At 41.2% G+C, this 125,237-nt stretch overlaps 4 protein-coding genes across 5 annotated transcripts; 3 read left to right on the top strand and 1 right to left on the bottom strand.

Moving 5' to 3' along the window:
* Positions 1 to 13,004: 13,004 nt before the first annotated feature.
* cdk5r1a (cyclin dependent kinase 5, regulatory subunit 1a (p35)) lies at positions 13,005 to 13,925 on the bottom strand. Its single transcript, XM_030782723.1, has one exon. It carries the CDS (start codon positions 13,923 to 13,925, stop codon positions 13,005 to 13,007), a length of 921 nt encoding a protein of 306 aa, XP_030638583.1.
* A 13,427-nt stretch (positions 13,926 to 27,352) lies between these two features.
* Positions 27,353 to 43,331, top strand: psmd11a (proteasome 26S subunit, non-ATPase 11a). The gene is made up of 13 exons (XM_030782155.1): positions 27,353 to 27,461; positions 31,677 to 31,778; positions 31,931 to 32,127; positions 35,151 to 35,208; positions 35,306 to 35,500; positions 35,617 to 35,761; positions 36,003 to 36,063; positions 37,997 to 38,059; positions 38,770 to 38,895; positions 38,997 to 39,032; positions 40,356 to 40,407; positions 40,857 to 40,999; positions 42,381 to 43,331. Exons 1-12 carry the CDS (start codon positions 27,371 to 27,373, stop codon positions 40,997 to 40,999), a joined length of 1,269 nt encoding a protein of 422 aa, XP_030638015.1. The 5' UTR covers positions 27,353 to 27,370; the 3' UTR covers positions 42,381 to 43,331.
* Positions 43,332 to 59,244: 15,913 nt separating this feature from the next.
* Positions 59,245 to 83,221, top strand: nsfa (N-ethylmaleimide-sensitive factor a; the record flags this gene model as incomplete). The annotated part of the gene is made up of 21 exons (XM_030782973.1): positions 59,245 to 59,274; positions 66,378 to 66,463; positions 68,897 to 68,996; positions 69,832 to 69,871; positions 70,191 to 70,357; positions 70,536 to 70,643; positions 71,064 to 71,139; positions 71,266 to 71,421; positions 72,092 to 72,291; positions 72,541 to 72,706; positions 73,731 to 73,805; positions 73,917 to 74,104; positions 74,231 to 74,326; positions 75,051 to 75,207; positions 75,965 to 76,098; positions 76,348 to 76,414; positions 77,738 to 77,817; positions 80,164 to 80,298; positions 80,871 to 80,984; positions 82,827 to 82,882; positions 83,191 to 83,221. Coding segments are annotated over 21 exons (2,262 nt in total), but the record flags the coding sequence as incomplete, so codon positions are not given.
* A 29,099-nt stretch (positions 83,222 to 112,320) lies between these two features.
* LOC115817879 (thyroid hormone receptor alpha-like) lies at positions 112,321 to 123,890 on the top strand. 2 transcript variants are annotated; one of them, XM_030781028.1, is made up of 8 exons: positions 112,321 to 112,585; positions 116,797 to 116,858; positions 117,014 to 117,114; positions 117,283 to 117,430; positions 117,535 to 117,740; positions 119,813 to 119,959; positions 122,518 to 122,776; positions 123,582 to 123,890. In XM_030781028.1, exons 1-8 carry the CDS (start codon positions 112,515 to 112,517, stop codon positions 123,830 to 123,832), a joined length of 1,245 nt encoding a protein of 414 aa, XP_030636888.1. In that variant the 5' UTR covers positions 112,321 to 112,514; the 3' UTR covers positions 123,833 to 123,890. The 2 variants fall into 2 exon arrangements, with proteins under 2 accessions (XP_030636888.1, XP_030636886.1); XM_030781026.1 differs by having other exon boundaries at positions 116,993 to 117,114.
* Positions 123,891 to 125,237: the final 1,347 nt, after the last annotated feature.

Here is a 125,237-nt window from a genome sequence, read left to right as displayed (position 1 = left end):
GAATATGAGATTATAACAAAATATACACTATGCTTATGCAAAACAAGATTAATCACACAAAACAAATTTACACGACAAAATAACAAAAAGGGGGAGCTTACATACCTGTGTGACAAACACAAACAGCAGTACAAAACTTCACGCGATCGTCTACATGCATGCGTCTCTAACAGAGGAGCGAAACAGAAAATTAAACCACATGGTAGCCCGAGACCGGCAACTAGCATTCTATGCAAAAGTACTGTACACCATAAATAATAAAGAAAATGCACATGCACACGAAATAAATATTACATCAACAAAAAAATAGCATCTGTGACATGTTCAAGGTAAGATTCTTGCCTCTGTTTAGTATTTCTACCCCCACTTTACAATACTATCAGCATGAGTACCAGTGTAAACTTACCTCTCTTCATTACAGTCGACTGAGGAGAAACCCGCGAATTTACAAAGTAACGTCACAAGATGGTCAGAGGTCAGAGGTCACACAACAAAATTACAATAAATAAAATAAAAGTTCCCCAAAGGAAAAACATATACATAAGCACGCGTATACAGAAAAACAACAAAGAGCATACAGAAACTGAAAATGGATTATTGGTGAAATAAAAAAAAACTATTATATTTACACATCGGCTATACAAACAATGTGCAAAGCAGAAAATGTGTTTGTAGTTTTGGTGCCTTCCTTTAAGGCATGGTTACAAAAGTTAAGGTTTTGGTGCTTTTGTCTAGGCATTCACTTCCAGTGTGTAAGCAATCGGCAAAAACTGTAATAATGATACATATTTACATACATAGTGCTGTGTGAAATAGCTAACAAGAGAGTGATGCTAACGAAGTCTCATTTATTTCCAGACAGCTGATGATGTAATAAATGTACTGTGATTACCTTTGGTGTTCGGCCTGCAACTGCTCTAAATGGGAGAGTTATGTCTTTATGTACCACTTCACAAATCTAATGCATTCATTACTCTAAATTGTGGTCTTTTCAGAATCAAAATCATTTTTAAACATCTCAAAAAATTCTACCACATGGTTCAGTTCGATTAACCGTCTTGTTCCCTCATTTCTTTTATCTTCACTTCTCTGTCCCAACACTGGGGTAACCATTCTGAAGTCTACAAGGTTCCAGTCCCAAGACCAAGCATGAGGCCTGTATACTTCTGTCCCTCCTGCAGACCCCTGTTCTGAGCCAGTGGCCCACCTATGATGCTAACTCAACCTGACTGTGAACCAAGAATAACCTGTCCATTATAGCCACGTGAAAATCTCAATTTTAACTATAGCAAAGCTAATCACTCTCAGCTACTATACAGTTGGTCTTAAAGACAAACTGACTGATGTGAACATTGCTTGGTTATCAAATTAATCTATAAATGATACCACCTAGAACTCCTAGAACCTTGTATAGTAATTCTTTTATTCTGTGAACAAATCATATACCATTAATAATTGTATAGACCATTGAATCTGTTTACCCTGGACTCATTTTACAATGTAAATGCCTATTCTATGTGCTGGCCAGAGGAGGATGGGCTCCCCCTGTTGAGTCTCAAGGTTTCTTCCTCATATTCACTCCCATTAGGGAGTTTTTCCTTGCCATTGTTGCCTTGGGTTTACTCACTGGCAGTTAAGGCACTGACACTGTAAAGTTGCTTTGAGACAGTTTTTGACTGTGAAAAGCACTATACAAATAAACTTGAACTTGACCTTGAACATGACTTCTGCTTTAGACTTACGCAGGACTACCCCTCCCTGGATTATTAAATTGTCCAAAATCTAAAAGGTGACACACTTAACCAATTCTCTTTGACACATTTAAACAAATTTCTGAGTCCAGTGTTATTTTGTTCTAGCTGGCTAATATTAGTAAGACACGAGTGACTAGCATAAGTACACCAAAACACCCACACGGCTTGGAAATTAAAGTGTGGTTGACAGTGTCCTGTTCTACACCTGTGTGTGGTATGGAAGAAGCTCTGATTCAGTCCAGAAATGCTAAGACACTCAACAGGCTCAGCTGCCTCCATAGAAGAGCAAGGTGAGAGGGGACCTCTCATCTTGCCATAATCAGCAATCAGCTGCACCCCTCCACACTTTCTCCGACTTCCAGAAGGGCATCATCCTGGCCAAATTTTACTTTGGCTCTTCACTGTGGGTTGATGAGCTGATGGAACAGTAAGGGAAGGAGAAGAACCTGGGTACACTGTTGATTCTGAACATTGCAGATCCTGAACACTGCAGATCCTGAACACTGTGATCTTTACAAAGGAGATTGGCAGGTTCTACTTGGTGTGGCCAGCTGCAGACTGACAGATTTCACACATTCCACCCTTTACATAGTCTTTTGAATTCATCAGTTTGGCCAACACAGCGCACCTATGACCCCTTAGAGACTCATGGACAACATGTTAAAGAGGGCAGAGTGATTTAAGCAGGCTCATCAGGATGATACTGTTTTTCTCAGTAGCAGCACCTGAAGATAGCAATGATTCAGATTAAAGAGGCTGGTTTGACAATATATGCAGACAAGTGTGCCTTGGCAAAGGAAGTGACCTCACACCTGGGTTTTGTACTGTGTCTGGGTGCTATCCATTCTTGAGTGTGGTAGACTGAGGCAATTTTGTAAGGCACCCAACATCAAAAAGAAAGTATTCTCCCTGCGTCTGTGGTGTGTCACAGATGCTCTACCCCCAGACTTTGGCATGCAGTGGGTTGGGACACCCAAACTAGAAGTTAGCTCATGTGCTATTGTCAGGAAAATGTTCATGTCAAACAATGTGTGGTAAATGCCCTATGAGTGTAATCTTATTCATAGCTTTAACCAGTTCTGTAATTGTGTGCCAGTCAACATATTTCATTTTCCCTTGTAATTTGTGACTCCCTAAATGTGCAGCGAAATGCCTGCTGGTAATTTGACTGCCATCTTTGATCACAGTATTCTAGAAATACACACACACTCACATCTGTTCTAACCTCTGTTTTTTATTGCATTGTTCTTAATTTTCATGATTTATATGAATATATATATGAATATTTATATATATGTCCTTGGCTGCACTGAGTGTTACCATTACAGTATGGGGCTTTTGTCATTTTTATGTTCATCATTTGTGTATTTTATGACCAAATGTTTTATTTGAATGGAAAGTTTTACACTTGTATTTTGTTTGTGGTGGTGTGATGTACTTTTATGTTTTGAGTTGCCTTTGTTTTTGTTTTTTTTGTGATATGGTTAATACCTGAAGGCCAGGCCCCAGCTGTGTAAGGGCTACACTGGCATGCACTGGGCTTTGTCAAGTCAGTTAAGCTCAGACATCTGACCCAAAGACACGGCACAGCAACCTTACTAACTTGTTGTGTCATTTTACTATGCTTTGTATTTCCAAGCACTTTGTTTATATGTTTAACTTTGTCAAGCGCTGTAAATATCCATGTACCTCAGTGCATATACAGTAAACCACAATTATTCACAGTAAACCAAGGTCATTCAGTGTAAGCCAAGGTCATTCACTGTAAATTCACTGTACACTACATAAAAGACAACAGAAAAATCTTGACAGAACATCTGGTTTTCTTGACATAAGCAGCACCTATAACACCTGAGTGACTGCGGATTCTCACTGATTTACTAAAAGCCAGGTGCTTTGTGTCCTTCTACAGCTGTTATAAGGTGGGTGAATTGTTCCCTGGCTGTTCCATAAGTATTACAGCTGTCCATTCAGACAGGACAACCAGACACCAGCCCTGCTGCAGCTGGACCGTCCCTGTGGGAGGGTCTGCACTGCTGTTTGTGGTCCAACCCATGGTTCGCAGGAGGTATACTGGCATATGCAGTATGACAGACATCATACAGGTTTATAAGAGAAGGAACAGGGCAAAAGGGGAAAAGAAAATGAACAGAGTTGAAAAAAAGGCCACCACACACTGGGGGTCAACAAAGATTTTTACAGTGTCTAGGAAATCGACGTGTTTCGTGGTGTGGGAACAGCACGAATTTATAAATCTTTACATTTACATTTATATTTATTAATTTAGCAGATGCTTTTATCCAAAGCAACTTCCAAGTGAGGCAGAATACAGACCAAACATGTTGTCATTAAGGAGCTGTCTGTGACATAAGCACCGCTGCTGAGTTCAGTATCAGATCAGATACAAGAACAAGAAAACTACAGAAAGATACAGGTAATCAATTAATGAGCAGAGGCTATGAAAGTGTGAGACAAGAAGCTGTCACACAACATGGGGGGATGAAACTGTGCTAATAATTAGGATGCCATGAACAATGATCAACAAACAGCTATACCTCTGACATACCACCAATGCTGCATCATAATCTAAAGCTATAAGTGTACTTTTCAACATCAAGTATCTCAAAAAGTTAGTACTGAATAATACTCATTGTAAACTGTGAGGAAATCTACATCATAAAAGTAAATACTCACAGGACAGCATAAGCACCACCAGGGAGTGTTTATAAGGAAGGAGTGTCAAGTCATAAATATCATACAGAGACAAGCAGTGCAGTGGAACATTTCAGCTATCAGTCAATGAATAAGGGGTCAGTGGTGGAGGGTACGTTAGTTTGTAGCCATGGAGGTAATAGTTCAACGGAAAAGAGTATTTAGATGCTTCTGGCAAAGGAGTCAGCTGTCTGGATGGAATTGGTCAACTGATTCCACCAACAAGGAACCACACATGAGAATAGTCCAGTTTGTGACTGTGCAGTGGTCTGCATCTACACTGGCAGAGGAGTCTGTACTTGGTCAGTATGTGTCACAGCTGGGTTTCATTACATCAGTGGACAGTTGTGAGTTAGCTGAGTAATCTGAAAGAGTTTGTGCTTCGTATACTGAATGTTGTCAGGATTTTGTCATGCTGTGGTTATGGACTGAACTGGATTATAACGTGAAGCTTGCCTATATGTGAAGGATTTTTGTCTCTAAGGCAAAGGTACGCTTTAGCAGGAGACCATTAATGTTTTTATTTCAAGGTCAAGGAGCCCGAACAGACAGGGTTTTCTTACCGCTTCTAGTAAATAACAGACCGCATCATTTTTATATGATATGAGGGCTTACATTGTCTCTGAGTCAGGGTTAAGTTGTGTCTCTGTCATTGGAACTTGTTTCCAACAATGTAAAAAAAAAAAAAATTCTACTGGAAAAAAAAAATCTTTTCACCTACTCTCTTTCATAGAACCAGAAACAGAACAAGAAAAAAAATCATCACTGGCTAGTAACCCGCTTGCGAAAGTAGTGGTTCTGATGGGAGATTTAAGCCATCATAGCCTGTTTCTGTCATTTCTGTGTTGCAGACAGCTCTTTGCATGTACTCTTAGCAGAACGTGTCAGACTGTGTATGACAGTGTGAGAAAATGTGGGTGACCACGTCCTGCCTCTAGGTCAACACAACATGAAACTGCAGGTGTGGGAATCAAAAGTTAGTGTGGTTCACAGAGAGACTCTGACATGAAATTCTACAAACGCCACTACATCTTCAGCTGGAGGAAGATGGAGTAGTGGTTAAAAAAAACCATGATTGGTAAACGTTTAAAGATGGTCTGGAAGTGAATGCCTAGACAAAAGCACCAAAACCTTAACTTTTGTAACCATGCCTTACACTTTTTTAAGATTTCTCATACACTTGTTGCAGAATTTCGCTCATTGTGTCAAAACTCTACACACGAGCCAAATAAGACACAACACTCTGAGATAAGCATCTCACTTCCATGTCAAAATGTACAGTACAAAACTCTGCAATCAAAACCTAACAATCCTTTCTCAAAATGGCATTTTTGTAACAAAATGATACACACATGCACCATTTGAAGACCTCTTTGAAAGCAGCAACAACATACTGATGTACTTTATACAAAACATGTCTGTCTTTCGTATTTCGTATACCTTTTTAATTTTCTCATACAGGCTACTGTGACAGATTGTCCCAGTAAAGTACATCTACTCTCATTTCAATGAACACACAAAAAAGAAAGGCTTGAGCAGAAAAATATATACAGCTTATTTCTGTATATATATATACACATTTCTGTATATATACCTCGTTCACATCACAAGCAATGTCATCCCTGGCTGGGCAACAGGGAAAATATCGCCTTGTGTGCCATATCCAACCCTGGACTGAGCTCACCTCAATGTCTCCACATGCCTCTTCCATTGCTTGCAGAAGAGAAAGGCGGGCTTGTGGTTGGTGGTCATACACTTTCCAAAGCCAAGCTGAAAAGAATTCCTCAGTAGGACTGAGAAATGGGGAGTAAGGGGGCAAGTATGCAACTGTGAAGTTATTGTTGTTGGTGAACCAGTCTTGGACCAGAGCAGCCTGGTGGAAACTAACATTATCCCAGATCACAACAAACTTGGGCTGCTCTGGTCTGTCCAGTACAAGTGTGTAGTGCATCCGGAAACATGATTATGTGTGCTGTGTTGTAGCGACCTAGGGTGGCATGGTGATGGAGAATACCATGCAGTCTCCTTGCAGGAGCCCCCACAGACACCCCACCCCCACCAAAAGCTTACCTGAGGTCTATTTGTAGTGCTAAGGCTCAGACTGATTGGTGTTCAGTTACTGTACTAGTGTTTTCATATGTGTGTTTGGGTGTTGCCAATTTCAGCTATGTTTTGCATTTCTAATAGAAGTGTTTTCCCAATGATTACAAGAGGCTTCATTCATAAACAATGTGTCTACTGTAAGAAACAGTGTGTAGTGTTTTGCAAACAGTGTGTTGCAGAGTTGCAAACAAAGTGCAAAGCAAAAAATGTGTTTGTAGTTTTGGTAGTTTTCTTTAAGGCATGGTTACAAAAGTTAATGTTTTGGTGCTTTTGTCTAGGCATTCACTTCCAGTGTGTAAGCAATTGACAAAAACTGTAGTACTAGGGTGTCCATACATCCTCTTTTTCCCGGACATTTCCTCTTTTCAGACCCAAAAAATGCATCCTACTGGGATCTCTAAATCACCGAAAATGTCCGGGATTTGGCTTTTGCTTTCCACAGTTGCCATTCATAGCATGTGTATTTGCATTGCTTTTACCTTTTTCTTTAGGTCCCACCCTCTGGCATGCCACCAATGGACGGTCATGTACACTATCATGCTGTAAACATTGATTAGACTGCATCTCATTCTTTACTGATAACACCACAGCAACAGCCAGGAGACCTTAAAGCCGTAACACCACCAAAACTTGAATGGAAAGAAATAAGGTCATCTTGCCACTGTTATTATGCTAGTAGTTATTTGTCTTATTAAAGACTAGCCGGCTATGTATTGTGGCAGTTAAATACAGATGCAGTTTCACATTGCATTGTCAAGCATCAGTCTTACATGTGCAAGGACAGGAACCGAAAGTGACACACACTTAAATTTCCCCATAAGTTGGAGGGGAACCCCCCCCCTTCCTCTTTTTATAAAACCAAAATATGGTCACCCTAATTAATACAGTTCACTGGTTTACTGATCCACGGTTACAGCTTTCATTCTCACAGGTGTTGCACAGCCTCCCTGTGTTTGGCTCAGATTAGTGTCAGTGAGGGCTTAATGTCCCCGAGGATGACACTTATGTACTGACAGATCAATAAACCGACACAGTTTCACACACTCACACTGTCTCCATTCAGTTACACATACAACATGCTACTCCACAGGCTCCTGAGGCCAGTCCACGACCACACAGGTTGAAAAGAGAGCAGAGAAAATGCTTCAGTATCTGTGTGAGGGGGGAGTGTGTATGAGAGTGCAATATGAGACCAAACTATGGCAACTTAGCCAAAAAGGTCTGATGAACCTCAACACGGGCATGAGAGACCCCTCAACACAAGAACTCCTAGTGTCACACTAACACACAACCTGCTTACAGCTTACAACCTGAGATAATTCATATTCAAAAAAGAAAAAATATTTTACAAAAAAATGCTGTAAAATCCTCTTACGCGACTGACTGACATAACCAATGGAGTGGATGTTCACTTACAGTATGTTTCAGGGCTGTGCCCAGCTCATCTGAAGGGATGAGTCTTGTTTCCCCAAAAGGTGGAAATTTTTGTTATCAAACAGTTTATTTAAATTAGCATTTAGCTTGACTTTTTGGACCTTTCTTCCTGAGGTAGGCCTTCCTGAACAGGCCCCAACCCACAAGAGTTTATCAGTGTGTGAAATGGCCACAGCTGCTTGTTTAATTAATGTTTTAAAATGTTTAGTAATGTTTAATAAGTTTGGATAAACAATCTGACAAGACACTTGTCATGGTCAAGTAATGGCAACAGAACCATTTAATATTTTATTTATTTATTTAACTGTGATTAAATAGACAATGCCGATGTTGTGCCATGAAAGGCCATGTAAATGTTCACAATTAATCAAGTTACATTTCAGAAAATTTTGGAAAGAATTACAAATTATAGAAAGAATGTAAATATTCAGAGTGAATTGAATGCCATATTTGATTAGTAGTATTGAGGTAGACAGTGTAGTGAGGTGGACATTGTAGCAGCGCCTCTCCCTGGTCAACACTGAGAACTTTCACACTGAGCACGAGAGTGTGATCTTCCCCCATGACAACAATACTTAATTAGATATTTAAAATGATATATTCTAACGGCCAACAAATGAAACAAAACCAAACAGTGCGTATACATGAGGTGAGACTCAGAATGTCATACTAAGAAAATCTGAATTGTGACATTGTGTTTGGGAAAAGTTTTTAACCTACAGTGAGGACCTTCCATATGTAGTGCCTTGATATTGGCAGTCACAAAATAATGTAACATGGAACCAACCCTAAACTTCACAACAAGATTAGAGTCATATCATCGGCAGATATGCCTACATAGCTTACCATAAAAAGAACCCTAAAATTTACATGTAGCATACAAGCAAAAACAATAAACTGTAGGCCATGATGGTGGGCTCAGATGCGATGGACTGAGCTGTTTTGTGGACATAGGCCTGTAACACTGCAGTGCCTCTCTCGGACTCAGCACACACATTTTACACACGCTCCCTCTGAAGATCTCTCCTTCTCTGGTCTCTCATTGGTCACGTGCTACTTCAATCAACCAGCCAGGAGCAGTGTGTCACCTAGGTTTAAAACTAATTTCTTTTTCTGTCTATTTTCATTTTTAGTTGCAGAAACTCATCATACTGTTTGAATGGACCAATCTTCTGATGCTTCCATGCTTCTATTAAATTTTGGAATCTGTCTGGCTGGTTGTTTACAGTTTGTTTACCTCTCTCATTCTTTCTTTTGTTACAAAACAAAAGGCTTCTTTTTATACATGAGGACCATGAACTATGTTCAGGGAATCACAGTAAAAAAATGCAAATTACACAAGAGCAGTTTTAAAATATAGAGGGACAGAGAGACACAGAACACATGGATGCTTGGAAATGCCTTTTTATGAAGTAAACTGAGAACACACAGATGCTTGGTAATGTCTTTTTTGTGAAGCAAACTGAGAAAACATGGATGCTTTGAAATGCCTTTTTTTGGAAGTAAACTGATGATTTGATTGAACCCACCTCACAGCCTCCTACACGCTCACACACAGTAACAGATATCTTGGTGTCATCTAAAAATATAATTTGTTGGAAATTTTTGTTATGCTTTGTTATGCTTCGCTCAACAAAATTCCTACAACACAATACACAGAGGAAAAAAGAGAAGAGTGAAAATGATTTCAGATTCTTGCCACTGTACAAGTTTTTTGCGTCTAATATCTTATACAGCAGGCTGTTGCTTTAATTCTGCGTCCTCTGGGGTAAAGACACTGATTCATATAGTAGTGATGACTGACATTGATTCAAATGGTAGTGATGACTGACATTGATTCAAATGGTAGTGATGGACTGACATTGATTCAAATGGTAGTGATGGACCGATACTGATTCATACAGTAGTGATGGACTGAACTCTGCTGCATGCTCTTTCAGTATTCCGTCTCAGTTCTGTGAAAAAAAATCTCCATTGTATTTTCCAGCAACACTACTTTTTTCCTTCAGCTTTGAACATTATTTTTAACTCATGAGTACCTTACAAAATTGTTTAAACATGTGGCACTGTTTCTGGGCAAATCATTTAGACCTGCACAGAGAAAAACTGTATCACTGCTGGCAGCTGTGACTGAGAGAATATTTCCACTACAGCACTCATTTCTGTGATGAAAAGACTACATATCCCTTGGATCAGAGCCAAATGGATGACGGGCTATGAAGCATATAACGAACCTCCCTGGAGAACTCTGAGGTTGTACAAATTAAATGGCAGTCATCTGAAACTTCGTAAATGCTTTGTCCACTGTGTATTAATCCTTGGTGTGTATTCTGTTAGTCTGCACTGACTAACATTTGTGGTCAGTTATGGTTTTGCTGATTTTAAGGTTCAGACAGGCATTCAGTATCTTTTCAGTCCCGGCGTTTTGGTATATTTAATAAAGTATTCTGCACAGTGCCACTCCATACCCCACAGCACATTATAATGCTTGAGAAAACATTAGAAATACAAGTCACAACAAAACTCATTTTCTCATTACTCATACTTAAACTCCTTGTCAAAATACAATTGCCTTTCACTGAAAACAAGTGTTTTCAGGTCAGTTGCCCAGGCTCCCTTAACCTCTTCCTTTAACACTCTAACACAGCACATTACAAGGCCATCATCTGCCCAATATTCAGAGGCAAAGTAAATGTAAAACCTGCTTAATATGCTGGACAATATGCTTACAAATTGCATTTGTATGAACAAGATATACTTCATGGTATATTACAAAAATAACTTTTGTGATTACAATTTCTCTTACTTAAAATAGCAGCATATTTCTATTCTGCTAAGTAGCCAACATTGAAGTTTAGTGCTGTTGAACTCCAAATTGTCCTTGCAGATTTGCATTTGCATATCTCCCAATAACAACAACAACAACAGCAATAATAATAATAATAATAACAATAATAATAATAACAATAACAGTAATCACTTTTTTCCATAAATAAGCTAGAAAACCCCCCCAATAATCTGCATATGACCCCAGCATTAAAACTTACTCTCTGCCATTAAGCACATGTTCAATTCACAATATGGCTAACAGCAAAACCAAATCCCATCAAATTTGTGTTATACCAATAGCATATCATAAACTAATTCTGTATAAGTCATAACAGTCATAACAAAAACTATTTAGACAAGAAAGGTGATTCTTAAACAGCTTGTGTACTCATAACTACAGTACTCTGATAATGAAGTGCTTCTGTTTCTCTGTGAGAGCTTCAGGAACAGCTGTGCTAACATTGTATCCATTTTCTGAGTCAGTGACATGACTTAATACCAGTTCTGGTACCCATTGGCACCTGTTCAACCAGTTCAACCCTCAGTTGAGATTTCTGTTGGTCCATCACAAAAATCTCTGCATTTTCTCACTGTATGACTCTCACGGTCAGACCTTCCACTGGGGGGATGAAAGCCTGTGACTCCATCCTATTAACAGACAGTCTGTGACTCCATCCCTTTAATTGACTTCCTCCCTTTAGCTGACAGTCTGTGACTCCTTCCCATCAGCTTACAGTCTGTGACTTCGTCCCTTTAGCTGACAGTCTGTGACTCCGTCCCATCGGCAGACAGTCTGTGACGTCCCATGGCCTCAGACCAACTGGGTGACATGATATGGCACAAGCTTTGACACTATATAGTGTTTCCAGAAAGTATAAAGTCATATAAAGATTGTGGAAAATTAATGAGTGTTTTTAAGCGGGTGATGTATAAAAGCATGCAGCATGGAACACCCACAGAAGAACACATACAGGAAGTTTCTGAGAACAGAAATTAAACGCCTAATTTTAGATAAAGGCCCCATCTCAGCAGTCTGCCAGTGACCTGTTCGATCCTCTGACCATTTACCGGCAGCTTAAGGTAAAATGGGCTGAAAGTATATTCTTCATCTTCTTCTCAAGGAGCATGTTCGTGATGTTCATCGCACGATTCCCCTTCACGGTTTGGTTTCTTAGTGATTGTTCTGGCTGTGCACATCTTCAGGTCAAAATCAGCTTCCTTACAACATCAGTACAAGGCTCAGATAATGAATGCTTAAATGCTAAAATACCGAACCACCCATCACCGTGTGAGCTTCAGCCTGCAGTGCATCTCCAGGCTCAGTGGCTCATAGGTTTGAGCATTCAGTCTGAGGACTTTGAGACAGCCTCAGTGTGAGACTGAGAAGTAACCCTGTCATGGTGTGGAAGTCAGGGTGTTTGTCTTCAGCATCAGCATGATGAGAAACTGGGGCCACTCAGTCTGCATGGGGTTAAACTGGAAGAATCAACCAATGTGAAGACTTTTAGAACCACTTTTGAAATTAATTTTAAATAGCTTAATTTAGCATGTATGTTAAGCTTTGCTTTGGTTTTCCTTTTAACGTTTCAATTTAGGTAATGTGAAGAATATTTCTTTTTTTGTTCCTCCATCCTACCAAATAATGTTTTTGTCTTGAGCTCCACTCAGTTACAGTTTTCTGTGTGTTGGCCACACACAGCTGCAGTACAGTGGGTTCACATTTTATCACTGTTGTTTCTCAAACAAACACATCATAAAAAATAAAGTAACTCTGGTATTGCATTTCCACTTTCTGACTCTTTATTTAGGAGGACTCCCTTAATCTGGGAGACTCTAAACTACTTGGATCTGGATAATCCCAAAATCCCCATAGAGTTTAAGACATTTATATATCACTTCAGTCAATACTATTATTGACAGGCATAGTTAAATTAATCAAAATAAATTGCTACTATTAAAGAGGAAGGTACTAGTCGTGTGTGAGACCCCAAAGTTCACAATCATCAGAAGGTAGCTAAGGAGATGTTTAGGGACAATGCTTAAATGACTGTCAGTGAAGATGCTTGTTTTCATCCTTTCGTGGCTGACAATAACATGAATACTCCCCTAAAACAAAATATTCCTTCTCCCCTTTTTACCCATCCCAAACCTGCGTAGCCAAAGTGTCACTTATCAATCCACATTAATCAACAGCCGGTTCTCCTCCTCCTTCTGGCTCTCGTTCTTCAGGTCGGCAAAGACTTGTGTGAAGTAGTGTGGGTCAGAGTTGAGCTGCAGCATCTTGGTGCACATAAGGTTTATGATCTCCAGGCAGCGATCCCAGAAAACCTCCTTCTCAGCCTCCACAAGGAAGGGCTTGAGTGGGTAAGAGATCTCATTGCCCATGTAGGAATAGGACAGGTAAAGGCAAGTGAGCAGAGAGGCCTGGAGCTCACGCTCGCTGTTTACCTCAGTTGAAATGACATCACGACATAGCATGTAGAGGAAGACCACATTGGCGGGTGTGATGAACCCCTGGTCCTGCCAGCCCTGGAGCAGGAGAGAACGGTCCACACTACGCAGCCACAGCACCGGGTCTGCTGGCGACAGCCGCTTCAGCCGATAGCAGCGCCTGCACAGGAACTCACCCAGGCTCCTCAGTAGCTCACTGGTGGACGCCTGTACAATCACTCTCTTGGGGGTGCCCGCATTGTTGGCCTGTACTGTGGAGGTGGTGATCGTAGTCCTCTTGACAGTTGACACCACACTGGCTGAGGTCTTGGATACAGGCAGAATGCTAACAACAGGGTCCTGGGTGAGGGTGGAGATGTTGGCACAGGATTGCGATTTCTTCAAGTTCTCAATGTTGAGGTTGCCCACGCTGCCTTCATCTCGACTGTCTACCGAGGGAAGTTTTTTAGAGCCCTTTCTCTTGGCTGAGACAGATGCAATACGCTTCCATGGCAAGACACTAATGATTGATTGCCGTTTTAGGCTCTTGTCCTTTGCGTTCTTGCTGTTTTCCACAGCTGTGTAGTGGCCTACGGTGGCTGGTCCATCTTCGCAGAGAGCACCCTTGCGGTAGCTTGGGGAGAGTGACAGGACAGTGCCCATACTGCTTTGCCTTTGTGGGTGTTTTTTTCAGACAAACTGCAACTCTAATGGGAAGAACCTGCTTATGGTATGCTGAGACAGCACCTGGGGAAAAAAAAAAACACAAGCCAAGATTTAATATACATTACACTATGTACGGAACTCCTAAAGAAGTAACAGTATTAGAACGAAAATGCTGTAGCACACGACTGTTTTAATAGCTCAACTAATCTGAAGCAAAAATTTCCTTCACTGACAAATACGTCGTCTACAGGCCTACGTACAAGTTTTGAGCGACTGGGTATATAGAATCATTACCACAGTGTTACCATGTTTTTTCATCCTTCAGTGATGTATAAAAGTAAATCTAAAAATAGTGCCTCGTGCGACGATTTACCACATCACATCATGGTCAGGAACGAACCACTTCAAAAGCCTAAGATGGTGGAATTTGTGATGATGGCACTACAACTACTTCAAAAACCGACTGTCAGAAACCCCCGTCATGATCCTCAGATGTGTTTGTTTTCCCTGACAGCATTTACATTGAACTTTTCTCGACGATAGACTGATAAAAAAGTGATGAAACAAAATAATATAATATGCGCAAGCATCCATAGCTTCAAAATGGAAGACTGGAATAAAAACACCAGCAGGAGTCAACAGCTTCATTTGGCCGACAGTTATTTTGTAATTACAACCACTTAATTCTTTATTGTTCAATCAGCTGAAAAATTCGTTATTTCCAAAATCAACTGAACATTGATTTTGAGACAATTTCGTAGATAAACCATAGCCTAATTTGCTGTGCGTCTGCCAATCATTTCAGTACATCAGCATGGTTCCCGAGAAACGATTAATAACGTGTTCCTCTGCTAAATGGTTGACGTTCCCAATAGAAAATGGACAATATCTCACAAATCAGCTTTCAATGAATCGCTTCAACGCGCTAGGGGAAAACGAGTATAAATTTCTGGATAACACAGATTTTAGGCTTATGTATATACATCCCGAGTTTTTCTTGTAGAATCCGTTCCCATGCAGTAAAATCAATCCTGGAAATTTTGGCTGCTGTTGTTTTAGTCGAGATTAGGCTATCTAATATTTTTGCTGCTTTGACACAAACTACTTACGCTTTTCGCTGTCCAAGGTTCTGGGGTATAAGCAACGCAATGATGCTCCGACGTATAGCAGGATTAATCGCTCGGATTTTCTTGATATAATGATTACTTAAGCGCGTTCCGAAGTATTGTAATGTGCTCTTTAGTGAAAAATAATAACATATTATACATCTCACACGACATCCGTCGTCTACCCGTCTTTTCTATGACATGTTCAAACGTGAAGAAACGCATCACTTTCGCGACTGCGTGTCAGCAGTCCTTGAATTTCGAATGTTAGGCAAACACAATCATTCTGTTAAGAAAAATAAATCGAGTTAACGGGAAAATCAAGACAAACATTAGAAAAGTAGAGCACTAATGCTCAGGCAAACTATCTCTTTAAAAAAATCTAAGTACTGACGCAGACCCAGATTAACGCGGCGGCAGCTGGGGGAGAGACGACCATGCTATTGGCGCTCATAACAGTCCTGCTGAATCGCTGGCGCAAACTGCGTGGGCTGTTAGGGGGGATTTAGTTTGTATTATTTTGGTCACATCTTTGTGATACGGTGCCGCAAGATGTGTTCTTACTGAAATCTCCTCTTAAATTATCAGTGGTCTAAAATGCCCACGCCTTCAGGTAGCTTTGACGGTTGATTCTAAACGTGAAGACCTTACAGCTGGAATGACTGAGGACAGAAATAGGCCAAAGCGATTAAACCAATCTTTATCTGTCAAAATGCTTTGACTCCCTGTACATACGAGCTTTAATGCATTTGAGATTTGGATGTAATGGGCTCGTTTCCGACTTAAATGTCGATGGGCAAAAACTGCAATATGACAAAAGATTTCCTAGAAATGCTATTTGGTATAGTCTCTGGGCTCTCTCATTTGGCTTTGTCATTCATTTTTAGTGGGCGCCTCGTGCGCTCACTCTATAGCGCAGGCCATTTGATTACGTTCGTGCAACTGACCGCTGTGGTCTCGCACCGAATGACATGAAATGATGCGCCCTTCTCAATTTACACAGAGGAATGCGTATAAAAACCCGAATAGGCCAACATAAATTCAATTACTTTCGCAATGTTAACTAACAGAGGCCATGCAGTCGATGCACACAAAGAAATACAAACAGGTGTTAATAGCTAATCAGCGATGTTTGCCGTCGACATAACAGCAATTGAGAGGAGTTTACCAAGCCTCCATTGAAACGATTCAGTGATTTTACTAAGGTCATGAGACACTCCAACAGATCAAAAGGTCTTCAGAATTCTGATCTAGGTGTCACTTGACGACTCTATCCACGCATGGATTGGCTAATGTGATTGGCAAAATTTTTACTACAGCATTGATATGACGATAACAAGCTTTCAGATTCTCTGTTCTTTCATCATCAGCCAAAAAAAAGGAAAGAAAGAAAGAAAAACGTTTCTGGCTATCTTTAGCTCTCAGGACAAATATTAGGTGATTAACTTTTGAAGAGGAAGTTCAAAGACGAACCTATCTTTGCAGTAAATGACTGTTATAGGCAAATAGTAAACCTAAGTGGCGAAATTTGTGATGTCACGAAATACAGCACAGACCATTCTTATTAAATGCTCAAAATATTGTGATCAGCTGTTCTAAATTATTATTATTATTATTATTATTATTATTATTATTATTATTATTATTATTATTATTACTACTACTGCTACTACTACTACTACTACTAGGCCTACAGCATTTTACCCAATTTTATTACCTTACAACTGTTATTATCTTTACTAACTAACCGTTTACCTGTTTGTCTCCAAACTGCCTTTTAAAAAGTTTCTGGAATCCTAAACTCAAAGAATGTTCAATACATTTCAGTATTTCTATGCTATATGGTACTATTAATCTGTTATTGAATGCAAGGCGGCAAACAAAAATTGACCGCTGCCGGTCGCCAGATGGCACTATAATTAAGGAGTAAAAGAAAACTTCCGAAACTTCCCACCAGCTTGCGCCCTGAGTTCCATAACCCGCACAACAAACAAAAACAGAAAATGGTCACCAATGCATGGAAATTTTCGAAGAGAGTTGTAATGTTTTCGGGCTTGACGCATATTGATTTGCTTTCAGAAACTGGGACTATTCCCGGGATCAGCTCAGGGAGCATAAATTAAACATCATCGTATTTAAGTGAACAAAATATAGGTAAATTGTGATGCCAAGATTAGAACGAACTGGAAATTCTAAAAAATGTTTAAAACTCTAAAATCTTTGGAGAGAGTCAGTCATGATCCGACTCAAAAAGCAAACAGAGCGCTACCTGTCTCCGGCATATCTAGCAATTGCTGATGATTTCACTAAAATATTCGATTTTGTTCAGTTAGAAAAATCAATCATAATTTACACATTTATTGATTATCAATATTTAATTTTCGATTTAGTCTACTAAACTGGTTAGCCTGGTACTGCTAACCCAGCAAACCATTCTACTTACTATTCTGTTTCTGATTTAGCTAGTCATTTAGTTGTTTACTTTTATCTGTATTAAATTAATATATAAGGAAGTTCAGTCTTCAGTTTTAAATAGCCATGTCGGTCAGTGTAAACTAGGGCCAATGTTATACACTATTGGTGCGGCTGCTGCCGTTGTTGGTGCTTTTTATTTGATCTCTAGGCAACGGGACGGCAAAGAAGTGATCCGGAGAGCGAGGGATACTACAGACACAGCAAATCAGACAGATTATGAGGGTCAGTTTGCAGACAAGACTTAAATGCTCCACGACATTCAAAATTATGCAAATAAGAACACAGTTTCTCGAAGTTTAGCTAGTGTTAATTTCGAGTTAGCTGTGCTGGTCAGTGATGCGTTACCATGACAACATGGCACTTTTTTTTTCGTTCCATGTTGTTTTCCAGTGATCTTGACAACTGTTTCCACGTCCATGCACGTGCATAGAGCAAAAGAGACATGTGTGAGTTCAGAGAGTAGTAACACAAACTGCTCTCCCTGTTGAGGGCAGGAGAAAACATTCCACTTTAATCTATGAAGAAATAGCGTTAGACCCTCACTCAGATTTATTTAAATTGATTTTCAGCGTGGAGTGGAGCGGCCTGGGAAACTCCATTTGTTTCTCAAAGTTCTTGTCAACTGACCTCCTAATTTGTTATCTCTCACTCTGTAGAAAATTTGCTTCAGGAACCAACCACGGACCTTGAGGTTTCAGGCGATATTCATACCAGCACCACACCGTTGACATTAGTAATATATTAAAGTTATTTCATTTTTATTTTATTTTACTCCTTGGCAGGAGAGAGGGAAATACAGGTGCATTTTTGTGATACTCGATGTAAAGCTGGATGTGTGTATGTGTGTGTTTGCAGGAGGAGTCCAGGCCATCAGTGTGTGGTGCTCTGGACATAATTCAGGTAAGTTCTCTCTCTTGTCCCTCAGCCTTGTGTGAACTTAAGCACATCTCTGCATGTGTGCATGAGGCAAGAGTAAGGCCAACAGTTATCAGAGATCTTCACCAGATGCTTGATTAAGGCTTTTTCATCAACCATTTCTGCATGCTGTGGATTTATTGTGAACCGCAAATTCTTCCATATTCTGGCTTTGTCCCTTAAAGCATTACTCTTGTGATCTAATGGGGACTTCCAGCCTGGTACACTTTGTCTTTACCAGGAGATTTTCTGGAGCCTCAAAGGTACAGAACATTTTCTTTATCTTTGGGTGTTTGCTCCCTTGTGAATGTAGTTATGGCTGAAAAACACTGTCTTGCACGTGTTTTGAGCAGGTGGTGGAGGTGACCTTGGAATCTGTCATCCAGGTCAAAGGGCTGAAGACCAAGATGTGGTTGGTGCTCACCAACCATTTCTATGCTTTGAGCCCAGAGGTAATTGGCAGTAAAGTTGCCCACACACATGAGTTTCTGTCTTTATTCATTGTTTACATAGGTCATTTCCTCTGACGTCTCTGATGATTTTTATATTTCTGTTTCTGTAGGCTCCTCCTCAGCACTATGCAACCGTATGTGCTGAAGCCTTCACCAAGGTATAGTCTCAGCCTGCATTTGGCTGTTTTCATTAAGTGCATAATGAGTAATTGTTGTTTTCTCATACAAATAAATGCTCTTTCTCTCTTGGTCACTCTTTCACTTTGTGTCTTTCCCTCTTTCTGTGGTGCACTGTCTCTCTCTACGCAGCGTGTTGGAAGTCAGGTTGTCAAGATAACCTCATGCCTCCAGACAGAGCTGACAACCACTACTGTGTTTGAGAGTTTCATGGTAAGTACTGAGTCAGTACTCTGTTCATGTCACTTATTCAAACCCAGAACAAGCCATAACATTCAAACTCACTGTCATTTGTTTTAATTAGGAAAAGAAGAGCTCGGTGACGTACAGAGGAATCACTATTGGATGTAATGGGCAGTTCTCTAGGAGTGAAACAAACACAGTTTTCACTACCACCACCCCTCAGTCAAACCAATCTGCCTCTCCTCCCATAACAGATCAGAGCATGGATGAGGTAACACACACACCACTCAGTCAAACACTGCACTGCACACTATACTCAACAGTTACACACTAACAAACTCCACTACGCACTGCATACAGAGGTTGTACACTACCATTCTGCACTACACACAGTAGTTAACATGCTAACATGTTCAAGCTTTATTGTGATGTTGATGGACTTGCTTTACATAAATTATAATTATAAAGTATCCCGTGTGTAGGAGGAAAGCAAGGAGGTCGTGGCCCCTGAGGCCAGGGAGGTGCCGTCTCTAAAGTGAGTATTCTGGTGTTTATCAGGATCCTAAACAGTCTTACTGTCCTGTGTTGTTCGAGTTACACAGCTCTGTCTCACATGTGTTAACATCCAAACAAATGGCAAAGCACACAGTGAGGGATGTGTGCGTGTATGAGGCATCTGCTGGCATTAGTTTTATTGCCCAAACACTAACTGAAGGTCGTGGTTTTTTACAGTAACTACTTCACCATCAGGAGGATTTCAGATGCCCCCACCAGACTGAACGGCCTGCGAGCAGCTTTCACTGTGAGAGACCAATGATTTCACAATGATAATTCTTAACACTGCTTTTACTGACTCTGTTATTTTCTTTCCATCCATTCCCAATTTAATCCCCATCCATTTCCCACCCGTTCTTCATCCATTCTCTTCTCTTTCTACATCCATTCCCAATTTATTCTCCATCCATTTTCCACCCATTCCACCTCGTCAGGCTCTTTGTAACAACACTCAGTGCCGGAACCACATGATTGTGGCAGGGAGGCTTCTCCTCACAGGACTGACTGTCCTCAATGGAATGGTAACCCAGCGAACTTCATTTTATTAACAGTCATTTACTGTAGAGCATGTTTTTATCTCTCTCTTTCCCTCTCTCTGTCAGGATGTGCCCAGTTTCCAACAGGCCTATGACCATCTAATGGCCTTCACTCAGTGCCCAGCTCATGCTGGGGGCATCAGAGTAGAGCTGGCTGATGTTGGGGTATGTGAACATTCTGTGTAGTGTCATACAGCTTTAGTCATTCACAGTTTAACCTACTGACAGACATTATAGTCAATTCTTAAGATTTACTCTGTCTAATCATGTGGCTTCTTTAGCCTTTTTCAGCCTTCTTGACAAATAAAGACATCCCATTGGGTTTTTTTGCCTCAGATTCGCCATTTCAACTTTATGGATGTGGTTTATGAATTGTTTTTTTTTGGGATGTTCGCAAGGGCAAAGCCTCCGCTGACCCCTGTAAGTAATGTGATGTTTTTTGGAGGACCAAATATGTGTGTGAGAGAGGATATGTGTAAATTGTTCTTATATAGGTTTGTTCTAAGCTATTGTTGCAAATGCAGTGCAGAGTTGCAGAAAAAGTGTGTTTTCTCTTTGCTTTTTCTCTCAGAGGCATTACAGTTTGTTTTCTCTCTTTTTTTCTCTCTCAGAGACGTGGTGGCTTCTTGGATCATCTGATGAGGGTGATGAACAGTTTCACCTCACCCAGAGGGTGGTAGCTACAAGCAGAGAGATGTCTGCTTATGATGCGGGTAATAACTGTAGCAACTGAATCTATCTCTGAATTAACTCATATGATGGAAGCACGTGCAGTTTATGTGATTCTGTGTGTCCTGGGGCCTCTGTTTCTCTGTTACTCCTGTATTTTTAGGCAGAGATGCTGGCCTTCTCCAGTCCGGCTCTCTCTATGGGCGTCTTCAACTGCCTAGATCACCACATCCAGTGGCTGATGGACAGAGTGGACACACTGTGATCATCCTCCAGCTGCAATACCATATCCTTTTTTACCTCCCTTTTCCCATCTCTCTCTCCTCACTTCCCTCAGTGTTCCTTTGGGTATTGAAAAAATATTTTATTGTAATTATTGCGATTTCCTGTTTTCTTGTGTAATCTCTCTCTCTCTCTCTCTCTCTCTCTCTCTGTATACAGGTATACTCCCTGTCCTTTGCCCAGTGTCTGTGACATCCAGCTGACACCATGCATCTCCCAACGGGACCCTTTTACATCTTTGGATGGAACCTTGATTCTAAACCTGATTGTGATTGAAACTCATTGTGGGAACAGCATGTCCTTCAAAAACACCATATTCTTGGATTTCAACGTGACTTAAAATGCATGGACATATGAAACAATGGACTGCTGAGTCAAGGACTGAGATTAACATGATTGTTTTAAACATTTTGTGAAGCTGCTGTACTGATGTAAAACAAAAAAGTGAAAATATAAAACTATATTATAAACTTTATATATTTATATCTCAGTTTTAAGGCATGGTTACAAAAGTTAAGGTTTTGGTGCTTTTGTCTAAGCATTCACTTCCAGTGTGTAAGCAATTGGCAAAAACTGTATGATTGTTTACACACTTGTTGCGGAATTTTGCTCATTGTGTCAAAACTCTACACACAAGCAAATAAGACACAACACTCGGAGATAAACATCTCACTTCCATGTCAAAATGAAACTCTGCAATTAAAACCTAACAATCCTTTTTCAAAATGGCATTTTTGCAACAAAATGATACACACATGCACCATTTGAAGACCGTTTTGAAAGCAGCAACAACACACTGATGTACTTTATACAAAAAAACTTCTGTCTTTAGTATTTTGTATACCTTTTTAATTTTCTCATACAGGCTCCTGTGAAAGATTGTTCTAGTACAGTACATCTACTCTCATTTCAGTGAACACACAAAAGAAAGGCTCCAGAAAAAAAAAACATACAGCTTATTTTTTTCACCATTGTAGGTTTTTACAACAACAAGGAAACACAAAGAAAAATAGAATTGCAGTACAATAATCAATACAATATGTTGAGCTAAACTCAGAAATAATTACAGTCAAAAAGCAAGTCCGGTGTTCTCTCCACATTTGACCAGTTGACATCGCTTTACCAGATTCAAGTCATATTTCAGAATATTTTGTTTATTCGTAAAAAGGGAGGGCTACCGTCCAAAGCTGGTTACATGAACTGCAGAGATGACACAGGAGTAAAGCAAGAAGAGTTTCACCCCACATCATGAGCATGTGCAAGACTAACACTGTATAGATATCCTCACATTGGCTACACATTATCCTTGCTAAATGAGCATCTCCTGTTATCTCCCATAATCCCGTTATCAGCCATAAATCATAAAAGCAGCAGAACAGTAACATATGGAAAGGGACACAGTTACTGGTTTGTATATCAATTGCAGAACAAAATATGCCCATTATTCAACTGTCACACTTAAAAGTGGTTTTTTTTTATTATTATATTTAGAATTATAAAAATATTTGGACGCCCAACCCCCAAACCAATTTGGTAAATCACTAATGAGGGGCACTGTGCGTAATGGGGGTCCCAACCCCCGAGCCCTCCCTCAATTTGAGCTTTGCTGCACTTAATCTCTAATGACTCTAACACACTCTAATACACACTAGTTATCCTGCCCTTGCTGCGGAACAGCTCGGCAGATAGCTAAACTTGTCCTCTCACGCTGTATTTTGAGCGGTTTCCTTTTATTGTTGCTCACTATCCAAAGAGTGCGCCAGGAACTCAGTAAACTATTACAAACAGAAATTAAATGATTGCGTATAAATAAAAAATAAGTAAAATTTGTTAAATGTATCCTCTTAACTTACATTTTTTGCCGATTGCTTACACACTGGAAGTGAATGCCTAGACAAAAGCACCAAAACATTAACTTTTGTAACCATGCCTTAAAGAAAGGCACCAAAACTATAAACACATTTTCTGTTTTGCACTTTGTTTGCAATTCTGCAACACACTGTTTGCAAAACACTACACACTGTTTCTTACAGTAGACACATTGGTCATGGATGAAACCTCTTGCAATCATTGGGAAAACACTTCTATTAAAAATGCAAAACATAGCTGAAATTGGCAACACCCAAACACACATATGAAAACACTAGTACAGTAACTGAACACCAATCAGTCTGAGCCTTAGCACTGTGTTCTCCATCACCATGCCACCCTAGGTCACTACTACACAGCACACATAATCACATTTCTGGATGTACTACATACTTGAACTAGACAGACTAGAGCAGCCCAGGTTTGTTGTGATCTGGGATCATATTAGTTTCCACCAGGCTGCTCTGGTCCAAGACTGGTTCACCAACAACAATAACTTCACAGTTGTATACTTGCCCCCTTACTCCCCATTTCTCAGTCCTACTGAGGAATTCTTTTCAGCTTGGCTTTGGAAAGTGTATGACCACCAACCACAAGCCCGCCTTTCTCTTCTGCAAGCAATGGAAGAGGCATGTGGAGACATTGAGGTGAGCTCAGTCCAGGGTTGGATACGGCACGCACGGTGACGTTTTCCCTGTTGCCCAGCCAGGGATGATATTGCTTGTGATGTGAACGAGGTGATGTGGCCAGACCCTGACAGAGGGCGGGATCCATAAACCATCCACCTCATCCCTTACAATTCCTTACAATACAATTCTATTTTTCTTTGTGTTTTCTTGTTGTAAAAACCTACAATGGCAAAAAAGCTGTATATACTTTTCTTCTGAAGCTTTTCTTTTTTGTGTGTTCTTTGAAATGTAGAGTAGATGTACTTTACTAGAACAATCTTTCACAGGAGCCTGTATGAAAAAATTAAAAAGCTATACGAAATACTAAAGACAGAAGTGTTCTGTATAAAGTACATCAGTGAATATATTGACCAAACACAACACACAAGACCAGCACTGCACACTGATGAAAATATTTATTTCTCCCCACATTGAAAATCAGTCAATACATCCATGCATTTCCATTGGTTGCATTTTGCACTGAAAATCAGAACAGAACATATTCTAAATAGATTATAGTACATACCATAAACACAGCAAAAACATTTGTGGAGACAAAAAAGAAAGCATGAATTAAAAAAAAAACCTAAGCATCATCTCTTTGCCTAGCTGGATCTGGCCATAGCGCTTCATCCACATCACAGCCTCTCTCGCCAAGACAGTAAGGGTTAGGGTTAGAATGAATGCCGAGTCCATCCTTGCACAGACCCTGCATCAATTTTGTCACAGGTCTCCTCCATGGCTTGAATGAGGTGTATCCTGACATAGGGCTGGAGATCGTAAACCCTCCACTGCCATGCTGAAAAAAGCTCTTCAATGGGGTTAAGGAATAGAGAGTATGGTGGGAGGTATTGGAGTGAAAATCGCGGATGCTAATGAAACCAGTTTTCAACCAGCACAGACTGGTGGAAAGATACGTTGTCCCAGATGACAACGTATCTCATCTGCTCTGCATCCATTTGGTCTTCTGCTGTGACAATGTTGTGCAGTCTGTCCAAAAATGTGAGTGTGTTTAGTGTTTTGCAAAACACTGTGTGTAGTGTTTTACAAAAAGTCTGAGGCTGAGAATATGCTTGTAGTTGCGCAGATCTGGGCTGAGGTTTTGCTCCTTGAGTGTCAGGATTCACTAACTGTGTGTTATTTTTCATTTTAGTGTGTAAGCAATCGTAAAAAACTGTAAACGCCAGAATCTTGCAAATCAGATGAGCACAAATGATATTACAGTTTTTCTGTGATTGCTCACACACTTGTTGCGGAATTTCGCTCATTGTGTCAAAACTCTACATACAAGCCAAATAAGACACAACACTCGGAGATAAACATCTCACTTCCATGTCAAAATGAAACTCTGCAATCAAAACCTAACAATCCTTTTTCAAAATGGCATTTTTGCAACAAAATGATACACACAAGCACCATTTGAAATCCTCTTTGAAAGCAGCAACAACACGATGATGTACTTTATACAAAACACTGCTGTCTTTAGTATTTTTGTATACCTTTTTAATTTTCTCTTACAGACTCCTGTGAAAGATTGTTCTAGTACAGTACATCTACTCTCATTTCAATAAACACAAAAAAAGAAAGGCTTTAGAAGAAAATATATACATACAGCTTATTTTTTTCTGCCATTGTAGGTTTTTACAACAAAAAGAAAACACAAAGAAAAATAGAATTGCAGTACAGTAATCAATACAATATGTTACGCTAAACTCAAAAATAATTACAGTAGAATTACAGTGCAATGGTAAACAAAAATTAGTATTGTATGGGATTACAGTATAAGCTTTGTGTCAGCTGTACCATTTTTTCATGCGTACGCATGCGCACTACCTGCTGGTTGCATGTTCTGATGGGTCGCACAAAATGATAGGACACCAGTTGAATGAAACATATAAACTGTCTGACATGTAAGAGCGGTAGAAAGAACAGAGTGTGGCGACACTCCCACAGGGGACCATTGTAAAAAATTGCAGGCACATTTCTGGCAAATTTCCGGGTCATGGGGACGGTGAATAGTTCCATTCATGGCATAGAACCACATGCATTTCCATTGCTTGCCAAGCACTTCCAGCGGTAAGTTGACAAAATAACAGAATTTTTTAAACATTTACAGTTTTTTATGATTGCTTACACACTTGTTGCGGAATTTCGCTCATTTTGTCAAAACTCTACATACAAGCTAATTAATACACAACACTGGGAGATAAGCATCTCACTTCCATGTCAAAATGAAACTCTGCAATCAAAACCTAACAATCCTTTTTCAAAACGGCATTTTTGCAACAAAATGATACACACTTACACCATTTGAAGACCTCTTTGAAAGCAGCAACAACACACTGATGTACTTTATACAAAACGCTTCTGCCTTTAGTATTTCGTATACCTTTTGCTCTGGTCCGAGACTGGTTCACCAACCACAATAACTTCATAGTTGTATACTTGCCCCCTTACTCCCCATTTCTCAGTCCTATTGAGGAATTCTTTTTGGCTTGGCATTGGAAAGTGTATGACCACCAATCATGTGCCCGCCTGCCTCTTCTGCAAGCAATGGAAGAGGCATGTGGAGACATTGAGGTGGGGTAAGTCCAGGGTTGGATACGGCACACAAGGCGAGACCCTGTGGCCAGACCCTGACAGAAGGCAGGATCCATAAACCATCCACCTCATCCCTTACAGTGCCTGACAATACTAATTTTTGCACTGTAATTTTACTGTAATTATTATTGAGTTTAGCATAACATATTGTATTGATTACTATACTGCAATTCTATATTTCTTTGTGTTTTTATTGTTGTTGTAAAAACCTACAATGGCAGAAAAAAATAAGCTGTATGTTTTTTTGTTTTTTTTCTGGAGCCTTTCTTTTTTGTGTTTATTGAAATGAGAGTAGATGTACTGTACTAGAACAATCTTTCACAGGAGTCTGTAAGAGAAAATTAAAAAGGTATATGAAATACTAAAGACAGATGTGTTTTGTATAGAGTGCATCAGTGTGTTGTTGCTGCTTTCAAAGAGGATTTCAAATGATACATGTGTGTATCATTTTGTTGCAAAAATGCCATTTTGAAAAAGGATTGTTAAGTTTTTGCAGAGTTTCATTTTGACATGGAAGTGAGATGTTTATCTCCGAGTGTTGTGTCTTATTTGCTCGTGTGTAGAGTTTTGACACTATGAGCGAAATTCCGCAACAAGTGTGGAAGCAGTCATAAAAAACTGTAATAAGGAATAAAATGTGTCCAATTTCCAATTTCAGCTTTTCAAACTAGGTGATTACGAAATTGAAGCTCCAGTTTTTAGTTAACGTCAGAAAAGCCAGCCGATAGATATGACGGACAATTTGCTTTTAAAGCGAGTGCAATATAAAGATGAAGGGATTAATATCACACGTTTCGAATAAAGCTTTCGAGTGGAAAATCGTGCGGTAACGCCTGGCGTTTCGGTTGAAGCGCTCGGCTCTGTTTATTAACTCAATGTCCCAACATGCCTGCACAGTAGTAGTTCCTGTGTCTCTGAGAGTGGATATCTTCTGGCAGTTAGTGAATAGGTAAGATGGCGACTGCGGCGGTGGTTGAGTTTCAGAGAGCGCAGTCGCTGCTCAACACGGATCGGAATGCTTCTATCGATATTTTGCATGCAATTGGTTAGTACCTTTTGTTTTCTTTTTTAGTAACTGAGTCTTACTTCCTTTTCTCACTTCATGAATATGTAGAGTGATTCTGTCATTTGCCAAATGTTAGCCGGTTTCCTTGCTGCTGACTCACTGTGACAGGCATGTGTATTAGCCAAAGCTAACTCTGCAGGTAACTTTGAACTTCGCTGAGAGCCAGAGATTTTGTAATAGTTAAAGATTTTGCTGTCGTCGGCCCGATTCTCCCAATGAAACGAATAAACAGTCTTGTTCGTAACATGTCATGACATACGAAATTTAACCATTATTTATTTTTAGGGTGAGAAAACATGACATTTGTGGCTAGCTAACCAGTTATGACTCCGGTCATGTATCAGCTAACGTCATTTAGTTGGCTAGCTGCGTAAGATAACTGAAGTTTGCCCAGAGAAGCTAATGTGAAAACCAAATACGGACTTTTTTCTAATTGACTGTGTTTGGGTTATTAGCAAAATATATGTCACGCAGGCAAAATAACAAGGCAATGTATTAAAGCGAGCCAAGAAACTTTAGATAATGTTTCTTAACTCGATAACTATTTTTTGCTACCCTAGCCGCTTATTTAATTGCATCTACACAGTAGGCACATTAACGCTGTCCATTTCGCAAGGTTAACCAAAAATGTTAAGCTGTAGTATCAGTTATGCTAATGCTAACTGACTAGCTCTTATAACAAGCAGTGTTATCGGCAACCTGGACACTTAACATAGCCTAGCGTTAGCCAGCCTACTCTGAGATCCGACAGATGCGTTGAAGTTGCACTATGATGCGAGACAGTAGTGACATCAAATTCCGAAATAGTACTATACTATTTCGGAATTTGATGTCACTACTGTCTCGCAGTATAATTGTTGATCGTCATGCTGATGTATCGTTAAATACAAGGTCTAGAGCTGTTCCGCATGGTCGAAACATTTGACTAGATTTGAGTTAGTGATCGATTTATTCCTGGTGACAAGACATCTGAATGAAAGTCGCTTAAGTATGCGATAAGGCACACCTTGCTACGAAATTCCTTTTTAAAACCAGACTGACTCTTGTGCAGGAAGATTTTTGTACATGTTTTGATGGTACTGTTTGCAGAATGACACCTATGTGTATACTCTTAGTGTTTTTTGTTTTTTTGGGTTTTTTGAGAAAGTATTCTGTATCGTGGTTATCAAACTCCTTGTGCAAGTCACTGATTTATTTAGCCTTTCTCCTAATTGACATGTGAAGGGCTATAACATGGGGTGCAAGTGCAGTTTGGGAGACTGTATTAGACCTCCATAACATGAGGCAGAGTTGAAAAAATAACCCTATTTTGCAACTAGCTCTTTGTTTTCTGTAGTATTATATTGAGCCCGACCGATAAATCGGCATGCCAATATTATTGGCCAATATGAGCTAATTGCAGATAAATCGGTATCGCAGTTTATAATGGCCGATAAATGACAATTAAAAAAGAAACGGAGAGATGGAAGATCCTTCAACCATGCTGTAGCACAAAAAGTGTGCAGGGACTTATATTTTGAAACGGATATCGGTACGAAGACGAACAGAAGGAGAAGAGAAAATCAGATTTTTTGGAGGGAGATATAGGTCGGAGGGAGGACTACTTTACTTTGGAGAAAGGTCAGCTGGTTAGTAGCTAGAAAGTAGTGTGTAGCCCGCTGGGTTAGTTGTAAGCTGGACTGTTCAATAAACTTTCAAGTTTATGAATTCAGCTGAACTCTGTGTCAGGTGTACGTTCCATGCCCCTCAGATAGTTTAACCATTACAATATTATGACATTCGTGTCAGCCATGTCTGGTTTTGTTGCAGTAACATTAAAGCTGGTACCGTTACACAAACATCACAGATACGTGTAACGTTACGGTACAGTTTACGACAGGTGCTTGCGCCGCCCATGGGAGACGGAAATCCCCTGGTGTAGGCTAAGCTCTTGACAAACTTGATTGTAGCTTTATTTATGAAACAGTCTGGCAGTTCTAGTGAGTAGACAAACAACGGTCCTATCATCTCTCCCTCGTCACTTCTATAAACTTTCTGGCAACATCGCTTACAGCAGTTTATAACGCTGTCCATTGCTAAATTAGGTTACCCACTAAGCAAGCTAATGCCATGTCTATCAGTGGAAGACCGCTAATGTTAACGAGCGGTTTAACTATAGCGTTTAACTTATTGTGCCTAAATGAAGCAGCGACTGGCATGTCTGTAGTTACAATCATTGCATGGAAATGATTAAATCAGAGGGGACACGTAAATAAACGTGAGCTGAACAAATATCTAACATGGCTTGGTGGCCAAACAGAGTTATCTAGCTTCTTGTTCAAATGTGTAGTGTGAAGTCCTCGTTGCAGACAGTCGTGTAGGCTAGTGTTAGATGCATTCAACAGCAGCGTTTACTCTAGGTCACTGTATCAGTTTACTACATTATTTCTAAAAACTTTTATATATTTTGTTGTACTTTTGGTCAAAGCACTATGACAATAAAACAAGTTTATTTTTAAACTACATTATGTCATGTTATCTTGCTGAGGACTTTTAAATAACTACCCATGCCAAATGTTAGGGAAAATCTAAAGTGTTACTGGGGGGAAAACAGAAAATTGGCCGATATATCATGATTTGATTTTTTGAATCCTCAAATATTGACATTGGTATCAGTCTTAAAAATCCTATATCAGTCGGGTTCTAGTATTATAGGCTGTCAGCTGTAGCTCCTGATATTTAATGCTTTTGTGGTTTCAAAGATTACTAGTGGGTAGGATAGGTCATAATGATTGACAAAGAGACTGTGATTAAATGAAGAACAATGCACAAACTCTTTCTTTTCATGTCTTCACCCTTCACCCTTCTACTTCAAATGCTCTATGTTGGAAAAAGTGTCTTAATCTATAGATCTAGAAACTGGTGGCATGTACTGGATCTATCCACAGAACACTTTTCTTATAGCTCTCGGGGCCATGCTTGTGGTCTTTGACAGATGAGAGACAGCAAGATGGTATGTTTTCCCTGTGATGCAGGCCAGTTTTCTCATGGTGTGTTAGCCAGCATGGGAAAGGTCCTGTAGGTAAGGGCCCATTGTGTGTTCCTCTTTGTGACCTGTTGGAGTGCAGTACGCCTGCTGTCTGAAGTGACTTCAGTTGGTTGACTTCTGGCCAACAGAACCTGCTGAACGTCTCCATCTGCCTGATAATGAACTGTCCAAAGTCAAGTATTTAGATGTTGTTTTGTTTAACCCAGTGGATGCTCTGGATCATTGTTAGGTGTCTCCTGAGGTCCTCGTACATCTCTCAGTCCGGGCATGATTCAGTTCCACAGGTAGCTGGGCACTCTGTGAGATGTGGTTTGGAGTGGACATTCTGTGAGATGTGGTTTGGAGTGGACATTCTGTGAGATGTGGTTTAGAGTGGACATTCTGTGAGATGTGGTTTAGAGTGGACATTCTGTGAGATGTGGTTTGGAGTGGACATTCTGTGAGATGTGGTTTGGAGTGGACATTCTGTGAGATGTGGTTTGGAGTGGACATTCTGTGAGATGTGGTTTGGAGTGGACATTCTGTGAGATGTGGTTTGGAGTGGACATTCTGTGAGATGTGGTTTGGAGTGGACATTCTGTGAGATGTGGTTTGGAGTGGACATTCTGTGAGAATGCGGATAGGAGGAGACTTTATTGTTTTAATGAGGAAAGGGGTGGCAGCCTCAGTCAGGGCTCATGTCAGGAACTGGCATAGCTGAGTCAGAGGAGCTCCTCAATAACACTGGTCACTGCAGAGGTGTTCACAGAGCCTACTACTACTCACAGGGAATGCTCACAGAGGCTACTGCCTAACACAAGGGTAGGGCATTTTTTAGCACTGTTCACAATACAGACATGAAACAATACAAATGTTTTTTTTTTTTAACTGACTTAGTTGATCAGATTTTCCAATTTTAGGACAAAGGTAAAGATCAGATCAATTTTAAGTCAGTGTTAAGTTGTAATAAAATTTTCTTTTCTATGCGGAGCACAGCATTTAAAAAACTGTAGGAGCAAGAGGCAAGTCAGCAGTTGTGTTTTGGTTCAGAGAATGAGCTAGTCTGATTGAAGGCTTGGTAGGATTTTTTAAAAGCATGTCTGGAGTGGTGATAGAGACATAGTGTAGTTGAAAATGATAAATGTCGTATCGACTGAAAATGAAGTGGACTGTGTTTTGTTTCCCAGTGAAGCGGGACATCCAGGAGAGCGATGAGGAGGCTGTGCGTGTTAAAGAGCAGAGCATTCTGGAGCTCGGAGGTCTCCTTGCCAAGACGGGGCAGGCCGCAGGTACGAATCTCACACAGAAATAAGATCAGATAAGATAATACTGGGTCCAGTAACCAACCCAAACCGCTAGGGTGTTCATGGCTTTACCGCAGCCGAGTGCTGTTTAAGCCAGTCAAACCCTTTGTGTTTGTGGTCCTCTGTCTCCTGTCCAGAGCTGGGCGGTCTCCTGAAATACGTACGCCCCTTCCTCAATTCCATCAGCAAGGCCAAGGCGGCCAGGCTGGTGCGCTCCCTGCTGGACCTGTTCCTGGACATGGAGGCGGCCACAGGGCAGGAGGTGGAGCTGTGTCTAGAGTGCATCGAGTGGGCCAAGTCTGAGAAAAGAACATTCCTGCGACAGGCCCTGGAGGTACTCAGCACACACACTTAACACACATTCAGTGTGTAAGAGTCACTCTTACAATTCGCACTGTTTGCTGGGGTTCATTTACCTTCACTTCCAAGAAGTCTTTTGCTGCAGTGTTTAAGAGATAGAACATTATACAAGGTTGTTTTTACCACAGGGCAGAAAAGCCCTCCCCTCCTAACTGGCAAGCTTTAGGCTTCTGCTGTATTTGATTAGATTTGAGTTTGTGTGTTCATGCAGATGTTAGGATAGTTTTATGGAAAATAAGCTTTTGTTGAAGTGAATCCATCAACAGTGTATTTCAGTGATTCTTGAGATCTGGGACAAAACATGTCCGCCAGATAAAACACAGTTTTTGGGGTTAAAAATGTGTATAATATCATTCATACAAATAACCAAAACACTGGTCAAGACAATGTTAGCACAGCAAAATATCAATTCATGTTGTTTTATTAATACTTTTTATTCTAAATGATATAATATGTGACCAGTGCCTGAAAAAACGCTTGTCCTGAAGCAGGTCTCATTACATTATAATAGCTTAAAAAGAATTAAAAGTAATGTAAGATGAAACATCATAATTACTACGAGCAAGTAGTTGAGTAAATAATTTCATGAGTATCAAAAGTTACCATTTAAAATGATTTTAATGTACTTTCTAGTCGACTGAGTTTTTGTCAATACCATCAGACTTTTTTTTAAAATAAAAAAATCAGGTATTATTGTGGGCAGCTAAAACTATGAGGACCCCCTTACCACTTCCTTGTTCTTCCTCATGCCATGAGACCACTCTAGCTCTAGTAAGTTTTTAATATTCTTTTCAATTCTTACCTATTTGTCAATGCCTTGCATGTCACAACCATAGTGTGTCAACACCATAATCAACGAAATGCAAGATGTGTGAAATTTTCTCTAATAAAGGCTTAATTCAAGTAGATTATAGAGCTCACAAGCAGCTGATGATAAACAAGATGGCTCCTGTGAGAAACAGATGTGTTATCAGAGAAAATATGGTATTTTGTCAACTCTGTCAGGTGTCAACACCATCAGGATTTGTGTCCGACAGTGTTGACTCTTTCTCTGATGGTGTTGACAAATGCCACTAAAGTGTGTTATTACTCATTTTAATGTAGTTTACTTAAATTATTATTACTTCTTATGTGTTTGATATTACTGTGGCACAGTTTTATGTGTTGAATTTCAACCAATTGCCGTATAGTTTTATGTTTTGAATTGAATCTCATTGTAATGGCCTTTCAAGTACTTGAGATGTAATAAGTCATTTCTAGCTTATGCTTATCTATCAGAAAAACATACTGATTGCAAAATGGTATGCATTTCAGGCTAGAATAGCTAAGTTGTCAGTGGAGTAGCGAAAGACAAGGAACAGGGAGTATCAAAAATGGAGAGAAAAAATTAATAGCCAGCCTGAGTTAAAGGAGGAGTTCCTGAGAAAGGAGAGGGAAAGATGGAGAATTAGTGTGGAGGAGGGCAAAATAAAAACATCAATGATTTGGAAGAAAGAGAAAAGAGGCATAAGAGAAGGTTTTGGAAACAAACACAGAAAGAGTCAAGAAAATACAAGAAAAGAGCACAGGAAGGCCAGCAAGATCTAGACACCCCGCCACGCCTAGGTGTGAATGTGTTTGTCTGTGTGTTTGCCCTGCGATGGACTGACGACCTGTCTAGGGTGTTTCCCCGCCTTTCACCCAATGAGCACTGGCATAGGCTCCAGCACCCTGTGTCCCTAATTAGGATAAGCAGCTTGCAAAATGAATGAATAAATGGTGGCTGGCTAAAGCCTTAACAATTGACCCAGAGCATCAAGATGTTCAAGTTGAATTTTTTTCATCGTCACGTGCCAGATGTTCGTTTTTAGCAAAAACGAGGATGGTGGGATGTCTGATTTGTGCCATTTACAGATGTTCTAGTTAAGCTGAACGAACCATCATCACCAGTCTGTACAAGCGGCACCAGGTACATACACCACATATCTGCAGAGGTCATGGACTTCATAGAAAAGGAACACTTGAATCATCTGTTGCCTGGTGTTTAAACTCCATTGACTGCCTTGAGAAGTCAAATTTGACTATGTATTAAGTTCTTTTAATGACAGTTTTGCAATATTTTTAAAGGCTCAGCTATCATTTTGAATGATTTGAATTAGTTTATGTATAAGCAGCATATATTTGAAGAGGTTGTGAACTTTACAACTGGGTTATATGTGCATTGTCTATTGCCTAATATTTAAAGTCCCTCTACTCCCTTGAGATGTGACTCCAAGAAAAGAATGGTTATGTGTTTTCGTCATGTCTTGCAATGTTACAATGTTTGTGAGAGTTAAGCGGTCATTTTGAATGAAATATTTTCCTGTTCCTTTTAAGTCTGTGACCACCGTCAGTTTTTGCGTCACCACCGTCAATGCCTTGTTAACTCCATTAGATGGACTTTATGTTGTTTTTTTTAAAAAGAATATCTGTTTTGTGCCTTCAAGAATATTTGTATATAAAATCATTGCATTTCCAAAGGTAATGTGTAATTTTTAGGCTCACTGTTCGTTAATGAGATTAAATACAAAATTGATAAATCTGTACGATCGAAACTGCAATCATCAGACACTGACTAATCTAACTTTTAAAAGGTGATATGATTCATTTGAAAACACGTGTGCATAATTAAGAGAACCAAGAAACTGCTAAGAGTCAAAATATTTGTGATAAGTTAATTCAAAATAATTTTATTGACATTTCTATGTGTCTGATGGTGTTGACAAAAATCTGGCAGTGATCCAACAAACATGTAATTTATAAAAAATGTTACAACTGGGAGGTTGTTCCAAAACATGTTTAGATAGCCAAAACCTCATTTAAAGATGTATACATAGGTTTTGAAAATAATCATAATTTTTTAGAAAATTAAAACCTGTTTTGTCCCTGATTTCAAGAATCACTGATTTGTATCAGCATCATTTGTTTTTCTAACATACAATGTATGATAAGTGTAAACACACAAACCCCCTTTTTCAGGCTCGCCTGGTTTCTCTGTATTTTGACACTAAGCGGTATCAGGAGGCACTGCAGCTGGGTGAGTCCACACTCAGTCCTCTCAGACCCGGGCATCTGTTACACACACTCGTGGCTGGGGGCTCATGTGCTATGTGCTATGCTATCACTCTCTCCAGGGTCCCAGCTCTTGCAGGAGCTGAAGAAGATGGATGACAAAGCACTGCTGGTGGAGGTGCAGCTGCTGGAGAGTAAGACATACCACGCCCTCAGTAACCTGCCTAAAGCACGCGCCGCCCTCACCTCTGCCCGCACCACGGCCAACGCCATCTACTGTCCGCCCAAACTGCAGGCTGCTCTGGACATGCAGTCAGGTGGGCAGCCCCCATCCACAGTCAGCAGGGAGGACACTCAGTACCCGTAGTTTGTGTGTGAGAACAGTGTGATGTTTTTGTTGACTGAGGAGGACTCTTCTCTATTCTGTTCACAGGCATCATTCACGCTGCAGAAGAGAAAGACTGGAAGACGGCGTACTCGTACTTCTACGAGGCTTTCGAGGGAAACGACTCCATCGACAACCCTCGTGCCATCACTGCACTGAAGTACATGCTCCTGTGCAAGATCATGCTGAACGCGTGAGTTTGTCATCTCAGAGGATCACACATTCTGGCTTGGTTTAGTTGTAAACACAGGAGTGGCAGAGCTGTAATAATACTTGTGAAATAGCCCTTCTGCAATTATTGCCTTCACTGTCGTGATTTACTTTTCTCTGCTGATTTCAGCTGCAGGTCAGATCCTGCTGTTTTTACAGTAAATGTCTGTGCTGTGTGGCATGCTGGAGTTGTCTGGACCTAACTTGCTGTTTCCCGGTTACAGGCCCGAGGACGTGCAGGCACTGATCAGTGGGAAACTGGCTCTGAGATATGCGGGGAGACAGGTACATGCATGACTGTGGTTTGGGCTAGACACTTGGCCTCTAACCTCATGTTGACATTAGAGCCCGTCTGATATAGGATTTTTAAGACCAATACCAATTTCAATATTTGAGGATTTAAAAAGTCCGATCATGATATATCGGCCAATTTTCTGTTTTCCCCCAGAAACACTTAAGATTCTCCCTAACATTTGGCATGGGTAGTTATTTAAGAGTCCTCAGCAAGATAACACGACATAATGTAGTTTAAAAGTAAACTTGTCTTATTGTCGTCAAATAGTGCTTTGACCAAAAGTACAATAAAATATGTAAAAGTTTTTATAAATAATGTACTGATACGGTGACCTAGAGTAAACGCTGTTGTTGAATGCATCTAACACTACATGACTGTCTGCAACGAGGACTTGAGACTTTGGGAGTTCGCACTACACATTTGAACGAGAAGCTAGATAACTCTGTTTGGCCACCAAGCCATGTTAGATATTTGTTCAGCTCACGTTTATTTACGTGTCCCCTCTGGTTTAATCATTTCCATGCAATGATTGTAACTACAGACATGCCAGTCGCTGCTTCATTTAGGCACAATAAGTTAAACGCTATAGTTAAACCGCTCGTTAACATAAACATGGCATTAGCTTGCTTGGTGGGTTACCGTCGGACATAGAACACCAGATAGTGGCCTACACAGAACCTCAAATGACTTAGTGATTTCAGACAATCATTATCAGCCTGTTCCATCCCAGTGGAGCACAGCAGTGAGAGTTTCATTCCCTGAAAAGGACCCAGCTGCAGGCAGGTACGTACTGGGCTGAGATGGGCTGGTACTGGTATAGGTTAGGTATGCCTGTTGGCTTTGTTCCCCAGACACGAAGGTTGATTGCTAATGAGTGTTTGAGCAGAATGTGAATGTGTTTTTACGTGATCATGGGGAGAGGGCTAAATGCATTAATGTGGATGTCTCGGCACTGAAGGCCAAGGCTGGTGATTAATGCGGCCAATGAATTGGTCTGTGACAAAACGAAAATGTCATGGAGTGTTTGTGGACTTGGAGTCTTTTATGTTTCATTTAAGCCCCTGTTTGGGGGAAATATATATTGTTTTAAAGTTGATTTAGGTAAATGCTGTGTATGGCACACTTGAGTTGTTGTTTGTTGTAAATGGATAACTACCTAACTGTCGGGACATCCTTTATTTGGTGGCAAAAATTCCCTGAAAGTAAAGTTGTTTTAAATTTTTTTTTTAAAGCCATGGCCAAAATCTAGTTTGATAAATACAGACTGTTTGATGTGTCGTAGCAATTGACGGGTCCTGTCTGATGATGTGTGGTAGCAATTGATGGGTACTTTAAACCAGTGTTTGCAGTCTAGCTCTGGGCTATGGAGTTACTGTAGATGATTTGTACCCACTACACTCACTATGGGTGTTTAAATGACTGTGGCTACTGAGTCAGTTCAGTGTGTTGTCACAACACACACTAGGGTCTGGTTCAATATCAGCTATATTCACTTACACCTCTGCTGCTAAAACACAGCTTTGTCAGACACAGGGTCTCTGACTGAAGTTCATTTTCAAAACAAGATGAGCTACTGCCCATATGCTAATTTCATAAGTATTCGCTGAGCAAAGATTTTGCTGAGTAAAAGTACTACGATCGACGATTCATTCTCACCAGCTGTAACTAATTAGAGTATGGTCCTTTTTTTTTTTAAAGAGATAAATGCAGATGTTGTGGCTATGGTTAAAATGTGGTGTGTGTGGTCCTTTGAGAAAAGTGAGAAACACAGTGTGTGGATGTAATGCCTCCAGACATCCTCACACGCCACACCAGGACATCTAGAATGCTCTGTCAACTCAGCTCAGCTTTAATATCAAATGTTTGATAGCTTTTTGATTATTGTTGGGTGGTCCGCTTTCATTTTGCTTTATTTCCCTACAGACAGACGCGCTGAAATGTGTGGCGCAGGCGAGCAAGAACAGGTCGCTTGCTGACTTTGAAAAAGTAAGTTCAGTGTCTCCCTTTCCACTCATCTGACTTTCTCTTTCTAACTCAGTGCATCAGTGTGTCTTTGTCATTTTCCTCACGCTTTCCTTTTCTCTTCTGTTTTTGGTGGAACTCAGCATGTCAGTCAAGCTGAAATAAGGCTGAGAATGTGTTGGTGAGCTGTGCAGCTAAATAAATAAATGAGAGAAACCGGGATCAAAAATGCTTTGTCTTGTCCGTCACTGTGAAGAGATCTGGTTCTGCTGATTAGAACATTGTAATGATTGCTTTTGAGCAGGCAGAGCTCATGAGATTTTCCACATCCTGCATTCTGTTTATCACTTCGTGTTTAAAAAATAAATAAATAAACATCCCAGATTTTAACCCCATCAGCCATCTATGTGTGTACATTTTTAGAGTACCTGGAAAATACAGTTTTCATGTCATATGAATTTGAGATGTAAATTGACTTTAAACCGATTCTTGAATTGTCAGTTAGCCTTGAATGGTCAGTTAGCCTTTTTAAATCAAAATGAGTGATACAGCCTTTTTAAAAGTTCAGCTGTAAGTAAATGACGGAAACTGTTGGTAAAAGTTAGCTGGCATGTCAGCATGTTAATGGGTAGTGTTCAGGCCTGCTCATGCTAGCCATGATGGTGATAAACATTGAGATGAGAGATTATGATTAAAGGTAAACATTATTTAATTGTAATGTGGTTGTTTCCCAGGCGCTGACAGAGTACAGAGCAGAGCTGCGAGACGACCCCATCATTAACACTCACCTGGCCAAACTCTACGATAACCTGCTGGAGCAGAACCTTATCCGTGTCATTGAGCCCTTCTCCAGGGTCCAGGTACAGCCCCCTCCCTCTGCATTTCACCCCTGCCTCTGTGAACCATACTGCTGTGGACTGACCCATAAACCCACCCTTCCTCATTACCTCTACCTCCACAGATCCAACACATTTCCAGTCTTATAAAGCTTTCCAAGGTAAGAACCAAACAGATTACTGTGTAATGTATAGTCTCCCACACAGATGGCCCTTACCACCATGACCATACAGACCAGTCAGGTTTAGTAATGTAAAGCTATCTGTAATGCTGACATGCAGGACAGGTTTAATGCATTCCATTGTTGTGTCCAGTGGCGGCTGGTGAGCCAGACACAGCAGAAGCCCAAACCTCCCCTTTAAATGTATCATTAATTTCCACCTGTACCTGTTCATCCACTTTAATTAACAATAAAACTAAAGATTTACAGAATAATTAACACCAATCGCGTATATAGAGTAAATGATTATCAATGTCATGTTGTATTATTTCTCTTTACTGAACTCTGTAGTATTTGTTATAGTCAATACGCTCTTATATTTCGTGGATAATTGTACTTTTTGCCAGACATCAGGGAATATTAATATCAAACGCGCGTGTCTTATTTGCAAGATTATGGCGTTTAAATGATTGTGAATCACCGTGGATTGTCTGAAGCTTGTGTGCTATAGAGAAAGTCACAGCGTGAAATTGTTTAATAAGGATAGAAATTATCTGAGTACGTATTGGAAAACTAATCCCTCAGTGTGTTTTACATTGTGGCTTTCTTGTGTTAAGAAATTCAAATTCAAAAAGCAGAAGTTATTGAAATCAATCTCAATTTCTGAGAATAAACTTTTAGGTTAGAAAAAACAGGATCTTTTATCTGTATAATGCATCAGCATTGAGTGCAATGCACAATAAAGTTTAGCACTCAGGCCTCAACTAGTCTGCAAAAAACAGTAATTGTTTCACAAAATGACATTGGCGTAAACAGAGTAAATGATTATCAATGCTGTTGATTATTCTGCGAATCGTTAGTTTTATTGTTAATCAAGGTGGATTGACGGGAGCAGGTGGAAATTAATGATAAATTTAAAGGTGAGGTTTGGGCCTCCTGTGTACCCAGCTCACCAGCCGTCACTGGCTGTGTCAGTTTGGGATGGATGAGTTGTGCTAGATTGAGATTGGATGAGTTGTTGCGCTAGACTGAGATTGGATGAGTTGTTGTGCTAGTTTGAGAATGGATGAGTTGTTGTGTAAGTTTGGGATGGATGAGTTGTTGACTGACTGAAGGCATTCTTCTATAGGGGCTGGTGTTTCAGTAAATTGGGTGTGACAATGTTTTTCATGCCAAACAAGCTGTTGTCATGTCAGTGTTTTATAATGTCTGTGTTGCGTGCGTTATTGTGATTAGTCTTGTGTATTTGGCCCACCACTGTCACACGCACGTGCACGCACACACATTGTCCAGACAATAATGTGACTTTGTTTTCTCATGCAGATAGACGTGGAGAGAAAGCTGTCACAGATGATTCTAGACAAGAAATTCCATGGTACTTTGTCACTAATCACACCACGTTTCACTAATCACACCACATGTTTCCTCTCCTGTACTGATTACTAATCTTCATTCTGCCTTGATCCGGATTCACTCCTGATTCAGGCTAGCTCCTAACCAGTCTCTGAATACCAAATCCAGCTGCGTTAGATTAGGACTAGAAGAAAATCCAGCTGCATTAGATTAGGACCAGAAGAAAATCCAGCTGCGTTAGATTAGGACCAGAAAAAAACCCATTTGGGGTGGGTCTCTCTCTTGAGCGAGCGTTTCCTGTCCCTGCTCTGCATGTCCAGTGTAGAGGAAATAAAACTCATCACTGAATAGGCCTGATTTTAATAAAACTCATCACTGAATAGGCCTGATTTTCAGCCCAGTGTGTTTAGTATAGCAGGCTTCAGTTCAGCTACCTACAGCTGGTTAAGCCCTTTCTTCCTTCATTCACAGGGATCCTGGACCAAGGGGAAGGTGTCCTGATTGTATTTGATGAACCACCAGTTGACAAAACCTATGAAGCTGCACTGGAAACCATTCAGAACATGAGCAAAGTAGTGGACTCGCTCTACAATAAAGCCAAGAAATTGACATAGGTGGGTTGAGTCATGGACATGCTGGCCTTTTCTGATAGCCTTTTTTCTAGTTGATCATCATGGCTTGTCCAATCTTTCAGTAATTCTTGGTTAAAACTGATTTGGATTTGGATTTATGTTAAAAAGGGAGTAGTTTGAAATTTGAAATGTGTATAGAACAAGTAATTCAGTGAAATTAATCAGCTGCAAGTGGTAGTTCTCTGTTCAGATGATAATGCCCCTATTGAACAATCAGAAACCTTCCATAGTGTCCAAGACTTGTTCAGTTTTCCATTGCCAAAAGCAGAACTGTGGTTCCAGGTGCTGTAGTCCCTGCAGTCTGTTTTAGTCCTTGTTAATGAGGTGGTATGGGAACCTGACAGTGAAAAACTGGAGATTAAACGCTGCAGTTTAATCGCTCATTAACATCAGCGGTCTTCCACTGATAAACATGGCATTAGCTTGCTTTGTCGGTAACCTAATTTAGCAATGGACAGCGTTATAAACTGCTGTGAGCGATGCTGACAGAAAATTTTTAGAAGTGACGAGGGAGAGATGACCAGAATTGGACCATTGTTTGTTTACTTGCTAGCACTGCCGTGCTGTTTAATAAATAAAGCTACAATCAAGTTTTTCGACAGCTTAGCCTACACTACTCAACTACCCTAACATTTAATATAATTTTGATGTTTGACTGACGGTACGGGCTTTCATATTACGGCAGCAAAACCAGCCATGGCTGACACAAATGTTGTCACTCTTATTTGGGCTGAAAGGAGAAGTGATGGGGGATGTTTATAATTATCTGAGTAATGTATTTCACGTGACAATTATCAACTTATCATGAACACAGACAATCACCGTCGTGGGCCACTCAGCTGATTGTTGTCATTTGTTGTGTTCGCACAAGTGTTGCCAACAGTGGAGGCAGTGTGCCCTCTAGAGGACAAACTGCACAATGACAGCATAACGTCTACCGTCTCTCCGTTTCTTTTTTAATTGTCATGTTTAATTGTCAATTGTCGGCCATTATAAACGCTGACACCGATTTATCGGCAAATAGCTCATATCGGCCAATGATATCGGCACGTTGATATATCGGTCGGGCTCTGGCTCTAATCTACTCCCAGACAAAAAGCTGGGCAGAGAAAAGCCATCTAACTCAATATTATAATAACCTGTTGACTCAGGATAATATAAAGTCTTAAAAAGAAAACAGAACTGGGTCATGCTGACAAACTGTTATCTCTGCCAGCTTCCCATGCCTTTTCGTCTGAATATTGTTGTGGAGAAACATCTGACAGCTGAAAGTGTTACAGTGCATTATGTGACAGCGTGTTATGTGTAGAGAAAAGTGCTTGGGCCAGGGCCTTGGCTGACCTGTGCATCTGTGTCCTGACAGGTGAAGACGTGGATCCTGTTTAGGAGAGTATGGCCAGTGTGGGAGTCCCTGTGGGAATGCAAGGCAGAGATTGGACGTCAACTGAAAAACAAAAAAAGAACTGACACCTCAAAAAAAAAAAAAACAAGTAGTGGCCTGCTTCCCTTTTTGGATTTCAATGGGAAAACTTTAACATCTCCCACAATGGACAGACTTCACATACTCCTCTGTCACTTTTTTTCTGTCTTTTTTTTTTGTTTTTTCTTTTCTCTGTCACACGTTTGTTTGTAACTTTGCTGCCCCAAATGGGCCATCAGGGAATCTTCTGAAATAATAAAATCATCCACGTGCATTATAGTTCTATATGAAATGTATATAATAATAATACATAGTTCCTGTGTAGAACCAGACTGGTAAATGAACGGTTCCACTCTTGTCAGCCAATGAGAGACAGAGAAGACATTCCCAGAAGACTGGAGAAGACATCCCTGGAAGACCAGAGGAAAGAGTATTGACATCCCTTTGCAGGGCATTTCTTTCACCCCTGCATCTGTGCGACCCCCCCCCCCCCCCCCTACTGATGGGACTGTTTGCTTTGGTGACAGGGCAGAAGAGTCCAGGGAAGTGTGTGTGTCATCAGATGAAGGCTCAGGCTGCTGTTCCCTGGGCCTCGCCTTCCCAGCCCCACCCCACCCTGTTTGTACATAACTTTGCCAAGCGCCTCTGTCTGTGGCCTGTTGTATCGTCACCCTTTTTTATAACGCTAAAAAAACAAAAATAATAAAAGTCACAAGGAGAGAATATGGCTTAATGGGTGATTGTGTGAATTGTACTGTACATGTTTTATGATGCGTCATTGATAGTTATTGGATGTCTGCTATAAGGGTGTAACTAAAAGGCTGACTCAGTTACAGGAGTCTGCAGTTACTGGAGAGTTACTGTAAGGTCGTGGTGTATGTTTTACCAAATGCTCGAATGAAAATTAAAACTTTTCATCACCTCTCATCTACTTGGCTAAAAAACATCTCCCTCACTGAAGTAAAGTCCTTTTACAGAACAGGGTCTGTGTTATATGGAGACAGATTTAAAAAAGTTTGGAGTGCCCTGTGTTGTTACTCATACACACACTGGAGGAGGTGAATGAGGAGGTGACTGGCCAACTCATAATCCACACAGTCTGAGGGACTGCTCATGACTTCAGGTAAATAAAGAGAACCAAAAGAGATTAACTAATTTATTCATTAGACAAGAGAAAATAACTGTAGTCTGGTCATAAAATAAGATCATTTACTTGAACAAACAAACCAGAAAGGAAAGAATTAGTAGAGAGTTTTTACAGAGAAACTTCAATGGACCAAACATCAGTGTTTTCCAGGATAGCATAGTTTAGTGTACTGCCAGGTCACTGTGTCATTGTGATGGATTGAAATGGACATTGACATTGAAGACTATGCATACATTTACTTTAACATTATTAAAGTTTTATCATTTAAACACAGTAATATGGCTACTTCAAAATCTGAGGAGTTACCTAGAGACAAAGGAGGCGTGCATCTAATAACCATGTACTTTGAGTATAGTGTTTACCTGTTCACAACTATCCTTGTTGCACAACTGGTATGAGTAACAAACAGCATATTTTCCAGGCAGCAGTGGAACAGAACATTACGGCTTCAGTAATCAAGTAAGGGACAAATATGTTTGCATAATCTCCACCAATTTCCCCCTAGTAATGGAAACAGCCCTGTACAATTTCCCATCATTTCAGGTCCATTTTGGATAAGCACACAGGCACGTTTATGCATATTTATATATTTGACTGTATTCACTCTAATGGGAAATAGAAAATTTCTAGAAATTGCCAAGGATGCTTTTGACTGATAAGGGTCTAAGTTAAAGCATTATTTGTGTCTACTTGTAGAAAATATTCTTCAATGAGTTTCCTTCAAGTCACATATTTACAGTAGACTGATGTTTTTATGAAGGGTGTATTGTATCTGGGAGTAGAACAAAATTAATATTGTAGAATGACTCTGGAACAATCACTTTGGTTGTACATTTAAGTGTCTAAGACCCTCTTTATCTGTGTATCAGCTTGCCTTCTACATTTGTCATTAATATTCCACAGGGTGTTGGTCCACGCCAACACCATGACATCACACAGTGGCTGCAGATTTGACATTTATACACTTATGTGTTACATTTATGCTGCTCAACAGACACTGTGGGTAGGCCACTCAAGTGAACCTATCCCCCAAAGCCTAACCTCCCTTCCTTAAAAAAAAAAAAAAAAAACCCTTGTCTTGTATCTATGTTTGTCTAAGAATTCCAGGGGCGCAATACGAAGGAGTAAATTGACGCTCAGTCTTTTTGCGATGTCTGCTTATGAGGTATTAGGAATCCGACTGATGCACTGATTGTAAGTCGCTTTGGCTAAAAGCGTCTGCTAAATGCTAAATTGTAAATTGTAATTGTAATTGTAAATTGAAGCGAACTCACTGTCATTGCAGAAGCCGTTGTGAGACAAACACGCTTTAACGACAAGCATGCAATGACCTGTGTGTGGTCCTCCATGTAAACTGTAGCTGTGAAGGGATGCCCTGATAAATCATGATATTTAGATGTCGCTCAACAGGTCGTGTCGTTGTTGAGTTTACATCATTGGGACTAAACCTGTGCCAGGAAGAGACCCGAGCAGTTTATGCCAGATCTTGACTACACTATCAGCGTGACATTAAAGGGACAGCATTTGGCAGACCATTTGTCTTCCTGCTCTTCAGTGGTCAAGTGTAGGTGATCATGTGTCCGTGAAAGCAGCTGCTTCTTGTCTTTAACTGACCACCCTGAGCTGTACCGAGTGTGGTGGCTATCCGTGAACTGTCCACAAATCTAATGATGTACTGTTATGTTGACCTTTCGCTCTGTGTATCAGTCATACTGACGTACCTTGCCTTCAGTTACGGCCCCAAAGTCAGCAATTCAGCGATGCACCTTACATCCTATTTAACAAGGTTTATCAGAGATATTATTAAAAAAAAAACGCTGTGACATATTGACCAATGAGGTTTGAGAACGGTAAACGGAATTAATACATTTAGTCAGAGCTGGGGAAGAACTGTCGCTCTGAATTTTTCGCTGTCCCTGGCGGTGTGCGCTGGGATGGCGTGTCCCATTGGCTTCAATTTTAGTGAGAGAGGGGCGAGTAGAAAGCTATTGAGTTCACATGTGTTAACACAGATACTGCAGTCCTCGAATTTTACAAATGTTGCGTTCATTTGATATCCTGACTGAGTTGAGAAATTTAATCCAGAGTTAAACATGTCTAAACTGATTTTTTCACAGTTTTTAAGATTTTGCTTCCCGTGACCATGATGTCGTACTTATCGCCGCTTACAGCTGTTAGCTGCAATGCTAGCAGCTTTACACTACTGCGTAAAGCACTACATGTCAAGAAGACCGTTTTCATCTGTATCATTTAATTAGACAGTATGGAAATAACCTCAAATTTAATTCAGTGATTTCTGAACATAATATTATTCCAAACAACAAACTTTATTAAAATCTTTACCCTTGATCCTAATGGATTTTATGCTTTGTACTTACCACTTGAGACATTTACCGCCCTCTATTGCTTAAAGTATCGAACTGTTGTAGGGAAGACGTGCTGTTGGCGTATAGAGAGTTGGAAGTCTAGTCATAAGAGTGGCTACGTTTCCCATAAACCCGTATGTCGCTGTCCACTTCGCCAGTGCTGCCGTGCTTGAACGGTCACTAAACTGGATAGCGGAGCATCACTCAACGCGAAGATGGCGGCCCGGGTAAGATTAACTCTTAGTCATTAGTTAAAACCACGAATAAAGACCGTATACTGTAATCTGTGAGGTCGCAGTAAATATCTTTGAAGTTAAAGTCTTTCTTACCTCGAATAAAGGTTGAAAGAATTAGCTTTAGCAAATAGGCTAATGCGACGCATCAACAGCATATGACCTGCAGCTCGAATTCGTACTTAAATCGCTTTTTACAGTTACAGCTCGAATGCCACTAATGATATGGTGTAAAAATGGGTCTTCATTCCATGGCACAGACTGCAACATGGGGCTCATCCATGCAAACATGATTACGGCTGAACTGCATCGCCCGGACCTAAACATTCTTGCCTAAACATTCCACTGGGCGCTCTGGAAGTGTCCAGTATCTGTCATTTATGGTTTTTACCTTAGAATATTTGTCTTGTTTTAGCTCGGGTACTAGAACAAGATAGTTCATAGAACAAGGCATAGGGATGTTTATTTCGCCATCTTAACCAGGTCAACGAGAATTATTCAACGGCAGGAAACAGAATGGAGGTGAAGCTGTACGATGCGGCACTTTGTTGATCAGTTGGACCAATGCCAACGTACGATTTTTGCCGCGACAGACATCCTTTTATTTTACAATATAGAGTAATTGTTTGCCAATGGTAAGTTTTCCACATCAAACTAATGACACCACACAGTGTGATTCTCTGTTAAGCACGAGAGACTGAATCTGTAATGGGTTTAACCTTCACCTGGCCCCACGTAATGCCCAGATAATCTCTTCGCGTTCACATTGAATGTTGCGGTTTGCCAAGGAGAGGGCTTTAAGTCAGTAGGTTGGTAACTGGTAGATGGCTGTTAGAAAGAAAGACAGAAAAAAATAGAAAGGGTTGCTCTATACAGACACGCAAAATGGGGCAGATCTGAGAGCGAGGACCGCACTCCTAAACACTTCGCACTGATTGTAGGAGCAAAACAGATCTAGCCTTGCAATGTACTGTTTTAGCAAGATCGTTAGCTTTTTAAGGTCTTCAGCACTACAGATATATCGATATCAAAAATTCGAAACAGTGAGATCAAGACTTAAATGAATGTTAGCTCTATAGCCAATGTGGTGAAAATTGAATACTGACATTGAAAGATTGCTGGTAATAAAAACGTTAAACATCAAGGTCTTGCACCTCGATGAATAAGCTGTTTTTCTCTAAGCTGTTCAAACTATTGCATTCTAAAACTGGTAAATTCAATGAACTTATATATATATATATATATATATATATATATATATATATATCTTACAAGATATCTTATCATATATCCAAGCCTTCAACATGATTTCATTAAACCTCTCTTCAACAAGATGAGGGTGAAATGTTTTTCATGATTTTTTCATATTTGAGTGTAGCTTTGTCTGAGCGGTGTTATTATCAACAAGGAGACCATTTTGACAGAACCTGTTCCTATGAACAGTGTATTGTCCAGTGCTGTCAGTGCTATAGTTGGACAGAATGTAGTTCAGCTGATTTTATTGATTGATGTAGAATGGCCTCAGACAGCTCCCCAGGAGAGCTGTGAGTCAGATATTTGGCTGTGAAGACAGACGGGTGTATCTTACAGACTGTTGCTAAAAATCATGAGGATCAATCTCTTCCATCTTTTTGTACTTTGTTGAATCTGTTTTGTGGGGGGGGGGGGGGGTCACATACTCTACACTGTTGCTCTGTCATACTCTACACTTCTCCTCTATCATACTCCACACTTCTCTGTCATACTTTTCACTTCTTCTCTGTAATCATACTCCACACTTCTCCTCTGTCATACTCCACATGTCTCTGTCATACTCTACACTTCTCCTGTATCATACTCTACAGCAGGGGTGGGCAAATCCAGTCCTGGAGGGCCAGTGCCCTGCCGGGTTTTTGTTTTCACCTCTTAGTTACCTGTTGATTTTCACCTTGCAAACAGGTGTGCACTCTCTTCAGCCAATCACAGATTGTATTTAGTTAGCTGACAAGAAAAACATCAGGACCATGGCCCTCCAGGACCGGATTTGCCCACCCCAACTCTACAGAGTATATTTGTGATAGTACTGACAATGTGAGAGTTTATTTGTGATAATACTGACAGTGTAAGTATATTTGTGATAGTACTGACAGTGTGAGTAGCTATATTTGTGAAAGTACTGACAATGTGTGAGTATATTTGTGATAGCACTGACAATGTGAGAGTATATTTGCGATAGTACTGACAATGTGAGAGTATATTTGTGGTAATACTGACAGTGTGAGTATATTTGTGATAGTATTGACCGGAGCCCGACCGATAAATCGGCATGCTGATATTATCGGCCGATATGAGCTAATCGCAGATAAATCGGTATTGCCATTTATAGTGGCCAATAAGTGACAATTAAAAAAAAAAACAGAGAGACGGAAGACAGTGTCTTGTTTTGTACAATATGTACCTAGATTAATTCCAGACAACAACGTACTACTATTCAACCCAGCTGGTACGTGACCGACCTTCAACGTTGAAATGTGGTTGCAATAATGTCAGTTGTTGTTTCAGTGTTGAAAAAACGTTGAAACAACGTTTAATGCTAATGGTTATAAAAATGTTAACACAATACTTATAAGTCAACGACGAAATTTCGACATAATGTCTTCAACAACAAGCAAAAGAAAATTGTAACAGCTGCTTTCCCTCATATTTATTCAGGAAAGTGCCATAATATCTTTTTCCAGGGAGTCTCATTTGATCACATTCAAGCTTTACTATTGACTTATTTAGATTTGTTTATTTTTGTGTTTATAGTATAGGGATAGTAGTATTGTATTGTATTGTAAGTTATGCACAGCAAGTTGCATTACATATAACAATTGCATTGAAAACATATGACATGTACCGTAAATACCTGATTCAGACAGTATTGTCATGTTAATCCAATTGCAAACTAGGTTATAATATTGTAGCATCGGAGAGTGGTTGTGGGCCCCGCCCCTTTTTCTCTGCTGGGCAAGTTTCACTGTTTGTTTGTTGTCAGACAACGTGTTTGAAGTAGATGTATGTTGGGCAGTGGTGGAGGAAGTACTCAAACACTGTACTTAAGTAAAAGTACAAATAAACAGACAAAAATGTACTCTAGTAAAAGTGCCACATTAACCTTTTTACTTGAGTAAAAGTAAGTAAGTACCTGCTTTTAAATATACTTAAAGTATTAAAAGTAAAAGTACTTGCTGAAAGTATTCCCTAATGCAATGGTCTACAATATCATTAAGTGTGCCTACTGTATGTATATTTTGTTTAATGCATCAATAGTATGGGCTGTGCCATTTTAATTAACAATGCTGCAAATGATGCTACTGATAACACTGGCAAACAATCTCTCATCAATTATTTGAAAGGTTATTGTTTTTATTGTGTTTACCCTCTGTGACACAGTTCACACTTGGACTTACGATTCTGTGAATCAGAATTTCAGGGGTGACCTGCAGAGTTAAATGCCATTAAGCAAAATAAGAAAGAGGACTGATTATACCTTTGAAAGTTTTTATTTAACTGTAAATAAAACCAAACACAATATAACACAATGCAAAACCATTGTGTTATACTGACTGCAGTAAACACATTCAAGTCAAAGTTGTCGGCCTGAAAAAAGGGGCATTAAACACACCTAACAAAGGAATAGGCACTGATCCTAACACAGGATCTCAACATATTATCTATTACAAAATTTATACTTTTGCCAGACTGTTCTTACAGGAGATGGAAATTTGGTTTGGCTCAATATAGTCTGTTGACAGTCTGACTTTTAAATTCCATTTCAGTGTAATTAAAACAAAGGTATCTTTAAAGTAATTACTACGATGTTAATCCTGTCATTCTATAATACCAACTAATTTTAAACTTTAACTCTGAAGGAGCACAGGGCTAAAGAGCCCCTAGCCACACAAGCAACATAACCACCGCTGTTCCCGACATCTATCATCCAAGCAAACACCCAGGACCAAGACTACATTGCGTTAGCAACATGCATGTGTTACTTGCCAGTTAACGCTAGATTGTAATAATTTAATCGTGTTTACTTGTTGCTGGTGGTGCATTTGAACAAGAGGCTAGCTAAGGTTACATAAGACTTCACTAACCTAAATTAATTTAACATGCAAAAGTCAGGTAGCGTAAAGCAACTTAATTTACCTCAATATGTTTCTTCAAATTTTACGGCGAATTTTTGAAAGCTAGTATCTCGTGTTTTCGAGGAAGACAAAGATGGCACCGGAATCTCCATGAATCATTTTTAGAACCGGTTATCTCAAACAACCCTTTTAAATAAGGCCATGGGTGGCGCACGTCTAATGGCTAAATCTCCGTGGTGGCCTCTCTCGAATCCATTTTGGGTGTTTTATCACCGGTTAGTGCTGCTGCTTATGCTGCGGGCGCGTCCCGCTCTTGTTGAAGGAGGGTCTAACATTACCTGCCCGCTTTGATTAGTTCAGTAGACCAATTCCCCTCTCGCCATTTATTACCAACAAACAAACAAAAAACGCAATGTGACTGTAACGTGTAACGCAACACATTGTAGATATGTAGTGGAGTAGAAAGTATAGATATTTGCTGTAAAATGTAGTGGAGTAAAAGTCAAAAGTACCCACAACTAAATCTACTTAAGTAAAGTACAGATACATGAAAAATGTACTTAAGTACAGTAACGAAGTATTTGTACTTCGTTACATTCCACCACTGGTGTTGGGAGATGATTACTGGTGTTTTTGGGACATCTGTTTCTATATTTTAAGTATTTATGTCACAGATAGTAATTTGGGACGTCACCATTTTGGTGAAGTGTAGCCAGAGGTATCAGGTTGTTCATACAAAACAGTTGACTGTTTTTATGTTTTAAGTACTTCAGTGTAACATATCATCTCTATGATTATTATTGTGCAGAGTCACACTGCAATGTAATTAAATATATGAATACATTTAATTCAGAATGGAAACAAAATTCAATATGTAGTATAATAAAGGCTTTATAAGACATTGGAACAACGTCTTGATATCGATGTTGATTCTATTTTCAATACCAATACTTAATTCAATGTTGACGCAACACCTTCACCGATGTTGAAAAGTAAGACGTTGAAACAACGTCGCGATATCAACGTTGATTCGATTCTCAGAATCAATACTTAATTCAGCGTTAATTCAACGTCGACGCAAGACCTTATATTTACCAATGTTGAAAAGTAAGACGTTGAAACAACGTCGCGATATCTACGTTGGTTTGATTTTCAAAATCGAAACAGAATTCAGCAGTGATTCAACCTTTGTCCATGATGTTGAATCAACACTGAGTAAACGTTGAAATGCCGGCTGGGAAAGTATTTATTTGCTGTTCCGGACGCAAACATGTTGATTGTCTTGCAGTCTTGGCTGTCTTGCAGGCTACTTCACACACCCCGAGACTACGCTGACAAACTCGATCTGCGTGTGCTATGGACCAATAACAAAAGCATTCTTCAGCATCCAATAGGGATATTTGTCACCATTTCATATTTATAATATTACCGTTAAACAAGTCTTACCAATATATTCTATGTGAATATTACACATGGATCCTTCAACCATCTTATGACATTCATGTCAGCCAAGCCTCGTTTTGTGTGCAGTAACGTAAAACGGGTAGCCTACAGTCAGTCAAACATCAAAATTACGTTCAGCGTTACGATAGTTGAGTGGTGTAGGCTAAGCTATTGACAAACTTGATTGTAGATTTATTTATAAAACAGTGCGGCAGTTCTAGCGAGTAAACAAACAACAATCCTATAATGTCTCCCCCATCACTTCTAAAAATTCTCTGGCAACATTGCTTACAGCAGCTTATAAGGCTGTCCTCTGCTAAAGTAGGTTACCCACAAAGCTAGCTAATGCCGTGTTTATCAGTGGAAGACCGCTAACGTGAATGAGCGGTTAAACTATAGCGTTTAATTTATTGTGTGGAAATGAAGCAATGGTAAATATATCTGCGACTCGCATATCTGTAGTTACAGTCGGTGCATTGAACATGATTAAATCAAAGGGCACACGCAAATAAACGTGAGCTGAAGAAGCATCTAACATGGCTTGGTAGCCGAACAAAGTTATCTAGCTTCTTTTTCAGACATATTGTGAAATCCCAAAGTCGCAAGTCCTCGTTGCGGACAGTCATGTAGAATTAGATGCATTGAACAGCAGCGTTTACTGCATTATTTATCAAAACTTTGATATGTTTTGTTGTGCCTTTGTTCAAAGCACTATTTATGACAATAAAACAAGTTTATTTTAAACTGCATTATGTCTTGTTGTCTTGGTGAGGACTCTTAAATAACTACACATAACAAATGTTAGGGAAAATCTTTGTTTATGTCATGTGTTTGAAAAAGAGAGAGAGAGAGAGAGTATCGGCCGATATATCATTATCGGATTTTTAAACCCTCAAATATCTAAATCAGTATTGGTCTTAAAAGTCCTATATTGGTCAGGCTCCCGCACTGACAGTGTGAATACATTTGTGATAGTACTGACAGTGTGAGTATATTTGTGATAATACTGAGAGTATGAGTATATTTGTGATAGTACTGACAATGTGAGAGTGTATTTGTGATAATAGGCTACAGACAGTATGAGAATATTTGTGATTGTGCTGCCAGTGTGAGAGTGTATTTGTTACAATACTGACAGTGTGAGTATATTTGTTATCATACTGACAGTGTATAAGTATAGCTACACTTTAAACCAAAATGTTCAAATAACTTAATTCTATTAACTTGTGTAAACTTAAAATGACTTTAGAAGTTCTACTGACTTATACATTTTGAACTGTTATAAAAGATATCCAATTCTGAGTTATGTCAACTAAAAACTCTTTATTAATTTCAATTCATTTTTGGATTAAGTAATATGAGCTCCAGATTGTTAAGTCACTATAACTTAAAATTTTGGAGTTCCGACGTCAGCACCACGGGACACTGTGGGGCGCCAAACATTTACATTCGACCTAGCAACCTTTCTACAGCGACTGAAAAGAGTTTTCTAAAAAGAGCTCGGTCACTACAGCCTTCACTGCAACTACTTTGCATTTGATGCAGTGTTTGACTGACAAGCCAATGGTGCAATGCTACCATCTGTCAGATAATGACTGAACGCCTCTAAATCAGAATCTCATGTTAATATAATAGGACGTTACGATAATGATTCCAGCTTGGCTGATGTTCATGATTGACATGAGATAGCTGGCACTCTCTCCTGGGGTGACTCAGGTGAAGTGGGCCGAGCGAAGACGACAGTCTGTTTCAGAGTTAGGCTATGAGTTAGGGCCTTGTACTCTTTCTCTTGTGATTTTAACTTAATCAGTGCAAGTTAGTTCAACTGACAAAAATCAGTGACCACAACATATTTTCCATTGTTACATAAACTGAGAAATTGTAATACTCAACTTTATCAAGTATTCCCAACAAATATTTTTCAATTCTGCATTACTTATCCTTAACACATCAATTTACTTAGTTTTCCTAAGGCAACGGATTTCCAACCTTCTTTAAGTACAGTCACCTAATCACATTTTATAGTGTATTTGTGATAGTATGAGAAAGATCTCTCATCTCTGTTGCTCAGTGTTGCTCCATTAAAGCCCAGAGCTGTATCTATATTTAGACACCAACAAGGCTCCAGGCAAGGTATTAGCATGCTCTCTGTCTCTCTCTCTCTGTCTCTCTCTCTCTCTCACTCTCACTCTCTCTTTTACACTCTCTCTCTCTCTCTCTCTCTCTCTCTCTCTCTCACTCACACACACACACACACATACACACTTAATTCAAGTCCAAAACAGTCTCCTCTTCATTTCCCTTACTCTTTTATGATAGCAAGTCAAGGTTGACCTTCAAATACCCTCTGGTGATTAATAAGCAGAGAGCTGTGACAGTTGTGTTGCTCCATGATGTGGGTGGAACTAGGGATTTTTAGCCAATGATGTTGCTCTGGGTTGAGCATAACATGTGATTTACTCATGGTTCCACTAAACCACTGTGTGGATGTATTCCTGTTATTGGCTGTGGGATTACCACCATTTCAGACCCTATACATTTGTGTGTATATTTTTTCAGTGGAAAGTTGAAGTATGCTGTAATTTGGTCTGTCAGTCGTGGGTTTGATTTTTGTGTGTTTTCTTTGTATTTCATATTGTATAGTGTAATTTGTAGTATTACAGCAGCAGTTGTGTTAGCAATATATCGAGTGGTGTAACTGGCATGCTGAGCTGAAACATAGCTAACCACAACCACATCAGTGTGTATCACGGGGTAGAGAGTTCACAGCATTTACGACAGATCTGAAAAACCTGCACTGGCTTTATTCATATCCTCTAATGTAGAAGCTTATATGAGGAACATCTAAACTCTTGCCTGGCAAAGATATGGTACATGAAAGAACTGGACTATTCCATAGTTAGTGCCCCCCATGTGGAATGTCTTTAATATCTGCATTTTCCTGTTTCACCCCGTTGTCCTCTGTTAAGCAACTCTGGCATTGTCTGCTCATCCATGCCTTCCAGGATTCCCTCTGCTTTATATTCACATGTCCTTGGGATTTTAACAATAACATTGTCCAAATATCACTTTCAGCAAAGTCCCCTCAGACTTATGTTCTCGGATAAAGGGTGTTCTTTTTCCTCACATCATCACATGTCAAAGCAAGAATTTGCCCACTTGGAAAACAAATGATGATTATTTAGTGAAGTGTCTGTTTAGTTTGTACCATGCTGAAAAGACCAAAGTGAGAAGGGTGTAAAGCAGGGGTCACCAACCTTTTTGAAACTGAGAGCTACTTCAAGGGTACTGAGTAATGCAAAGGGCTACCAGTTTGATAACACACTTCTGAAATAACAAAGTTGCACGGTTTACCTTTAATTTTATATTATTATTAATGATATTCTAAGTGAAGACACTGATCACGTTAATGATTCATCACAATAATTATTCAGAATGATTCAGCAAGGTAGGAAACAGATACATTTCAACATGCAATATTTTATTTCTATTAACCTTTGCAATTGTTTCATTTTCAAATGATCGCTTCCACAACATTTTGTAGGAAATCATGTCCAGTTTTTACTAGCCACTAACAGTTTTTATCAAATCATGAACTCTGTACCATGTTTGTACAAATGATCAATTATGTAAGATTTAACAAAAATTGACTCCTTTTAAAATAAATCTTATCACATTTGTACTAATCACTACATTTGCAGCCATTAAAAAAAATCATCATGTCTGTTACACTTAGGAAAACATCTGTCACAGTTTTTCAATATTTTAATTTAACTTTGTCATGGCACTGACATGTTGCCACCAACAACATCTGGAATTTGTTTCTTTGTCTGTTAGTGGGAAGCCTGGCATTGCATGCTCTTCACCAGTGTACAGTAATCTGGGATGTAAGTTGACACTGCGACTCTGAGTTACTCTTGCAGATGTACATCAGTGAGGTGTGTTCTGTGTTTGTTCTTAATGAAGTTCACGTCAGAAAAGGCTGATTCACACAGATAGGTTGAACCAAACATGCTGGCAACCTTCATAGCTGCTGTGCATACACCACTGTACTTTTTAGTGTCTACAAGGCACCAAAAGTTTGGTGCGGCCTGGTTGGCCTTGAGGTGGAGGTCATTTTGCAATGTTACAATTTCAGTCTCCACCTGTCCAACATCCAAGTTGAACGTTGCACTTAGTTGCTCAGCAATGCATGTTATATCCACTTGCATGAAAGGATTGGAAATGAATGACACACATGGCTCAAGCTGATCAAAGTCACAAAACCTGTTCTCAAACTCTTGCCCAAGAGTGGAGAGGATATTGGTTCCATTCTTCTCGTCTTTAAGTACAGTGTTCGCAATAATCATCATTGCTTCTTTGAAAACCTCCCCGTCTGAAAACGCCTTCTTCTTTATCAAAATTGTGTAGCTCTAAATGAGGCTTCGGTTGTTTTTAGGGAGTTTTTCACCGGCCTCGTGAAAAAAGATTGCTGTTTGCCCAAAGCTGCCTTTAACTCGCGGGCTTTTTCCCTTTTTCCGTCCGTAGTGCGCTGCCCGGTGTGTAGTTAACACGGTAGCTTTTGTGACATGTATTGAAGTGTCTCTCCACGTTGTGCCGCTTTGCCGTCGCCACAGTCGCACCACAAATGAAACACACACAGTTTTCTTTCACGTTCTTTCTTTTTTCTTTCACTTCAAGAACTCTTCCTCCCATTCACTGTGAAAATGATACGTTTTCTTCCTTTTTTCTGCCATGTTTTTGTGGGTAGAAACCGCATTCATCTCCTCATCTTCGCAGGGCTCGCGAGCTCATCTCAGCAAAGCTTTGGTTTGTCATGCGCACTAGACTGACCTCTGAACCATACTGCGTCAGAGTTCATGTATGGTGAACCATGTTGGTGACCCCTGGTGTAAAGTAATACTCATAAAGGGATGTCTCCAGTGCCCAAACCCTTCAGTGGAACTGAAATATTGAGATATCTAGGTATAAAACAGCTGCCTCAGACAACAGAGGATGAGATAAATAAATAATAAATAGGTTATTATTAAGTTATGACAGAGAATGAGATAAATTGTCATCACAGAAAATGCAATAGTTTGTTATCACAGAGAATGAAATAGTTAATTATCACAGAGAATGAAATAGATCATTATCACAGAGAATGTAGTACGTTTTTATTACAGAGAATGAAATAGGTTATTATTATAGAGAATGAAACAAGTTATCACAGAACATGAAATAGGTTATTATTACAGAGAATGAAAGAAGTTATCACAAAGAATGAAATAAATGATCACAGATTATGAAATAGACTGTTATCACAGAGAATGAAATGGGTTATTATCACAGAGTGATGTGTAATAGATTCATCACCTGTGAGTTGTGTGCCTTAGAAGTTCTAATTTAGGAGCTGATGTTGAGCTGTTTCTTGCCATAAAAAGTTCTACGGTTTGTTTGTTTTTTACATATGAGATAACACTCTGAATTTCCAGGCTGGAAACATAAAGGAGTCAGTATCTGAAATAGAGCAGTGCTTTTTGAATAAACCCCGGTCTCTGTTCTCCTAAACGCTGACACTGAAATACATCAGACCAAGACTGGTACTGCCACAGTAAACCATTCAGAAATATTTGATGTTGTGGTGTCAGTTTTAAATTAGATAGTTGATTTTAAACATTATTAATGTGTAATCTTTGGCCAAAGCTGCTGCAGGTGTTCTCTGGGTATGATTGGATTCGATTATTGACAGTGTCTTTCAGTAGTCGTTTGTCTTCCTGATTGTGTTCTGTGAGATCTTTCAGTATTCGCCTGAGATCTTTCAGTAGTCGTCTGTGTTCCTGACTATGTTCTGTGAGATCTTTCAGTAGTCGTCTGTCTAGCTCTAGGTCTAGTTATGTTCTCAGTGAGGAACACAAGACACTGACAGTCAGTACAGCTCATGTCCCTGTTCAGTCCACCTCTGTTTCCGCTTTAAGACCCCACTTAACATGTTTTTGGTAAATAGCTGCCTCTCTGATAAGAAGGATTCTGTGTGTAGGTGAAATTCTCTTGTTAAAATCTCTGGTTAAATTCTCTTGTTGCTCTCTGGAATCAGAACAAATGAGGTGAAGTGACGACTGATAAAAAGCAGATGAAAATAGCATGAGCCAGTGCCGAAGGTCTTCCAGCTGAGAGTCTTCCTGGCACAGATTCAGGCATCGAGCTGTGTGATGGCTCCTCTCAGGATATGATTTATTCAGATTCCATGGCTGAGTCTGGAGAAAAGCTCTGAGCCATCCAAACAATCTGTCGTCTCGTGAGTTAATGTTTCTCAGTGATTCCTCAGTACTGTCTACTGAGTACACACACACACACACACACACACACACACACACAAACAACATATTACATATTCTGAATACATTCACTCACTAATACATTCATGATTGGTTTTACAAATTCATGCTGTATGCCTTGTGTGACAGTCATGCTCACCAATGAGAAGTGCCATGCTCCTCATGTGCCAGACATGCTCACCAATCAAAATTGATCCAATGTGACAGTGTATATGCCCAGCAACAACAAACAAGTGAAACCCAAGGAAAACGTTACATCCATGGAGCGAAAAAATGGTCTCCGCTGAGTCTGAAGCAATGTTGGACAGTATAGTCCCAAAGAAAAGCAGCACTTCGGTGGTATGGGAGTATTTTTGCTTTGAGACGACAGATGTGCAACAAAAGAAAATAAAACTTTATTGAACTTGATTGCAGAATGTGCAATATTTAGATGCTGTTCTTGAGCCATAAGAAAATCACCTACCTATTTCAATGTCAGAGATTGTTTACAGAAAGGTCCTATTATTTTCTTATTGGAATTGTTTATTTTTTATTATTATTACTTTATTTATTTAATTTAACACAGTCAGAGCTTTTGTGATGACTGTTCTATGTTTGATTGTTCTATGTTCTATGCCAACTGAAAAAATGTAATAAATACATGTTGGACATAATTCATATCTTTAAGTTCTCATCCTTGCATTAGAATATAGAGCAGTTAATATTTTGATCTCATGAGGTAAAGCTCCATCACAGTGAACATTGAACTGAAGCTTGACTTTAAAAAATTATACCGTAAATCAAATTGCAATCACAATATCTTTCAGAAAAATTGCAATTAGATATTTTCCCCAAATCGTTCCGCCCTAGTGCCCAGCATTAGGATGTTTGTTGTGGTAGCGTCTTCACCTCTGACACAAACACTCATACATGGATGGTCTTGACCAATGATCTGGGACCAACTTTGGTGTGTCAACTCTAATGCTACCTAATGCATGTAGTATTTGTTTTTTTCTTTTTCAACTGTTGCTCCTAAGTGGTCAGTGGTTCTCTGAAAGCAAATGACTGTGAGTGCAACTCACATGCTTAGTGCTGATGTCTCACTGCTACTCACACCTGCTGCAGCTCAGACTCACCCTGACCCTTTTCATCACTGCGTCTCTCTCTTTCATTCTCTTGTTCATCACTCTCCCCCTCCCTCCTGCCGGCCTCTCTCCACCTCCAGGTCGTAATCTTTTTCAAGGTATGTCTGTATCCTTTTGCCCCAGCGCTCTGCAGCCATGCCTAGCTAGCGTCCATGACTGCTGCTAGACCAATTGGTCGGTTAGGCAACCCTGAGCTTCAACAGCACTGCTGTAGCTTTCTCTCCTTCAACAGCCACATAAAACCGACAGGCTGTCGTCCACAGCTCTGACCCCACACGCTAGCAGAGCTCTGAGACGCTGTTCCAGAGTGAGTTTGGATTTGGCACCAAAGTGCAGGTCTGTTAGCATCAGGACAGAGCGCTTGCTTTGGTTCTGAGGTCTGATAGCTGTATGGAGGAGAGGTAGAATGCTAGAGGTGCATGGTGCATTCCCTCCCCTTCCCTCCTCACTTCACAGCCGCTGCTGTAGACCAGTGCTTGCACAGACCACGTTTTAGCTAATGCTTTGTTGATGTTACTGGGGCTTTGAGTGAGCAATTAGGTTTTGGGGTCTTCTTCTGTTTCCACCCTGTAACATGATATCATAGGCTCTAATTCCAGCCGTGTGTCCTGATGTTTCAGTCAGAACACAGAGTCTACAGTACACAGCAGAGACTGAGTCTCCTCGACTCCCTGTTCTTCTGTCTCTCTTTACTAAGTCTCGTGGGTTTACACTGTGGTAAGAGCTCATAATCGTTAAAATCGTCCAATGTTTTGGTCTAAAAAGCAAAATTAAATCATATTAGTAAAATGGTCATGATATTCTGGGGCTGACAGCATTTATTGTTGTTATTTTTAAACAACACAGCCAGGGCCAAATTCTGTCAGCTTGGAAACTGGAAAAGATCAGGTCATTTTATCTTACTTTGGACCGTTCCTTTTTTAGAGCTTTATTAATCAGTCTCTCAATTAGTTGATGGTTGAAGATCCTGTCCTTAGATCAGTGTAAAAGGGTCTTCCTTTGTTTTTTGTGTGTTTTTCTGTCAGAATCGTGTTTTGACAGGCTGTTTGCTTTCTGTACTGCTTTCTGGCCCAACTGCTGTTTTTCCCTCAGTCCAGAGACTTGTTCTCTCTGTTTCCTCCATGCTGCAGTCATTCCAGTTCTGACTGACCCTCTGCTCTCAGTGCTTGTAGAGAATTGCTTATCTGCTTTGCTTTGTCTAGTATAGCTTTTCAGCTCTCATGCAGCAGATCAATTTGCTAATTGGTCAGTTTTGCTCAGTGTGTGCTGTTGTTTGCTGACTATTTTGGCTGTGTTTCTGCTGTTGTTTACAGGCTGTTTTTGCTGTTTGTGCTGTTGCTTATTTGCTTTTTTTGTTGTTTTTCTGTTGTTGTTTATTAGCTGTTTTTGCTGTGTTCGTGGTGTTGCTTATTGACTGTTTTTTCCTTGGTGTGTGTTGTTGTTTATGGGCTGTTTTTCCTCTGTGATCTTGTCTATTTTTGAATGCTGTAATGTTTTGTTGCTTGTTATGAGAATGGTTACTGATGTATGTCAACCTCTCTGCTCATTTGTTGTTGTTGTTTTTCAACCACATCATACATCGCTCTGTTTCACCAAGAAACAGGGGGAGTGTATATGTTGTGTGTCAGTTTTGTAGTTTTGACCTCATTGTCAAAAGATGTGTAATTTTATTGTGTACATCCACATCCTCTTACACCTTTTTTGTCCCTGAGTGGGTAGTTAGAAAACGTACTCTGCCACAAAAGTGTAAATCTTTGCGGGCATTATAAATAATGTGTTCTCAAGTATAATTGCAATTTTACAAAAAAAAAAAAAAAAAACGGTTTTCATCGTTCTCATTTTGGTACATAGCAACACTCTCCATGGCAACACATCCATTTCAGTACAGCCAGTGCAAGCAACAAAGAACAGAGATGAGGGCTTCCCTGCCCTGGAAGTGAACGGCAGTCTTCACCTTCAGTGGCAGGTTGGCTTATATATGTTCCAGTATTCATTGGTTTGGCGCTGTACTACCATGGAACAGTGTTGATAAAACCTAGGCTGTGAGCAGCATGCGAGGAAAGTCAGCTGAAAATTACCCTAAGAGTGAACCCCTGCTGTCACAGAGAGACATCATAAATAGGCATGTGACAGGCCTGTGACCTTTACCTACACATAGGGACCCCTTCGACACAACAGCGCCTCCAAGGAGCCATGTCATATTACAGCCCTACAAAGCCTATAAAATTGTATAGACTGATCCATTCAGTGGATAAGGTGTAGAGCTCATATGAACAGGACGTTTGTATAGACTGGTCCATACACTGGATAAGGTGTAGAGCTCATAAGAGCAGGGCGTTTGTATAGACTGATCCATTCAGTGGATAAGGTGTAGAGCTCATATGAACAGGGCGTTTGTATAGACTGGTCCATACACTGGATAAGGTGTAGAGCTCATAAGAGCAGGGCGTTTGTATAGACTGGTCCATACACTGGATAAGGTGTAGAGCTCATATGAACAGGGCGTTTGTATAGACTGGTCCATACACTGGATAAGGTGTAGAGCTCATATGAACAGGGCGTTTGTATAGACTGGTCCATACACTGGATAAGGTGTAGAGCTCATAAGAGCAGGGCATTTGTATAGACTGGTCCATACACTGGATAAGGTGTAGAGCTCATATGAACAGGGCGTTTGTATAGACTGGTCCATACACTGGATAAGGTGTAGAGCTCATAAGAGCAGGGCGTTTGATCACTTCATTCATGAGTTCTGATACAGTCCTGTTGTATCACACAGAGAGAATGTGCAGCCTGCCAGTCTGACGCTAGGTCATAGTGTCGGTGTGTGTGTTTTAACATGCAGCGACAGACTGTGGGCCATGTGTTTTACACACACACACAGCTCGTCCAACAGGACTCTGGGAAACTTAACTTGCTGATGTTTAAACCATGTTCCTTTCCAGTGCTGCTTGATCCAGTTATCCCTCACCCACATGCTGACAGATACCTAATAAATGAATTTAAGCACAAATGACAGTCAGACTCTAGCTGAGTAAGTGGTTGTAATTTTTAAACTACTCTGATGCACAAATGATAGCTAATACCTGTCAAAAACATGAAATATTTTAGTCTGCGGGGACATTGAGCATTAACCTTTTATAACACAGAGGTAATTTAGACCAATCAGCCATGTTATGTTTTTCCCATAGCCTGCTTAAGTCATTATTCAATTAGATATTTGCTCTTACTGCTTTATACTCTAGAGAATCCATTATTGTTTGCTTTTGTATCTAATGCAGAGATAATGCATTGAAGAACCCAGTGTAGCTTAGGTCTAATATAGCTGATGTGGAAAGATTTGATTGGACCAGATGGACAGCTGTTTTTTGTTGTTGTTTTTTTTTTTCGTTTTTGAGTGTTCAGTGAAGAAATAATGGAAAAATCTACAGCCTGAGGTTTATTAGTGAGATTTGATTATTCTGGGTCTGATGGCCTTAGTGTTGGCGTACAGGTCCACTGAGGAACGAGAGTAAGGCTTTCACTCTGTGCTTTTCCCAGTAAAGGAATGACTTAATCCTCACGGGGATTCTTTTCCGGAACAGATCAGCTGAAGCCTTAGCTGCCTGCTCTTATTCATTCAGTTCATTAGTCTGAATGAACGGGGCACAGCACTTAGCTTTGATCACTTACTGCCTGTTTAGGAATACAAAAGATCAAACTGAATTCATTAATGATGGAAGTGTACACATTATTGCTCCTTTCAATGCGGTGGAGCAGCGGTTCTACTCCAAGCTCCTCCCGGGTGTCCGAGCTCCTCACCCTATCCCTAAGGGTGCACCCAGCCACCCTGCGGAGGAAGCTCATTTCCGCCGCTTGTATCCGTGATCTCATTCTTTCGGTCACTACCCAGAGCTCGTGACCGTAGATGAGGGTTGGAGCAAAGATCGACTGGTAAATTGAGAGCCTTGCCTTCTGACTCAACTCCTTCTTCACCAAGACGGTCCGGTACAACGACCGCATGACTGCCGCCGCCACCCCGATCCGGCTGTCGATCTCCTGCTCCATTTTACCCTCACTCGTGAACAAGACACCAAGATACTTGAACTCCTCCACTTGAGGCAGAAACTCAGTTCCAACTCGGAGGGGGCAAGCCACCTTTTTCCGGCATAGGACCATAGCCTCGGACTTGGAGGTGCTGATCCTCATCCCGACCGCTTCATACTCGGCTGCAAACCGCCCCAATGCATGCTGGAGGTCACAGTTTGATGAGGCCAGCAGAACCACATCATCTGCAAAAAGCAGAGACGCAATCCTGAGGGCACCATACTGGACGCCCTCCTCACCCTGACTGCGCCTTGAGATCCTGTCCATGAAAATCAATAACAAGACTGGAGACAAGGCACAGCCCTGACAGAGTCCAACACTCACTGGGAACGAGTTTGACTTTGTGCCAAGAATACGGACACAGGTCTCACTGCGGTTATACAGGGACCGAATGGCTTGCAGCAGCGAACCTGGCACCCCATACTCCCACAGTACCCCCCACAGGACACCCCGGGGAACACGATCGTAAGCCTTCTCCAGTTCCACAAAACACATGTAGACTGGACTGGCAAACTCCCGTGATCCCTCCAGTATCTGTGCAAGGGTGAACAGCTGGTCCGCTGTTCCGTGGCCAGGATGGAATCCACATTGTTCCTCCTGGATCCGAGGTTCGACAGTCGGCCGCAGTCTCCTTTCCAGTACCCTGCAGTAGGCTTTCCCAGGGAGGCTGAGCAGTGTGATACCCCGATAATTGGAGCACGCTCTCCAGTCCCCTTTTTTAAAAATCAGAACCACCACCCCCATCTGCCACTCCACAGGCACTGTCCCCGACTCCCACACAACATTGAAGAGGCGTGTCAGCCATGACAGCCCAACAACATCCAAAGCCTTCAGCATTTCAGGGCGGATCTCGTCCACTCCTGGCGCCTTGCCACTGCGGAGTTTTCTAACTGCCTCAGTGACCTCTGCCAGAGAGATTGGTGAGGACCCTCCTGAATCTTCTGGCCCTGCCTCCTCTGTGGAGGGCGTGTCAGTCGGGTTTAGGAGTTCCTCAAAGTGTCCCTTCCATCGTCCGACCACATCCTCAGTTGAGGTCAGAACCTCCCCATCCCTGCTGAGAACAGCCTGGACGAGGCCCTGCCTGCCCCTCCTGAGTCGCCTGAAGCTTTGCCAGAACCTCTTTGAGGCCAACCGAAAGTCCTTTTCCATGGCCTCCCCAAACTCCTCCCATACCCAAGTTTTTGCTTCCATGACAGCCATCACTGCAGCCCTTTTGGCGTGCTGCTACCTCTCAGCCAATTCCGGAGTCCCCCGTGCTAGCCAAGCCCGGAAGGCCTCCTTCTTCAGCCTGATGGCTTCCCTCACCGGTGGCGTCCACCACTGGGTCCTTGGGTTGCTGCCACGACAGGCACCGACAACCGTCTGGCCACAGCTCAAAGCTGCCGCTTCAACGATGGAGGCTCTGAACAAGGTCCATTCGGACTCCATGTTCCCAGCCTCCCTCGGGATCAGGGAGAAGCTCCTCCGGAGGTGTGAGTTGAAGATCTTCCGGACAGGGTCCTCAGCCCGCAGTTCCCAGTTCGTCCTCACTATGCGTTTGGGTTTACCAGGTCTGTCCGGCAGCCTCCCCCGCCATCTGATCCAACTCATCACCAGGTGGTGATCAGTTGACAGCTTTGCCCTTCTCTTCACCCGAGCGTCCAGCACATACAGCCGCAGGTCTGATGAGACGGCTACAAAGTCGATCATCGACCGTTGGCCTAAGGGGCTCTGGTACCAGGTACACTTATGAGCCGCCTTATGCTCGAACATGGTGTTCGTTGTGGACAATCCGTGACTCGCACAGAAGTCCAACAACAAAGCACCACTCGGGTTCAGATCGGGTAGGCCGTTCCTCCCAGTCACTCCCCTCCAAGTCTCTCCATCAACGTGAGCATTGAAGTCTCCCAGTAGAACTACAGAGACCCCAGATGGTGTCTTCACTAGGACACTTTCCAGTGTCTCTAGGAAGGCTGGGTACTCTGAGCTGCCGTTTGGCGCATACGCTGTCATGACAGTCAGAGGTTTCCCCCCTGCAACCCGAAGGCGCAGTGAGAGGACCCTTTCGTTCACCGGGACAAACTCCAACACAGCGGCGTTCAGTCGGGGGCTAACAATTAACCCCACACCTGCCTGTCGCTTCAAACCCCAGGCAACTCCGGAGAAGGATAGAATCCAGCCCCCATCCAGGAGTTTGGTTCCAGAGCCAAGGCTGTGCGTAGAAGTGAGCCCAACTATATCTAGTTGGTATCGCTCCACCTCCCACACAAGTTCCGGCTCCTTCCCCCCCAGAGAGGTGACATTCCGCGTGCCAAAAGCGCTCATACTAGAGATTCATTATTATGGTTATGATGGAGAGTGGGAGGGTACCTGTGTCTATACATTCATTATGTATAGAGTGGGGGGTACCTGTGTGCTCACACTGTAGATTCATTATTATAGTTATGATGGAGAGTGGGGGGGCCTGTGTCTATACATTCATTATGTATAGAGTGGGGGGTTATTATTGTTATGATGGAGAGTGAGGGGTTATTATTGTTATGATGGAGAGCGGGGGGTACCTGTGTGCTCACGGTTTCAGTTGTCCTGACAGCTGTTTTCCTTATTGCGTAACAGTGGCTGGTTTTCTGTTCTCATTCTTTACAATAGCTATGGCCATGTCAGCTCTGTTGTGTGAGTCAGCTTTGGGCTTTGGTTGAATACACACAGCCATCATGCTGGGTCTCACGCCACTGATGTTACTGTCATTGAAAGTGAACATTTTATTAGTCTTAAAACATAGGGACATGAGACATTTTCTTCTCACTGAATATCGTCCCACCTAATATGCAAGACCAATATATCATCACTCTAAATTTAATATATTTAATATATAAGACTGAGTTATACATTGAATTAGATTTTTTTTGTTTTGTTTCTCCAGATAATTCAAACACCAGATGATACAGATACATTCCATAAAAGCACTGTGGGCAAAACCAAACTAATAAAAAACAAGCAACAACAAAGCCTGCTGTAAACTCGAGATTGAATGATTAGCTTCAGTGAGGACAGCTGTAAACCCTCTCTGTATCTCTCTCTCTCTGTGTGTCTTTCTTTCTCTGGCTCCTCTCTTCCTTTTTCTGTCTTTTCTCAGACGATGCAGGCGGCGCGATGCCCAACAGATGAGCTCTCACTGACAAACTGTGCCGTGGTCAGTGAGAAGGATCTGCAGTCTGGACAGTAAGTGTTTGTTTTACACTGTGAGCAGTGGTCAGTGAGTGTTTGTTTTAGACTGTGAGCAGTGGTCAGTGAGTGTTTGTTTTAGACTGTGAGAAATGATTAGTAAGTGTTTGTTGTACACTGTTAGCAGTGATCTATGAGTGTTTGTTTTACACTGTGAGCAGTGATCAGTGAGTGAGTGTTTTAGACTGTGCTGTGGTCAGTGAGTCTTTGTTGCAGGCTATGATCAGTGGTCAGTGAGTGTTTGTTGTAGACTGTGCAGTGGTCAGTGAGTGTTTCAGACTGTGCAGTGGTCAATGAGTGTTTGTTTAGACTGTGAGCAGTGGTAAATGAGTGTTTGTTTTAGACTGTGAGCAGTAGTCAATGAGTGTTTGTTTTAGACTATGAGCAGTGGTCAATGGGTGTTTGTTTCAGACTGTGCAGTGATCAGTGAGTGTTTGTTGTAGACTGTGAGCAGTGATCAGTGAGTGTTTGTTTCAGGCTATGAGCAGTGGTCAGTGGGTGTTTTTTTCAGACTATGAGCAGTGGTCATTGAGTGTTGTAGGCTGTGAGCAGTGGTCAGTGAGTGTTTGTTTTAGACTGTGCAGTGGTCAGTGAGAAGGAACTACAGTCCTGAACATTAGACTGTGAGCAGTGGTCAGTGTTTAATTAATATAGACAGCTCAGTCTGTGTGTATTCTGGAAATATAAGCTGTTATTGAAATGTTTGTGAAAAGTCTGTGAAACTATGTTCACCTGGGGGAGTAAAACCTGCTCATGTATTCAGCACTAAAGACAACTGAAATAAATCTCTGTTCTAGACTGTATACTCTGCTTTTAAATGGTCTTCTCTTCTGAGGCCCCCACACACAGCCTGTGAAGTCTCACTTAGCAGATGCCCAGCGATCACACACATCCGCACTGAGCAGTAAATGACTCATATTTGGCCAAATTTTATCCACAACCAGATTTGGTTATTTGTAAAGATGGGAAAATAGAGGGGAATCAGAATGAATGAAAAGAAAGGGTGATTTTAACAGGTTTACAGGGATGTCTGTCTGAGGGCCCCTGTGATGTCAGATGGATGCAGTACCATCTTTCTTTCCTTTTTTTTTCTTTCCTTTTTACTTTCTGTTTCACCCCCACACTGTGGTCTATCTGGCTGGCATGTCCAGATGCCGTCTTCAGTCACTATGATGGGCAAGGGGCATGTCAGACCCAGAGCTGACACAATCTCACTGGACTGTACCACAGTACAGGAATAAAGGGGTGGTTTCCTGCCCGTGGTGTTGGACGAACAGCCTGGATGCCAGGCTGCACACCGCCTCACAGGGCATGGCTCTGTGTGACTAGGATGGGTATTAACACAGACTGACAGGGCCAGGGTGTGTGTGTGTGTGTGTCTCAGTGCCTGTGTGTGTGAGCGTGTGCATGTGTGTGTGTGTGTGTGTCTGTCTGTCTGAGTGTTTAAATGTGTATGTCTGCATGCCTGTGTTTGTGTGTGTGCACGTGTGCATTACATGTTTGCAATGTATATGTCATACCTGTCTCATTCCTCTCTATATGTCATACCTGTCTCACTCCTCTCTATATATCATACCTGTCTCACTCCTCTCTATATGTCATACCTGTCTCACTCCTCTCTATATGTCGTACCTATCTGATTCCTCTCTATATATCATACCTGTCTCACTCCTCTCTATATGTCATACCTGTCTGATTCCTCTCTGTATGTCATACCGTGTCATGATTCCCTGTGTTACTCTGTATGTACACTCCCTGTCCAGGATTAGAATAATCTGTTAAATGGTTGGCATCAGTGACCACAGAATTTGAGATCAAATCACCCGCGATCTTGTTGATTGCCACAGTGGGTGGTAGATTTAAAACAGCACTTCCTGTTTGTGTAGGATTGTCTTCCTCTCCATACCTGTCTAAAGCATGCTCAGCTGTCTGTCCTTCAACAGATCAGCTGATTCTCCCGTAATTTTAGTCCCATTCATGAAAGTTACCAGCATGTACTCATTGTTCCCTGTTGATTATTATCTTGGTCTTTATCACATGACCCATATGGATTGGACTGGAAGCAAAACTCCCTTACACCCAAAATTTCTTTTAACACTGACATGGTAGTACTACCCAGAATCACTTCAAGTGTTTGAAAAATCACAGGGTGCTGTTTTGAGCATCTTTTAGGCATAATGAAATGCATTTCTCCCCTCAGGAAGACTTTTGTGCTGTCAGTATGTCTGTGGGGTCTCTGGTGACTGCTTATTGGTCAGCATCCATTTCTTACAGGCATTACCCATCAGTGTCATTCTCAAGTTATGTGGTTTTCTAATGTGACTGAAAATGCAGATACACAATTTTATTCCACACTTTTAACTCCAAACATTCACAAAGGTTTACACATTTAAAATTCCACTTGCAAACCTTGTCTTCTCTTCTTTGCAGGCATGTGACTGTGAAGACCACGCCCAACCACAAGTTTGTGTTCACAGTGAAGACTCACCACTCTGTGGTCCCAGGCACCATCGCTTTCAGTCTGCCACAAGTAAGACAGCACTCTCACTCATCCTCTCACCTGTCTACACTCACACTCATCCTCTCACCTGTCTACACTCTCACTCATCCTCTCACCTGTCTACACTCTCACTCATCCTCTCACCTGTCTACACTCTCACTCATCCTCTCACCTGTCGACACTCACACTCATCCTCTCACCTGTCTACACTCTCACTCATCCTCTCACCTGTCTACACTCTCACTCATCCTCTCACCTGTCGACACTCACACTCATCCTCTCACCTGTCTACACTCTCACTCATCCTCTCACCTGTCTACACTCTCACTCATCCTCTCACCTGTCTACACTGTCACTCATCCTCTCACCTGTCTACACTCTCACTCATCCTCTCACCTGTCGACACTCTCACTCATCCTCTCACCTGTCTACACTCACACTCATCCTCTCACCTGTCTACACTCTCACTGTATAGTAAGCACATCTAACCCATTAGAACACACAGAGGGCGAGATTTACAAACTTGACTCGACAGACCTGAATACAGATGAACACTGAGCTCAGATGGCTTAATGTCAGCACAGAGATGATAAGACAATAAAGTGCCCATGTGACATTGTCATGTCACGTTATTAGACATATGAGCAACTAATCAGACGTACAAGCATGACTTGGCAGCAGAGAGCAAACAGGCTTTGTTGGATCAGTCAGCCCTGTCTACACACACATGATAAACCTGTCTCTGTGGTGGTGACCCTATTTCCTTGTCTCTGTCTCTGTCTCTGTGATGGTGACCATATTTCCCTGTCTCTGTCTCTGTCTCTGTCTCTGTGATGGTGACCATACTTCTCTCTGTCTCTTTCAGAGGAAATGGGCAGGACTGTCCATCGGACAGGAAGTGGAAGGTGAGTATCGTGACTGCGGAAGTGATGTGAAGTTAATTTGTTTATTTGTTTAGGTTCTTATCAGAGTTTAAAAATAAAACACCTAGTCAGGTGAAATTTTGCGTCAAATGTAGAATCTATGTCAAAGTGAAATGAGCACATTAAAATCACTTTGCTCTCATCCTTGCAGTGAACCATACCGCACTTTGTGTGAAACAGACTCAAACCAATCAGCTGCACTTTCAGTGCACATCTGGCCATAGAAAACGTCAAACAAACCAAACTTTAGAATTAAACAAACCCGTATTCAGTTATCTATTTTATCTTCTGTTGCTTTCAGTGGCCAATTACAACTTTGACAAGTCTAAGCAGTGCATTGGGGCCATGACCATAGAGATCGATTTCCTACAGAAGAAGAGCACTGACTCCAGTCCATATGACTCTGACAAGATGGCGAGCGAATTTATCCAGCAGTTCAACAACCAGGCATTTACTGTAGGCCAGCAGGTTCGTGATGTCCTTCTCTACTCAGACTTCTCCATTATCAGTGACAGCTTTCCCCATGTCATTAACTTCAACAGGCAATCTTTAAGAAAACAAGGAATCGTTTGCTCTCCACTTTATCCAATCTCCCCTTGATCTCTCTCTCTCTCTCTCTCTCTCTCATTCGTCTTTGTCTGCATAGCTTGTCTTCAGTTTCTGTGACAAGCTCTTTGGCCTGGTTGTGAAGGACATTGACGCAATGGATCCCAGTATTCTGAAAGGAGAGCCGGCGTCTGGCAAAAAGCAGAAGGTACCATTTTTGGTTCTCTCCGTTAGCACAGTGACATGATTGATCCCCCAGCTTCTCAGGGGTTAAAGGCTTGTCTTTCATCTTCTCTGAGTTCTATCAGGCCCCAGAGGTGCTGGGTTTAGTTTGTGTCCTTGTCTTTCTGTGTTGGACAGATGACATGGCAGAATGACTGTGACAAAGCTCCTGTAAATCAGTAAACATGAGACTTTGTGATTGATTTATCTGTCTTTCTGTCTGCCTATATGTCTCTGTCTCTCTATCTTTTATCTATCTCTTTGTCTGCCTGTATGTCTCTGTCACTCTCTCTCTCTTTCTGTCTGCCTGTATGTCTCTGTCTCTCTCTCTCTCTCTCTCTCTCTTATCTGTCTTTCTGTCTGCCTGTATGTCTCTCTCTCTCTTTCTCTCTCTCCTTTTGTGTAGATTGAGATTGGTCTCTTGGTGGGTAACAGTCAAGTGATTTTTGAAAAGGCGGAAAGCTCCTCCCTCACACTAGTGGGTGAGTTTAAGTGTCTCGTCCACTCAGATCTTACGTAGAGGAGTATTAATAATTTTAAATAATTTCTGTCATATTTGAATGTTTTGTAACAGATCCACATATTTTTGTTGATTCTGTGTATATTAGGTAAGGCCAAGACCAAAGAGGCTCGTCAGACGATTATAAACCCAGACTGGAACTTTGAGCGCATGGGCATTGGTGGTCTGGATAAGGAGTTCTCAGACATTTTCCGCAGAGCATTTGCATCCCGTGTCTTCCCTCCTGATATTGTGGAGCAAATGGGTATGCTTCCGTCAATTGCCCACAGTGGCTCTGGCTGCCATAACATTCACTATGACTACCATAACCATTAGAATGACTACCATAACCATTGTAATGACTGCCATAACATTCACTATGATACCATAACATCCCCTATGATTACCATAACATTCACTGTGACTACCATAACCATTAGAATGACTACCATAACATTCACTATGACTATCATGACATTTAGCATGCATTCCTTTCCCAATTTCCTCACCCTATTCAGGAGCTTATTCAGGGCATGGAGCTTATGTTCATGTAAATGAGGGACACTCCGTTTTCTGTGATTTTAGGGGTGCACCGTGTCAAACACTCTTTTCCATTGCCATGTTTTAGGACTAAGGCAAGACAAAACTCTTCATCATCCAACCGACTCTACACACTGTCCTCTAAGAACAACACACAATTTGCATTTCTCAGATCTGGAATCTTGCTGTTTCAGAACCAAAAATTCAATCCTTTTTCAAGACTTTGCAGAGCTAACAATGACTTTTCTTCACAACTACACTACCGAGAATGATGTTCCCATTCCTACTGTCTCAGAGCTGCGCAGTGCCCTGACTGTTTTTCCTCCATGCTGTGATTTGAATAGCCAGGTAGATTCAGTCCCCATGTGTCTCTGAAAGGCCTCTGTGTTTGGTAGGCTGTAAACACGTGAAAGGCATTCTGCTTTTCGGCCCACCTGGCTGCGGTAAGACCCTGATGGCCCGGCAGATTGGGAAAATGCTGAATGCCCGTGAGCCCAAGGTGGTCAACGGCCCTGAAATCCTCAACAAGTACGTGGGCGAGTCTGAGGCCAACATCAGGAAGCTCTTCGCTGATGCAGAGGAGGAGCAGAAGAGAGTGAGGAACCAATGAGCACATGAATGATTAATGAGACGTTAATATGTTATTTAAGCAGAAGATAAAGCTTAGTGTTATCTCTTATAATTGAATGGAGAATACTTATACTTGTGTTAGCTAATTACTACTGACCTTTCACACTAAACACTACTTGACTGTGAGTTACGGGAGGTATTTTCAAACAAACTGACTTATTTTTCATTTTGTCTCTTTCTGTAAACCTGCTCCATTGCTTCTTCTTTCCCATAGCTGGGTGCCAACAGTGGCCTACACATCATCATCTTTGATGAGTTGGATGCCATCTGTAAGCAGCGTGGCACTGGGGCCAGCAGCACAGGTGTCCACGACACCGTGGTCAACCAGCTCCTGTCCAAAATCGACGGCGTGGAACAGCTGAACAACATCCTCGTCATCGGTCTGTCACCTCATCTTTTACCATTTTTAAATCCGTTGTCCATACGTGGCTTATTAGGATAAACACAAGTTGCAACAGTAGTGAAGAGGGAAGATTAGGGGAGTGTACAGTAGTGAAGAGGGAAGATTAGGGGAGTGTACAGTAGTGAAGAGTGAAGATTAGGGGAGTGTGCAGTAGTGAAGAGGGAAGATTAGGGGAGTGTACAGTAGTGAAGAGGGAAGATTAGGGGAGTGTACAGTAGTGAAGAGGGAAGATTAGGGGAGTGTGTAGTAGTGAAGAGGGAAGGTCAGGGGAGTTTACAGTGGTGAAGAGGGAAGATCAGGGGAGTGTACAGTAGTGAAGAGGGAAGATTAGGGGAGTGTGCAGTAGTGAAGAGGGAAGATTAGGGGAGTGTACAGTAGTGAAGAGGGAAGATTAGGGGAGTGTGTAGTAGTGAAGAGGGAAGGTCAGGGGAGTTTACAGTAGTGAAGAGGGAAGATTAGGGGAGTGTGCAGTAGTGAAGAGGGAAGATTAGGGGAGTGTGCCAAAGTGAAGAGGGAAGATTAGGAGAATGTACAGTAGTGAAGAGGGAAGATTAGGGGAGTGTACAGTAGTGAAGAGGGAAGATTAGGGGAGTGTGCAGTAGTGAAGAGGGAAGATTAGGGGAGTGTGCCAAAGTGAAGAGGGAAGATTAGGAGAATGTACAGTAGTGAAGAGGGAAGATTAGGGGAGTGTACAGTAGTGAAGAGGGAAGCTTAGGGGAATGTACAGTAGTGAAGAGGGAAGATTAGGGGAATGTACAGTAGTGAAGAGGGAAGCTTAGGGGAATGTATTGGGCCGGGGGAGAATCATCAGTGAAACGAGGAGCTCGAAGTTAAAAGCTGCGAGGAAGGGTGGAGCAGTCTTGTATTAGCTTTATTTGCCTAAGATGTTTTCTTTTTTATTTTTAAGCTTCTAATTTTATCAGCATTTAACCTGTTTATTTCTGTGTGTTAGATATGTGTCTCTCATCTTTTTTCTCTTTCCTTTCTGCTGTGTCTCTTAGGTATGACTAACAGACCTGACCTGATTGATGAGGCATTGATGAGACCCGGTAGATTTGAGGTGAAGATGGAAATTGGTAAGACCTACCTACCTACTACTGATTGATCAGTTTATCAGTCTACTTTCCGTTCTTTTGATATACCATCCATTCATTCATCCAACCATCTTTTGCTCTATTTCCTCACAGGTTTGCCAGACGAGAAAGGCCGTGCTCAGATCCTTAACATCCACACGGCTAAAATGCGCGAGTTCAACCTGCTGGCCTCAGATGTGGACATTAAAGAGCTGGCAGTTGAGACAAAGAACTACAGTGGAGCTGAGTTAGAGGGCCTAGTCAGAGCAGCTCAGTCCACTGCCATGAACCGTCATATCAAGGTATGAATCTGCTGCAGAGAGACTGTCTTATACTCACAATCAGTACAGAATGGCATTATTTTTCATAGATGACATGCCTCAGACTGAGGTCATGTGTGTGTGCTGTGGTGTGTGTGTGTGTTGCAGGCAACGAACACGGTGGAAGTGGATATGGAGAGAGCGGAGAAGCTTCAGGTCACCAGGGCAGATTTCATGGGCTCTCTGAACAATGATATCAAGCCAGTAAGCAAACCTCATACACTCCCTTTATTACAAAGTTTAATGTCCAAAAAAAAGGCTTTCAGCAATTATATAGCACGAATCATTCAATTTTCAATTTTCTTAGAAACACTTATAAGCATTTTCTAAACCAGTACAAACGGCTTTCACGAGGAACTGAAGAAGGGAAAAAGTGGGTACACAGTGCCCAAAAAGATAAACCAGCCTTAAAGAAACACAACTATTTAAAACAGCCTTAAAGAAACACAACTATTTAAATCAGCCTTAAAGAAACAACTATTTAAAACAGCCTTAAAGAAACACAACTATTTAAACCAGCCTTAAAAAAACACAGCTATTTAAACCAGCCTTAAAGAAACACAACTATTTAAACCAGCCTTAAAGAAGCAAAATTATTGAAACCAGCCTTAAAGAAGCAAAATTATTGAAACCAGCCTTAAAGAAACACAACTGTTTAAACCAGCCATAGAAAAACACAACTATTTAAACAGCCTTGAAGAAACACAATTATTTAAACCAGCCTTAAAGAAACACAGTTATTTAAACCAGCCTTAAAAAAACACAACTATTTAAACCAGCCTTAAAGAAGCACAACTATTTAAACCAGCCTTAAAGAAACACTTATTTTATTAAACTATTTATTTTAGTAGCCCAGAGTATGAGCCAGTCAGAACTGTAACTTTAAAATATATGTTCCTCAGAAGTCTCTGTGCCTCTCCTGTCTCAGGCTTTCGGTACCAACCAAGAGGACTACTCCAGCTACATCATGAACGGCATCATCAAATGGGGAGACGCAGTCACCAGGGTTCTGGATGATGGAGAACTGCTCGTGCAGCAGACCAAGAACAGTGACCGCACACCTCTCGTTGCAGTATTGTTGGAGGGTATGCCCACACACACATACATGCACACACACACGCACACTCACAGAAAGTTAAATGATGCCCCATTTCCAACAGGCCTGTCATCATGTGTGACAGTCAGAGACATTTATAGGTGCAATATAGTGGGTCCATTTCTCCAGACACATCCCACACCTGAATCATGAAATCAGAGCTGCGTAACTGACCAGTGGAATGTCTGAATCATGAAATCAGAGCTGGTTAACTGACCGGTGGAATGTAATGTGGTGATACAGATACTTAAGAAATGTTTTTTATCGGGGTGTGTGGAGGTTAGATTGGAGAAGCAGGAGCAGAACTAAATATTAAAAGAATGACAGTGATTTAAATTTAAAGCACACTGTATGTCTTTCACATCTTTGGCAAAACTACGTCATGTGTTTGTTTCATTAGATCACATGTTCGTTTCATTACATCACACACATTTGTTTCAGTACATCACATGTTTGTTTCATTACATCACGTTTGTTTCTTTGTGTCACATTTTTGTTTCGTTTCATCACGTTTGTTTCATTGCAATTTTATTACTTCAAACTTATCTTCTTCTGTGTGGTCAAATCAGGTCTGCTCTCTGTGTGTTGTCTTGGCATGAAAAGAACTGAGTGTGTTGTCTTTGCTGCCAGCATACCCCATTCTGGCGTCGATAAACAGAACTGGATTGTCACTGACTCAGATGTAAAGGACCAGACTGATGTAGGTCGGTGCCCTGAGTTCTGAACTCTGACTCTGTCTACCACAGGACCTCCTCACAGTGGAAAGACGGCTTTGGCTGCCAAAATTGCAGAGGACTCCCAGTTTCCCTTTATCAAGATCTGCTCACCGGACAAGATGATTGGCCACTCTGAGATCTCCAAGTGTCAGGCTATCAAGAAGGTTTGAGACACACAGGGAGTTCTTTTACTGTAGAGACTGATACTGTGCCAATTCATAATGATGGGTTCATAACAGCTTGTGGTCTGCTAGTTGGAAACTGTTGAGCCATTGACATACCTCTATTCAGAATTTTTTACTGTTATCCCTGTTTGTTGTGAGGAGTATGGACATTCTCATGGTGTTTGACTGGTCTTCAGGTTGAGGTGTTGGATTGTAATCATAAAAATCAAAGGCTTGTCTCTCTCTTAGGTCTTTGATGATGCGTATAAGTCGCAGCTCAGCTGTGTGGTGGTTGACGACATCGAGCGACTGCTAGGTGAGGCCTCATCTCTTTTTCTCTTACTGTCAGTGGTGACTCCTAGTGGAGGCCAGGCTTCCTCAAAATCTCTATAACAGTAACAACATGTGAAATAAATATTAATGAAAATTTTCACATGGTTATATTCCAATTTTGATTATGTAGCCTACCTTATATTTTTACAGTGACTATGGTGATGGGAAAGCTTTTTAATGTCATATTGTTGTATGTTTCTCGCTTTATAGTAGGCTTGCATGTACATTGCATGCTGCCGAGGGGAAGCCTGACTTGCTTCACACCTGCTTGGCCACCACTCACATTTTTTTTTTTTACAAAAAAATTAGCCAATCACCATTGAGTATCAGAGCACTCTGACTGGACTGTGAAGGAGATTGTCAGTGGGTAGGCGAGGAAATCCAACCTGCCGCTGTCTTCACAACCAGTTAGCTCAGAAATGCGAAACATGACCATCTGATATGAGCAGCTAATAAACTGAATTTCAGCCAAAGAGTGAGTAGTTAATCAGAGACCATTGTAGTAATAAGACATGTGGATGTTGACTTGGATTTTTAGTTGCAAAACAATTTTGTTGAGTTGCCATTTGCGCAACAACTTCATATTACAGAGGAAGAGAGGCAGACGCCAGATATTGCCATAGTGCCAAAAAACAGCAATAAAGTAAGAACTTTTTCTACCCAACACTATGCCAAGACTGTGTGGTCAACTGCTAACATGACACTCACTGTGAAACGTCTCACGTGGCCTAATATTTACACCACGCTACTGATCGGTGCATGTCATTACCATGGCAAGTGTTGGGGTTCCTCTATCTAAATCCGAACGCACCGCTACTGCTTACTGTGTCTTCAGAGCACTCTCTTCTCTCACTGCACTGTCCTCTCACTGCACTGTCCTCTCACTGCTCTGTTCTCTGACTGCTCTGTTCTCTCACTGCTCTGTTCTCTGACTGCTCTGTTTTCTCATGGCTCTGTTCTCTGACTGCTCTGTTCTCTGACTGCTCTATTCTCTGACTGTTCTGTTTTCTCATGGCTCTGTTCTCTGACTGCTCTGTTTTCTGACTGTTCTGTTTTCTCATGGCTCTGTTCTCTGACTGCTCTGTTTTCTCACGGCTCTGTTCTCTGACTGCTCTGTTTTCTGACTGCTCTGTTCCCTGAGTGTTCTGTGTGAGTGGAGTTCTGAGTTCTGTGTGGCAGTAGTGATGGTACAGTGGTAAGAGAAGCAGTGTGCAAACGATACGGCGGTGGTTGTGAAGAAATAAAACAGTAGTTTCTCTCCTTCCTTCTTCTTCTCCTTACACCACTGTCCTCTGATGACCCACAGACTATGTACCAATAGGACCACGCTTCTCCAACCTTGTCCTTCAGGCCCTACTGGTTCTGCTGAAGAAGACTCCTCCTCATGTATGTATTCATATACTGAGAGCTGTGGTATGGTGTAGTGAAAATAAGTTACAGATAATTCTGAGTTTCTCTAGGCGCTTTCAGACCAAACAGATCTAAGGACTCATTTAGAGGAACCACCCCCTAAAGAGCTTCCCGGAGAACTAGATACCCTCAAGGGCTTTTATTCTGTTTGCATTTGCACCGCCAGTAGGAACACTGATGTGACGTTATACACAGATGTTTTTAAAATGGCAGTTGCATACCGGTTTTTGCTTGCTAAAACTTATAAAAAAAAAAAAACCTGAGAAATTAAAACCTTGCCGGTCCAGTAATAATGCTCATAAAAAGCTCTCGCGCAAAAATGTGGCGCAATTTGATTACCTCATTAGTGTGTGCAAATTCTAGCATACTTTCTTGTCTAAAATCTTTTAGTACGTACTCCGCACTACGTACTTCAATGCAAGTTTAGTGTGCAGTATGTAGTATGCGGTTTTGGACGCAGCCCAGGTCTCGCACCACCAGTAGGAACGCTGAAGTGAGGTAAGCCGGTGTCGTATGAAATATGGAACGGTATGAAATCTGGAACGGGTACATCCGGCAAACCATTTTGTGCATCCGGTTAGCCATTTTCACAGGAAATACGTCAAATTCTGTCGACAATACAACAGTGCATTGCAAAATCAAAGTGGGAAAATCAGTGAATTAAAATATAGAAGCAACACGATACCTAATCGCTAGACACGCGACCAAACTACAAATTCACGACAATAATTCTGTTCATATAGACATGTAATGTACATCCCATATCGTATCGTCTACAATTAGTTTACTGAGCCAAGGTATAGGGGCAAAGCATCGCTTATCTGTATTAGCGGCTCGGTTAGCCAAACGTATTTTAAAGGGATTCGATACACCACAAAAGTGGGATTTCATTCTTTCACACTTTACTTTTTGTAAGTATGTTGTATCTTTAACAGCCGTTTCACAGTTTGGTGCCTCCAAATTGTGATAGTTTACATTAGGAACTGTAGACAGAATTTGACGCATTTCCTGTGAAAATGGCTAACCGGATGCACCCGTTCCATATTTCATGCCGTTCCATATTTCATGCGACACCGGCCGACGGTATAGCAACATCACGCTAAGAGCTGTTGTTTATGGCTAACCAGGATAGCTGCACATTTTTAAGTACAAATTTAATGACTTTTAAGACCTTTTAAATACCTCCGAAAGGAAAAAAAAAATGCCATTACTGTGGCAAAAGAAATCGACAAACTAGACTACAGTATACACAATTAATGAGTTTTATTGAATTTGAATGACAGAAATATTGAGTGCACATTAGATAACATATAACTACCTTCTTATTAACTGTGAAAAAAATAAAACTGTGTGGCGATAGACCCAGTCCAATGGAAAAAAAATGTCCCCTTGCATTTACCACCACAGTAGCAGTGAACGACTCGATGGGCATAGTACTTTTCGGGTGCTAGCATAGCGCTTGTGCCTGACGCTTGCTTGTTTTTGTTTGTTTTTTTTTGTTTTTGTTTTGTTTTTTGTAAGCTAGATAAACACATTCTTATTTTAGGTTAAAATGCGGATCACAGCCACACAAGTGGACACACAAGCACCTACCAAAGCGGAGTGTACGCTAACTCTTCAAATATACATTGGACGTTGCAGAAATGGTCATTGTTGGGGGATATAGAATACCGGTAAAATAAGACATTTTAAGACATTTTTAGACATGAATATCAAAAACTAAATGTAAGCTGTTCTAAGACTTTATATTTTACACGGATCTTTAAAAATGGCGGTTACAATCATCATATACCTACGTCTGGACCAATGGCCGTACACCTACGTCACAAGGTTCCTATTACGCTGCGAAAGTATCTACCCTGAAGTAAAAAAGCTAAAAAAGTCCCTCAAAATTGCGTTCTAAGAACTATGATCGTTCTAAGTTCCTGCGGTGCAAACACGCGAAAAAGGGGGTACTTTCTCCAACAGTTCTAATAACTATGGAAAGGTTCCTCCAGTGCGAAAGCGCCTTTGTGTGGAAGAAAATGTGTGAGTGTCTCAGAAAGAGAGAGAGAGAGAAAATGTATATGTGTTTTTGTTTTGTAAGTGTGATTTGGGCTTGCTGTTAGTCAGTCCAACTCATTCACTGTAATCTTACTTTCTTTGTCTGTGTTTGAGTGGTAATGCAGAAATCATTTCTTTTAGGTTTTATCTTTTTGTTCTCTATTATTCAGATCATTGCTTTTTTTCCTACCATGACTGTGTACTGTTCACTGTAGATAAAGTGATGGGTAATACCAGATGATGGTATATGTGTGCACAATAGTCCATGTCTCTCCTCAGGGCCGTAAACTCTTGATCATTGGTACTACCAGTCGTAAGGATGTGCTGCAGGAGATGGAGATGTTGGATGCTTTCAGCACCACCATCCATGTACCCAACATTTCAAGCGGAGAGCACCTGGTGGAGGCACTGGAGGTGAGAAAACTAGCTCTTCTCAAAACAAATGAATTCTGGTGAATTTTGGTGCTGTGAATGGAGGTATATCATGTAATCAGTAAACAGAATCATGCTGGATTTATAGATTTGTTCTGATGATCACTGCACCTGACTGTATTAAAAATGTAATCACAACTCATAAGATCTATTGTTTTTTGGTTTATTTGTTCTCTGCAGTGCTACAGTCTTCTGTCTGATTTGGGGTGAATGTTTTTTTGAAGGGTTTTCCACTAGAGGCCACTAGTAATGCATATTTCACTACCTGCATTTTCAGTACTTTTCAGAACAGTTCATTGGCTAACATTAGGCATTTTACTTTTCAGAACAATTCAGTAGCTGCTATTTATGTTTATTAAAGATGAGCACTGACAGAGGGCCTGTTTCAGAAGATTCATTCCATGCATTGGATCAGTGTGTGGGAAGATAGTTTGTGAGGATGTGGAATGGATTGTTCAGAAAAGTTTTGTGTAATGGCGGAGTAGGTCTGTGTCCACCCGTGACTGTGTGATTTTTAAGTTATTTGTCTTTGGTTCCTCTGAACTGTCTTACAGCTTCTAAGCAGCTTCACAGATGCAGAGAGAGCCACCATTGCCCAGCAGGTGAAGGGAAAGAGGGTGTGGATCGGCATAAAGAAACTGCTCATGCTCATTGAGATGTCTCTGCAGGTGAGTTAATTAATCCGGGCAGATTAATGTATATTGAGATATTTCTGTGGGCAAGTTACTCTAAACAGTTTAATGTATATTGAGATATTTCTGTGGGTGAGTTATTCTAAACAGATTAATGTATTTTGGGATATTTCTGTGGGTGAGTTATTCAAGACAGATTTATGTCAGTTCTCCACACTAGTGCTTTAATGGGGCATTTAGCTACAGTGAGGGGTCAGTATAGCAAAATAAATTATATCACAATATAATTTCAGTTTTGGACACTAACATATCATGGCATGTTTTGTGTAATTAACTGTATTCAATTACTTTAAGTGATAACTGTAATTTACTTACTTTTCTTAGACTAAGTCTCCACTCTTTGTAGTACAGAGAATGTGTGTGTTCAAGATTTAGTCATCCTGTGGCCTACTGGTCATTTTCTGAACCTAAACAAATATTTATTTTTTAGGGTTGCCCCCGACCAAAGATTTTCCTAGTCAACTAGTAGTCGTTAGTTCAAGCTATTAGTTGACTAGTCGTCACACATTTATGATATTAGTTTAATCATTTAAATATATAACTTTTGGGGGCATCAGAAGATGGTTTGAGTTCCAGGACTGAGAAAGAATGTTCTAAATAACATTGTTAACACTGTGCTGCATCACAGAGAAATACAAAACTGTAATTATGAGCCTTCAAAATATAAATTTTACAAGCGCATACATGAAACAAGCCGCCTGTTAGCAACAATGCGACAAAGCTGGCCAGCTCACTTTCATAACTACCTAATGTAGACAATATCCCGTTTGTTTTCTTAAAAACTGTATACACAATGGTAAAGTATAGGGATTGAAGTATCTGAGTGGCAGCAACATTTAACGGGCTCTCCCAGGCCGTCACACAATTAGGCCATTAATTATTTAACATAATAGAATAATAACGTTAGGCTACTTACATGTTTCAGCTGATAAGTCATGTTTGAGGTCAAGGAATGCTAGGCGAATCTTTGCATGCAGAGTTTGCATGTCACCTTCTTGGAGTTGTCCTTTACACGCTTGAAACAATCCCACAATTTGGATGATTTACTGCCTGACATAGTCTAATAACTATTTAATGACAAGATGCAGCTCCCGAATGGAGTTTGAGGGGTTTTTTTTTCTGCGACTAACCGACCAATGAAAACTTGGTCAATTAAGACTCTTCTCATCAACTGATGGTTTGGTCAACTATTTAGAATTGCGTTTTGCGACTTGACATGTTAGACATTTGTAAACTTGAAATTAAGCTGCCTTTCATACAAATAAACACATAAGTATATTCATGATTAGCCACATCGGAGAAAAAAAAAACACTTTCATGGTGTGATGTCATAATGTAATTTTCAGTTATCACAGTGATGCACTGTGATGTTGTAGTGTAATTTTTAGCTGATGGACTGTGATGTTAAAGTGTCATTTTGAGGTATCGCATTGGTGGACTGTGATGTTTTAATGTCATTTTGGGTGATCACAGTGGTGGACTGTGATATTATAATACAATTTTGAGATATCACAGTGATAGACTGTGATGTTAGAATGTAATTTTGAGTTATCGCAGTGATGGACTGTGATGTTATAAAGTAATTTTGAGATATCACAGTGATTAACCCATAGATGAGACTCTATGCCAGCTACTTTATGACACCGCGGTATTTTGGATCTGTATCCAAGGCAACTGAAGACGTCTGCCATATTCTCTGTTACTGCCATAGCATACGTATGTGAGCAGGTTAGCCTTTAAAATAAATCTGCGCTCAGAGAGGTATAAATGCAGAAAGCTGTGCTGAAGCGTGATGGCTTTGCTCGCCTCTCTCTGCAGATGGATCAAGAATACAGAGTGAGCAAGTTCCTGTCTCTGCTCAGAGATGAAGGAGCGTAAGTATGCCTCACTGTTTCATACATGTTACATTTATTTCATACATGTCATGTCCACATACTTCAGTGGTTCAATACAGTTCTCTACCACTAACAGCCACTGCCTATATTTAATAATTATTCATTCATTCATTCATTCATTCATTATGTAAGTAGGCATTTGTTCCTCCTAACAGTACTCTTTATAATGAAATAAACCATGATTAAATATTAATTAGTGGTTTGTCTGGCCAGAGAAAAGTCACACAGTGAGAGGTTAGCAGACCATTGGATTACAGTTGATTCATTTATTCTGTTGTAACTGTCAGGTTGGATGAGAACAACCACATTCGTATCTAACTTTACCACTCCACTTCTCATGAGAAAACTTGGTAAGCATACTGGTTGGCACTGCGTTAAGTAGAACCCCTTTTATCATAAAAGTACCAATTGCTTACTTAGTAATGTATTTCACTCTAGCATTAGGATCCCATAGTTAGTGTTCCAGCAAAAGAGCAAGCTCATGTTAGTTCACAAAGCGCCACCTCCTTTTAATTTTCCACTTAAGGCCGATTTATACTTCTGTGTCAAATCTACACTGTAGCCTGACATGCATCTCCCCAGAAATGTAATTACATGTCGTGGCGGTGTGCGGCAATGCAGACCGCAACAACTGTGATTGGACTAAATCGAGGAGAGGAAATTTGTATATTTGTGAGATGGCAGCAAATTCATGGAAAGAGATTTCTACAAACATCGGTTTGGATGTCACGGAATGGACAAAGAGATGGAAGAACTTGAGGGAGAAGTATGTTTGCCTCCAAAAAAGAGTTATTGCATTGCAGTAGTTTCAGTAAAAGTAACTGCTCTACATTTATTAGGTCCAACTCCAACATGATCTGCTCAGCTTCAGTCGCCATTGTTTGAAGTACATGAAGATACTCAATGCAGTGGCATAGCATTTTTGTGACGTAATTGCAGAGCAATGCAGACACACCAGCACACAAGTATAAATGCTCACAAAGGCGTAGGCCACTTGCATAGAGCCTATGCAGAAGTATAAATCAGTCTTTACTCTTCCCCTCAGTTCCTCTTGATGTAGGCCCCTCCCATCCCACCCATAGTCATTGTTGATTGCTTCGAAGACCTCTCAGTGTAAAATAAACTGGGCAATTGCTGGGCAGTTTGTAAATGCACAATATGGACATTGAAATCTAACTCTGCTAAATGGAGTCTAGAGGATGTTAAGGAAGCAGTTTGGACACAGTACAGCCAGGTGTAAATACACAGAGCTATTTACACTGCCATGTGTACTGTCAGCAAAACCACTTCTCCTCTTAGCCGCTCAGCCCTGTGTGAAGCTGCTGTGTTAACAGTGTGGATGTGCGTTAGCAGTGTGGATGCTGTATGTGTAGAGACATGAAGGACGCTGTAATGGCATGCAGTGCAGGTGTGTGCAGGTGTGGAGATGTGAGTGCATGTGTGGAGGATAAGACCAATGGCCTGCATGTGTCTTATTAATGAGAGACGTCCTATTTCTCACCTGGGATTTACACAGGGAATAAATGTGGGCTCTCACAGACCAAAATAAAACAAACCTTTCATCCATATAACTAGCATTTATTATTTTGTGGTCATACCAAATGGATATATGCATAGACATTAGGCCTTTTGCTCTTGTTTTGTCTCCCGTCAGAGCAAGAGGATTCCTTGAATAAAGCAGAAAGAGGAGATTGTGATGAACAGTGGAGAGCTTCTCTAACACTACACCCCTGCCCCAGCCCCGCCCTTTCTGGAGGACTTTGCTGTGCTCTGCATGTTTCAGTGGCATATATGTCTGTTCTCTGCACAAACAACCCCTCCCCCCCAATATAAACACCTGACAGAGCTCAGTCATATTGATATCAAAGGCCATATCTTTCCTCAGTGTTGTCTTGTTCTGTGTGTGCTGTGTCTTTATGCTGTATGTTTATATGAATAGATATTTACTTATATCTCAGCCTACAGAGAGATCTACTCCACTCTGACATGGAAAAGTCTATCATGTCTGTGCTATTACAGGTAGTACACAAATACCATGTCTGTACTATGTCACAAAGTATATCAATATCCAGGACTTTAAAATGATGATCCTTTAAACATGTGTAGAAAAGAAAGAGGTTAGTGTGTGTTAAGTGAAAGTGTGTACAGATATACTCTTCCTTTATGTGTTCTTGTTTTGGTGGTAACACAGAAGATAATGTTAAAGTGTTACCTTTGTTTGATTTGTACATAGTTTATATTGATAAGGTGTTATCAGTCTTCAGTTGGGTCAGAGCATTCCTGTCTAATTTGATGCTAGATTTAATTTCGGCCTGTTTCAGCCGGTAGTAGTATATCTCCGTAGAGTATCTCGTGTGTGTGTGTGTGTGTGTGTGTATTTTTGTGTTTGTGTTGCGTTGCAGACCAGTGTTCAAGAATTAGTAATTGAATTGAAACATACCATGCAGTCTGTGATGAACATCAACATTCAGTGTATTGTACATAAGACAGTGCTCACCAGAGGGGTCTAAGTTTATGTGTGTGAAAAATCATGGACTGGTGTGTGCGGTGCGTTTGCATGTATGTGTGTGTGGGGGTGTGCGTGCTCATTGTCTGTACTTCTCTTTTTCTTTTCTTTTCTTTTCTTTTCTTTGTTTCTTTCTTTCTTTCTTTTTTTATATTTGCTTGCAAACCGTTCTCATTGGCTTGTTTATTTATTGGTGAACAGTGATTGGTGTCCAGAGCTCTTTATTATGTCATGAATATTAAAAATGAATGGCAAGATGCAAGATGTATTACTGCAATAAAGTCCCAGACACACAAATGAAATGGAGGACCACACAATCTTTGTGTATCTGTGTGTGTGTATGTGTGTGTTTTTGACAGAGAGATAGGGAAGTGCTGCAATACAGATCATATAATTTCATGTCTCCTGGGGGCCGAATTATTTTCATGGCTACGCATTAAGATTACAGCCGGGTTGGTAGCAGTGCATGTGAGTCTGTGTATCAGTGATTTATGGGTAAACATGACACTAGTGAAACACTGGTAAATATTTATCAACTGAAATAACAAATCATAGAAACTGCATGCTCCGTTTGCCTTTTACACTTCAGAAATAAGTATGAGAAAACTTGATGCATGTAAAATTTTTCAGTGGATAGACTCTATTTGTTTTGCATCTATGAATGTTTTAGTATTAACCATTAACAGCTTGGTTAAACCACACAAACAAACACACCATGCAGAAAACAAAACACTGAAAAGAAAGATATGGTTATTTGGAAGTATAAGAAACCGCTGTTCCCTTCAGCCCAGAAAATGATAAGAGAAATAGAACAATGTAGAAAAGTGATTTCATCTGTTTGCTTCTGTCTCCAGACAGTCCAGTCAGTGGCAGCCAAGGCCTGCATATGCATTCTGCTCATCCACAGGTAATGGTCATGTAGTCCTGGATGACGCAGGTAATGGTCATGTGGTCCTGGATGACACAGGTAATGGTCATGTGGTCCTGAATAACACAGGTAATGGTCATGCGGCCCTGGATGACACAGGTAACGGTCATATGGTCCTAGATGACGCTGCTGCTTATAGGCCCAGTGGAATAATCCGCGAGATCCCAAGGATATTTAAATAAAAGGACTTGGGAAACGAAGAACTTGAATTGAAATACTCAAGAAAGTGAATTGATTTTGGATGTGAACAGGAACTTATCTCAAGTAATTACTTGATGAAATGAACTTTGTTTCCCCATTGTTGCTATAATAGACCTACTGAATATATCGGAATGTTATAACAGATAATGGTCATGTGGTCCTGAGTAACACAGATAATGGTCATGTGGTCCTGAGTAACACAGATAATGGTCATGTGGTCCTGAGTAACACAGGTAATGGTCATGAGGTCCTGGATGACACAGGTAATGGTCATGAGGTCCTGGATGACACAGGTAATGGTCATATGGTCTTGGATGGCACAGGTAATGGTTATATGGTCTTGGATGGCACAGGTAATGGTCATATGGTCCTGAATAACACAGGTAATGGTCATGAGGTCCTGGATGACACAGGTAATGGTCATATGGTCTTGGATGGCACAGGTAATGGTCATATGGTCCTGAATGACACAGGTAATGGTCATATGGTCCTAGGTGGTATCAAGGGTGAAAATCTCTTTAGAACCAGCCAAATACAGGGTCAAAAGCCTGAGTGAACACAGAGGCTGTGTGTGTGTGTGTATGTGTGTGTGTGCTGAACATACCAAACAGCCTTTCTCATCTCTCCTCTTCATACTGCTCCCTGCTTTTCCCCTCTCCACATAGACCTGTGTAATTCAAGAACCACTGATGGGAGAGGGTTTGTTTTTTAACTAATTCATCATGTGGGCAGGAAAGACTCCCCTAATTATTTCCACCAGTGTGTCTGAGAGCTGCATGTGGGAAGACATCCATACAGTAACGTAAGTCTGTCAAGGACTGGTTGCTAGTCTGAATGATTTAGCTGTCAGTATTTTCCCTATCTCACCATCTTTTGCTCTTACATGGGAAAACTCTTCCTGAAGCTCTTATTAGGCCCAGGGGTTGTGGGGGTGATATTTTGAGGATAAAGTTTTACTAATTTGGATTTTAAACTTTGAATTATAAATGAGGAAACAACTTCAGTAATCAAACTTTCCTGCTCTCTGGACACCTCTGTAAAAAGATGATGTGAGTGTGAGACAAGCAATTGGGATAGAGAAAAAAAACATGCAATATAAAGTAGTAAAGTAGTGATAATGAGTGTCAGGTAGACTTGTGGACCATGTATGGTATAAAATCAAACTTTAGCCTGCTGCTAACTTTATCATCACTGAAGAAGCTCCACTCACACTAAACAGCTTCTCTCTCATTGGCAAAGGTCCATCTCCACAGTGTTTTATCAATATCAAGTATAAATGTTTCCCTGTTTTCTCACACCAATCACTGCCTCTCTTCAGTGATCTCAGACTGGCATCCATGAAAGAGGTGAACAGTTAGATCTTAACACCATAACAACAAGTCAGCACTGAACAGGCTTTGGAGACGTTTTACAAACAGGCTGTTTTTCACTGTCAGGGTAAGAACTGGAGCTCCGTCTGTGGCCACAGCTCCAGTGCCGTGAGTGTTTCAGGGGTGACACTGGGGGAGTAAGGCCACCTCCCTAAAACACACAAAGAGAGAGAGAGGGGGGGGGACACAGAGAGAGCAGGGGGGACACAGAGAGAGAGGGACTGCCACATCATCTCATCTCCTCACAGTACAAAGTGAGTCATCACAACCTCTGTACCCTCACTGGACTCCATCTCAGAGAAAATATTCACAGGTGAGGCAGAATTATTTTTACAGCTGGTATCAGAAAAGGAAAAAACAACCTTTCACATTTGTTGGTTGCACTGTTGTAGAACAAAGCCATGCAAGGTCCTAGCTGGTGCCAGCCTCGGCACTCACTGGCAGTGTCTTATTTCTGAGGACACATAGTACAGCCCATTTTAGTTCAACTTCCTGAACATGTTTGGGTCATTCTCTTCATATTTAAAACATCATGGCATAAAATCATCATGGAGCAGCTCATACACTAAGAGTTTGGTCAGGAGGCTTTGATTTTAGCAGTGCTAATTTAGTTAATCTACATTAAGAAAGCTCTTCAAACATACTGGGAGGCTGTAAAAGCACAAAACCAAACACACTGTTCCCCAGCTTGCTAAGATGTAACTCCATACAAAGGTATTAGGCATGGGGCTGCATGAGGAGAGAGCAAGAATTAATTGAGAAAATGAAGATGTCTAGCCATAAAACCATGACTTTTTCTCACTCTGTCTTGTTGCCTATATACAATCAACAGGCTGCACACTCCGGAGAGGTGGATGAACACTAGTTTTATTTGTTGACTCTGTAATGGCACAACATAAAGGCCATGTTGAATTTTTCTCTGACAAATACTGTCTTCCCTCCAGTATGAAAAGTGGTTACACTGGTTAAACAATATACAAGAACATTATATAATAAAAAGCTACAAATGGAACAATGGCTATATAAAACATTAAATAATTATCTTATTTATTTGTTTCTGGATGTGCCTATAGGTGTTCATACAGTGTATTTACATTTAGCAAAATCTGTATTTATATTTTTATTTAGTTTTGCTTTCAGTGAATATAATAAAATGTAATCCATATGAATAGTAAAATATATTACAATAGGAAACAAACTCACTTGTATTATTAAAACACTTATCACCCCTTTTAATGGCTGCAATAAAAATGGAGCAAGACAAAACCAAACCAAACCAAACCAAACAAAACAAAAAACCAACCAACCAACCAACCAACCAACCAAACTAACATAAACAACAACAACAACCAAAAACCCCCACAGCATTTTGACACACTCTTGTGGCCAAATAGGTTATCAACATGAATTACAACTAATCTCTTAAGTGTAACGGTTTGCAACAGTTTTTCACATTACAGGAGTGGTGTTGGCCCCAACGTGCTAAAGGAGAGACATTAATCTTGTGTGGTTAGTGTCAGTGCGTGAGGGGATGGGGTTTAACTATGCATTTCAAACAAATCAAACAAATAAGCAGACAAACAGCTACCCAACCAACCAAACAAACATCTAGATGAAGATGCTTCAGATCTGATATACTTTGTGCAACAGAGGACAAAATTTAGAATCTCCATGATCGTGCGCACACACACTGTGAGCAGAGAGTAGTGAATTTTACCCATCCTATACACACTGGTAGTGAGCACACACACACCAGGAGCAGGAGCCGTGGGCAGCACGCCTGCGCCTGTGGGGGCAGTTGTGAGTGCCTTGCCCAAGGGCACTTCAGCCGTGGATGTTGTGGCAGGGGAAAGCACTGTTCACCAACTCCCCCCGCCCACATTTATCCTGCCAGTCCCAGGGATTGAACTGACGACACTCTGGTCGCAAGCATCTCTAACCATTAGACCACAGCCTCCTTCTCCAACCATTAAACCACGGCCCACATCTCTAACCATTAGGCCACGGCTGCCCCCATGGGGGCAAAGCCAGTCACAGCTTGTCAGGACAGTGTATTTAAAAACATCCTTGGCCACCCATATGGCTCCATTTTAAAACTATTTCCTCACAAAAAATTTCAAGAGAGCATGAAAATCACCAGCTTCTGCCACATCACCTGTTTTCCAGTTCCCTTGGGAATCAGTCGTTAACAGATATAAAACTATTAGTCACTCCAATAGAAACTCTCACATTAACAATGGCAACCATGTGCTGCCCTCTCGACTCACACCCACAGCCACTGGCTCAGGACCTGCGAGCTTGTCTTGAATAAGAGTTTTGGACTAAAGCTTTGCCTTGCTCAGACTGGCCAGTGTAACTGACTTAATCCCTCTAAATAAAGCCGCTCATGACAAAACAGTGCATGTTAGTGAGCCAAAACCATCCTTTTCATTACTCACAAAAACTTTCTTGTCGGTAAATAGCCAGCTTAATTCTGTGGCTAACTGACTAGAAAGCCTGTTCTCTTGTGATGCAACTCAGGACAGGACATAAAAGCAACAGAGAAGAAGCTACAGAAAAGACAGTGGGCAAATTACAGGATTCAGTGAGTAAAAATACTAGTTTGTCATTGTCACTCTTCATTTATATTTTTTCCATTAACTATGTGTGACTGGAAAATGATCCTTCCTCATTAGCCACTGTTGAAATGAGATGGTGTAAACTTAAGAAAACCCATGATGGACACTGTGGACAATAGCTCTGTCATAATAGTTTTTTTTATCCTTTTTTTGGACAGACTTCTGCACATTGTTCTTTGGTCTTGCACTATCACATGCGATTCAAACAATACACTACTTCACACTTACTTGACTACTTTAAATAAAGTTTTATTGTGTGGATACTGGATGATGTTGTTAATAGTGGATAATGTAATGTGTAATGTAGATTTTCACTGCATTTCAGTCAACCAAAGCGATCCTTCTCTCTCTTTTCAGAGGAAGTTGTGATGTTTTTCATGGTTAAACTAAGTGGCTAATTTTAAAACTGCTAAATTCATCTATATCATAACAAAAGATTGTAAACCACTATGTGTGGAAACAGTGGAAACAATGTGTGTCTGAATCAGGAAAACCGTTCAGAGAATTCACTGAGAATTCACTGTCATTGTCAAGCTTCTCACCCTCCTCAGTATGAGGAATTTCATTTGAGAGGGAAGAGGAGTCCTCTGAAGCAGTCTCCATATTGCAAAGCTGAAAACATGACTGGGATGCACGGCGGCAGTGGGTAACGCTGTCGCCTCACAGTAAGAAGGTCCCGGATTTGATTCCCGGCTGGACAGCCAGGGTCCTTTCTGTGAGGTGTTCTCCCCGTGTCTGCGTCTCCGGTTTCCTCCCACAGTCCAAAGACATGCAGGCCAGGCGAACTGGAGACACTAAATTGCCCCTAGGTGTGAATGTGTGTAGAGGGTGTCTGTGATGGACTGGCGACCTATCCAGGGTGTTTCCCTGCCTTTCGCCCAACAAGTGCTGGGATAGGCTCCAGCACCCTGCAACTCCAATTAGGATAAGCGGCTTTGAAAATGAATGAATGAATGAAAACATGACTGTCTGAGAGGACACAGCTGAAAAGAAGACTGTCTCAGACTGCGCAGCTGGAAACATGACTGTCTGAGACTGTGCAGAAGGGGTCTAATCTCAGAGTGATCACAGTAACAAAGTTCATCAAACTGGGCACAGAGTTTAGCTTGGACTTAAATCTTTCAAAGATAATTTAGCAAATGAGAATAAGAGCACTAATTAAATAATCATATTCTGAATTCTTTTTTTTGTGCTCAATAAATACTTAAAAATCATTTTAACTGTTTTTGTTATTTCTTTTTACTGTAATTTGGCTATCACTAATTCTATGATTACCCACAAAACAGTGTGATTAAAATCATTATCACGAGTGTTGTTCTTCCTCTTGTCAACACAATACTGTGCAACTAAACAAAAATGTGTAAGCAAAGTTATGAGAAAAAAAGTATAATGTTGTATTATAGATGATGGATGAAAGCAGGGAAGAAGAGAGGGAGTAATGGCATGAAAGCTAGAGACGTGAGAGGACTGTACTGCTCTGTTAATACTGAGCTATAATAAATGCTTGTTCCAGTCATCTGGACACTGAGTAGTTCAGAACTTTTTGCCATCAGGTGTTAGAATTTTGATGATGCATGAATTCTGGAACATTCTACCAGTGTGTGTCTATGAGAAATGATTCCTTATAAAATTCAGTAGATACTGGGAAGACCTGAAAACCTTTTGACTACTAGAAAAACTTACTTTATCCACCATCAGACAAAGCTGTGTTAGGAGATGCATTCTCAAAATCAGAACCCCAAATAAATAATTACCAGCAATGAAAGTTTGCAAACAAAGTTTAAATTGGCTTAACTGAAAAGCCTCCAGCTTTAAAACGGACATGTGGGGTCACAAAATCACACATTGTAACAGTGGACTTAACACCAGAAAGTCACATGGAACGAGAGAATACGTCCAAAAGGAAAGGTCAGGGAAAATGCTTAACCGAAAGAAGGGTTCCTTGAACGTACACTGATGAAGTAATACAACGTCACGCCTAGGCATGGTATATACTACAGTCCTAACGGAAAAATGCCATGTTCGTTCATTTGTTCATTTCATTTGATACTGTGGATCACTGTTTTTTTACGGAGAGAGGTTTAAGTAGACTACATACAGACCTGTAGAGAGCAGCATTCGATATGATCAAAATCTTCTATACCATCAGCGCGCGCCCATACTGTAAAAGGGGTGGAGCGACCATAGTTCTGTTGCATTTCACTTTCGTGGCAGCCGAAAAGGAACGTTGTACATTTGTTCTCATACTGTAAAAATGGCAAATATATTCCTCCGCAAAACATAACATGATTTATCTCTAAAACCCACTACTTCGCAAGAAGCGGTATAATAATTCAATGGCTTAAGTAAACGAGGGAGCAGCGAGAACAACATTTCTGTTCGGACTTACGAAACTGTTTCAGCTCAGGAAATCTTGCCTTTAATCGCAAACGGGTGAGTATTCTGAAATTTCTATAATGCCCAGTTATGATTTACTGGCGGATGTACCCTGCACTCGAGCCACAGTGCACACGCATACTTAGCGGAGGTTCGGGCACTAGCTACTTTCTAGTACAGTTTGGCCTATGAATCCGACCAATATTGTTTCAATGTCAGTTTTTCTTATTTGGGCTTATTTTGTGGCCTGTGCTGTATTTCGAGCCAGTTAGCAGTATGGCTGTTCAGATACTTTGGAAAAGGGTATAGCTCAAACTATGACAAGACCAAAATGTTTGGATCATTCATATTTACTCCTCAGTAAATGTGCTTACAGTGTGAGCGGTCATTGCACACATTCCTTATCCGTGACGTGTGGAATGTGTGCAATGAATGTGCTGCTATACGTTTTGAATAAAAAAAAGCGTTGGGTTTGTGTAATTAGCTGAGCCTGGACCCAGCATGGCTTTCTGTTTAGTTAGACGATATGGTTCGGCCTATAGCTCTGTTTACATAAATATGATGATTGAATCACTAAGGGGAGCGGCATGACCACACCGTGCAGGATCCATTGCCTTTAACGATTAGGGTTTCGCTATTACGTGAGATTGGCGATTTCTTTGGCATGAAAAGCTTTCAGTCATTCGAGTAATCTTCAGTTTTGTACCCACCAGCTAACATGTAGCTAAAGCGTAAATATTCAGACTAGTTTATTGATTCGTCGGATGCGTGGATCAAGAAAATAACGCATTAAATCTTCAGATTGACAGTTCAACAGGTGAGGCCATAAATCCACACTGGATTGTGTGGCTCACGAAACAACAGCAGCTCCCCAGCTGTTCCGGTACAGACAACTGTAATCTCCATGTTTTTTGATCTGCTGACGTTCAGCACTCGCAATCGTTACATTATGAAATCCATTTTAAATGAATTCTCTTGCCCTTACATAGGAATCTAAGAAGTGCCGATGCTAGTAACAGAATGCACACTATTGCAACAAGGAATTGCTGAATTATTGAACGAATGGGTGCGCCCAAACTCTGTGTCCTTAAAATACCGAGGTAGTTGGGACACCAGAATCACACGAGATCACTTAGATAGGTCACTGAAACTGCAGCGACCAATGCCGAACTAATGTCGACTCTGAACGCTACACCGATCGTGAATAGCACATTTTAACGTGATTTGCGGAAAGCCGTGATCGAGCACACTGATTCCCAGCGACTTGTTCGTGTCCTACGTATGGAGGTGATCTGCCACTTGGTGTTTGAAACAGGGGTAGAAAGAGTGCAGTTACATAAGCCGGCTGCGCAGCTGATGGCCTGACCTGAAATCACTGTACGGTGACGTAAGAGACTGGTCGAAGGAGGAACAAGGATTAACCCTTTGTGCGTAGGTCATGTGAGGGAAAGCCTGTGCCGCACATTGTACAATGCAGTTGGGAACATTCTGTGTACATCGGTGTACGATTCTAATTAGGGTTTTTCTCTTACTTGATATCCATATTTAGAATGGTGTTTCATTTTCATTTATTTTACTGTGGCATTTCACTTTCTCTTGATATCAGTAGTGCAGAGATTACATTTTAATCTCCCAGTAGTGATTTCTGGAACAAATGTATGGTGTACGGAACATACAGCAAAGGGTATCTGAAACGTGTAAAACTTGAAATAATATCTTATCATAGTATTTGGACTAAGCATGGGGTCTGTGTGTGTATTTCACACTGGGATCCGGCCACCTCGTGACATATACTCTAATATCTAGCCGTGATCCTCTGCTCCACCATCTCATGACTCTCTCAACTGTTAAAAAGTACAGCATGACACATGGGGGGATTTTATCTTGTTTTTCAGGATCTAAGCACCTGGATCCCTCTTACAATTGTAAGTAAGGGTGTAACGGTTCTTAAACTGAGACCGAAACCACGATACAAATGTCCACAGCCTCGTGTCATGGTTCTGGAATATAGAACCGCGATCCCCCGTCCCCTCCAAACCCAGCTTGCTGCCAACCATTGCAGGTGCAGCCTGTTGAGCTCTCATTACGTAACTAATGTAACAAAACTCATTTTTCATTTCACAGTTAACACTATAACACATGTAAGCCATGAAATTTTTATTCTATATAAAGTTACATCAAGTTGTATATTCTGTGTTAGGGGTGTAATGGTACACATATTTGGTACAGGATGTTCGGTTCGGTGCCTGTTGTGGTCCGAGTGGATATAGTCTGGCTATAACCATGCACGTTACGTGCATAACTTTTTTATGCTCTGATGGCCAGTCGACCAAAATGTCAGCGAATAAAGTGATACTTGACAAGATACTGTTGGAGAAATATTACTCTCCTTTAAGATAACCATTGTAGCAACCATGATAAACAATGTAACAATAATGTATTCATTATTATAGGGATGAATCAATGTAATCGTTTATATTAACAGTTATAACTATACAATCCTTTGTATTGTAAAAAACGTCAAGTTCTCTTTGTTCAAAAAGAAGAGGCCTATTTGGCCCTTTAGGGGACTGCATGTGACATAAGGACGGTGCCTCTGCCAGAGTGTTGTGGTCAGTCATAATATATGGAGAAGGTGAAACATCCCAGGTTTCATGATATATCTTACTCCACTACTTAGCAGGGCAGTAAATATTGGTGACGACGTATGCTAAAGGTAAAGGAAATAAACAATGATAATGTAACATAAACCAGCGATGAGAGGGTTCTGTGAAGATGGGCTGGCAGAGGCGCCTCACATACAAAGAGACAAGGAAATGTGTATCTTTTTTTTGAGAAAACGTATAAAAACCGGTGCTTTGTGAGGAGGCGTCAGTCACTCCCCGGGACCTGACTCAGTTTGTTGTATGCCTTTTGAACTATACAGTAAACTTACACTGCATCTGACTCAATGTTAGACTCAGTCTCATTTGGCCCAGGCTGAGAATTTCACCCACAATACAGTGTGCCCTCTCTTCTACATTTCTGTATGCCGAACTAAAATTAAAAACTCAGTTTCCTCTCCAATTCCATAACGGAGCTGTAACTTAGCAACTGAATTAGCACACATTCAATGAGGCAGCCTCTTAAATATGGCGACCGTAAAGCCAGAGCTTCAGGACCCTCCAGTATCCTTAAGGTCCTCTGTTTGGGAATATTTCGGTTTTCCTGTGAACTACAGAAGCAATGGGCAAAGGCAAGTGGATACGATGAAGGCAGCGCATTGTTAGACTGAAATCGGGTATGTTGCTGGCAGTACGTCGAACATGATGTCAAAGTGGTAGTAGCCTATTGAACGCAGCTCTGTGTTAGTGTAACGGTAATTTAAAACATATCCATATTGCAGACATTTTAGCCGCGTCCTACAAATTATGCTCTCCGTTTAGGGCACCTGTGTGACAGCTGACGTAAAACAAAGGATCGGGCTTAGGGTCGTGCTCAGTAAAGCCGATACCGATCAGTTAAAAAATGCCTTGATCGGCTCAATACTGATCTTTGAGATTGGATCGGGACATCCCTATCAAATATGATTACTCATTTGAGACGGCATCGTCCAAATGTCAATATTACCGGTACAAGGAAAAAAACAGAGTGGAGAGCAACTGGAAATTATGGCTAGTTTGCCATTGTTTATAAGTTTGTTCAAGTTTATAAGTTTACAAGTAAATTCATATTAAATGAAAGGAGCTTCATGTTTTGCATGTCTTTTTTCACTGTACCGAAACCGTACCGAACCGTGACTTCAAAACCGAGGTACTACGAACTGTGACTTTGGCGTATCGTTACACACCTAATTATAAGGGTTATTATTATTATTATAATTATTATTATTGTTGTTGTTATTGTTGTAGTTGTTGTTGTGGTTGTTGTTTTTTGTTATTATCAGTTGTCATGGTAGTATGAGTGGTGGCCTTAGTACGTGTCAGTAGCCGTGGTAGTGGTGGTGGTGACAGTGTGTGATTAAAGCTCTCAGTTGATTCTTGTAAAAACATTCACAGATTTGCTTCGCTGTATCTCCCTGCAGCGTCAGGGATCACTGGATCTACAGTGTGTCACCACCAGCCACGTTCACATGTGCACCAATCACAGAAATTCCTCAATACCCAAAATCTCTCAAAAACACTCAGACTGCCCAAGATGTGTTTTCAATATCACTTCCCCAAAACACATTCTGTGAAGAAAGCACTGGGAAATCTCAGCTATGTTTGATGTTGTGGCCGTAGATGTGAGAGGATGTTGTCCACAAGTGTTGGCAAGTTCTACCAGTTTTTTTTTCTCCTGGCCTGCTGTTGGCTCCATGATATTCCCCATGGGAATTTTTGGAGTGTAGCCAAGAGACCTAAATTCCACACATATGGACCTTCTTTCACCTCTGGACCACACTGTGGCACCACACGTCCCTGCCGTGTGTTCTCTCAGAGCCTGGACCTCTGGCTTATCCCAGTCAGCCTCTGCTCTCCCAGTGTGTTCTCTGGTGTCCTCTTCTGCCGTGTTTCCCCAGGCTAATGCTGACAGTCCAGCTGGAGAGCGGAGGCAGGCTGGAATGTTCTTTATGTGGGCTTTGGCATTTTCCAATGCAGGATCAGGGCCAATTCACCTCGGTCTCATTTCTGAAATCCACTAATGGGAATTCCACACCAGTTTTAATGCCTAGTCTATATCGGTCATTATTTTGACATGTTTTTTTCTTTTAGTCAACACTGAATGAAACAAGGCCATTGATTTTGGTGAGTGATTGTCTTTTATAGTCAGTGTGTATGGTCACCACGAGGTATGGTACCTTTCTTTTTTCTCTCATTCTCAAAACCTTTAAGTCTTTAATCTGCATTGGTGTGAGTGATTTAGGCTTACCAAAACGAAAACAAAATGACAAGCCCTTTCCTTCTCTCTCTCTCTCTCTCTCTCTCTCTCTTTCTCTCTTTCTCTCTCTCTCGCTCTCTCTCTCTCTCTCTCTCTTTCCCCAAGCAGGGATTATAGGAGACATTGGGAGTTGTTTCATTGGTGTGGTTAAGAGCCTTTGTAGATATGTCTGTTTGGTTTTTAGAGCTTGTGTTTGTGGTAAAGCAGAAACACACATGGAAGAATAAGGAGATTTGACAACAACACAACAATGTGGTAGTGAAGCGAATACATAAAAGTAAATAAAATTAAATTTTATTAATCAAGATTAAGCCATTAAAAGAGGATTGTACCAGCAAACTTAAAACAATATATGCCATTGCACATGTAGGCTTGTGTTAAGAGTGTCACAGAGGGGTGCTTGCCAAATCTACAGACCTGCAACACCACATGCTCTAACATATGACAGTGCTATGGACAGAGAAATAAACTGTGGATATATTTGTTCTCTCTCTCTGTGAGTCGACTGACTCTGTATTTAATGAAGGCCTTCATACAACTTGATACAAGCCTGAGAACGCACCTCAAAACTGTGCCAAAAAAGGATCTCTTCAAATCTACAGGACTCAGAGGGGGTGGGTGTTTAGCAGGGGGTACAGTACTGTATGTGTTTGGGAAAAGGGTCTAATTTTGGTGTAGTCTCCTTAAACTGAACCATAGCCATACTTTTAATGTGCAGGTTGGGAGACGAGTCTTTGATGTACCATATGCCTCTGATGTTGTGTCAGTCTCCTAGCAACAGCTATGATGTCTGTGTTTTAGGTGAGGCAAGCTGTGTCTCTTGGGAGGGTGTGCCACCTGACTCCCGTTGATATCAAATTGGCAGAGATTGCATAAACTGGATAGTCTGAAATTGTGACCCTCTTTTCATGGCAGGGAAACACCTGTTTCTTTTGTTCAAGGAGGAATATGGGCGTCTTCTGTGGTCATTTAACGCTAAGGTGTAGTCTTGGAGGCCTCTCTATAACACTGTTTAAATGATCATGTTTCCGTACCTTATGTAGATATTCTTTACTATTCTGAGAAATGTTTATGTGTAAGAGTCTGACGTAAAGACATAGTGCTGAGGATTGAATAGAGAGTGAGTGCTGTCTGTCAGTTGATGGCTGTGAATTCCTCTCTCCTCTGCAAGGCACGACTAGAGCTCTCATCATCTGCCTTGCTTCAGGGTCAATTCACAAGGCCGTTACCAAGGTAACCTGCGTCAGATTTGACAGTTTCTAAATGCCCAATCAGGGCTAGGTGACTCATGCCAGGCATGCATGTTATATGTGGTGAAACTGCATGATGAAGCCAGTGTTTCTCTCAGAAGAAAAAAACACATGCTGCAGACAACAGTTACAGATTGACTCCAGCAGAAGTGGTTGCAGTAATCACTCAGTGTAGTACATTTGTCATTAAGTAAGACATGTTTGGAATGAAAACAAATACATGTCAGTGAGTCTTAGAGGAAATCAAACTCTGAACCAAATGAACATCTTCTCTGACAGACTGCAGAGATTTTTTTCCCCTGAGTTTGTTGGGAATGTGTCTGAAACGAATTCCCAAACTCCCCACGTTTTTCTTTGCTCCCTACCACAGGAACCTTAAAGAAAACAATCTTATAACATTCTTACAACAGTCTACCACACAGTCTGCCAAACATTCTTACATCAATCTACCACACAGTCTACCAAACATTCTTACATCAATCTACCACACAGTCTACCAAACATTCTTACATCAATCTACCACACAGTCTACCAAACATTCTTACATCAATCTACCACACAGTCTACCAAACATTCTTACATCAATCTACCACACAGTCTACCAAACATTCTTACATCAATCTACCAAACAGTCTACCAAACACTCTTACATCAATCTACCACACAGTCTACCAAACATTCTTACATCAATCTACCAAACAGTCTACCAAACATTCTTACAGCAGTCTACCACACAGTCCACCAAACATTCTTACAGCAATCTACCACACAGTCTGCCAAACATTCTTACATCAATCTACCACACAGTCTACCAAACACTCTTACATCAATCTACCACACAGTCTACCAAACATTCTTACATCAATCTACCACACAGTCTACCAAACATTCTTACATCAATCTACCAAACAGTCTACCAAACACTCTTACATCAATCTACCACACAGTCTACCAAACATTCTTACATCAATCTACCAAACAGTCTACCAAACATTCTTACAGCAGTCTACCACACAGTCCACCAAACATTCTTACAGCAATCTACCACACAGTCTGCCAAACATTCTTACATCAATCTACCACACAGTCTACCAAACATTCTTACATCAATCTACCACACAGTCTACCAAACATTCTTACATCAATCTACCACACAGTCTACCAAACATTCTTACATCAATCTACCAAACAGTCTACCAAACACTCTTACATCAATCTACCACACAGTCTACCAAACATTCTTACATCAATCTACCAAACAGTCTACCAAACATTCTTACAGCAGTCTACCACACAGTCCACCAAACATTCTTACAGCAATCTACCACACAGTCTGCCAAACATTCTTACATCAATCTACCACACAGTCTACCAAACATTCTTACATCAATCTACCACACAGTCTACCAAACATTCTTACATCAATCTACCACACAGTCTACCAAACATTCTTACAGCAATCTACCACACAGTCTACCAAATGTTCTTACAGCAGTCTACCACCCAAACATTCTTACATCAATCTACCAAACAGTCTACCAAACATTCTTACATCAATCTACCACACAGTCTACCAAACACTCTTACATCAATCTACCACACAGTCTACCAAACGTTCTTACAGCAGTCTACCAAACAGTCTACCAAACATCAGTCATTTTTCTGCAGCTAACACGCTATATTACTCTACAATATACAGTTTCTCTCAGGCATCCTGAGAGGGTGAGGCTAGGTAAATGAACATGATAGTGAAGGCTTATGCTGAGGGACCAGGAGTGTGTTCTTTTCTGTAACACAACACTGGGTGTGGCCAGATCAGACCTGTCCCCATTGTTTCCATCACAGTTCACAGCTATTTTGCCATGTAACCTTCGGAGATATAAAGCATCCCACGATACTAGACTAACATGTACCATAGTTCCTTTGATGTCCATGTGAACTCCGAAATGATAGCAGAGTCAGCTCCAGCAGGATTTGAACTGCTGACCTCACAGTTGGACATCACACACCATGAGAAATGAGCTGAGCAGTGGAGCTGATAGGAGAGTATCTGGGTGTCTTTGAGGTAAGTAGGTTTATTCACAGTGCTGCCTTTGACTTGCTAATTTCTGCTAATACTTCTGTTTCTTGCATCGCCCCCTTTTGGTCACTGTTGAGTTGAAGAAGGTACATGAGAATTGTGGCTATAGTCAGTTCTGGTTACAGGCAGATGTTTTTACCACCTTATAAAGGCTTCATGAGAGGTACACACTGTCAAAATATTGTCCTGGCCACAGCCACCAGGCCTGGCCAGTCACTGGGTCGGAACCAGGCCTCTTTCCACGGAGCCTCTCTCAGAGGGTTCAGTGAATTGGCGACCAGACTATTAATTTACTGTTAACTCGTAAACAACATGACCTGTTCGCTTTGGGGAATTTAGCACAGTGTATGATCCCTGTACATGGGAGCGTTCTAGAACAGTTTGAAGGGTGAGAGCCACTGGGTGGGTTTGGTATTTTGAGAGCAACAGAGGTCAAATCACAGCAGAGACACTTATATGTTTATTGACAACATGGGAAAGAACCTGTTGTTCACTGAGTTTTTTTTTTTTGTTTAGTAAACCTATACAAATCACAACATGATGTAATTTCACATTTTTTCGTAAATTATTTCAAATAGTGCATGCTTACAATTTTTACAATTTTTTGGTGCTAGAGTAAAATCAAACATCAAATCAAAAAATCAAACCGATCCATCCTGGTGTTCTCACCTTTCATCCCCCACTCAGCCTCCTGTCAGCATCACCATCCCCTTTGTTTGTGATCTGATTGTATTTACTTAAAATTGTAATTGCCTACTGGGTTGGCACCTACTATACACCTGTCTAGCCAAGACGGGGTCTCCTCTCTCTGTGGTTCCTCTCAAGATTTCTTCCATTTTCCCTGTTATACCTGGGTTTTTGGGGAATTTTTTCTTGCCCGCATTGAGGATTAAGTTGGGGATATCGTCCTGTTTCGTTTGGTTTTTTGTTGTGGCATGTAAAGCCCTTTGAGAGTAAACAGTGATATTGGGCTCTAAATAAACTTGAAACTTAAGTGATCTTCAACACTCTACTATAATATGTTCTTTCTGAAGTTCAGAAACATGGGTTTTCCATAACTCAATTTTACAGGATTATCATGCATGCAGAACTCATTTGTTATCCATTACCATGTAGAAGGCACAAACAAACACAAACAAAAAAAACAAGGCTTGGTGACCAGACTAACCATAAACGTAGAAAAAATTCACTTTTAATTCTTTAAAATAAGGAGGTGATCCTGTTTGCCTTGACAACAGTGCTAAAAACCTTACCAGGTACCAGGATGTTTTATTTTAAAATGTAGATTATGTTCCAGGATGCTGAAATACATGGATTAAAGTGTTCCGACGAGTGTCTTGAGGGCACAGTTCTGATCAGGAGATGTGCAGAGGTGTACAGAAGGCTGAAAGCAATAACTTTAACGTTTTTAATAAACTGCATTGGTGTCTCACTGCTGGTAACTCTGAGTAACTCTGATGGCCTTGCAATGTCTGCAGTCTGCTGCAAACACCCAGCTACAGTTGACAGGTGTCAGATTTTACAGAGCAGGGCTGTGAATCCCAGATGAACCATTTTGCACCTGTGCACTGTGAAATGGTGCCAAACCTCACACTTGAGCCGCCCTTTACATGTTTTAAATATGTCAGACACTGGGGAGGTACACCACCCTCTGGATCCTGGTTATTTATATGAAAAGTTGATGCCATGTGCAGTGTGGGTCACATTCAGTGGGCCTTGTTTACTCTAGCATGAATACTGTATAGGTGACTACAAATCATTATCATATCAGGACCTTAAAAGCAGTTAGTGAAGTTAAATTACATACATCTTAACACAGGGTCCCACTCTTGTCTATTTTGAATGGCTTGTTCTAATGAATTTGGAGAGTCTCATGCCCTAACAATTTTCATGCAGTTATGTGTGTCATGTGGATACTGACATCTTTAATTGTTGTGTAGCTTCATGTGCTGTGAGTTGCAGGTTTGGTGTCCTCTTGTGACATATGTGTGTTCTGGCTTTGCTTGTAAAGCACTCCTGTGTCACTACTACCAAAATCTCCTTATGACTAAATGCAATGGCATACAGCCCCCCACACACACACACACACCTACACACACATTATATTACCCATCGTCTATTGCCTCATCCTCTGTTATGAAAATAAAAAAAAAAACCAAAACAACAAAACAGAGCAGTAAGATGGAAAATGAATGAAAGGACTGTCTTACCTCAGGCATCCAAAACTACTCAATTTCTACACTTTTTCACTTTCCTTTTTTGTTTTTTATTTTTCTGTTCATTTTCCCTCCATCTCCCTCATGCAGAAACTCTCTTTTATTATGTTAAGCTTGTCGAGTGAGTCATGGTGTGTGTGTGTGTGTGTGTGTATGTAGATATGTTTTTATTTTGTGTGTGTGTGTGTGTGTGTGTGTGTGTGTTCACATGTTTTTGTGTGTATACATTAGGGATACAATGGGACAGTGGGCCCACGATAGGCCACAGTAATGGTACGGTTTCGGTATCCTTATATTGAAGAAAAAAAAACACATCACCCTTTGAACAATGAACTCTTTATTTTGCCTATTGACAAATAATACTTTCCATTCAGAAAAATGGAAGCATGACTGAATGGGCCGACAGTGGCAAAGCAATGTTTGCAGACTGTACTTTGTTAATGGTCATTGTATTGAACGCTGAATCAATGGATTTGTACAACGTGTTAGGGCCACATTTAAAAAAATCTGAGATCTCATGAATAAGGTCGTAATATTGCGAAAGTAAAGTTGTAATATTATGAGAATAAAGTCGTAATTGTACAAGAAAAAGTCATAATACTACGAGGATAAAGTCGTCATATTACGCGAAAAAAGATAATATTACGAAAATAAAGTCATAATTTTAGGCTGAGTGTTATTTTAGAGGGGAAATATTAGAAAGGCAGCCTGCTGCCTGCGTTAAAGTAAGGAATGTGGAGCGTCTTGTGAAGTTATACTTTAGTATAGGTTTCACAAATAACGATGCCATTGACTGTCCTCCCGCCAGTTTTGTTGGTTGCTGGTAATATATTTTATTAAAAGTTAAGGTTTTTTTTTCCTCGAAATTTTACGATTTTACTCTTGTAATATTATGATTTTTTCTCAATTACAACTTTATTCTCGTAATATTACAACCTTCAAATTTGCTTCTCTCTGTCTTGCTAGCACCCATCATTGTCACGTTGGAGCAGAGAGAATATTTGTTTTTAGTTTCCTCTCTCTTCTCCAGCTCGTATTTGCATACAAAGCACTGATAGGCTGCAGGGAAATTCTGATAGGCTCCAGAGATGTTCTGTGGATCTGAAGGTAAAACGTGCATGTAGTCTGCAGCGCAATAAGCCAGTTTTGGAAATTACAGGAAAATGACAGGCATATCGTAATACCGCGGTTCATGTGTGCATATTGAGCCATGGGGGGCGTACCAAATGGTTCGATAACATACCGTGTACTGTTGCGTCCCTAGTATACATATATATATGTGTGTGTGTGTGTGTGTGCCCCAGTAAGTCCCCAGTAAAATAGCATAATCTGAAAAAAGTGCCTTGTTGGCACCGAAATGCTGGTCCCTACTAAGAGAACAACGTTTTTCTTAACTATATTGTTGTTACTGATACAACAAAAAATATCAAAAGATTTCTTTGGTTAAGATTAAGGTTACGGTTAGAGTTAAAGTAAGGTTTAGGGATAGGTTAGTATTCTTTAGCTACAGAATAATTGGAGTCAATGGGAAGTCCCCACTAGGATATCAGTACAAACCCACATCACAACAGTCTCACCTCCACATCCTCACCACAAATCACGACAGACCAGGAATTCAGGCAGCTTCCCTGGCCTGCTCAAGCCAAAATGAAAACATTACCACTTCTGACTGCCAAGGAAGAAATTATCTCTCTAATTAAACTTTTTAACAGTGCTTTCAGGACATCTGTGGTAATCAGTTTTAATAAATTACATGAAGTTATTTAAGTAAATGTAGTTCCTAAGGTGGTATGTTACAAAGGTGCTATTTTAGTTCCTTTCAGCTAAAATAAGAATTTATTTATTTATTTCAGCGCTTATGCTGTTTGTGCTGTCAGGGTGAATTCTGGCAGTTAAGGATTAGCACCAGGTCATGTGCCATGTATTTCACTCAGAGGTACTGACACAGTTACTGATACAGACACTGATTTAGACACAAATATTAATACTGATACTGAGACAGATATGACTCTGGTGCTTACATAGATATGACATGGATACTGACGAAGATATGACACAGACAGTGCCACAGATATGACCTGGATACTGACACAAACACTGACACAGATAGGACATGGATACTGACACAGACACTGACACAGAAATGAGATGGATACTGGCACAGACACTGACACAGATATGACATGGATACTGGCACAGATAAGATGTGGATACTGACACAGACACTGACACAGATAAGATGTGGATACCGACACAGATATGACATGGATACTGGCACAGATAAGACACAGACACTGACACAGAAATGACATGAATACTGAGAGATATGACACAGCCACTGACACAGATATGACATGGATACTGACACAGACAAGACGTGTATACTGACACAGAGGTGACATGGATACTGACACAGATAAGATGTGGATACTGAAACAGATATGACATGGATACTGGCACAGATATGACATGAATACTAAGAGAGATATGACACAGACACTGACACAGATATGACATGGATGCTGACATAGATATCAAGTTTCAAGTTTATTTAGAGCCCAATATCACTGTTTACAGTCTCAAAGGGCCTTACATGCCACAACAGACAAAACAGGATGACACCCCCTGACTTAATCCTCATGGCGGGCAAGAAAACTCCTCAAAAGAAAACTCCTCAAAAACCCAGGTGTAACAGGAATAACAGGGAAAAAATGGGAGAAATCTCGAGAGGAACCACAGAGACAGGAGACCCCGTCTTGGCCAGACAAGTTTGCAGGTGCCGACCCAGCGGGCAATTACAATTTCAAGTAAATACAATCAGAACACAAACAAAGGGGATGGCGATGCTGACAGGAGGCTGACAGGGGGATGAAAGATGGGAACACCAGGATGGATTGGTCCGGAGGGCAGCAGGAGTCAGGATCACTGGTGTGTCAGGAGTAGCATGTGTGGGTCGACAGAGAGAGAGAGAGACATTGTTAGATATGTTCATTTACACATAATGGTTAAGGGACAATGTACATCGTGTGCCGAGTGCAGGCAGGGACTCCGGCAAGACTAGCTATTAGGGAGAGCTAGAAGGTAATAAGGACATGAGGGCACTCTGGGACACTAGGCAGCCACCCACTCGACCGTCAACAAACCTGAGTGAATGTGTTAGAGTGGGGGGGGGGGGGGGGGGGGGGTTAGGAAAAGGCTTGGCTAAACAGATAAGTTTTCAGCCTTGACTTAAACATAGACACTGTGTCTAAGCCTCGAACACTAATTGGGAGGCAGTTCCATAACTGTGGGGCTCTGTAGCCGTCACATTTCAAGGTACCAACAAATAGCCTGTACCTTTTGATCTAAGTAGGCATGGCAGATCATAAAAGACCAGGAGTTCGCTCAGGTACTGTGGCACAAGACCATTTAGTGCTTTACAGGTTAATAGTAAGATTTTATAATCAATGCAAGATTTGATTGGGAGCCAGTGCAGTGTGGATAAGATAAGAGTGATATGGTCATATCTAGTAAGAACTCTGGCTGCTGCATTCTGGACTAGCTGCAGCTTATTTATAAACCTGTTAGAACATCCAGACGGTAGGACATTACAATAGTCTAACCTAGCGATAATGACAGCATGAACTAGTATTTCAGCATCGTGAAATGAAATTGCATTTCTTATCTTGTTAATATTTCTGAGATGAAAGAGGGCTATCCTGGTAATGTTATTTACATGAGCTTCAAATGAAAGACTGGAGTCAATAATTACACCAAGGTCTTTTACTGCCACACAAGATGAAAAAGAAAGGCCATCTAGAGTGACTACGTGATCGGAAAGCTTACTCCTAGCTGCATGTGGTCCTAATACAAGTACTTCTGTCTTTTCAGATTTAAGTAAGAGGAAGTTAGTAAGCAACCAGTGCCTAATATCCTTTACACATTCCTCAATTTTGTTAAGCTGGTGTCTCTCGTCTGGTTTCGCTGAGACATACAACCGTGTGTCATCAGCATAGCAGTGAAAGCTAATACCATGTTTATGAATAATATTATATGAAGAAAAAAGCAGTGGGCCCAAAACAGAACCTTTTGGAACACCAAGTTTTACCTCAGTATGTGTAGAGAAGTCACCATTTACATCAACAAACTGATAACGATCAATCAAGTAGGACCTAAGCCATAAGAGGGCCGTTCCCTTAACTCCAGCAACATTTTCTTGTCTATCAAGGAGAATAGTATGATCGATGGTGTCAAAGGTTGCACTATGGTCAAGCAACACAAGCAAGGAGACACAACCCTGGTCAGAGGCCAGTAGTAGGTCATTTACAACTTTAACCAGTGTTGTCTCTGTGCTATGATGAAGCCTAAATCCTGTCTGATACATTTCATGACTGTTCCTATGCAGGTATGAGCATAAGTGCAGTGCTACAGCCTTTTCCTAGGATCTTGGAGATAAAGGTGAGGTTTGATATTGGTCTGTAGTTGGACAATGAACAGGGGTCGAGGTCAGGTTTTTTAATTAGGGGTTTGATAACTGCTAGTTTAAAGGATTTAGGTACATAGCCAGTGCTAAGGGAGAAACTGATTATTTTTAGAAGAGGTTCGATGAGTACTGGTAGTACCCGTTTGAGGAAATGAGTAGGTAAGGGATCTAATACACAAGTTGGTGATTTTGATGAAGAAATTAGTGAGGTTAATTCGGTCACTTGAAGGGGAGTAAAACATTTTAATCGCTGATCTGATATAGTTATATTGTTATCTACATTGTTCGTTATAAAATTATCTGGTTTTAAATTTATAGTCTGAATTGTTTGCCTGATATTTTCAATTTTGCTATTGAAAAAATTCATGAAGTTGTCGCCGCTGTATATTGACGGTGTGCAAGTTTCCGAGGTGCTCTTATTCCTAGTTAGTTTTGATACAATATTAAATAAGAATCTAGGATTGTTTTTGTTAACTTCTATTAGGGTGGAAAGATACGTGGATCTAGCAGCACTAAGAGCTTTTCTATAGCTCAGGAGGCTCTCCTTCCATGCTAACTGGAATACTACCAGTTTAGTTTGGCGCCATTTACGTTCTAATTTTCGAGTGGTAAGTTTTAAGTTGCCTGTGTGATCATCGTACCAGGGAGCTAATTTTTTCTCTCTAATTATTTTCCTTTTAAGTGGGGCCACATTATCTAAGGTGTTGCAGAATGCTGACTCTAAGGATTCAGTTGCCTGATCAAGTTCTGTGGGGTGTGACAGTGATCCAATCAAAGTTGATAAGTCTGGAAGATTATTGATAAAGTTCTGCGTAGTAGTTGACGTAAATGTACGTTTATTACAATAGCATGGCGAGGTGCATATATTATTACTAAGAATGAGATAAGATAATGATCTGAGATAGCCTCAGATTGTGGAAATCTGACTGTTTTCTATATTTAATCCGAATGTTAGTATAAAATTGAGGGTGTGACCATTATGAGTGGGCCCTATGATCATCTGATTAATCCCTACTGAATCTAGAATGGACACGAACGCTGTTCTCAGAGGATGTTCTGGGTTATCAAAATGACAATTAGAACTTTGTCTAAAAAACAACGAGGTTTGAGATGAATTATGCAAATTCACAAAGGAATTCAGAGTACGGCCCACGGGGTCTATAAATAATAATTAGATATGACATGGATACTGACACAGACATGACATGGATATCATGTGTTCCTTCAATTCAAAGTGGATTGTAGCCATTTATTTCACCATATTAATTGGATGTTCTTAGATATTTACAAGGTTGTCTTTGTAAAAATTATTATGCACAGAGAAGTGTGTGTATATCTCCTATTGAGTGTGAGTGTGTCTCCTATTCCCTAGTAATTTTATTTCCTGTCCTATATGTGTTACTCTTTCTGTATGTGTAGTCTCTGTATGTGTTTTTCTCAAATAGGTCTAACTGCGGATGCACAGTACTACATGACACACATACAACATGACACGACCACTTTGCAGAGCTTACCATAACATTAGCCTATTCAAGTCCCTAGCGTACAATTCGAGAAGGGTCTATCTATGGTTCTGTTTACGGGCTTTCTACCAATTTTCTTTTTGGACTTTTCTTGCAGTACTTCCAACTGTTAACACTTGTCATCCTCAGAGAAGGGTCTACCTGCAGTCACAGACTATACGACACACCTACTATACTACATGACACACCCACTTCAGTTCACGACACGCCCCCTAAGATAACTTCCTGGATGAGACGTGGGGGTCTCTCACTAACCGTCACAGGCCTCTAACCCAAATCATAACCCTGCCCCTAAGCGCCAGCCCTAATCTTAACCATAACCCTAAGCCTAAACTCCAGCCCTAACCCTACATGTTTTGTAGTCCTATCAAATAGCGAAATTAAGGTACTTTGGGGTGGAATTTTATTATGACACCACCGAAACCAGAAGTCTAATAAGGCTAGTGTAGTGTGGAAGATGGCGGCTCTGCGAAGTGGGTGTGTCATGTAGCAGGCGTGTCGTGTAGTACTGTGTGTCCGCAGTTAGACCTACTTGCATCCTCATACCAATCCAGGAAGTTATCCCAGGGGGTGTGCCATGTACTGAAGTGGGTGTGTCATTTAGTAAAGTGGGCGTGTCATGTAGGTCTGCGAGACTGCAGATAGACCCTTCTTGTTTTTCTTCTTGCATGTGTTGTGCTTCTTGTATATAATTTGCTTTGTACAGTGTAATTTTGAAGTGAAACCATGTGAATAGACTATGTGAATCTTTTCTTTATGACAGTTCCTGTTTAATATGGAGGCCATACCCCTCCATTTTCTCTGTTTTTTAAATGTTCCGTACGTGTTTTGTGTGCCATCTCTCATGAGCTGTTTTGAGAGAGAGACTGCAGAATAATCTTAATGTAATGTTAAACCCAAACTAAAGATAGCCACAACCTCACCATCACGCCACACTGTGGATTTTCACTCCCCCACATGAAGCATTACATTCCCAGCTCTGCTCTCACAGTAGCCCTGACATATGGAACCCGCTTGGCTCAGTTCCATGAGCCTGGTATCTTTTAAAGTGTCAGCAAGATGTGATCATCCAGTGCGCTGCCCCCTTCTGATAAAAGTCAGTCTGTTTTGTTTTTTTTTTTAAAAAACATGGTTGTTTTGATTTTTTTAAAATACCTCTGCTGTTTTGACTGGAAAGAGACAACTAGGTCTCTGAATATTTTGAAATTAGATTTTTTTTTTGTTTCATGCCCATATTTATATGTTGAACTGTATGCTGTAGTTGGGAACCAATAAGAATTTCTTGACATGTGTAGTTTTAATGTTTTTAAATGTTATTTTGGCATGAGCCTGCTGTCCTGCCGGAGAAGACACAGAGAGTGTGTGTTTTATACACTGACTGCGGTGAGAGGTCAGGAGAAGAGAGTGTGTGTGTTATACACTGACTGCGGTGAGAAGTCAGGAGAAGACACAGAGAGTGTGTGTGTTATACACTGACTGTGGTGAGAGGTCAGGAAAAGACACAGAGAGTGTGTGTTTTATACACTGACTGCGGTGAGAAGTCAGGAAAAGATGCAGAGAGTGTGTGTTTTATACACTAACTGCGGTGAGAGGTCAGGAGAAGACTGTGGATTGTTTGTGGTCTTTCAGTCAGTGTGTGGCTGCAACTCATAAAATGACAGAGGGAGGAAAGGAAAGTGAACAGGTCAAAGGCCGTTTTCTAATACAGTCATGTTTTGAAAGTTTTCCTGAAGTGTTTTAGATGTAAGGACTGGACTGGGTAAAAGTGTGTATGTGCTTTGTGTGTACATGAGAACATGTGTACATGTCTGTGTGTGTTCAAGTGTCTGTGTGTGACAGTGCTTGTTCTTGCTAACTTAGAAGACATTTTACTGAAAACACACCAAGTATCCCACTTGAGATGACTTGTCACTTGTCAGTTTGCCAAACTGGGTCGACACCTATTGCACACCTGTCTGGTCAGGAAGGGGTCTCCTCTCTCTGTGGTCCTTCTCAAGATTTCTTCCATTGTTTCCCTGTTACACCTGGGTTTTTGGGGGGAGTTTTTTCTTGCCTGCTATGAGGATTAAGTCGGGGGTGTTGTCCTGCTTTGTTTGCTGTAAACCTGCAGCCCTGTAAAGCCCTCTGAGACTGTAAACAGTGATATTGGGCTCTAAATTGAGAATTGGGTTAGAATAGCTCAGACAACAGTACAGGAAAGCTATGAGTTATATTTACCTTAGTTAGGACGTTGAACTGATGGCAAAAAATTATGAGTCCTTGGAATCAATCACCTTCAGTTTGTTCAATTTATTTCCAAAAGCTGCCAGAGACATTCTGATTCATTTTCTGTACAAGATAAAACTTTTTTTTTTTTAATCTAGATCCACAAACTACCTCAAAATACTGTGTCACAAGGCTGCCTCTATAGTGGTTTATAGAGCGACAGCCATTCTACTCATTCAAATGTACCTTCTCCGTTTCTGTTTTAGTTCACTGGGAAACTATATGCATGGGCTGCCTGTCTTTCTACTGTAGTAATTTTTCTTCATAAGAAATAAAAAGCTTTTCTTTCAGCTCCTAATCCTCCATGTGAGGGTTTTTCAGGTACACAGTATCTGGGAGTGTGTGCTGTCGGAGTGGCTGTAGGTTTCTTTGGCAGTAGGCTACTCAGCGACGGGTGGCCGTAAACTGGAGCTTTCTCAATCCTCCTCTCCTGTTTGTAGAGGTGACCCAGCAATTTCCCCATAGGAGTTTCCTGTTTTTTTACTTGTTATTTTTACCCTGAAGGGCAAAGTTGAGCTTAAACCTATGTGGTCTTGTGTTTTCTTATTTTGGAGCACTTGGGTGTGGAGTGGAATCTTACTACGGAATGCTGGATATTTTCCAGAATGTTTGGATTAAAGCTAGCAGTTCCTCCTATGTTATGCATGTAGATAAATATGTGGCTAAACATTTTGGTCAGTTTGTATTGTTTTCTGTCTGTCTCACAGGTTTTGGAGGATCTGCAGGTGAAATCGGGTGACTCGGTGCTGGACCAGACAAACATGCCTTAGATGTGTTGCTGTGGGTGACGGTGACTGCTGAAAGAAAAGGCAGTCTGCGAATGCAGAGAAGGCACTACAAACGTGTTTCCTGTAGGAGCAGAGATTCCCAGAGCCATATTGTGTTGTGTGACTGGCTAATCTATGGAACTGGGTTGAATGGAAGCCCAACCCCTCAATTCGCCAAGCCCTCAACAGGAAGCAAACCCCTCAGAGGGAGAGCAGATACGGTCAGTCAGCGCGTCTGCACCTGCATAACTGTATCAGTCAATGTGTCTACACATCACTACATCTGCATTACTCTGTGTGTGTGTCAGTCAGTGCGTCCGCATTACTTTGTGTGTGTGTGTCAGTGTGTCTGCATTACTCTGTGTGTGTGTCAGTGCGTCTGTATTAGGATTTTTAAGACCGATACCAGTTTCGATATTTGAGGATTTACAAAAACGATAATGATATATCGGGCGATATTCTTTTTTTTTTTTTTTTTTCAGAAACCCATAACATAAACAAAGATTTACCCTAACATTTGCTATGTATAGTTATTTAAGAGTCCTCACCAAAATAATGAGACATAATACAGTTTTGTAAATAAAAGTCAAATGTATAAACATATCAAAAGTTTTATATATATACATATATATATATGTACATATTTTACTTTTAATTCTGTCCAATGCAAGCTACAAGAAACCATTTTTGAACCACCATTTGGTGCCATCCAAAACATGCCATCTTAGACTATGCAGTAAACTCTTATAATGACCTAGATTAAACGCTGTTTTTGAATGCAACTAATACTACGTGACTGTCTGCAACGAGGACTTACGACTTTGGGATTTCACGCTACACATTTGAAAGAGAAGTTTGTTAACTTTGTTTGGCCACGAAGCCATGTTAGATACTTGTGCAACTCACGTTTGTTTACGTGTCCCCCCTGGCTTAATAATTTCCAATGCACTGCAGTTGTAACTGCAGACATACGAGTCACAGAGACATTTATGATTGCTTCCTTTAGGCAGAATAAGATAAACCCTATAGTTTAACCGCGCATTAACGTTAGCGGACTTCCACTCATAAACATGGCATTAGCTTGCTTTGTGGGTGACCTCACGTAACAATGGATAGCGTTACAAGCCGCTGTAAGCGATGCTGCCAGAAAATTTTTAGAACGGACGAGGGAGACATGATAGAACCATTTTTTGTTTACTCGCTAGAACTGCCGCGCTGTTTAATAAATAAAGCTACAATCAAGTTTGTCGACAGTTTAGCCTACACTACTCATCTACCCTAACATTTAACGTCATTTTGATGTTTCACATTACTGAAGTAAAACCAGGCATGGCTGACATAAATGTTGTCAAGCTTATTTGGGTTAAGAGGAGAAGTGATGGGGGATGTTTATTATTATTTGAGTAATATATTTCACGCTACAATTATCAACTTACCATGAACAGACCATCTCTGTTGTGGGCTACTCTGCTGAACTCTGCTTGGGTCCGCCGATTGTTGTCATTTGTTGTGTTCGCATGTGTGTTGCCAACAGTGGAGTTGTAGTGTGCCCTCTAGAGGACAAACTACGCAACGACAACACTCATAACATCTTCCGTCTCTCCATTTCTTTTTTAATTGTCATTTATTGGCCGTTATAAACGCTGATACCGATTTATCGGCAAGTAGTTCATATCGGCTGATAATATTGGCATGCCGATATATCGTTCAGGCTCTAGTCTGCATTACTCTGCATGTTTCAGTCAGTGCTTCTGCATTACTCTGTGTGTGTGTGTGTGACCCAGACCAGTCCAGACGGGCTTGAGTCCTGTGTGTGACCCAGACTGGTCCAGATGGGCTTGAGTCCTGTGTGTGACCCAGACCAGTCCAGACACGGTCTGGGCCACACACAGGACTGAGTCCTGTGTGTGGTCCAGACACGCTTGAGTCCTATGTGTGACCCAGACTGGTCCAGAGTTGCACAGTGGGGAGGTGCTGAGTGCTCTGTGGTGGCTGATTGAGTAGAGGGCATGGACTTGTTATTGGCTGGTTGGTGAGAGGGCATGGGCTCGTTATTGGCTGGTTGGGTAGAGAGCATAGACTCATTATTGGCTGGTTGGGCAGAGGGCATGGACTCGTTATTGGCTTGTTGGGCAGAGGGCATGGACTCGTTATTGGCTGGCTGGGCAGAGGGCATGGACTCATTATTGGCTGGTTGGGTAGAGGGCATGGACTCGTTAATGGCTGGTTGGGTAGAGGGCATAGACTCGTTATTGGCTGGTTGGGCAGAGGGCATGAGCTCATTATTGGCTGGTTGGGTAGAGGGCATGGACTTGTTATTGGCTGGTTAGGTAGAGGGCATAGACTCATTATTAGCTGGTTGGTGAGAGGCATGGGCTTGTCATGGAGACAGCCAGAGTGGTCAGCTGACCAATGAAATGAGAGAAATCTTTCTGGGTGTCATTTAATGAGGAATTACATATGGGAATGAGAGACATGAGGGTTGGCCTGGTTAAAGCAGGGGTTTGGAGAAAAGCAAGAGACTTTTCAGGACACACTGATGGGTGATAGCAGTTGGAGATTATCTGTGAAGGTTATGGGTATTATATATGTCTGTTTGTGTGTGTGTGTGTGTGTGTGTGTGTGTGTGTGTGTGTGTGTGTGTGTGTGTGTGTGCGTGCGTGCATGTGTGTTTGTATGAGTGAGTAGGTCATATCCTTATGTGACACAATGATGTATAAGACAGTGACACCAGACAGTATAATTAGGTAATCTGGAGTACTGAGTACACTCAAAGACAAGAACTCTCTCTCTCTCCCCTCTCCTCTCCTCTTCCCTCCCCTCCTCTGCAAATATTAAACTGTGTCAGGATGATCATATGGAATGTGTGGCTGTGGTTGGTGGACTGGAGATGTATTTTTGATTTGACTTTAAATGGAGAGAGAGCAAATGTTCCTCCTTGTGTTGTATATGTATTTTGCTGTGGTGTAAAGCTGCTCACAGCCTGGTGTATGTGAATGAACTGAACTCTGTGTGTGTGTGTGTGTGTGTGTGTGTGTGTGTGTGTGTGTGCGCGTGCCTCTGTGTGTGTATGAACTGAGCTGTGGGGATATTGCTTGTGTAGGGTGGCAGATATTGGACTGTCATTTGTTTTTAATGGATTTAGAGATTGTTGACTTAGCTAGATTAGCATGTTTTCATTCTGCTGCAGACATGGGCTGTTTCTCCGATTTCTCTGGGGACAGCCTTTGGCCTTGGGGTTTTAGAGGAGCCTGCTCTCTACTGGTCATCCATACTGACTGTGAATTAATGGTTGCCCTCCTGAGAACTGGCCTAACTGGAGTAGGCCACCTCTGTGCGCTGGATGGTTGGCTGTGTCCTGGGCTGATGGAGGCTGGGATGGAGGTTAAGTTTGTGACTACCACAGAGAAAATGGTGGAGGACTTGTCTGTCGGCTCACGGACAAACCTGACAAAGAAGAGGAGAGCAGCACCTGCTACTTCCCAGAAGTCTGTGGAAGAGCTGCTGTGGTGAACAGAAGGAGGCGATGTCCACAGCTGTCCCTGTAGTCTGCCCACAGCTGAAACCGTTTGAACGATTTTAACTGCTTGAACCATTTTTCATGAAGCTCCTTGCATGCAGCGAAATAGATGAAGTGGCAGTTTCATTTTTGGGTCAGACCCATGCACGTGAAGTAGTAACACCCTGTCAGAAAGAGGACAGGTGATCCCGGTTGGAGAGCTGAGAATGGTGCAATAGCAACAAAACAACACAAGGGACACCTGTGTCCTACAGTGTTTAAACAGTGTTTATTTTGTTTACAGTTTCATTTGTTTGTCCAGTGGAGCAGATTCACCTGTTCCAGTTTGTAAAGGAATGTTGTGTCTGTCCACAGAAGTCTGTGTCCGCTCAGGAATCCTTAAAATGAAATTGTTTGTGCGTGTGTGTACTTGTGAAATAAACTTATGTTCTGCCTGATTCTGTCTCTAATATCTTTATGTCTCTTTATTTATGAAAAGGAATATTTGTAATTGTACTTAAGAAAATAGATTTTGTATGGATGTGATTGTGTAATAACATGTAGCATATTTGTGTTTACTGAGTGAGTGTATGTGTTTTTTTGTTGTTTTTTTGTCATAATGGTACTAAAGTTAGTTTATGAATAAATCTGTGTTTATGAATGGACAAATCGTCTGTCCTGCTGGAGTCTTACCTCACTGCAGTTTCTGCCCTCTACTGAGAACTCATTCTTAATGTGAACTCATTCTTAATATGGAGCTGGGTAAAAAAAAAACAAACAAAAAACAACTACCAACTCTCTGCTAATGATGGCCCAAAACAATAATCTTTACTTTGTCACTCTTAGTCATGTGTTTTTATGTTTCAAATCATACATAGCAATTAAAAATGTCTCTCTCTCTCTCTCTTACTTTTTGTATCTGTCTATGAATAGGTGGTCAAATGATTTAAGACGGAAAAGGAAGAAAAACCTATGTTCTGCGAAGGGCATGACAGGTAAGAATTTTGCGCTTAGTGATTTGTGCCTGTTTGGTCTTTGTGAGTCTGTGTATGTGTCTGTGTGTGCGCGCGTGTGTATTTGTGTCTGTATGTGTTTCCACGGTAACACTGCCTCCTCTTCCCCCCTGTAGAGATGAGTCTATCTGTTCCAGGGTACATTCCCAGCTATCTGGAGCAGGATGAGCCGTGTGTGGTGTGTGGGGACAAGGCCACAGGCTACCACTACCGCTGCATCACCTGTGAGGGCTGTAAGGTACATACACTGAACATACACACACACACTTGCGCGCGCGCATACACACACACACACACACACACACACACACACACACACTAATGCCATTACACACCCTCCTCAGACTACACTACTTTGGCCAGTGCTCACCTACACTCCTTTTTTCTGTCTCTGCCTGTCCGGCAGGGTTTCTTTAGAAGGACCATTCAGAAGAGCCTTCACCCTTCCTACTTATGCAAATACAACGGCTGCTGTGTCATTGACAAAACAACTCGCAACCAGTGCCAGCTGTGTCGCTTCAGGAAGTGCATCTCTATGGGAATGGCCATAGACTGTGAGGTTCCACCCACACACAAATACACACACACACACATACACCGGAAACTGTCCCTCTGATTTTCTGTAGAGACATAATGTTGCCTTCCTTCTCTGTGGCAGTGGTGTTGGATGACTCCAAGCGTGTGGCTAAGAGGCGTTTGATAGAGGAGAACAGGGAGAAGCGTAGGAGAGAGGAGATGGTTAGAATGCTGCAAAACAGACCAGAACCCACAGGCTCCGAATGGGAACTCATCAACGTGGTGACGGAGGCCCATCGCCACACCAACGCACAGGGCTCCCACTGGAAACAGAAACGCAAGTTCTTGGTAAGAGACACATCTGTCGATCTCACATTGTCAGATCCTTTCATAGCTGAGGTTCGGTTAAGCCTAGTTTACTCACCGTTGCCACCCTTGCGCACGGTGGCGTGTGCCAAAAGTGGCATCAAAATGACATCAAGGCGGTGCGCTTGGGTATTCGGCTGGTCGTGCACCTCTCAATTTTCTGTAACTTGGCACGCGCCAGGTATAAATGTATATGAGCTGAAATAGAGTGATAAATTGTCAGTTGATTTGATAAACTAGACTGACATTTATCGTTTACAGCATGCAATTTTTGTTACTTCCATTTATCATTTACAGCAAGGAATTCTTGTTACTTCCGCCCAAAATGTCAGTCACGAATCACGCCCACTGAACTTGCAGCCTTAATTTCAGTTTTTTAGCAATGGCACAATGCTCTCGGCTCCCTTCAAGTTGATAGCCAAAAACTCGATCAGTTCGTCACATTCACATTTGTTTCTCGCTAACAGAATTTTCATTTTCTTAGAAAAGGCTAATATTATTGACAAGGTGTCAACCTATTACACCTATTAGGACACACGGGGTTTGAGAGAAACCATGGTAATTTTGGAAATTATGCATTTAATCTGAGGTTTATAGACATATTTGTGGCTATTGGGATTTCTGTACTTTGTATTCCTTTCATGGCTTTAGTTATACCACTGCATCTTTGACTGCATCTCTTCTTACTACATAAGCCACAGAACCACCACCGATATAATTCACTGTGAATGATAAAACGCATTCTGATGTTCACTCAGTTCAACCCACGATAGTCAGACTAATGTTTACTACCCCCTAGTGATGGGAAGGAGAAAACTACAGCCATGTCCACAGTGAGGACATGGATGCTATGGCTTAGACTGCCACATACATGACAAACCTTTGGTCTGTGAGGCAGGTCTTTATCTGGCTATATGTCAGTCTGTCCCTCACTCTGTTTTAATATCACTGGAGTTTACTGTAGCCTGTCTTTCACTCTGTTTTAATATCACTGGAGTTTACTGTAGCCTGTCTTTCACTCGGTTTTAATATCACTGGAGTTTACTGTAGCCTGTCTTTCACTCTGTTTTAATATCACTGGAGTTTACTGGAGTCTGTCCCTGTAAATGGCTGTGTAAGGTCTGTATGTGTAATGTCTGTATGTTGGTGATTATGGTCTGAGATTGAGTCCCTCTACCATTCATCCATCCACCCATCCTTCCATTCATCATCTGTCTGTCTGTTCGTCCATCTGTTATAAGCAGTCTTTTTTCAGACAGCAGAATGCAGGTCAGGGGTGTAACTGTGATTTGACTGATGCCTCTCTGATTGTTAGACTGGTTATGAGAATGAGTTTCTCTCCTGTTTATCTGGATGGCTGGTCAGAGTCACAGTTACTTTGCAAAAACATTGTGTACCATAAACACTGAGTGTGTGTGCGTGTGCGTGCGTGCGTGTGTGTTTCCTCTCACACTGACAATGTGCTGTGGAATCTGCCTCGTTGGCGCAGCAGCAGCAGTCACAGCATCAGTTCTGCATTCTTCTGCTGCCAAGGCAACTGCTGCAGTGAATGGTGGATGTCAAAGCAGTAGTTGCCCAGCAACCAGAGAAGGACAGGATGAAAAAGAAAGCAAGGGCAGCGCTAGGTTTCATACTGAGAGATTTGAGTGGCAGTCCTCACATGAGATGTATAAACTCAGTGTGTACAGACACTCAGAGATCCTCCAGTAAAAACGATCATGATATATGATATTACGATTATGTTTTCCCCCTTATACGCTCGGTTTAAACTGTGACACGCTGAGATGATGTCATGTACTCACTGGTACTTGGTCTGTACCTTATGTGCTTTGTTTAGACATGCAGTGTACAGTCTTTTTCTGACCGTGTGTCTTTGTCCTGGTCTTGTCCTCAGATATGCAGCGTACAGTCTTTTTCTGACTGTTTGTCTTTGTCCCGGTCTTGTCCTCAGATATGCAGTGTACAGTCTTTTTCTGACTGTTTGTCCTGGTCTTGTCCTCGGATATGCAGTGTCTTTTTCTGACCGTTTGTCTTTGTCCTGGTCTTAATCTCAGCCAGAAGACATCGGCCAATCCCCTGCAACGCCTGCCTCACACGCAGACAAAGTGGACCTGGAGGCCTTTGGTGAATTCACCAAGATTATCACACCTGCCATCACCCGTGTGGTTGACTTCGCCAAAAAATTACCTATGTTCTCTGAGGTGGGTCCCTTCAGCATGTGCCCTGGCATCTTATCAAATCATGGAGAGGAAAGAACCCTGGTTAGCTATCTTTGTATGCATAACTCCATACATTCAAAACAGGGTCTGAGTTCATGTGATTTGTATATATAAAATGTGTGTGTGTGTGTGTGTGTGTGTGTGTGTGTGTGTGTGTGTGTGTGTGTGTGTGTGTGTGAGGAGAGGAAAGGGAAGTATAAGAGAGGACAGGAGACAGTGATGTTATGAAGCATTTCTAACACACAGGTTAAATGTAGAGAAGTCTAAGGCATCAACAACTAAGGCAGTGGTTGATGTGGAGAGTGAGTTGGAAAGACAGCACATGTTATTATCAGTCAAGAAGACTCTGACACACGTCACAAGACTCTAGCCCTGAAAACATGAGATCACCAGAGACCTCAGCGGAATTGGCTCATATCCACCTCCGGAGATGTAGGCCGGAGATATAGTTGCGTTTAACTACGCGTTCGCGTGCACATGGTTGGAGCATCGGTTGTGCACATCCTCAAAAATTAACGCTACACGTCTGCAAGATGCAACACATGAATGGTAGGGGCAGTGTAGGGGCATGTTACGTAACTGGGTCAGTTGCCATGTTTATTGTTTACATCATGCAAATCCGGAAATTCTATAGTCTGACTACTCTGGTGTGCCCTCTAGTGGAATCCTCCAGTACCACATGTAGTGCATAGGCAAGTATATGAACAATTACATTCACGACACAGCCGGTTTTCTACACAAACACATGGTTAAAAAGGAGCTATATCTCTGGCCTAACTGAGGGGAAAAGACTAGCAAGAGTGTATTTATCTATTTATTGGAACAATTATGCCTCTCAGTGTCAAGAGCGTCTGTGACCCTTGAGTTTGTTAGAGGGAAATTCTATTGGCTAGTGAAGGAATGTTCTGCTGTTTTGGCTCTACAACATGCTTCTAACAAAAGCTGTAATTATTTTAGCTGCTGCCATATATATACACATTGTTAGTGAAGCAAGTGAGGACCATAAAGATCTAAACGTTCGCTCAAATACGGGTGACTAAGACCTAGGGTTGCCACCCATCCCGCATAATACAGGATCGTCCTGTATTGGAAAATAAAGTGCTGCTTCCCGTATTGAAGGGACGCAATTTGTCCCGTATTTTCGTACATGTCGTTTCATATATGCACTGGGTCTTCAAAGTGCTGAGAATAACATAACATCAAGTAAACTCAAACCACTTATACATGTGGACTGGGGAAGTTTAATTTCAGTGGTGAGCTACAGACCAACAAGCTCTGCGTGCTGTGTTAGACTGCCCGTCAGTGTCATCGTTTCCATTAGGTGTAACTCGGTGTTTGCCTTGTAGCTTAAAATTAAAAATAGCACCCGCAGTTGCTGTGTTTTTCTTTTCCCTATTATTTTAATGATCTATGAAGTCCTCCGGTGGAACGTAAAAGGCATCCCTTATTTCTGCACATAAAAGGTGGCAGCCCTACCAAGACCATTCAGAGCATTGTGAGTGTGCCGTTGTATCAATTAATTTAACAGGAAGCTAGCAGAGAGAAGACAGGACATGAGTAGCCTAATGCGTTTAAGGTTTTAGTGAGAGTTTTAGGGAGGATTTTAGCTGCTGCATTATAAAAGCCTGTTCTGAGGGTAATTCAGAGTACAGAGCATTGCATAAGCCAGTCTTAAACTAGTTCTCAAGCATCACAAGGAACCACTGTGGAAATGTTCACAATGTGGGCATTTGGTACAAGACCAGAATCAACAGTAATGTAGGACGTCATGATTCACTTGTTTTGGAGAGTTCATCATTTACTTGTGTTACCTGCGCTTTATCTGTTTTACCTGAATTCATCATTTACCAGTGCTACCTTTGCATCACCTGAATTCATCACTGACCTGTGTTACCTGTGCGTCACCTGAATTAATCATTTACCTGTGCTACCTGTGCTACCTGTGCTTTACCTGAATTCATCATTTACCTGTGCTACCTGTGCTTTACCTGAATTCATCATTTACCTGTGCTACCTGTGCTTTACCTGAATTCATCATTTACCTGTGCTACTACCTGTGCTTTACCTGAAAATAACATTAAGATCTGTGGTATTAGATCTAATAGCAGACACACAGCTTTGCACCCACAGCTAGAGAACACAGGGAAGCCTGGAGTTCAGTGTAAGAATATGCACGTTTCTTTAGTGCTTTCTCCAAGACTTTGGAGATTAATGGTAAGTGTGAAGTAGGAGTTTAATCTGAGAAGTCACTGAGGTTGAGGTTGGGTTTCTTAACAGGAATTTTAGTAAGAGGGCCTTTTAAGCAGTTGGGTTCATGACCAAGGTTTGGAGACAAATTTATCACACATGAAAAGTGCTGCACTGAATGAGAGTAAAATATTGTCCACTGATTTTGTGGAAAGGGCATTTAAGCGCACAGGTTAATGACTTAAAACGTATGATCAAACCACAGCATTTTGAGTGTTTACTCAGAGACAGAGATCCTAGATGTGCAGTGATGTTTGTTATAACCACATGTTTTGTCTGTGTGGTATTATCAGCTGCCGTGTGAGGATCAGATCATCCTCTTAAAAGGTTGCTGTATGGAGATCATGTCCCTGAGAGCAGCTGTGCGTTATGACCCGGATAGCGAGACGCTGACGCTGAGCGGAGAGATTGCGGTGAAGCGAGAGCAGCTGAAGAACGGAGGCCTGGGCGTGGTCTCTGACGCCATCTTCGACCTGGGGAAGAGCCTGGCGCAGTTTAACCTGGACGACTCAGAGGTGGCGCTGCTACAGGCCGTACTGCTCATGAGCTCAGGTGAGAGGAACAACGGACGCATCACAGACACATCACAGACACATCACGGACACATTACGGACATGCCAAGGACACATCACAGACACATCACAGACGCATCACGGACATACCAAGGACACATCACAGACACATCACGGACATCACGGACAATCACGGACACATCACAGACACATCACGGACGCATCACAGACACATCACGGGCGCATCACGGACACATTACGGACACACCAAGGACACATCACAGACACATCACAGACGCATCACGGACATACCAAGGACACATCACAGACACATCATGGACATCACGGACACATCACGGACGCATCACGGAAACATCACAGACACATCACGGACACATCACGGACATACCAAGGACACATCACAGACACATCACAGACGCATCACGGACGCATCACGATGATAAAACCATTAAGAATCAAATCAAATCCATGTCCAGCCTCCGTAACATAGACTTACCACTGTACCTGTTCAGAACAGCATAACTACATGATGTGCTGAAATTAGAAACATAACTTAGAAGTGAAAACTGTATCATAGTGTATTTCACAGTGTATCTGTGAAATGTCTGCATAATATCCTAGAGCAGAAAGGTCATCTGAGGTCCTGCTTCAGGGTGGACTGTTCTGACTCATTTACACACTTATTGTTTTATGCTGTACAGCTGCTAATTTCAAACACACACACACACACACACACACACACAACGATCTTTATGATTATCTTGCCTTTTCCAGCCTCAGTTAAGGCTAAGCACTGTGATGGTTTTATTGGTGGTTTTCCTCAGATCGCTCGGGCCTGACCTGCGTGGAGAAGATCGAGAAATGCCAGGAGAGGTTCCTGCTTGCGTTTGAACACTACATCAACCATCGCAAACACAACATCTCACACTTCTGGCCCAAGTTGCTGATGAAGGTGACGGACCTGCGGATGATTGGCGCCTGTCACGCCAGCCGTTTCCTGCACATGAAGGTAGAGTGTCCCACCGAACTTTTCCCGCCACTCTTCCTGGAGGTCTTCGAGGACCAGGATGTGTGAGCAGCAACCAAAGGAAGTCTGCTATTTTGTTTTTTTGTTTGTTTGTTTTTGTTTTTGTTTTTGTGCAAAGCCCCCAGCAGCACTTGTTTTTTCCACATCCTCACACTGACGCTGAAGGCACTTCTGTGGCAGGACGTGTTGTCGTGTCCCGTTGGGTGACGGAGCAGGCAAGGGTCTGAACTATCGCCGTTGCCACCTGTCAGTGTCAGATTGGGATTACGATTAAGCTAGCGTTCATGAACCTACCTCCCCACATGCCTCTATACCTCTGAGCATGCCGAAGAGAATATTTAATGAGCACATCAAAGTCCTCAAACAACCGCAGTGACATTTGGATAATTGGGTGCCGAAAGTCTTTCACGACCCTAATTATTTTGACGGCAAAGGAAAGTTACACCGTAACAACTGAATGATTAGAGGCGGAAACAAAAGCTGAAATACTGAAACCAATTCATCAGTATCAGTATTTTCACGCCTCGTTGCCCAGCTGTGCTCACTGGATATGTGTTTATGGACAACGTACTTACGGAATACGTTTCATAGACACTCTATGCATATGTACCCTCACAGATTCCTGCAGCCAAGTCAATACCTCATGTATATTCCAGCACCCAGATGTATGAGTAACACTGGACTCATACCTGTATGCGTTACACATTCTTCTACCTGAACCCATTTTGGTTTATCTATCCACACCCAGGACAATATAGTGCATATTATATTCATGTAGTTCACACAGCCTGGATCATATCTGTCTTCAATCACACAAGCCTATTACATTTCAGTCCACACATTTCAGACATACAGTAAACCACAGGGACCTCATCCTATTTGTAGTTCCCTGTTAGTGGGCTCTTCCTGTGCATGTGTCCTAAAGCATTTCCTTCTCACATGCTCTGTCCACGTCTCTTTCCCTCGAAAGAAATACTAGGCCATATCACTACCCAGTGGTGGCTATATATGAATTTTGTTGAAGTTGACTAATGTTAGAGGATCGAAAATCAAAACTGGTTGGATGTTACCAGCAGTTCATAAAATGTTGCCAGTATGGAATAACATAGCCTCAGGACTGAATGCAATGTCTCTGTCCCCCATGTCTCCTAAGCTGAGTCTGACTGATCCGGATCTTTCCACCCACCTTCATGTTGACCCCACAGGCCTGCACAGCTACATCCTGCTACAACACACCTCCATCACCTCCTTCAGCTAATTACCACACTTCTGATTCGCTGCAGAAGGTGTGTTAGATGAAACAGGGATGTAAATATGTGAAAAGGTGCCCAGGCCTGCAGGAGCAGGAGTGGGTTAACAATGCTATAATCCATGCAGGATTAACAGGGCGAATAAAAACAAAAACGAAAAATCCAACCCAAACACACAAACATACCTGTCTGCAGGTCATCAG

This window comes from Chanos chanos, chromosome 8 (genome assembly GCF_902362185.1).
Source record: "Chanos chanos chromosome 8, fChaCha1.1, whole genome shotgun sequence".
NCBI lineage: Eukaryota > Metazoa > Chordata > Actinopteri > Gonorynchiformes > Chanidae > Chanos > Chanos chanos.
Note: the sequence above shows the minus strand (reverse complement) of the source record. Positions and strands in the feature narration are given on the sequence as shown.

Excerpts from the sequence above, each read along its gene's own strand:
- LOC115817879 (XM_030781026.1), top strand. The coding sequence starts at position 112,515 with ATGGAAGCCCAACCCCTCAATTCGCCAAGCCCTCAACAGGAAGCAAAC. Across the intron at positions 117,115-117,282 it reads TCACCTGTGAGGGCTGTAAG|GGTTTCTTTAGAAGGACCAT; the intron begins GTACATACACTG and ends CCTGTCCGGCAG. Across the intron at positions 117,431-117,534 it reads TATGGGAATGGCCATAGACT|TGGTGTTGGATGACTCCAAG; the intron begins GTGAGGTTCCAC and ends TCTCTGTGGCAG.
- cdk5r1a (XM_030782723.1), bottom strand. The coding sequence starts at position 13,925 with ATGGGCACTGTCCTGTCACTCTCCCCAAGCTACCGCAAGGGTGCTCTC.
- psmd11a (XM_030782155.1), top strand. The coding sequence starts at position 27,371 with ATGGCGACTGCGGCGGTGGTTGAGTTTCAGAGAGCGCAGTCGCTGCTC. Across the intron at positions 31,779-31,930 it reads CAAGACGGGGCAGGCCGCAG|AGCTGGGCGGTCTCCTGAAA; the intron begins GTACGAATCTCA and ends TCTCCTGTCCAG. Across the intron at positions 36,064-37,996 it reads TGAGATATGCGGGGAGACAG|ACAGACGCGCTGAAATGTGT; the intron begins GTACATGCATGA and ends ATTTCCCTACAG.